The 144,179-nt window shown below is 43.0% G+C and overlaps 2 protein-coding genes across 2 annotated transcripts in view; both read right to left on the bottom strand.

The window, feature by feature from the left end:
- Positions 1-53,433: 53,433 nt before the first annotated feature.
- Positions 53,434-112,069, bottom strand: LOC143924388 (growth/differentiation factor 8-like). Its single transcript, XM_077448680.1, has 3 exons — positions 111,650-112,069; positions 101,034-101,398; positions 53,434-55,221 (listed from the first exon to the last, which is right to left on the bottom strand). The coding sequence occupies exons 1-3, from the start codon at positions 112,008-112,010 to the stop codon at positions 54,841-54,843; spliced, it is 1,107 nt and encodes a 368-aa protein (XP_077304806.1). The 5' UTR covers positions 112,011-112,069; the 3' UTR covers positions 53,434-54,840.
- A 14,015-nt stretch (positions 112,070-126,084) lies between these two features.
- The window catches only part of MSTN (myostatin), a 22,002-nt gene continuing 3,907 nt past the window's right edge, over positions 126,085-144,179 (bottom strand). The window contains exons 2-3 of the mRNA XM_077448679.1: positions 139,174-139,541; positions 126,085-126,957 (exon numbers count right to left, since the gene is read on the bottom strand). Coding sequence (XP_077304805.1) covers positions 126,577-126,957; positions 139,174-139,541 — 749 coding nt within the window. The 3' untranslated portion in view covers positions 126,085-126,576. The remainder of the gene's footprint in view (positions 126,958-139,173; positions 139,542-144,179) is intronic.

The following is a 144,179-nucleotide window of genomic DNA, read 5'->3' as shown; positions in this document are numbered from 1 at the left end:
CCATTATCTAGGCATTTTGTAGAAAAAAAGAACACTATATCCCAATTAAGATAGATGGAGTATCTGTAAATAGACAAGGGGGGAACAGGGAATTGGCTTTAAAGAAACTAGAAGTTTATTGGATTAACCGTTTGGACACACTTCAGTCTAAAGGGTTAAATACTGATTTTGACCTGCATTTGTTTCTTTAGAAATTATAAGTATTAACAAATAATATATGTCATGTCATTTGATATAATATATGAGGAATGTTTCATTTAGTAGGGATGAGCCTCCATTATAGTGATGAACAATGTAACATGAATTATATGATGGATTATTGTTATCATCTTTTGCAGTAGATGTATTGATGGGACTTTTCTATTTAATTCTCGTTTTTGTCTAGCGAGGACTCAAGCGCACCCATGTTCGATAAAATCGCTCCAACCACTTTAAATAATTGATTGAATGACTAAATAATATAGTGTTAGATGTGGATTAATTGATTCCAGCTTAATTCAATGTTGTAATTAATGAGGTTTTCTCTTTTATACATACATTATATATATATATATATATATATATATATACGATGTGATGAGTGTTACCAGTTGCAGATATGTGATTGTGAGAAAGTGCGTTATCTGTTGAAGCCCAAAACATTGCCACCAGTTGCATCTGGTACTTTATTGATATTTTTGTATCCTATGTAATTTATTCTTTGGAAATACATTTTTTTTGTGCAGGAATCCTTATTGTACATTCAGCGTAGCCTATATATACAGTGCATTTGGCGGTGTATAGTTTCTAATACAGTGCAGACGGTGTACACAGTATATAATACAGTATGTACAGTTTCAAATACACTTCAGGCAGTGTACACAGTATATAACACAGTGTAGTGCGGTGTTAAAAAAAAAAATACCCATCATGTCCAGAAGGCCTCCAAGGAGAGGCAGACGCTCACAGGCCACTAAAAGAGGGCACGCAGCCTCTGAAATAATATTTAACAGCAGTGACCATTCCTGCACCCAGCAAGAGTAACTGTGAGGGTTATTAGAGAACTGGAGTTAGGGACTTTAAATGAAGGTATGGCCTGGTAAGGTCAATTCTTCCATCCCTTGGGACTTTAATTGGAATTGTGGCCTGGTAAGGTCACATATTTCCATCCCTATACATATCAAGAGAGGAGAGCGAACAGAGGGGTGGGACTTTAAATGAAGCACATGGTTACAATAGAATAGTTTGGTGATCATGATAGGGATTTATTGATTGCCAAAATCAAGCTCTGATAGCTAACCCCTAATATCCCATATAAGGATCCAAGAGGCCCGAGGCTTTGCAGGCATTACCTTGTATTATGGTTTTACCCTAAATACGGTTTTGGTGTAATTTGGATTATGATTGCCTTGCCATTAAGCGTGTACTCAAGTTATAATTATTATGTATTGTTCTACCCATGCACTATTGTAACGTATCTGCATGTCTTATACCTTGTTTGTATATTTTGGCAATCAATAAATCCCTATCATGATCACCAAACTATTCTATTGTAACCATGTGCTTCATTTAAAGTCCCACCCCTCTGTTCGCTCTCCTCTCTTGAGTAACTGTGAGGGGTTACCGTGTTCTGCCACCACCAACACCTAAAGTCCAATTTTTCAGCAGAGTATATAGTGCACTCAGTGTAGTATATATAATACAGTGCAGGGTATATAGTGCAGTGGACAATATATAATATAGTGTATTGAAGCTGTTAAGGGGAGCCCTATGGCAGAATTAAGAAAGAAAACGGGAGTACACCTTAATATCCATACCAGATCCAAAGGGCCTGATATGGACTGGGAAACGGGGGGGGGGGGGGACCCATGCTGTTTTTTTTTTATTATTTTGTGTGTATATTGCTGGGATCTGGCAATACATTATAGCCGTGAGCAATTTTAAATTAAATTTTTTCAATTTTCCAGTCATTTTGCTGCAGTACTTTTCTAAACATGGGAAAATGCGCTACTTTACAGGCAGACTAAGGGGACCATCCAGGCACGATATTTAAAGGAATATTTCATTTTTATTGTTTCACTCTTGATTTTTCACATTCATGTCCCATAAACGTTACCAGTGTTGGCATGTTCGCACAAATTTTTTGTCTGTTCGCAAGTTCTTGTGCAAACCGAACCGGGGGGTGTTTCGGCTCATCCCTACTTACAGTATATACATAAGCACATATACATATACTGTATGTGTTCAAATTTGCACACAATTTATTGTTATAGTGTTAACTTTCTGACTATGATGAAATAAATGGTTTACCCTGAAGGGGTGAGAAGTGTGTCCATTGATTTTTAAGAAACATATCCTTGCAACATTTAGGACTTTGAAAGTTTGCTTTCATTGGAAGTGTGACTGAGGCTTAAAGCTATTTAAAGTATTGGACCCCTATAGTCAAGGTTACCTAAGGATAAGTAGGAACACAGAATTACGGTTTGAAGATTTACTGTTTGATTATGTGAACTGATCCTTAATCTGGAGTTCTTCCTTAAATTAATCTGGGTCTTTTCTTTATATTATTGCTTTTTAGACCCAGATTCAGCATTGGTTGCTATGACTGAGAATGTGTGTTTAATTAGAACATTGTTTCTTCTGGGAATTTAAAGCTGTTTCCATAGCATTTCTAAAACATGTCCTGTATTTTGACAAATGTTTTGGCCACTTCTTTGGTAGGAAACAGAAGTTGCATTTGGAGCCAACTGGAATACATCATCCCGAGTGCTTAGTTTTGTAATTGCAGTATATATGACATTTACTATAAGTTAACATGATTATTAAGTTGTTTATTTTAATATAAGAGAATACTTAACCTTGAAATAGTTTAATTTACTACCAGGTTTCTTTATATATTATAAGGCACATTATATGATATAAGGCAGAAAAAACAGTGGTTACAATACACTTAGTGATAAAATAAGAGCAGTCTGAAAAGTTAATTAGGGAATTCCAAGATAACTTAGATAGCACAATATTATTATCCTTTTTTTTATAAAGCACTATTGTATTAATCAGCATAGTACGTTAAATAATAAAGGGGAAACTCATACACTTTAAGACAAACAGGAAGAGAGGGGACCTTGATCAAACATGCGTACATTCTGAAAGAAGGGGGGACACTAAATATAACAATAGGTAGGAGATGAGACAAAGCATTGAGGTGGTAGAAGGTGGTCACTTGGTAATGAATGGCTAAGAAATGGAGGGTCAAATCTAGCAGAATAAGTAAGACCATTTAAGAGGATGAGGGCTGCTCTAGGGAAATCTTTGGGCTGTGCACAAGATGAGGCTATAGGTGAAGGAATCATAAGTGGGCCAGTTGAAAAGCAAAGAGGGTGGTTTAGAGAATATTTGTCAGAAATATATATGGTTATAAATTGTGTAGTATTTTAAAGGCAAAGCATACTAACCTTATAATCAGGTCAACAGTCAACAATAACAAGCAGTGATTTGTAGAGTTTTTTTTAGAGGTGAGAATTTCTTGAGTTAGGAATATTTTCAAGAATGATTTGTGCAAGAAAAATTGTCCTGGCTTAAAGATGTTGTGGGAGATAAAGAAGCTAAGTCAAGGCTGTTGACATATGGGTAGAGTAATGACTTTACCATTTTTGCTTAGCAGTATATTAGGAAATAGTTTTAAAAGGAAAAATGGGTAGGTTGCTCATTTGATCTAAGTTGAGTTTTAGGTAGCTTTCCATCAACAGGGGAAATTAGATAGCTTCCACACATTCATATCTTCTCAAGTTTCTCTGCCTATTTAGACTATCTTCTCAACTTAACCACCATACCTTTAAAGTAAAAAAGTAATACAATCCTACAAGAGATTTCAAAGGACCAAAATTATCATCATCACACTCAACTTAGTCCCTTTAGGCCTAGTATGCACTAGGCTTAACATCGGCCGGTTCAATAGAAACTGGCTGAAATTCGGTCCATGTGTATGGCAGCTGGTCCGACAGAAGCTGGTCATTCTGCAAGCTTCTGTCAGACAAGTATGCTGGAAAACCAGCAGCTGACCACCTCCTGATCAGCATTCTCAGCCAATAGCTGAGAGCAACGACCGGAGAGTTCTGGAGGGCACATCTTAAAAAATACAGGTGAATCTCAAAAAATTTGAATATCATCAAAAAGTTAATTTATTTCAGTAATTCAATTTAAAAAGCATTTCTTTTTTTTAATTTTGATGATTATGGCCGCGTACACACGGGCGGACTGTTCGCCCAACTTAGTCCGCTGAACAGTGTTTCAGCGGACAGTCCGCTCGTGTGTGGGCTTCAGCGGACTGTTTCAGCGGACAGTCTGACGAACAAAGTCTTACGGAATTTCCGTAAGACAGTCCGTTCAAACTTGGTTTTGTCCGTCCAAACTTGGTTTCAGCGGACAGTCCGCTCGTGTGTAGGCAAGTTGGACGGACTAAGTATCGCGCATGCTCAGAAAGGGTTTACACGGCCGAAGGTTGCATTGCAGTGTATAGGACGTCGTTTTTCTAGTCCCGTCGTACGTGCTGTACACGTCATCACGCACGTTTTCAGCGGACTGTTCGTTCATCGTGTGTGGTCAAGTCCGTTCATGCTAATTTTGAACGGACTGTTTGTCGGATTGTTTGACGAACTTAGTTGGGCGAACAGTCCGCCCGTGTGTACGCGGCCTTAGACTTACAGCTATTGGAAACCCCAAATTTTGCATCTCAGAAAATGTGAATATTACATATGTAGCAAGGTCCCAGGGTCCCAGAGACCTAATGGTGACTTCAAGGTCTAGGGATCCTTCCTTGTAGAGTGGGTTACCAGGCATGGTGGGTGTGATGCAAGAAGAACGATGGGCGCCAGTCACTTTTAGAATGCAAACAAGAGATTTATTGTTTCTTAACAGAACTGGGGGAAAGCGGATTTGGACCAGGACACCCTTGAGTAGATGCAATGGTAATTGGCAGACTCCAAGACTTCTATAGGTAGGCAGCTATACAGTGGAAGGCCTCCAGCCGGGTTAACTCTTCTGTATAGGTAGGGCCGATGTCTCCTATGGCAACTAATCTTGCAATAGTCACAAACAGTAGTTGCACATAACTCTTGGTAACACAGGACAGTCCTTTACTTATCTCACAGCATGCCAGCATAGATCTTCACTCACTGAGCTCCCAGTCTCTAACTAGACTTCCAGATCCCAGTCGTCACTTGATCCCCTGAGCGCCTCCACAGCTATCCCGCTGTATACTCCTCAAGCGTCACCCCTGCTATCCTGCTGTGTGCCTGGCTTGGCACTTGCTGATGCTTTCCCACTTCTTCACCGTCCCTGACTGGTGAGAAGACTACTCAGGTACTTGCTTCAGCTTACTCACAGTAGTCTCCGGTAACAAGATGAATGGTCCCTTAGTGGCGTCAGCTTCCCCTCTACCTCCGACCACAACTGGTTCCCCATCCAGCTAAACCTTCACAACTCGGTTGGACTGCAATCCTGCAGTCCCAACCATACACTGCTTCTCCTGCTCCTGGATAGGCCTCAGGCAGCCTAGCAGCCAGGTGTCCCAGGATAGGCGTCAGGCTTCCAGCCCAGCAGCCCGGGGCTACATAACTTTCAGAAACCATGAACCAGACCGAGACAGAAGTACAGTAAAATTACACTTGTTTATTAATAAAAATAAAAAGGTAAATAGAGTAAGCGTAGTCAAAGCATAGCCAGAGTCCAGTAACCGGATCGGGTAGTCAGCCAAGCCATAGTTCAGTAGCCAGATTGGTTAATCAGCCAAGCCAGAGTTCAGTAACCGGATTGGGTAATCAGCCAGGCCAGAAGTCAGGGATCCAAGTAGAGGAACAGTAAGCAGGATAAGGAGCCAGAAGGGATGTCAGCAAAGCAAGACTTTAAACAGGAACACAGGAGAAGGTTTCTTGTGATGTGACCAAGGCAAAGGCAGGAAATGAAGATAGCTGGAGATCTTTAAGTAGGCGGGACTGACGAGCAGATCCACAACAGCTGGTTAACTGTGGAGAGGGATGAGAGCTGACAGCTGAGCGGCCAGCTCAGAGAAGGAAGGGCTGAGCCAGCCCTGACAATAACTCAGTCCACCGTCAGGGGGGGCACAGAACCCCAATCACCTGACTCCTCCCAAATAAATAGGCTTTCCCAGCAGGCCAATGGGCCAAAAGAAACCCTTGCTCATTGACTGAGACAACCTATCCATTCATAATCTGTCCTTGCTATGCCCTTGTCTAGCATAGGACCCACTGGAAATGGGGTACTTTGACAAAATGGTGGGCATAAGCATGGTATGGCCATATGATGTGACAAAATCCCCATATTTGTATTTTTTGTATGTATGCGCTATTCTCAGTGGTTCTGTGAGTTTTGTGTACTCAAAAAAGTGAGTACACCCCTCACATTTTTGTAAGTATTTTATTCTATCTTTTTATGTGACAACACTGAAGAAATTACACTTTGCTACAATGTCCCATAGGATGCTGGGACTGTGACATCATAATGAGCGGGGATATCACCCGGCGATGTCCCTATATAAGTTGCCACATACCGCGTCCCAGCCATTGCGACCAGAGACAGCGACAAGTCAACACCTCAAGGAAGAAGAAGAGAAGAACAGAAGGAGGTGGCGGCAGCAGTGATAGAAGACTAGGCCACCGCTTGTAAAAGAGCTGGAAGAAGGCGCGGAGGCCTGGCAAGAAGAACCGAAGAGGGGGACAAGACCCCCGAAGAGGGGGACAAGACCCCCGAAGTCGGAAAAAGAGGGCGGCAACACAGAAGAAAGCTGGGCTCCTTTGCTAGAAAAAGAGCTATCAGAAGATAGCGGAGGAGTCCAGCGAGAAGACCCCCCAAGACGGAAGAAGACCTGTGCAATAAATTATTTTTAATCCTTGTGTGTTGTGTTTCATTTCAATTTTTTTCACAGGTGAATGAGTAGGGGTACATTGTACCCCATACTCATTCACATAGGGTGGGGGGGGGCCGGTATCCGGGGGCCCCTTATTAAAGGGGGCTCCCGGATTCCAATACGATCGGGGGGTGCTCGCTCGTCCCCACCCCCTTTCCTGACTGGCTGGGTAGCGTGCTCGGATTAGGGTCTGAATTGGACCTGGGGGGGACCCCCACGCCGTTTTTTTGGCGTAGAGCTTCCCCTTTAACTCCATACCAGGTGACGGGGCCAGCGACGTGTGAATCTCACCGCTGAAGGCGGCGACATTGACTTCCTTCACTAGTCCCGGCTACCTGGAGTCGCGTTCAAAATGAACGAACTTTCCTCCGTGTGTGGGCAAGTCCGTTAATTTCAAAAGTACGGCGGATAGTCCGGCAGATCTAGTCCGCTGTAAAAGTCCCGTGTGTGGGCAGGTCTGCTCGTTCGGACAGTCCGGCGGACAGTCCGGCTGTTTGTCCACCAGACTAAGTCCGCCGGACAGTCTGATACGTGTGTACGCGGCATAAGTGAAAATTTTCCCTCCCCGGTGTCATGTGACTCCATAGTGTTACAAGGTATCAGGTGTGAATGGGGAGCAGGTGTGTTAAATTTGGTATTATCGGTCTCACTCTCTCATACTGGTTACAGGAAGTTCAACATGGCACCCGCATGTTAAAGAACTCTCTGAGGATCTGAAAAAAAGAATTGTTGCTTTACATAAAGATGGCTTAGGCTATAAGAAGATTGCCAAGACCCTAAAACTGAGCTACAGCACGTTGGCCAAGACCATACAGTGGTTTAACAGGACAGGTTCTACTCAGAAAAGGCCTTGCCATGGTCGACCAAAAAAGTTGAGTGCACATGCTTAGTGCTCATCGTCATATCCAGAGGTTGTCTTTGGGAAATAGACATATGAGTGCTGCCAGCATTGCTGCAGTGGTTGAAAGGGTGGGGGGTCAACCTTTCAGTCCTCAGACTATACGCCACATCAAATTGATCTGCATGGCTGTCGTCCCAGAAGGAAGCCTCTTCTAAAGATGATGCACAAGAAAGCCTGCAAACACTTTGCTGAATAACCATGTCTTGTGGTCTGATGGGACCAAGATAAACTTTTTGGGTTCAGATGGCGTCAATCGTGTGTGGTGGCAACCAGGTGAGGAGTACAAAGACAAGTGTGTCTTGCCTACAGACAAGCATGTTAAAGGGAGTGTCATGGTCTGGGGTTGCATGAGTGCTGCTGACTCTGGGGAACTACAGTTCATTGAGGGAACCATGAATGCCAACATGTACTGTGACATACTGAAGCAGAGCATGATCCCCTCCCTTCAGATGACTGGGCCGCAGGGTAGTATTGCAAGATGGCAACGACCCCAAACACACCTCCAAGATGACCACTGCCTTGCTAAAGAAGCTGAGGGTAAAGGTGATGGACTGGCCAAGCATGTCTGCATGCCTAAACCCTATTGAGCATCCTCAAATGGAAGGTGGAAGAGCGCAAGGTTTCTAACATCTACCAGCTCCGTGATGTTCTCATGGTTTAGTGAAACAGGACTCCAGTGACAACCTGTGAAGCTCTAGGGAACTCCATGCCCAAGAGGGTTAAGGCAGTGTTGGAAATTAATGGTGGCCACACAAAATATTGACACTTTAGGCCCAATTTAGACATTTTCACTTAAGGGTATAATCACTTTTGTTGCCATCGGTTTAGACATTAATGGCTGTGTTGAGTTATTATGAGGGAACAGCAATTTTACACTGTTAAACAAGCTGTACACATACTAATTTACATTGTAGCAAAGTGTAATTTCTTCAGTGTTGTCACATGAAAAGATATAATAAAATATTTACAAAAGTGTGAGGGGTGTACTCACTTGTGAGATACTGTATACTGAAATAGCTGTTCAACCACTTCCTCTCTACAGGTGTTTTTTTAATCAGTCTTAAAGTCTTTGTTAATCCATATATGTAAAGCACTGCCAGCCCCTCTTTTATAGGCAGGCATAGTGTACTGTACCTGTCTTATATATATATATATATATATGTAAGAAGGCCAGTATGGTGGCCTGAATTTATGGGAGGAGCCCGGGGGGTATTTAACCAGCCCGTTCGCCTGTGGTAGTTGTCGGTTTCCGGTGCGCAATACCACGTCACTAGGCCGACAGCTCGTGTTGATCACCATTGATTACCATTCGGACAAACGTCTCCCTTCTAGGAAGTCTCGTAGTTCTCGTGTTCCGTCCGGTTTTGTACAATCTCGCTGGCTCGACTGCCGCAGGTAGGGGTCTCGATTGACCTTCATTTCTATTTTGTTTGAGTGTCGTAAAACCCTGAAAAATGTCATATCGTTCGTGATGATACCGGGTTGTTATCACTCAAAACGCACATGTCCGCATACGCCCTTCATTTCACGGGCGTCGTTCGGTAGATATTGCTTGTAATACTATGTTAGTAGCTGGTTGTATAATCTCGTTTGTCGTGTTCCGCAGTCATATCGTTGCCAGTCGTATCTTATGGCACAACGACTCGTGCCTCTGCCACAAGCTGGCTCACGTAGGCCATTTCTTCATTTCACCTGTCACTTACTACGCTCCGATTCGAATCCAGTTGCATCAGCTAATGCGCCGATTCGTCCCGGTGTGCCCCTAGGTACTCGGCCTCATTTCGGTACATGCTCCAGAGCCCGCTCGTTCTAACCGTCCGGGTCTCTGTCATGGGGGATCATTTCACGTCACCTACTACGTTCGAATCGATACCAGTCGATTTTTCGAAAAAAAAAAAAAACGCACAGGTTCGATCGACGTATCCCAAGTAGCTTGGCCTCATTTCAGTACATGCTCCAGAGCCCGTTCGTTACCATTTCAACCCGGGCCCTGTCATGGGAGTCATTTCACGTCACCTATTACGTTCGAATCGATACCAGTCGCTTTATCAAAAACGCACAGGTTTGATCGACGTGTCCCAGTTTGCGTTGGCCTCATTTCAGTACATGCGCTAGAGCCCGTTCGTTGACGGTCGCGAGTCGCGTCCTCTCCGAGTCGTAGCTCTACCATGGGAAACATTTCATCCTCATCTAGTACGCCCGGGTCGAATTCGATCGCATTCGTTTGCATCGACTCGTCCGGACAGTCCCAGGTTTTGTAGCTTTTCGGCCTCATTTCAGTGCATGCTCCAGAAATCTGGGTCGGTTCCAGCCTCAGTCTGTGGCCGGCCGTCCCAGGCCTCTGTCATGACAGTAGTCCTTCAGTTCATTTCACTGTCACATTCCGCGCTCCGGTTCGAATCCAGTCGCACGATCGCATGCACCGATTCGTTCCGGTTCGCCCCAGGTTATTTCCCACATTTCAGTACGTGCTCCAGAGTCCGTTCTGTTGTCAGTCGCACTAGCGACACGACCAGTGGTGCCTCTGTCACGGCAACCATACTTCATCTCACGGTCACTTATAGCGCTCCGACCCGAATCCAGTAGCATCTATGATGCATCGATACGGTTCGGCATGCCCCAGAGGGAACAGCCACATTTCATTCGTTTTTTCCACAGGTTGCCTGGCGTTCGGCCAAAAAAAATAAAAATAAAAGAAAAACGGAAACCCCAAAAGGAAAACAGAAAGAATGAGGGAAATAGCGGCGTGATGATTTAGAAATTGTGGCGAAGAAATATCTACTCACCGGTGCACTTCAGTTGTGTTAGCCAGCCGCTTACATCGCTTGTCAGTTTCCTTGTTAGGCTCCTTCAACAATTGTCATCTGTTGTTTCTCTCTCTAGGTCAGTCAAAGTTTAGTAGGTCCACCCTGCACCAGCTTGGACGTCGTCTCCCAGGTAAAAAAAAAAAAAAAAAAAAAAAAAAAAACAAGAGGGCTAGGAGTGGAAAAGGCGACAGCGAGACGGACTGGTACACATATGTATGTACGCTAAGACACGTCAGTATATATGTGTATACGCATTCGCTTCCGCCTTAGTACCCAGCAACAGGTGGGTTCACTTGGAAAATAGAGAAACAGTCTTGACTTTGTCATCCTCTATAGGTTCCGGTCGTCCATCTATCTTCCCCAAAGAGATAGGACATCACTCCTAGGGCACGATCCATCGGGAGCCATGTCCCAGCTCGGCAGCGAAGACCTTACTGCCCCCCTGTCACCTCGCCCGCCTTCAGTGAGCGACAGCATACAGTCTTTCAGGGGCTGGACTATCCCTAGGCTGACAGCGGAGCTCAGACGCAGGGGCATCCCCTTCCCAGCCACAGCTAGGAAGGCAGAGCTGTTTAGGCTCCTCTCTACCCCCCCAGCTACCGCCGGGCCTAGTACCCCGCCTCAGGCTACTCTGCAGTCCATCTCAACGGCTATAGGCCAACTGCATGCCATGGTCTCGTCTCTATCCAGCTCGGTCACGGATGTTCAAACCAGAGTGACCCTCTTAGAAACACTCCCAGCTACAGCCACCCCTGTTCCGGACTCAGTCCCGTCTCTACTACCAACAGGTACCGAAGGCACATGTCCTGTGGTCTGTCCAGCACATCTGGTGCCGGCCAGCATTAGGAAGGACATCTTGGACGGCAAGGATGTTAACCTTGCCTCCTTGCTCATTTCAGTACATGACCTGGCAGAGAACAAGGCTTACACCTGGGGGGATGTATCCGTAGTCCTCAAAGCTAAGGACCCCAGGCTAAACCGTAAACTATCCATCCCCGAGTTTACCCTAGCCTTTGGAATGCTGAGAGATGTCGTTTGCTCAGCCTCTCCTGCCAGGAGGGTAGAACTAGATTTGTATCTCCACACGGTGGTGGACCTGGGGTACAAATATGGTGGCTTTGCTTTCTACGATTACCATCGTTCCTTCTCAGCGAAAGCAGCCGCCAAACTGGCACAGTTCCAGTCACCCACAGACTGGAGCCTTATGGATACGGAACTATTCTGCCGGCATTTTGCCGGCCTTCGTTCACCCCTGTGTGCCATCTGCCAATCCTCCACCCATACCGCTCCCTGGTGCGCCAACATACCGGCTAGTCGCCCGGTAGAGTTCCCCTCCACCTCTGCCGCAGCCCTAGGCCCATCAGGCTCAGCACCTAAGAACCAGGTGGACAAGTTTGGACGCACGGTCCGAACCGTTGGGGGTGCGGCCATCTGCAATAACTTTAACTATGGTTCTTGCAATTACAGCCAATGCCGTCTACTGCATATCTGCGTTATATGCCACAGGGCGCACCCCAGAAATTTGTGCGAGGTCAAAGCGCACAAAGGCTCATGACTAAGCCGTATAAATGTACTTTGCCTGGGCTTCTATCTCAATACGCACCCCACTCCTTCACTAGTCACCTTCCTCATCGGTGGCTTCACCTCAGGTTTCCACACCGGCCTCATCTCCCTACCCCACCAAACCCACGAGTGCAGAAACCTCCGCTCAGCAGCCTCTGACGAACAGGCCATCGACCTGCTGCTGCAGAACGAGGTGGATCGAGGCTTCGTCATAGGCCCCTTCACTCAGCCCCCCTTCAATATGTGGAGAGTTAGCCCTATTGGGCTTGTCAAGGGCAAGTTTTCCAGTAAAAGTCGTTTAGTGTATGATCTGTCTGCGCCTCGTTCTTCTCACATTCCCAGCTTAAACTCCTTGATCCCTTCTGAAGAGTTCTCCTTAAAATACTCCTCCGTGGACATGGCAATTCAGGCCATCCTTAAAGTAGGCACAGGCGCGTGGCTGGCCAAAGCGGACATATCCGACGCCTTTAAACTGTTGCCTATCCACCCGTCCCTCTGGTGCTGGCACGGGATTAAGTGGAAGGATCAATATTACTTTGCTACGAAGTTGACGTTCGGCTCCAAAAGCAGCCCGTGGCTGTTCGACATATTCGCTCAGTCTCTCGAGTGGATTCTCTTACACAAGGTCGGCTGTCAGCAAATTATCCACTACCTAGATGACTTCTTGTTGATAGAACGGCCAGGCACACCTCCTAGAGATCTCGACAAATTAAGGACCGTCTTTGGGAACCTCAATGTTCCCATCGCTGAACATAAGGTGGACGGACCCGCACATTCAATCACCTTCCTTGGAGTCAATTTAGACACCAGCTCCATGAAAGCCAGCCTGCCCCTTGACAAACTAACCCGCATCAGGGCGGCACTCCACAAATTCACTCGGACCAGGGGATGTACAAGGAGACAGCTGCAGTCGCTGTTGGGCATGCTCAACTATGCCATGCGCATTATTCCACAAGGCCGTTCCTTTGTCTCACGTCTGTTGGTCTACCTGTCTCAGGCTCAAGACCCGGATCATATCCTCTGCCTAGATACCGCAGCTTTAGCAGACCTGGCAATGTGGGACGAGTTCCTGTCCAACTGGAATGGCATCTCTCTCTTCATCCCGTGCATCTCACCTCTCTCACCACAGGTAGTCACAGATGCCGCGGCCTCTACAGGGTTTGCAGCAATTTTTGGCCACCATTGGTTCACCGGACCCTGGCCTTCTCAAATACTTAGGATCCCGGGGTTTAGTCAATCCTCATCACTCTTCGAGCTCTACCCCATGGTTGCAGCCGCCCAGCTCTGGGGCCCTACCTGGTCCGGACAAACCGTAGGCTTCACCACCGACAATCAGGCCACAGCCGAAATTGTCAATGAAGGCAGGTCTAAATCTCCCTCCGTGATGTCCTTCCTACGCAGGCTGGTGCAGCTGTCTCTACAGCACCAATTTAACGTTGTCTGCATGTTTATCCCAGGGAAATATAACCTTGCAGCTGACGCCCTGTCCCGCTTTAATTTCTGGTCCTTCTTTCTACAGGTTCCCAGTGCAGATGCCGCATCAGCTCCTATCCTGCATTGGTCGCAGTTGACCCTGGACTAGAGCTGCATCTACTAGGAGCCACGCAGCTCATCAACCGTTCTTTATCGGACAATACTCTGAAAGCCTACCAGGTAGCCTGGAAGGCCTTCAACACATTTCTGGTTGCCTCCACAGTAGGCTCCCCCACAGATGCTAGACACATACTAGCCTTCATCTCGTACTGCCACAACCAACTGGCCTTGTCTTTTAACACCATCCGCTTATACTTAGCTGGCGTTCAGCACTTCCTCTCAATGCAGGATCCTACCAAACCCTCTGTTTTTTCATCCCACGCTGTCCGAGCCATACTACGCGGCATCCAAAAGCAACAGCCGCCAGTGAAAGTCAAACGGCTCCCCATCACCAGTTCCATCTTCAGGGACATGTCCACCATACTCACCAGCTACCCCTTTGGTGCTCTCCCCAGTCTGGTCATACAGGCAGCCATTTACCTAGCCTTCTATGGCTTCCTTCGGCCCGGTGAGTTCACTCATAACAGCCCACACAGCCCAGTCCTCCGCAGACGTCATCTGCTCCGTCACCAGGACCATTTCATCCTCCACCTCCCGGTAACCAAGACCCAGCAGACAGGCACCGGCGTAGATATCCACCTCTACAAAACCAACAATGCCTGGTGCCCGGTCGCGGTGCTTACACAGTTTCTCTCTCGGCTACCCGAGCTCCCGGACTCTAGCCCTCTTTTGCCCTTCCCGGTCAAACCACTAACTAACCACCAATTCATTAAGCATGTCAGGATTCTCCTCCGCAACTTGCTCCTCAATCCCAGTGAGTATTCCGGCCACTCCTTCCGCATCGGAGCAGCTTCATCCGCATCCCGGCATGGGGTCCCGGACCACGTCATCAAAAGGTTGGGCAGGTGGAAGTCGGCCTGCTTCACTCGGTACATCCCTAACCCACAGGTAGAGATGTCTCGAGCATTCACTCAACTGGCTCAATAAAGATTAACCAGGAAACAATAAAACTCTCTTATCCCTACCTGACTGTTTTGCCCCCTTATTTTGGTATACCGTCCATTAGACCAGGGCACACTTTCAGGTCCATTTCATATAAAGTGTCTCATGATAAGCTTGTTTTGTTCAGATACATATCGGCCATAGGGCTCCAGCCATAAGTAAGAAGGCCAGTATGGTGGCCTGAATTTATGGGAGGAGCCCGGGGGGTATTTAACCAGCCCGTTCGCCTGTGGTAGTTGTCGGTTTCCGGTGCGCAATACCCTCCCTCCCATCCCCTTTTTTAGGGCATTTATCAAAAACATTTCTCTTCAATCATATTCATTCTAATTACTGGGTATGCCCCCTTATTTTGGTATACCGTCCATTAGACCAGGGCACACTTTCAGGTCCATTTCATATAAAGTGTCTCATGATAAGCTTGTTTTGTTCAGATACATATCGGCCATAGGGCTCCAGCCATAAATATATATATATATATATATATATATATATATATATATATATATATAAACAGTGTGCTATGCCTGCCAATAATACAGGCAGTGACCATTTATAATTTTTTATTTATACTAATAGCGGTGCGGGAGGTGGAGACAGAGACACATGGAGAAGAAATACCACAGAGGAAAACCACTTTAACTACAAAGGTCTCACAGAGAATTATCGGAAAGCAATCTTCAAAGCCAAAAAGGACCACTTCTCATATACAATCTCAACGGCCGCAAACCAACTACGGGAACTGTTTAAACTGGTTAATCAATCAATGAACCCGGTGTGTCTAGAACCCCCAGAAAGTGAATCCCAGGATTACTGTGACAAACTGTCGGCTTTTTTCATCGATAAAGTCAAAACCATCAGGGAAACAATTTGTCAGAAGAAAACATCCAACCTTAGCCAGCAAATACATAAAGAGGATGTCTGCACCAACATACCGCAACCGTCAAAATTTTCACTATCCCCAATTACCGTAGACACGCAAAAAACATCATTAATAAACTGCGTGACAGTACCTCACCTATTGACATCATCCCCACAAAACTACTGAAAGAATGCTCCGACATCGTGACTCCAACCATAACCCCCCTCATAAACAGATCATTCCACGAAGGGATTGTTCCCAGCATCCTCAAACAAGGCATCGTCAAACCTCTACTCAAGAAACCAAACCTGGACCCTCAGGATCCAAACAACCGTAGGCCAATTACAAGCCTCAACACCATTTCTAAGATCATGGAGAAAGCTGTAGTACATCAGCTACAACTTCACCTGGATACTCACAAACTCCTGGACCCGCTTCAATCAGGCTTCCGCCCAGGTCATGGAACAGAAACAGCTCTCCTCAAGATTTGGGATGACGCCCTCGAAGCAGCAGATGACGGAGAGCCGTGTCTCCTCGTACTGCTAGACCTAAGTGCAGCGTTTGATACAGTAGATCACAATACTCTACTCGTCCGCCTCACAGAAGTAGCCGGAGTCCAAGACATAGATCTCTAATGGTTCGCGTCCTTCCTAGGAAATCGGTCACAGACAGTGAAACTAGGAAAATTCCTCTCCGAAACTAAGGCAGTCACCTGCGGAGTGCCTCAAGGCTCTCCTTTGTCATGCGTTCTCTTCAACATTTACATTCGCCCACTCCTTCAAATCATCAGATGCTCAGATCTCTGCTTCCACTCTTACGCTGACGACACGCAACTTTATTTCCGGATCAATGGAAAAAAAGATCACCAACAACAACTTGAAAACTGCCTCAAATCAATAGAGGACTGGATGACCACTAACTCCCTCCAGCTGAACGAATCAAAGATAGAGCTTCTTATCTTACAGAAAAAATATATATAGAGCCGCGCTAAGTGCACTCTAACAGATTAAAGTGACGGTATGAAAACAATATAAAGACAGTGTTATTCTACCCCCAGCCAATGGGGAAATAAGCAATATTGATGTTCTTCCTAGCCACACCCTTAAGTGGGCAGGTCACAATTTAGTGTGCAAAAATTATATAAATCATATATCAGGTGATCACATCTAAAAACACCCGTGAACTAAAAATTCTCAAAATAAACAGAAAATATTGAACAAATGAAAAAAAGAGTCCAGTCCTTAAAGGATTAGATACAAGCAGAGTCCTCTATGCACAAAAAGTGTTCAATCCACCACCATGTATCTGAAGTCACTTCTTACCGGAACTTCATGATCCCCCACTACAGAGGATCACAGTGAGCATGTAAATATAAGGTTGTCCCCCACTCCAAAGGAATCCTTTCTGTTCACCTTTACATCACCCTCTCCATATACGAATGGCTGGATGCGTTTTTCATAGGATACTTCTCACAAATTTGGAAGGCTCAAAAGCGTACACCATGGAAAAAAAAAAAAGGGCTCCAATAGTGTAAAAACCCTTTATTAAAAAACTTTAAGAATATAAAATAACACTTACAATATCATTGAAGTTTCAAAGTCTTAAATCCGTCGCGCCGGCCGGAAGCACACGGACAAACCCGTCCTGCCTGGACACTGAACACGAGGTGATGTTTAGCGTGACGCTCAGCCCTACGCGTTTCGCAACAAAATTGCATCATCCATGTAAAGGTGAACAGTAAGGATTCCTTTGGAGTGGGGGACAACCTTATATTTACATGCTCACTGTGATCCTCTGTAGTGGGGGATCATGAAGTTCCGGTAAGAAGTGACTTCAGATACATGGTGGTGGATTGAACACTTTTTGTGCATAGAGGACTCTGCTTGTATCTAATCCTTTAAGGACTGGACTCATTTTTTCATTTGTTCAATATTTTGTGTTTATTTTGAGAATTTTTAGTTCACGGGTGTTTTTAGATGTGATCACCTGATATATGATTTATATAATTTTTGCACACTAAATTGTGACCTGCCCACTTAAGGGTGTGGCTGGGAAGAACATCTATATTGCTTATTTCCCCATTGGCTGGGGGTAGAATAACACTGTCTTTATATTGTTTTCATACCGTCACTTTAATCTGTTAGAGTGCACTTAGCGCGGCTCTATATATATATTTTCTCTAATTGTTTTTCTGTAATATGTGATACAGCTGAGCCGCAGCTGATTTCAGTCATTTGAAAGTTATTTGGTATATATTGTTCACTTACCTTAGCGCAGTTTTCACCTTATTCCTTCTTATCTTACACCCAAATCATAAGCCCGCAACCAAAACCTCCTGGTCTCCACCAACCGTCTTTGGGCAGACTATCTCCCCAAAGACCAAAGCGAAGAGTCTCGGGGTTATTTTAGACGCACAAATGTCAATGGATGCGCAAATAGGAGCAGTAGTCAGTGGATCTCACCACCTGCTGCGCATGCTTCGCAGACTCATCCCTTTTATCCCAAAGAATGACAAAGCAGTGGTAGTTGGAACAATCATTAATTCACGACTGGACTACGTAAACTCGCTTTACATAGGATTACCACAATATCAACTTGCGCGATTACAACTGATCCAAAACACGGCGGCAAGGCTGATAACAGGAAAAAAAACCCTGGGAATCCGTCTCTCCTTCGCTGAGGAGCTTACATTGGTTAACCGTAGAAAATCGGATCACGTTCAAGACCCTTTGCCTCACCCACAAATGCGTGCATAGAGAAGCTCCGCAATACCTAATGGAGAAAATAAACCATTACACACCAAACCGCAGTCTTCGATCAGCCAACAAAAACCTCCTCCTCGTGCCCAAAGCCCGGTATAAATCCAAGAGGGATCGGAGATTCGCTGTCCAAGGGCCTCAGCTATGGAATGCTCTACCAATCAACATCTGCCTGGAAGAAAATCACCTGGCTTTTAGGAAAAAACTCAAGACCTTCCTCTTTTAGCAGATGATCAAAGCTCGCCACAGCGCCTAGAGGCGATTCAGTTCACATTGTGCGCTATACAAGTATTTCATTCATTCATTCATTCACACAGACATGGAGCTGACAGGCAAGTAGGAGGGGGTGAGAGAGGAGAGCTGTGAGCAGGGCTGCGGATGACGAAGGGACATACTCTGACCATGGTGGTCAGGGCATTTTTGTGGTCAGCGCAGAGAGGGGATACAGGAAGCGGCAGGTTTAGGGAGGTTTTTTACAGTTTAGAGAAGTACAGATTACATAGCACAAGTACTGTGCTGTGTAATCTGCTTCAATGGACCAGGCTCTTTTTTTTTCTTTTTTTGGGTTAACAAACACTTTAAATATGTGAATCTTCTTCCTATCTTGAATAAAGCTCTTCATGACCACTTTGTGCTCTTCAACTATCCACCATTTCTCCCTTATATTTGGAAGTTACTGAACGTGTACATAATATGCTAATGCCCTTTTCGATCTTCTTCAGTCTGGTTTTCACCCTGCACACTCAGCTAAAATTGCACTCAAAAAGTTGCCAGTTACCTGTTCATGGCCAAACAAATATTTCCCTGCTTTTTCTCTTTTATCTTACCATTTCATTTGACATCACTGACCACCCTGTGGAACTTTCAACCCTGTGTATTGTGAGTACCTGTGTGTTGTCTGAGTATTGTTTGTGGATTGTTAGTACTTGTGTATTGTGTGTGTGTGTGTGCACGTGGGTCTGTGAGTGCACGTTGGTCAGCGAGGGCACAATGGTCTGTGTGTGCACGTTGGTCTGCGAGTGCACGACGGTCAGCGAGTGCACGTTTGGTCAGTGAGTGCACGTTGGTCTTCGAGTGCACGTTGGTCTTCGAGTGCACGTTGGTCTTCGAGTGCACGTTGGTCTTCGAGTGCACATTGGTCTGTGAGTGTGCGTTGGTCAGAGAGTGTACGTTGGTCAGCGAGTGCACGTTGGTCAGCGAGTGCACTTTGGTCAGTGAGTACCTGTGTATTGTCTTGTTGAGTACCTGTGCATTGTCTTGTTGAGTATTAGTATAAGGAAGTTAGTTTTTAGGTAATTTGGACAGGGTATAATCCCCAATCCTCATTAAATTAGTTGATGATGCCCTGTGGGTGTGGACATAGGACTCGGTGTACATCTTGCGTCATGTATGGGTTCCTTGATCATCCTATCAGGGGTGAATACTGATGTGCAAAATGTAAGCACATTGTTTCCCTGGAAGCCCAGGTTCTGAATCTGGGGAAGCAACTGTCAGCACTGAGAAGTCCCTCCATACAAAAGGAGAGCCAGGCAGGGCCAGCAGGGGCCAGCACAGAGGCGGGTGGAGACAAAGGTGCAGGCATTAGGAAAGAGTAGATGGGTGACAGTCAGGAAGGTGGGGGGGGAAGGGCCAGGGAGGCCAATCCAGGGCTGGAGCCTCCCAATAACTACGCTTCATTGAGTGACATTGGTGAAACAAGTCAGGGACCAGCACTGTTGGAGCTGAGGGACTCTCCTAGCTTATGGGTGAAGAACTCCTAAAGTGAGAGGAGATGGAGTGTCATAAAGAAAGATTTTTAGGGACTTGGGAGCTAAATTAAGGAAAAGGACCTACAAGATAGTATTCCCCCGGAATACTATCAGTACATTGAGCCACACCAGAAAAGCAAAGGGAGATTAGGGAAGTAAACAAGTGGCTGAAGAGCTGGTATAGTAAGGAGGGCTTTGGGTTCCTGGAGGACTGGGCCGACTTCTCAGTCGATCACCAGTGCTATAGAAGGGACGGGCTGCACCTAAATGAGGAGGGTGCAGATTTGCTGGGAATAAAGATGGCCAAAAAGTTAGAGGGGTTTTTATACTAGGTGACGGGGGGAGGGAGCAGAGGTAGATATAGTCAGTGCAGAACATATTCCAGAGGGTAGTATATGGAGGAATTAGTGGTAGGTTGACTAAAGCACATAAACCCAAGCTAAGTAGAGTAACAAGTCCTAGTTGCAATCTCGGAACACCCAATAAGAGGTTAGTATGAGACCGGTCTAAACTATGTGGCATGTTCACCAATGCCAGGAGCCTGGCTGACAAGATGGGTGAACTAGAGATACTGTTGTACAAGGAGGATTTGGATTTTCAGAGACCTGGTTTAACAGCTCTCATGATTGGCTGGCAACCATTCAAGGGTATACCCATTATCGCAGTGATAGAGGTGGTAAAAAGGGGGGAGGGGTAAGCCTATATATCAAGAATAATGTACAAGTAAATGTGAGAGGTTACATAACTAAGGGAGCTAGGGAGGAGGAATCCTTATGGGTAGAGCTCCAAAGGGATGAAACTAAGGGGAAAATATTACTGGGAGTATGCTATACGCCCCCTAACCTGAGGGAGGAGGAGAAGGATCTCCTATCACAAGTTGGATTAGCAGCAAGGATGTGAAGTGTTATCATAATGGGGGATTTTAATCATCCAGACATAGACTGGGTGGAGGGAACCACGCATTCGTCCAAGGCTCACCAGTTCCTAAATAAATGTCTTGCAGGACAATTTCATGGTTCAGATGGTAGACGCACCAACTAGAAATAAAGCGTTACTGGGTCTACTGATTACCAACAATACAGATCTGATCACGGATGTGGAAATACGGGGCAATTTAGGAAACAGCGATCACAGGTCAATTGGCTTCAGTATAAATCACACAAATAGGAAACATAAGGGAAATACAAAGACTGAATTTCAAAAGAGCCAACTTCCCTAAACTACGAACCTTGTTAGAAGGCATGAATTGGGATAAAATCCTAGGAACAACGAACACGGAGGAGAGCTGGGTTTGCTTTAAGAGCATATTAAATAAGGGCATTAGCCAATGCATCCCATTGGGTAATAAATTTAAAGAGCGAACAAAAGTCCTGGATGGCTTAACTCCGATGTAAAAATGCATATAAAAGCAAAGGAGAAGGCCTTCAAAAAATACAAGGTTGAGGGATCAGCAACAGCATTCAGACTTTATTAAGAATGCAATAAGAAATGTAAGGGTGCAATTAGGGCTGCTAAGATAGAACACAAACGACACATAACGCATGCAGTGGCTTCACTAGGGAATGCTTTTGGGGCTATGGCCCAGAATCTGGGGCCCATACCCCAGAGTCTCTGCAGGGGGCCTAAGGGGAGGGGAGGCTCTCTGGGGACCCTGATATAAGGGGGGATCTATGGGGACCATGATGCAGGGGGAGCCTCTCTGGGGACCCTGATTTTAAGGGAGAGATTCTCTGGGGACCCTGATGTAAGGGGGGCTCTCTGGAAACCCTGATGTAAGTGGGGGGCTCTCTGGGGATTCTGATGTAAGGAGGAGGCTCTCTGGGGACCCTGATGTAAGGGGGAGCTCTCTGGGGACTCTGATGTAAGGAGCAGACTCTCTGGGGACCCTAATGTAGGGGGGGCTCTCTGGGGACTCTGATGTAAGGAGGGCTCTCTGGGGATCCTGATGTAAGTGGGGGGCTCTCTGGGGATATATACACACACACACGTATATTACTGTATATACATGTGTATGCCCGCCCAAGTATGACTTTCTTTATTACGCTGCTATGGGCTCTAGCCCCAGATCTTTTGTAGACCTAGCAACACCCCAGTAGACCTAGCAACACCCCTGAGTGGAGGAGAGCAAAAAAAATCCCAAGAAATTTTTTAACTATGTAAACAGTAAAAAAGGGAGCACAGACCATATTGGTTCCATAAAGAATGAGGAAGGACATAGGGTTACAAAGAATGGGGAGAAGGTAAAGGTATTCAAATTATTCTTCTCCTCAGTATTCACAAGGGAATCGGGGGGCTTCAGTAACCAAAACTGCAGTGTTTATCCTTATGACACTTCACAGGAAGCACCTCCATGGTTAACAGAGGACAGAATTAAAATTAGACTTGGGAAACTTTAATAAACCATTGGGACCAGATGGCTTGCATCCGAGGGTACTTAGGTAACTTAGTCAAGTAATTATCAGACCGTTGTTCCTAATTTTTACTGACAGACTACTGACTGGAATGGTACCTGGTGATTGGAGAAAAGCCAATGTAGCACTGATATTTAAAAAAGGGCCCAAACTGCATCCCTGGAAATTACAGACCCGTTAGCCTAACATCAATAGTATGCAAGCTCTTGGAGAGGATGATAAGGGAATATATACAAGATTTTAGTAACGAAAACTGTATCATTAGCAGTAATCAGCATGGATTCATGAAGAATCGTTCTTGCCAAACCAATCTATTAACCTTCTATGAGGAGGTGAGTGGCCATCTAGATAAAGGAAGGCCCATAGATGTGGTGTATCTGTATTTTGCAAAAGCATTTTTACACAGTTCCCCATAAATGTTTACTGTACAAAATAAGGTCTGTTGGCATGGACACTAGGGTGAGTACATGAATTGAAAACAGGCTACAAGAGCAAGTTCAGAGGGTGTTGATAAATGGGGAGTACTTGGAACAGTTCAATCTCTGTATTTGCGGACGATACTAAGCTAAGGAGGGCAATAACTTCTCCGCAGGATCTGAAAACCTTGCAAAAAGATCTGAACAAATTAATGGGGTGGGCAACTACATGGCAAATGGGATTTCATGTAAAAAAATGTAAAATACACTTAGGTTAGCAGAGGTGATCCCCTCCCTAATCAATCCTGACCAATTTGGTTTTATCAGGGGGAAACAGTTTTCTGATGTCACAAGGAGGTTGATAGATGTCATCCACATGACGGAACAATCTCGAACAATTCTCTGCTTCTCGCTTTGGATGCGGAGAAAGCATTTGACCGGATTCATTGGGGCTACCTTGGTAAAACTCTTATGAAATTATTTTTTTCCAGACATATCCTGTATGCAATATTGGCTTTATATTTATCACCTTCTGCCAAAGTGTACACCTCAGGTACCCTATCACAACTCTTTCACGTTACAAACAGTACCAGGCAGGGATGCCCTCTGTCCCCCTTAATATTTAACTTGCTTATGGAGCCCTTGGCTTCCCACATTAGACAAAACCCTCAAATACACGGCATACCCATAGGACACCACAAACATGTTTATTTGCAGATGATATCATTCTCATGATAACTAGACCCAAAGACTCATCAGCAGCTATACATCAGTCACTCCAACTCTTCAATAAAATTTCCTACTACAAGGTAAATGAATCAAAATCCTACATCCTAGATCTACAGATTGGTACAATGATGAGAAAGGACTTACAAGGAAAATACCCATTCTCCTGGAAAGACAATGGCATTCCTTACCTAGGCATAATACTAACAAAAAAAATCTTCATCCCTATACTCAGCGAACTACTTACCTTGGATAGGAAAGATTAAGGAACAACTTGTAAAACTAGCTCATTATGAACTTTCCTGGTCGGGCCATCTGGTGGCATTTAAAATGCAGATTCTAGCCCAAATTCTCTATACCTTCAGAACAGTACCCATCCCAGTCCCAAAATCATATTTTAAAATGCTGAAATCTATGGTTAACTCCTTTCTTTGGCAAGGCAAGAGGGCCCGATGCGCCTTCAGTGAACTAACCAAAAGCAGAGCAGCGGGGGGGGGGGGGGGGGGGGGGGTTAGGCCATACAGATATATATGATTACTATTTAGCTGCCATTTTAGCTCAAAGCCAGCACTGGTTTACATTCCCACATAATACACTATGGTGTGAAATGGAAAGGGAGTGGATACCCCATGGAAACTTTGCAACCTTTCTACAGGTGCACTAGCACCTGTGAAAACTCCCCAAGTCTCTCCCCCTCACGGTTCGGGCTACTTTAAATGCATGGAAAGCATTTACTACACAACTTGATGACAGAGAGTCTTTGACTGAGCTCCCCATTCCTTTGACAGCACTGACTATCCTGATTCCTGACCTACTACTATCCCGTTGGCTACAAAATGCCATTACCAATCTTTCGGACCTGTTCTGCAATGGAACCTTCCCTGCGCTGTGCACAGAATTTTGTCTTTTTAGTCTTCCAAATACAATTCTCCTTGTATAGCATCCTTACTATGCAAAACCCCCGAAATTTGTTTACCCTCAAAGATAGCTAGATTTCTAAAGTCAAACACCAATGCAAAAGGAGGCATCTCGTTGTTCCACTATCAACAACTATCAACAACAAATCAACTTTTCTTAAATCCTCAGCTATACAAGCCCGGGAAAAGGAACTTGAGTTATCCTTCCCAGCAGATCAATGGCAGAAAGCCCTAGCTACGAATTATGCGGCAAACAAATGCATTGGCCTATGGGAACTATCAGCCAAACTTATGCTATGCTGGTACCTAACAACGGTCCGTATTTCCAAATTCCACCCCAGCATCTCTCCACAATGCTGGAGACAATGTGGTCAAATTGGCACCTTATACCATATCTTCTGGTCCTGCATTAAGATCTCAGGACTCTGGCCAAGGGTATTTGACTCCAAAGTCACAGGCATCAACACATCTCTCTCACCAAGCCTGGCAATCCTGAATATCAGTATAGCAGATATCCCCAAAAATCTTAGAACAGTAGTAACACATATACTGCTGTCCGCCAGACATTCCGTTGCCAAACTATGGAAATCACAATCTGTCCCATCCATTACTGACATAATATAACTCACCCAAACACATTCCAGATTCCAGGATGATTTGAGACCGCCAACAAATTATGGTCCCCATGGTCTGCCTGGCATGCCCATAACAACATAATCCTGTAGAGATGTTCTTATATTTCGAGCACTCCCATGAATAATACAGTCTAATGCCGCGTACACACGATCGGTATTCCGGCCAGAAAAAGACAGATGAGAGCTTTTCATCTGAAAATGCGACCATGTGTATGCTCCATTGGAATTTAGCTGTCCGAATTTCCGGCAGCCAAAAATTGATAGCATGTTCTCAATTTTCCCGACGGAAAAACTTTCTATCGGAAATTCCAATCGTGTGCATGCAATTCCAACATGCCAAAAATCACGCATGCTCAGATTCAACTACGAGACAGAAGCTATTCGCTACTGGCTATTGAACTTCCTCTTTCTGGGGAGGGAGAAGGCGGAGCCTAGCCGAGAGGTAATGCTGGCTTAGAGCTCCATTCTCAGCAGGACAACAGAGCCATATAACGGCGGAGGTAACTTGACCCTCCGCACATATATCATACCAAACGGTAGATAAATATCCCTACCTTACATTGGTGACATTCGGGGGGGTCAGAGGAGACTCATGAGGCAGAAAATTAACAAGAAAGCATCGCCTCACACACACAGCAGTATGGCACTGAAACCCTCCCCCTCTGAGGGGAGACACGGTGAGGAGAACAAACAGACAGCCCCTTCTGCTGCTTTACATAAAGATGTTCTCTCATTAAAAGCACATAGTCTCTCTAACCAAATACCTGAGAAAAAATATGTCAGTTCTGGAGAATTTAGAACTTTCCACACAAAAAGACTTATCCCCTCCTGTAACGCTGAAACAAATAGAAAATCTGCTTTAAAAATCACTAAAACCACTGCAGATATCATCACCACAAACCTTACCAAAGAAATTAGAATACTTGGTCAGCGTACATCAGCACTGGAAATTAGAGCAGACGATCTGGAAAATTACACATCTACATTGCCTCAGAAATTGATTTTCTTAAAGAGGAAAATGACATATTACAATCCAAATTGGAGGATTTCGAAAATCGTGCAAGACGCTCCAATATACGTATTAGAGGAATACCCGAATCTGTGACTGATTTAAACGGTGCTATTACTGCACTTTTAGAATTACAACCAGCTATCCCACTAGAGCGTCTTGAAATGGACCGAGTTCATAGAGCCCTAGCACCAAAGAAAATAGATGGTCCTCCCCGTGACATTATCGCAAAATTGCATTTCTACCGCACTAAGGAACTACTGCTAAATACAGCTAGAAATAAAGATTCCCTAATTTTCCAGGGTCATAAATATCAATTATTCACAGACCTCTCACAGATTACAGTCAACAAAAGAAGAACCCTGAAACCACTACTGCAAATATTACAGCGAAATGACATAATCTACCAATGGGGCTATCCTTTCTCAGTTTTACTTTCCAAAGTCGCAAATATATGTGCCGAACAGCTAAGGACCTGAAAACTACTTTACAGAAACTAGGGATGATAAACACATCAAGAGATGCTGCGGACACTCGCCAAAAATCATCCTCATATGCTGATACTCCCTCCTCTGCTTCCAGAAGAGAAGAAGACTACAATCCACAGAAAAGAAGTCGCATACAATGTCCACCTCCAGATCTGGCTGACACTATGGACTGATAAACACCTGTACTGAGGCTACTATCTTGCCTTTTCAACAGAATGGCTACTGCTGAGTTTTTTCTCTGACTTCCAATCAATATTTTTATCATAATCTTATTTAAGAAATGTTCCTAATAATTTAGGCACCTTATTAGAACTTTTTTTTCTCTCTCTTCTCTTCTTTGTCTCTGAGGTTGCCTTAATCTTACATTTTTATTTTTTGCTTGAAAAATGAAATTATATGATTGGCTCTTGGTGTCCTGCAGGGAAGTTCCTTGCACCCTCTCTTGCTACCCTCAGCAGCTCGGTGTACACCGGGCAGTTGACAGTGGCTCATGTACCCTTGGAGGGAGAGATTTTCTCCTCCAAACGGACACATTAAGAACATAGATATGTTAAGATATATTTCAATATTGTATATTAATTGTATTTTCTTTTTCAGTCATTATCTCCTTTCCCTCCACCCCTATACTCTGGAGACAAATAATTTCTTATATGACACACGTTCTAACATAAACACCAACACATATTTACTTTTCCCAACTCCATGGCCCCATTAAACATCATATCATTAAATACTCATACTAAACGTTCCACACAAACGCACTAAAGCCTTCCGCACATTTTCATCCAAGAAAGCACATATAGTTTGCCTCCAAGAGACTCATTTTGCATCACAATCCACTCCCAAATTTTTCAGTAAAGACTACCCCCAAGTATACACAGCTTCGGCCTCCTCTAAAAAACGAAGCGTGCTTATAGCTTTCCATGGCAATACACCATTTTCACTAATGAAGGAAATCAAGGATCCAGAAGGTCGTTACTTGATTCTTAAAGGACACCTACTTGATACCGCTATCACCATTACATCATACTACGCTCCTAACAAAAATCCTATTTCTTTTCTTTCTCATTTATTTCAAACCATAGAACACCACAAAATAGGTACTACAATTCTATTTGGAGATTCTAATCAGACCATATTCCCATTTTTGGATAAATCACCAATCCCACAGTCACATACAGCAGACAAACAACTCTTATCAAAACTAATTACAAAACATAACCTAGTAGATACTTGTAGAGAATTGAATCCAACCAAAAGACAATACACACATTACTCGTTCCCTCTTCGCTCATTCTCTAGGATAGACCATATATTTATGTCCATAGGGCTAATTCCAGAAATAATATCTACAAAAATTATTCCCATCCCATGGTCCGATCATAGTGCAGGCTACATTACTGTTGCCTCTATAATTCCAAAAAAAAAAGTTCCAACATGGATATTAAGAGATTTCCTACTCAAAAATCCAGCTCATAAAAATAATATTGAAATTGCGCTCAAAGATTATATAAAATATAACTCCACATCTGACGTCTCTCCGACTACATTATGGGAAGCACACAAACCTGTTCTCCGTGGCATTTGTCTACAGCAAGCAAACATATTCAACAGAGAGCGGAAAATCCTTTGTCAGACTTTAGAAACAAATTTCAATAAATGTCACACAGCATTCCAAAATAACCCTTCTTCTTTATCTAAAATAAATCTTGACAAAGCTAAATTGGAATTTGATCTATTCCTTACTGAAGCAGCGGATAAAACCATCAAGCGATCACAACACAATTTCTATATCAATGCGAATAAACCTCACACACTATTAGCCAGGGCATTAAAATCCTGCCAGAACCCAACGAAACCGATACGTCTGAAAATCTCTAGGGGGGTATACACAAATAATCCTTTAAAAATATTACAAAAATTCAAAACACAATTAAAAAATGTATACTCTTCTAATAATGAGTTGGACCCTTCTAGAGCAAATGATTTTTTCTCTCATATATCTCTACCGACACTATCTAAAACACAAATGGAAATGATGGAGGAACCAGTGTCAATTATAGAGGTATCTGAAGTTATCAAAAATCTGAAACTAAATAAAAGGCCAGGTCCTGATGGTTTTTCTGCGCTGTATTACAAAACGTTTGTAGACACCCTATCTCCAGACTTGACAAACACTTTTAATTCCCTTTTGGAAGGTCATTCTTTTAGAAGAGAAACCCTAACTGCAATTATCTGTATGCTCCCTAAACCTCACACAGACGATTCAATATGGTCTAATTATCGCCCTATTTCGTTATTAAATTTGGACATAAAAATTTTAGCCAAAATTCTAGCTAACAGATTAAATACTATTATAGGCAATCTAATACATCGTGATCAAGTGGGCTTCATTCCATTACGTCAAGCAGGAGATAATATTAGACGTGCAACACTCCTGTCACATGCCGCTAAAAAAAGACGTATTCCAACTTGTTTTCTTTCTTTAGATATTATGAAAGCTTTTGACACAGTATCTTGGTCATATATGAACTATACCCTTTCCAAATGGGGATTCGGCCCTCATTTTTTACGATGGATCTCTAATTTGTATCAAGATCCCAAAGCTTATATCAGATATGCAGGGTACAAATCGGACGAGTTTAATATACTGAGGGGGACTCGTCAAGGATGTCCACTTTCGCCATTATTATTTGCTTTACTCATTGAACCTTTAGCACAAAGAATTAGGATGGAGCCCACTATAACAGGTATTGAAATGGGGGGCTTTCATCATAAGCTCTGTTTATTCGCAGACGATATTCTCCTTTTTCTATCTTCTCCACATGTTTCGGCCCCAAATCTTATGGTTGTACTACAAGAATTCTCGTTTATTTCGGGCCTTAAGGTCAATATTCAAAAATCTTCAGCATTAAACATTTCACTTGTCGAAAAAGATAAACAATCTTTACAAAATTCACTACCCTTTAAGTGGGTAGATCATAGCCTCCCATATCTGGGTGTGCAGTTTACTCCTAACCCCTCTGATTTATTTGCAGCTAATTACCCAGCTCTATTAAAAAATATTACAAGGTCGTTATCTAATTGGTCATCAATGCCGATATCATGGTTTGGGAAAATCAATATCATAAAAATGTCTGTTCTTCCGAAATTTTTATATTTATTCAGAACTCTCCCGATTCATATTCCTGCATATTTTCTTAGGCTGATTCAACAAAAAGTAACGAAATTTACTTAGGGGAAAATAAAACCCAGACTTCACAAAAAAACACTTGTTCTCCCCAAAGCTTTGGGTGGTTTGGGATTCCCAGACTTTAACATATATTATAAGGCAGCTCAATTATCTCAATTAACAAAATATCACTCTTCTACAGAGATTCCTTTATGGGTGCTCATTGAAGCTGTAGACTGTGATCCTCTTCCTATAAACAATATATTATGGTTACAACCTGCGGATCGTAAGTCTATAAATAACCCAATTTCTAAGCACTCTCTATCTATATGGGATAGGTATAGAAATTCACATGGTCTGCAATCTCCACAAAAACCGCTATTATCTTTCCACAAGAATCCGACTTTTTACCCAGCCTGGAAATATCCCAAAACCTTTAAAGCTTGGTTTAAGGCTGGTATCACTTGTCTATATAATTTAACTTCAACTACATCAATAAAATCTTTTACAGATCTATGTGAATTATATAAGCTTTCACAATCAGAAATATTCAGATATCTCCAAATCAAAGATTTTTATACTCCTCTTCTCAATTTAAATGTAAACTTACATAATATTTCTCAATTTGAAAGATTTTGTCTCAAGGAACCACATGCTAAAGGACGTATTACATCATTGTATACACAATTGATATCTAATTCTAATACTGTTATACCTAAATATGTGGCCAAGTGGGAAAAAGATTTGGATTGTACGATCGATTCTAGGTCTTGGTCCAACATATGGTCTTTCACAAAATCTTCCTCTATAAATATATTGGCGTCTGAATCATCATATAAAGTTCTCACACGCTGGTATTTGGTTCCTGCGAGAATTGCCAAATTCTCAACAGACAACACTGGCCTCTGCTTTCGTGGCTGTCCAGAAAAAGGTACCTATATACATACCTGGTGGCATTGCTCAATTGTACAATCATTTTGGAAAAAGATCTTTCTGATAATTACAAAATTTTTTGATCGTCCAATTTTTCCAGACCCAATTATAGCTCTCCTTAATTTAAAACCAGCCTTTCTGAATCAGAAACAATTCAAATTAGTTCTTACACTCCTGATAGCCGCAAAGCAGACTATAGCCAATGCGTGGAAAACAGATGTGGTGAATATTGCAGAAACCAAACGTAGAATGAATCAATCTTTCATCCATGCTAAAATGGACGCTATAGATAAAAACCAGATGACAAAGTTTGATATCATATGGAAACCCTGGATTAAATATTATACGTCAGATAATATTGACAACCGAGTTTTATTGTTATGGTGATTAAGATTTTTTATAGAATTACAACATTAGATGATATATAAAACCTCCTCCGGAGAATTATTCCCTCCCCTTCCCCTCCTATATACCTTTTATGTTCTTCCCTTACTATATAATACTTACTATAAACATACTTTAGAAGTTATGGTCAAAACTTTAAAATCATATATTTTATTTTAGACATATTTATATTTTCTTGGGATTAAAATGTTTAAAACTCAGCTATAAGAATGTTTTCAAATTCTAAAATATATAAGGCCATTTATTGTCATTCCCACGAGAATATCTTGAAATTCTTCTTTGCTTTGTATCATCCGTACTTCAATATGTCTACTTTTTATTTCTGGTATCACATAATTTGTCTTATATTCTGTACATGTTATTTTAACATAAAATACATTTTTGAATGAGGAACTTCCTCTTTCTAGTCCCGTCGTACGTGTTGTACGTCACCGCGTTATAAACAATCGGAATTTGGTGTGACTGTGTGTAGGCAAGACAGGTTGAGCCGAATTCCATCGGAATTCTGTCAGGAAAACCATCAGAGCTTTTTACGACGAGAATTCCGATCGTGCGTACGCGGCATTAGAGTTTGATACTCCCTTATTGAGCTTAATAGCTACCATTGCTGATTTTTATAATTTTTTTAAGTTTAATTCATCAACAAGCAGAGATATTTCTCAGCGTGGTTATGCCTGCCCTTGCCCCCGGAACACAGTTAGTTCCCATTGGGGTGTATGGGGGAGAGGGTTGCATTACCCCACGCCTGAGAAGATTAGCAGATGAGACATATAATTGGGTGTTCCCCACAAGCTATACATAATTATTACTACCAGATGATAATGTTGTGATAATGGATCCAACCACTCTTAAAGCTGCACTCTATAATTCATATTTCTTCCTACGCTGGATTGGTTGTCTAAAGAGCACAGTATATATGTTTAACTGTACACCTATGTTCCTATTATTTCTTTAATAGGAAACAGACCTTGCCTTATTTAAATGTTTGTGTTTCTTTAATGTTATGTAATGAAAACATTTTATAAAAATTATTGAAATAAAAAATGGAAAATAATGCATTTGGGTGGCAAAAAATATGAATGCAATCTATACACGGAGGGGAGAACCTCTGGGGGAATCTAGGGTGGAAAAGGACCTGGGGGTCCTAGTAAATGATAGGCTCAGCAATGGCATGCAATGCCAAACTCCTGCTAACAAAGCAAACAGAATATAAGCATGCAATAAAAAGGGGAACAACTCCAGAGATAAAATGATAATTCTCACGCTCTACAAGACTCTGGTCCGGCCGCACCTAGAGTATGCTCCAGTCCTGAATACCAGTCCTCAGGAAGTACAAAGAAGGTAAGGTAATAGGCTAAGCTAATAAAGGGTCTGGAGGACATTAGTTATGAGGAAAGGTTGCAAGCACTGAGCTCATTGTTTCCGGAGAAGAGGCGCTTGAGAGGGATCATGATTTAAATGTATAAATACCGTACTGGTGACCCCACAATAGGGATAAAACTTTTTCACGGAAGACACATGGCCGCTCATTAAAATTAAAATTAAAAGAAAACTGGTTTAACCTTAAACTACGTAGAGGATTCTTTACTGTAAGAGCGGCAAGGATGTGGAATTCCCTTCCACAGGCGGTGGTCTCAGCGGGGAGCAGCAATAGTTTCAAAAAAACTATTAGATAAGCACCTGAATGACCACAACATACAGGGATATACAATGTAATACTGACATATAATCACACACATAGGTTGCACTTTATGGACTTGTGTCTTTTTTCAACCTCGCCTACTATATATGTAACTATATATGTAACCCTGCATTTTTATTTAGGACAGTCAACCTACAATGGATTCATATTTATCACACTGTTCCTCCAAGACTTTTTTCAGTGGTGCTTTTTCCTCTTCCACCTCACTCTGTATTGGAGTCCTCACATTTTTTTCTATTTATACCACGACCCTTGACAAATGTACATTTTTCATTTCTTCTTTCGTGGTTTTCTTCCACTCTGTCTTAACTAATCCTCAGAAGGCATATTGCAGATAACCCAGTAACTAGCTTTTATATAATGTATGTAGACAAAATGTATCAAGGTATACAAATTGCTCTTTTACTGTCTGTCAGGGCTGGGCCCAGCCCTTCCTTCTCTGAGCTGGCTGCTCAGCTGTCGGCTAATTGCCAGCTCCCATCTCTCCACAGTGACTCACCTGTTGGTGATAGCCTCCTCGTCGGTCCTGCTTACTTAAGCCGTCCAGTCAAGATGATCTCTGCCTTTGCCTTGGTCACATCTCTAGAGACGCTCTCCTGTGTTCCTGTTAAAGAATTGCTTGGCTGATATTGCTTCTGGCTCCCTGACATTTTTGCTTGTCTTACTATCTGTTCCTGTTCCTGAACTCTGGCTATGTTTTGACTACGTTTACTCTGTTTACCTTTTTTTTTATTATTATTAAACAAGTGTGATTTAAGTGTACTTCTGTCTCAGTCTGATTCATGGTTTCTAACACCGTCATTCCTAACCTTTGCATTTATATGCCAGTATAATATGCAGTATTCTGAAAAAAATTACTGTGTACTTTTGCTGATAAACTCCATTTCCTTTGAAAAGTTGTTACCTCTATGTGATGTGGCTACATTTTGTTGTTTTTCTTCTTCTTTTTTCTATACAAAATTGTACTTTCCAGAGGGTTTCAATAAAACTTGAAATGTGAAAAAAAAGTTATAACATAAAATATATATGTAGGAGAAAAAGCTTGTTGCCTCCTAATATTGTTAAAGCGGAGTTCCACCCATTTAAAAGTTAGCAGCTACAAAAAGTGTAGCTGCTGACTTTTAATAATCAGACACTCACCTGTCCCACATCCAGTGATGCGGGTGAAAGAAGCCTCCCTCCTCTCCCTCACCTCTCCCCCACCTCTCCGCAGCACCGGCATTCTAACTGTGGGCACACGGCTGTGGCCAGGCGCACACTGCGCACAGGCGAGCCACGCTGCATCTCGTGAATGGCCAGGCAATCTTCTGGGACCTGTGATGTGTCCCAGAAGATTGCAGGGAAGGAGGGGGAGAGGTTATCTTCCTAAAGTCTAAGTTCTATTTTTGGAACTTTAAGAAAAGAGTTGTATTTTCCTATTATGTTTCTGAATTATATTTTTGCAAAGTGCTTACATAAACCCCATGAACTTTCGTTTTTATTGTGTAAGGTTTTTAATTTTGCATGTTTATCCAGTTTGATCAACACTATCTAACCACATCTTCAATACTGTGTCAGGCAGCAAAACAAAATTGGTGCATACCTAATGCCAGCTGCAACTAAAAACTGTAATTTCATATACTCGTATACATACGATTTTGATAAGAATCTCATCATTATTGTTCTTTTATTCATCTGTTTCCCTGTGTAAAGCCTTTGATTTTAGAGTTCTCATAAAACTATGATTTTAACATATTCTAGATACTAGGTAGTGTTGTTAAACTCAGAGCCAGAATCCAAATAAGAAACTAATCATTTAGATGTACAACATAGGTGGAAATAGACTGCCATTGCTTAAACAAAAATCAGTGTATGAAATCTCCCAAAAATCCACTATGAACAAAGTTGTAGCACAGAGCAGGTTGTCTTTTTATCTGTAGAAAAGTAAATTGAAAACAATTCTTCATCTTAGTTGAACAAGATGACTCCTGGCAGGCTGGTCTAGAAAATCATTTATCTCTGCTATGGACAACAGTAAACCATTTATAATCAAATAAATGGGTGAACTGTATAAAAAATGTAGAAGCACTTAGATACATTTAAGGAATCTACATTTTCTGTGTAAAGAAGCTCAACATCCCCTTGAACAATGGTAAAATCCTGGACTTTATGTAATAAATTTACCTACAGACACCACTATGTCAGCATATAGGTGTGCTCACCTTATGCATACCATTGGTTTCTCTGGGATCAGGAGCTGCAAAGTTTGACTACCATGCGTAATTAATATTAGGCATGCCCTGGCAATTTAAATATAGTAGTGTTTTACCACTGCCGCTATATGTTTACCAAAAGAATGGCTTCTATATGTATTCATTGCAGACTTGGGCCACAACAGTTGACAACAAACAGTGTTAAGTGCATCAGGATGTATGTAGATGGGTTCTAGTGAGCTGAGTAATTTACTGGGCTCTTATACTTCTTGCCAATCCATGATGTAACATTTTTCATAATATAAAATATGTTAAAAATGTGGCATGGAGAGCTAGATCACCCAGTTAGTGCTATGGTAGGTTTGCAGGTTAGGAGCTGAAGGTATTGCTGCTAAATGTCTTAACTATCCAGTATCTAGGAATTAAATGTAATTTATTTTTCGTAAATCATGGTACACATAGCAGGCTATAAATCATGACTACCTGGGGTATATACCTATACCTATAGGTGAATGGACACTGGCAGATAGTGATGGACAAACTTCCGATGTGACGTTTCGCAAACGCGGACCGCGAACACGGTCGATAGTTCGCGAACCGTAACGTTCGCGGCGGGCACCATTGACTTCAATGGGAGGCGAACTTTGCAAACCTACAGGTCAAATTTGCAGCCACAAAATAATTACTAGCTGTGCAAACATAGTCCCACCACATGGCCAATGACATAACACATGTATGAGGTGAATCTGGGATCGACAACTACAAGCATTCTTTTTTTATATGTGAAATTGTTGTGACAATTCAGAGCTGTGGAGCGCATGAAGGCAATGGAGGAGAGGGAAGGTCAGGGTAGGCAAAGAAGAGGGTGCAGGAGATGATCACCAGCAGCGTGACATACAGCAATGACACCTGCACCGTGATAGAGCCATCTGACACCAGCACCATGATAGAGAGCACTGACATCAGCAGCGTGACATAAAGCACTAACACCAGCACCGTGATATACAGCACTGACAGCAGCACCGTGATAGAGAGCACTGACATCAGCAGCGTGAGATAAAGCACTGACACCAGCACCGTGATATACAGCACTGACACCAGCTGTCACGTACCTGGTGATGGAGCCTGATATGCAGAGGACGGCCTCTCTTGCAACTCTGACTTGGAGCCCCTGATAGAGCTGACAGGAAGCACCGAAATGCAGAGTCGCACGAGTGCCTGGTGGGATCGCTGAACCTGGAGCTGGATCGGAGCACTCGGCCGGCTGTAGAGGTGTCTGTAGAACTCCCAGAGCAGTGATAGGCAGGTAGCTGGAACAAGTAGACAACTGATCCCCACAGGCAGGAGTGCAGATGCAGCAGAAGGGATGGTGGCACCCTCAAGGCTGAAGAGAAGGAAAGTACAGGCAGGCCGGTTCATACACAACGGGCACGTCAGGAACAGGGGGTGAAGCAGAAGTTGAATCAGATTACAGGCCGGGTCGTCAACAGGCTGGCAGCGGAGTAGCAGAAGGAGCAGGCAGGTGTGGAGTGGGGGACAAGCCAGGGTCGGATGCAGGCAGGAAACAGGAACGTCAGGAAGCAAGCCGGGTCACAACAGGAACAGAAGTCAGTTAGCTAATTGCAGGTTGCACAGGGAACTCTGTAGAGCAGACAGCACTGAGCCTGGAAACTGGCTGAGTTTAAATAGCCTGTTTGGGCGGACAAAGCTGTCACATGGTGCGTGCACACCAATGGCATCCTGACAGGGGCAGAGGTAATAGGTTATCTTCTTCTGCAGCCATCTTGGGTGCTGGCATGCCCTTCCTGACAGGAAGAGGTAACAGGTCGTCTTCTTTGGCAGCCATCTTGGGTGCTGGCATGCCCTTCCTGACACTGCCCCTCCCCAAAGGGCAGCCACCGGATGCTCAACTTGGCCCACTTGTCAGGATGGGAGTTCTTGAAAGCCTGAACCAAATCTTGGGCATGGATATTACCTTCGGGTTCCCAGGAGTTGTCCTCTGGCCCATACCCTTTCCATTTTATCTGGAACTGGATCTGATTTCTTCTCTTCCTGCAGTCTAAGATGGTTTCTACCTCAAACTCTTCCTCCCCATCAATAATTACAGGTTCAGGCAGACCGGAACTTCATCCTGGAAAGGCGTCAGGAATGACAGGTTTCAACAAAGTTATGTGGAACACAGGGTGGATTCTAAATGACTCAGGTAACTCTAATTCATACGCAACCTCATTGATCCGTCTCTTCACCGGAAAGGGTCCTATAAATTTAGGGCCCAGTTTCTTCGAGGGACAGGCCAGTTTCAAATTAGTAGTTGCTAGCCACACTTGGTTACCAGGGTTCAAGATCAATTCTCCTCTTCTTTTCCTGTCAAAAACTTCCTTATTGTATGCCTGTGTCTTGGCCATTGTTTCCTGTAGCAGTTTGTTATTGGCGTTGAAGAAATTTATAGTTTCGGAAACAGCTGGTACAGGGGAATCTGGAATTGTATTAGACAAAAAAGAAGGGTGGAAACCGTAGTTTGCAAAAAATGGAAATTGCTTTGTAGCAGAGTGTACTGAATTGTTATAAGAAAACTCGGCCAGGGGAAACAGAGAAGCCCAATCGTCTTGAGAAAATGAGGAGAAACATCGCAGGTACTGTTCGAGGGTCTGATTAGTCCTCTCTGTTTGCCCATTCGTTTGTGGGTGATATGCAGAAGAAAATGAAAGTTCAATCCCGAGCGAATCACATAAGGCTCTCCAGAATCTGGATGTAAACTGCACCCCACGGTCGGACACAATATTGGCCGGAATCCCGTGAAGCCTTACGATCTCCTTGACAAAGGTTTGAGTTGTTTCTCGAGCAGATGGTGTGCCCTTCATGGGCAGGAAGTGTGCCATCTTAGACAGCCTATCGACAACTACAAAAATGGTGTTGTGGCCATCAGATGGGGGGAGTTCTACAATAAAATCTATTGAGATCATCTTCCAAGGTCTACTGGGAACTGGTAAGGGTTTTAGAAGACCCCAGGCTCTGGATCTGCTGGTTTTATTGCGGATGCAAGTGGTACAAGATTCTACATATTTCCTACAATCTTTCTCCACCCCCGGCCACTAAAATGTCCGTACTAATTCAGTTGTCTTGCCAATGCCAAAGTGACCTGCCAGCACATGATCATGGCATCGCCCCAGAATGGGAGGTCTTCCGGCACAAAGACCTTGTCTTCGTGCCAAAGTAGCCCATTCTTTGCCAGTAGAGAGACCCCAGCTGGTGAAGGGTTCCTTACTAGAGTTTGTTTAATTTGTTTTATTAACTCTCCTTGAAGCAACATGAAGTTCCCAGGGGATAGAATGGTATCGGGAGATGAGATTTCTATAGGTTTGCTGAACATGCGTGATAGCGCATCGGGTTTTGTATTCTTCGATCCGGGTCTGAATGTTAAGTGGAAATGAAATCTAGAAAAGAATAGTGCCCACCTGGCTTGTCGGGGTTTCAATCTTTTTGCTGTTCTTAAATACTCGAGGTTCTTATGATCTATATAGATCAAGATTGGATGTGCAGTCCCTTCTAGCAGGTACCTCCATTCCTCCAGAGCGGCTTTGATGGCCAAAAGTTCACAGTCCCCGACGTCGTAGTTCCTTTCAGCATTTGACAGCTTGCGGGAAAAAAAAGCAACTGGATGCAGTAGAGCCTTAGCTCCCTGCCTCTGAGATAATATTGCTCCGACCGCTGTTTCTGAGGCATCTACTTCCAAGACATAGAGCAGGGCTGGATCAGGGTGTTTCAGGACAGCTGCAGATGTGAAAAGTCTTTTTAGGGTGTCAAAAGCTTTCTGAGCTTCTGGAGACCAAGAGAATCTTGTACCTTGCTTGGTTAAACTTGTAATGGGGGATATGATTGCAGAAAAATTTCTGATGAATTTTCGATAAAAATTTGCAAACCCCATGAAACGTTGGACACCCTTCCTATCAATGGGGGCAGGCCAATCCAGGATGGCTGTAACCTTCTGGGGATCCATCTGGATGCCTTCAGTGGAAATGATTAAACCCAGGAATTGGATGCTTTGGCGTTCAAATACGCATTTCTCTGGTTTTGCATACAGTCCGTGTTGTCGAAGGCGACTCAATACATTTTTGACGTGACTACGGTGGTGATCTAGAGAGGGAGAGAAGATTAGTATATCATCAAGATAAACGGCAACAAAAAGATCCAGGAAATCTCGGAAGACATCATTGATGAACTGCTGAAAAGTAGCGGGAGCATTGCAAAGTCCAAAGGGCATTACGAGGTATTCGAAATGCCCAAACCGTGTGCGGAACGCCGTCTTCCATTCATCCCCCTCTCGTATGCGAACCAGGTTATAAGCACCCCGAAGATCCAATTTTGCGAAAATAGTGACCGTACCGAGTCGCTGGAATAGTTCAGGCACAAGTGGAAGAGGGTAACTGTCACGATCACTCGGACGTTTCGGCCATACACAGGAGACTTACCCGTAGAAACCTGTCGTGGAGAGCCCGTCGTTTCCCTTTGACGCGCGCTAAAGCTAACGAACGCACTCGCGTCAACACGAACGAGCGCGCACACGCTCGTGGGTCACGAACGGGAGCACGTCTACTCGCGGGGGCGCGCTGACCCGTCGTACGTCCGCTTGGCGCCCTAAGGTCTTCTTAAGTCACTGGCTCCCTTCCATCCGTGCTGTCCAGTCTACAGCGTGTCCGTGACCTTGCTTTCTGTACCAGTACCTGTTACCTTGATCCTTGGCACCCGGCTTGTTCTTTGACCCTGATCCGTTGCTGCCTGCCTACGACCTCTGCTTGTCCGACCACGTCTCTGCCTCATCCTCTTGTACCTTGCTGATCGATTCCTGCTGACCCGGCCTGTACCCGACTCCGCTGTTCCTGTTTACCTGTTGGGGTTCCAGTATTTCCTGACGCCCACCTACCAGCCAGTCTCCGCACTTGTGCCTGCCTGCTACAGTCAAGTACCATCAGCCCTACCAACTTGCTGTCGGTGCCCAGCTGCTTATCCGGACCAGTTCTACCTGCCAGGCACTTGTGCCCCCTGAACTTTTGAATACCTGTCTCCATCTCCAGGGGTTCATTAGCCAGGGGATACGAGGGGCCGCTCCCTGCATTCCAGGCTCAACTATTAGGTACGTGACAGTAACATTTTTTTACAGTGATCTTGTTAAGTTCACGGTAGTCCACACAGGGGCGTAATGAGTGGTCCTTTTTTTCTACAAAGAAGATCTCCGCTCCAGCAGGAGATGTGGAAGGGCGAATGAACCCCTTTTTAAGGTTCTCATCAATGTAGTCTTTCAAAGCAACAAGTTCAGATTCAGATAGAGGAAAAATCCTGCCAAAAGGAACTTCAACCCCAGGGAGGAGCTCAATTGGACAGTCATAGGCCCTGTGGGGAGGAAGGGTTTCTGCCCCCTTTTTGCTGAAAACGTCCAAAAAGTCGTGGTATGCCACTGGAACAACTTGGCGAGCTTCGGACTCCACATCAATGCACAGCAGGTTCTGATGATTCTCTTGCCAGCAATGCTGACGGCAATAGGGGGAAAGAAACTTGATTTCTTCCGTAACCCAGTTAATGTGAGGGTTATGAGCTTTTAACCAAGGCATACCCAGAATGATTGGGAACAGAGGGGAGGCAATGGCATCTAGGCGTAGAAGCTCTTGATGGTTCTTGGCAATGGTGGTGGATAACGGGATGGTTTCATGAGTAACCAATCCAGATTTAATGGTGGATCCGTCTGCCAGATGTACAGAAAGTCTCTGAGCCTTGGGTAGTAGAGGAATGTGATGTTTGGCAGCAAAAGCTAAATCTATGAAACAGCTGCAAGCTCCAGAGTCAATTATAGCGGGAGTCTGGATAACTCCTCCTGGGAGCTGCAACAAAATGGAAAGAGCAAGATGAGCAGAGTTATTGGGTAGAGATGGAGGAGAAGCGGATGTAACTGAGAGGCACTTACGGATTTTGACTGGGCAAGACCTCACATAATGTCCTGATCCTCCACAGTACAGGCAAAGATTTAGCTGGCGTCTGCGCTGGCATTCTTCCGTAGTCAAATGGCATCCTGACAGGGGCAGAGGTAATAGGTTATCTTCTTCTGCAGCCATCTTGGGTGCTGGCATGCCCTTCCTGACAGGAAGAGGTAACAGGTCGTCTTCTTTGGCAGCCATCTTGGGTGCTGGCATGCCCTTCCTGACACCAGCACCGTGATAGAGAGCACTGACATCAGCAGCGTGACTTAAAGCACTGACACCAGCACCGTGATATACAGCACTGACACCTGCACCGTAAGCAGCCCCAGGAGGAAGTCAGCATAGCACAGGGATGGTGGGAGCCCCTCATAATGAGCATAGCACAGGGATGGTGGGAGCCCCTCATAATATGCACAGCAGAAGTACAGCCCCAGGAGGAAGTCAGCACAGCACAGGGATGGTGAGAGCCCCTCATAATAAGCAGCCCCAGGAGGATGTCAGCATAGCACAGGGATGGTGGGAGCCCCTCATAATAAGCAGCCCCAGGAGGATGTCAGCATAGCACAGGGATGGTGGGAGCCCCTCATAATAAGCAGCCCAAGGAGGATGTCAGCATAGCACAGGGATGGTGGGAGCCCCTCATAATAAGCAGCCCCAGGAGGAAGTCAGCACAGCACAGGGATGGTGGGAGCCCCTCATAATGAGCATAGCACAGGGATGGTGGGAGCCCCTTATAATATGCACAGCAGAGGTAAAGCCCCAGGAGGAAGTCAGCACAGCACAGGGATGGTGGGAGCCCCTCATAATAAGCAGCCCCAGGAGGAAGTCAGCACAGCACAGGGATGGTGGGAGCCCCTCATAATAAGCAGCCCCAGTAGAAATATGACACCGCTCAACCTCTTCAAACAGGAGGGTACGGGCATATAGTACGGTGTGCTTTTTTTGGACAAGGAAGTGAGCCAAATGAAGAAAGAAGGTCTGTGTGCTCGATTAAAAAAATCGTTAATAGACATATACATGGTCTACTGGTCACATGTGTTGAATTCCTCCCAGATCCATGCCTCGTTCATTTTTAGAAATGTGAGGTAGTTAACACTATCTGAGCTAGGCGAGTACGCTTATCGGTCACGATCCCCCCTGCTGCGCTGAATGTCCTTTCGGACAGGACTCTGGACGAGGGGCAAGCCAACAGTTCGATTGCAAATTGGGCAAGCTCTGGCCAGAGGTCAAGCCTGCCCACCCAGTAGTCCAGGGGTTCATCACTCCTCAGAGCGTCCACATCGGCCGTTAACCCGATGTGGTCGGACACCTGACGGTCTAGGCGTTCCCTGATGCTGGATCCGGATGACACCTGTCGATGGGTCGGCTGAAAGAATGACCTCATATCCGAAGTCACCAACACATCTTCAAACCGGCCTCTTCTTGCAGGCGCTGTTGGATTGGTACCCGCAACTCCTTCTCTGGGAGTGGGAATTGCTCCTCTGCCAGCGCACGCAAAATCAGAATGCAGCATTTCTCGAAGCAAGGCCTGGAAGTGCTCTGTGACGGCGGTAACATTTCTGCCATTTTGTGTTTGTACCGGGGGTCTAAGTACGTTGCCACCCAGTACTGGTCCTTTACCCTTATGCTTTTTATACGGGGGTCCCTATTAAAACACTGGAGCATGAAGGCCCCCATTTGCACTAAACTGGAAGCGGTGGCCTGGCTCCTGCTCATCATCCAGGATAATGTCGTCTTCTTCATTCTCCTCTCCCCATCCACGCACAACAACAGGGATCCCAGAAAGGTTTAAAGCATGCTCTTCTTGCTCCTCCCCATCTGCCCCGGCACCATCCTCCTCTGACTCCTCTTCAGACTCCTGTTGTTCACTTGTCTCAGATAGAGTAGCCCCCCCTGGGAATTCATCCAGCATTGCGACTTCCTCATCTTCCCGCTCCTGCTCCTCCACAGCATGATCAATGACACGACGCAATGCACGCTCCATAAAGAAGGCATAAGGTACCATGTCACTGATGGCGCCATGGCTGCGACTGACCAGTTTGGTGATCTGCTCAAATGGCCGCAGAAGTCTGCATGCGTCGCACATGAGCAACCACTGGCGCGGTGAAAAAAAAAACAGCTCCCCAGAACCTGTTCTGCCGCAGAGTTCATACAGGTAGACGTTAACTGCACGTTTCTGCTGGAGCAGCCTTTCAAGCATATAGAAGGTTGAGTTCCATCGCATCGGGCAATCGCAAATAAGACGTCTGACCGGCAGATTGTGTCGCCGCTGAATGTCAGCAAGGCGAGCCATGGACGTGTAAGATCTTCTGAAATGGGCCGAGATTTTCCTTGCCTGCCGCAAGATGTCCTGGACCCCAGGGTATTTGACAACGAATCCCTGCACGACCAAGTATAAGCGGTGTGCCATGCATGGCACGTGCGTGATTTTGCCCTGTTTCAATGGGCTAAGCCAGGCATGTCCAAAGTCCGGCCCGCGGGCCAGTTACGGCCCGCCTGCTCTTTCTCAATTTATTGTGCCATGGGAGCAGGGCTGTCAGATCAGCCGATCCCGGCACTGTGAGAAGCTCCGTGAGCTTCAAAAGTGAAAGTAAAGTGCAGAGGATTGTGCTGTGCTCTCTGCTTCCCCCTACAGTGCAGTACCCGGCTGAATGAGGAAGCTGCAAAGGTACTGTACTATAAGCTAGATTCGTGTTAAAAAGGCCTTTATTCATGTGTGTGTATGTATGTATGTGTATGCATGTGTCTGTATTTGTGTGCATGTATGTCTGTATGTGTGTCTGTATGTGCACATGTGTCTGTATGTGTGTGTGTGCACATGTGTCTGTGTGAGTGAACATGTGTCTGTGTGAGTGCACATGTGTCTGTGTGAGTGCACATGTGTCTGTATGTGTGTGTGCACATGTGTCTGTATGTGTGTGTGCACATGTGTCTGTATGTGTGTGTGTGCACATGTGTCTGTATGTGTGTGTGTGCACATGTGTCTGTGTGTGTGTGCGCACATGTGTCTGTATGTGTGTGTGCGCACATGTATCTGTATGTGTGTGTGTGTGCACATGTGTCTGTGTGTGTGCACATGTGTCTGTCTGTGTGTGTGCACATGTGTCTGTATGTGTGTGTGTGCACATGTGTCTGTATGTGTGTGTGTGCACATGTGTCTGTATGTGTGTGTGCACATGTGTCTGTATGTGTGTGTGTGCGCACATGTGTCTGTATGTGTGTGCGCACATGTGTCTGTATGTGTGTGCGCACATGTCTGTATGTGTGTGCGCACATGTCTGTATGTGTGTGCGCACATGTGTCTGTATGTGTGTGTGTGCACATGTGTCTGTGTGTGTGCACATGTGTCTGTGTGTGTGCACATGTGTCTGTGTGTGTGTGTATGCACATGTGTCTTTGTGTGTGTGTGTGTGTGCACATGTGCCTGTGTGTGTGTGTGCACATGTGTCTGTGTGTGTGTGCGCACATGTGTCTGTATGTGTGTGTGTGCACATGTGTCTGTGTGTGCGCACATGTGTCTGTATGTGTGTGTGCACATGTGTCTGTATGTGTGTGTGTGCACATGTGTCTGTATGTGTGTGTGTGCACATGTGTCTGTATGTGTGTGCGCACATGTGTCTGTATGTGTGTGTGTGCACATGTGTCTGTATGTGTGTGTGTGCACATGTGTCTGTGTGTGTGCACATGTGTCTGTATGTGTGTGTGTGCACATGTGTCTGTGTGTGTGCACATGTGTCTGTATGTGTGTGTGTGCACATGTGTCTGTATGTGTGTGTGTGTGCACATGTGTCTGTATGTGTGTGTGTGTGCACATGTGTGTGTGTGCGTGCACATGTGTGTGTGTGTGCATGTGTGTGTGTGTGTGTGTGTGTGCACATGTGTCTGTATGTGTTTTTTTTTTTATTGCACTGCACCAAAAGCACCCTACATTTTCCAATGTGTGAGTACCATTAAGAATTAACGGTGCCCCCTAAAGTGCAGAGCATTCGCCTGTGTGTTGGGAAAGAGTGCAACAAAGGCAAGAGAATTCTTGTTGGGCTGTGTATTAGTGCTCGGATGGACACACTTAGACCGAATTTTCAATGGTTCAAAGAATGTCAGGCAAAATGGTCGGCCCTCAGGCATGTTCACTTCATCAAATCCGGCCCACTTTGAAAAAAGTTTGGACACCCCTGGGCAAAGCAGATTGGCACCGTTGTCACACACCACTTTACCAACTGTCAAATTGAGCGGTGTTAGCCACTGATCTGCCTGTGAACGCAAAGCTGAAAGGAGTGCTGGGCCAGTGTGGCTCTTGGCTTCCAGGCACAACAGACGCAGCACAGCATGGCAACGTCTCACCTGGCATGTTGAATAGGTTCTGGGGAGCTTGGGCGGAGCAGCGGAAGAGACGCTAGCAGCGGAAAAGGAGGAGTCAGCCGAGGAGGAGAGGGAGGAGGATGGAGTAGGAGGAGGAGGAGAAGAAGAGCCAGGCCTGCATGCAATCCGTGGCGGTAAAACCAAATCTACACGGGTGCCACGGGTTACATGCTTGACGGCTGTCAGAAGGTTCACCCAGTGGGCAGTAAAAGTGATATACCTTCCCTGCCCGTGTTTGCTAGACCACGTGTCTGTGGTCAGATGTATCTTGGCACCGACACTGTGTGCCAGAGATACATTCACTTGCCGCTGAACATGGCCATATAGCTCTGGGATGCCCTTCTCTGAGAAATACTTCCTTCCTGGGACCTTCCATTGTGGTGTTCCAATGGCCACAAATTTTCGAAAGGCCTCCGAGTCCACCAGTTTATATGGCAGTAGTTGGTGGGCTATCAGTTCTGACAAGCCAGCCATCAACCGTTGGGCAAGAGGGTTATCTGGCGTCATCATTTTTTTACGCTCGAACATTAGGCCCACGGAAGCCTGCCTTTTTGCAGAAAAACGTGAGCTTGGCGTGATGGAAGGTGGAGTGGAGGACAATTGTGAGGAGAGAGGAGAAGGAGAAGTAGAAGACGAGGCTGGACGGTGAGAGCCTGGAGTGTGGCTTTGTGTGTTCCGTTGCTCCCACTGGGCTCGGTGATGGCTGCTCATGTGCCTCCTTAAGGCGGTCTTCCCTAGGTGCGTGTTGGGCTTACCGCGACTAATGCGTTGACTGCAAAGATTGCAGATGGCAACGCTATTGTCAGCAGCAGACACGTTAAAAAAAGCCCACACTGCGGAGCCTTTTTCCCGGTGTCCTGGGAGCGCCAGATTTGACCGTACATGGTCGATGACTCGCTCCTGATACATTTGCAGTCTGCTTTGTCCCTCCTGTGCAATGTAAGTTATTCCTGCTTCTCCTCCCTATCTGCTGGTCCATATCTCCCTCTGAACTCCCCTCCTCTTCCTCTCTTGTGGGCACCCACGTGACATCACTAGACATGTCATCATCAACGTCACCTTCCCCACTGCTATAAGTAGAGATCTCGGAGTAGGCAGCAACACCGGGGACCAACCTCCTCCTTGGGCTAATCTGGGTACTGTCGTCAGACTGCTGAGTAGTGGTTGTTGCTACCTCCTCTTCCTGATCCAATAACAAGAGTGGCTGCGCATCAGAAATGTCTTGATATGGATCGGAAAATAATTCCTGTGACTCAAGCGGAAGGTATGTGGTGGTGGTGGTGTTGTTGGTGGTAGTGTCTTTGGGGGTGCACATAGCAGAGAGTGAAGAAGAGGGTGCAGATCGAGAGGATGAGGAGGGTGCAGAAGAGTAAGGCTGAGTGAGACACTCAACCAAGTCTGGTGCGTCCTTTAAAGTAATTGAACGCACCTTCTGCAACTTCCCACTTTGGCTCAAGCCTGTTGCTCCTGCCCTACCCCTACCACCCCTGCGGAAGGGCCTGCCTCTTCCTCTGCATGTCATTTTTTAAATGACCTTGTGACAAAACTCTCAGTCCCTATACTGATAAAGGACTGCTGCAGTATAGGGCAGCAGTCAGACTCAGCGCTAGTGCACCTCAACCCTATGTATTGTGGACCTATACCAGTCCTTAAGGAATAGCAGACTGTACCTCACTCAACCCTATGTACTGTAGCACCCTAGACCTTACTAGTCCTTATAAGGACCTTTGTGGAACAAGTAGGTTGTGAATGATTAGCAGACTGTACCTCAGTCCCTATACTGATAAAGGACTGCTGCAGTATAGGGCAGCAGTCAGACTCAGCAGTAGTACACCTCAACCCTATGTATTGTGGACCTATACCAGTCCTTAAGGAATAGCAGACTGTACCTCACTCAACCATATGTACTGTAGCACCCTAGACCTTACCAGTCCTTATAAGGACCTTTGTGGAACAAGTAGGTTGTGAATGATTAGCAGACTCTACCTCAGTCCCTATACTGATAAAGGACTGCTGCAGTATAGGGCAGCAGTCAGACTCAGCAGTAGTGCACCTCAACCCTAAGTATTGTGGACCTATACCAATCCTTAAGGAATAGCAGACTGTACCTCACTCAACCCTATGTACTGTAGAACCCTAGACCTTACCAGTCCTTATAAGGACCTTTGTGGAACAAGTAGGTTGTGAATGATTAGCAGACTCTACCTCAGTCCCTACACTGATAAAGGACTGCTGAAGTATAGGGCAGCAGTCAGCAGTAGTGTACCTCAACCCTATGTATTGTGGACCTATACCAGTCCTTAAGGAATAGCAGACTGTACCTCACTCAACCCTATGTACTGTAGCACCCTAGACCTTACCAGTCCTTATAAGGACCTTTGTGGAACAAGTAGGTTGTGAATGATTAGCAGACTCTACCTCAGTCCCTATACTGATAAAGGACTGCTGCAGTATAGGGCAGCAGTCAGACTCAGCAGTAGTGCACCTCAACCCTATGTATTGTGGACCTATACCAGTCCTTAAGGAATAGCAGACTGTACCTCACTCAACCCTATGTACTGTAGCACCCTAGACCTTACCAGTCCTTATAAGGACCTTTGTGGAACAAGTAGGTTGTGAATGATTAGCAGACTCTACCTCAGTCCCTATACTCATAAAGGACTACTGCAGCAGAAGGGCAGCAGTCAAGTATAATATTCTTTCTATATTTGGAAGAAAGAATATTATACGTGTACAAGCCTATTACCATACCAGTCCTGAAAAGAACCTTTGTGGACCTAATAGTAACAACTACTGATTAAACTGACTGTCCCTCACTGCCTCACACACAGCTTCCTGCCTGTCCCTATTTAAACTGACAAAACAGAGGCTGCTGGAACAATAACTTGAATAGCACTTTTGTGGACCTAATAGTAACAGCTAATGATTAAACTGACTGTCCCTGCAGCACACAGCGTCCTGTCCCTTTCTCTACACTGACAAAAGACACTCAGGCTGCTGCAGCAATGACTTGAATAGCAGTGCCTCAAACCTATATCCTGAACTACACCTAACACCTATACCATGATACCAGTCCTGAAAAGAACTTTTGTGGACCTAATAGATAGCGATTTGGGTCACTGAAGTCTTTCCCTGCTCCACACAGCAACCTCTCCCTATAGTGACAGAAGAAAGAATGTAAAATGGCCGCCAGATCGGGTCTATTTATAAGTTAGGGGGAATGTCCAAGTGTCCATGTGCTGTAATGTCTCAATTGGCTGTCCTGTACCCCATGATGGATGTGTCATCATAGGTCAAATTTCTTTTACACAGTAAACACGGAAGTCCGCCGGGCGAACGGCGGCAATAGTCCGCCGATCGGGCGGACGGCGAACAGCCGAAATTCGCCGCGAAACGACCGCCGGGTGAACCGTTCGGCCATCCCTACTGGCAGACCAAACAGGCAGGAAGTCCTCCCCAATATAACCCCTCCCATGAAGGACGTACATCAGTTTTCTTCACCTGTCTAAAGGATGATGGTCACTGTATAGCTCTCTGCACAAAACGTAAAGTTTCAGATTCTCAAATGGTTCCAGCAGGGATCCGAAGATTGGTATTATCTGGATCTATTCCTACAGCTATGATACTAAGCTGTATGGTACCCGGCCCCACTATGATGGAAATCGATGAATGTGGGGATCTCCTGCAATGCGACCTTTGGGCACTGGACCCTACGTGCATGGACATCTAAGCAGTATGACAGACCAAGGCGTTTTCTGGCAGGGTGCTGTACAGGTCAAGGTTGGTGGACCCCAGGAAAAGGGGGATCATGTCCCTCAGGGTCTGGCCATACATTGCCCATCTTGATGGGTGAAGATTAGATCTTTATCTTGTACAGACAGATCTTGTGGGGAGATTGGTGAGGGACCAGGTAGCATGCTGGTACCTGTTGTGCATTCTTGTTTAGCTGCCTGTGTTTTGCTTTTATACTTTTAGGGGGCAGTGGTGTATGTGTATTAAGATAAAAAGCCTTCTGTGTGCAACAGCCCCCCTTAGCCCCCCTAATACTTACTCAAGCCCATCTCTATCTAGCAATGTTGTAGGAGTGTCTCAGCTGCCCAAGATTCCCCCCCTCATTGGCTATGACAGCAGTGCGGCGCCATTGGCTCCCACTACTGTCAAAGTCAGTCAGCCAATGAGGAGAGAAAGGGGTCAGGGCGGGCCACGGGTCCGTGTCTGATTGGACATAGGGAACTGTGGCTCAGGTGCCCCCATAGCAAGCTGCTTGCTGTGGGGGCACTTAACAGGAGGGGTGGGCCAGGAGCACCAAAGAGGGACCGGAGAAGAGGAGGATCAGGACTGCTCTGTGCAAAACCTCAGGCTCCTGTTTTCTTGGCTGGGGATGCCTTAAAGCAGTGGTCATCAACCCTGTCCTCAGGGCCCACTAACAGGCCAGGCTTGCAAGATAACTGAAATACATCACAGGTGATATCATTTGCTGCTCAATGATTGCAGTATTCTAGTCTGCTTCTCCCCAAGGTAACACATAAAACCTGGCCTGTTAGTGGGCCCTGAGGATAGGGTTGATCACCACTGCCTTAAAGCATTTAATCTAGAACATTTTATACTTAGCACATATTTTTGTAAACATTTTTGGCTAAGGGTTCTACCCTGCAAGTATCTACTAGCAGATTTTTTTTTTGTTTATGACAAACATCTACTAAGCTCAGTTCAATAAGTGTATCTAGAGAATTCTAGGGGAGTTTCTTTTCTGCCACTGGGTAGGAAGTAATCACAAATCATGTAGGGTTCCTGTTTCTTCTACTCTGCTCACAGGATTTAGCCTCTAGAGCAGAGGTCTCAAACTGGTGGCCCTCCAGCTGTTGAAAAACTACAAGTCCCATGAGGCATTGCAAGGCTGACAGTTAAGAGCAAGACTCCCAAAAGCAATGGCATGATGGGACTTGTAGTTTCGCAACATCTGGAGGGCCACCAGTTTGAGACCCCTGGTCTAGAGCAAGGCCACAGGGCCAGTTTCTGTGTTAGGTCCTGGTCTCCTAAGTCAGAACATGGGTCCCTTAGAGTACTTGTCAATGAAGAGGTACTGTCATTTCAGAGAGATTGAGGATGTTGCAGGGTCTTGAGTTCCTTCTGTCGCAAGGAGTGATGTGCTGTTCCAATAGAAGAAAAGTTTGCAGTTTCCAACCTTCCAAGTTACAGGGTGATGTTATAGGGTTAGGTTTTTTTCTAAGATGGTTACACCTGGAAACCCAACCCTGTAGTGTCAGTTGCATCTGTTCAGTGCATGTGAATCTCCCCTGAGTATTAGACAAGGGAGAGGGAATAATGGCATATGTTGCAGACTTTATTTTAGCCAAAGGGCCCTGGATGTCTCTTACATGTCCCAATTTTTCCTTTCTTCATTGAAGGTTCTTACATTTTCAGTGGACCAATTATTTCCTGTGCTAGGCCCAGGGATTGGGTTTGTCCACAGCCTAAATATTCTCAAGGTTGCTATCTATTAATACACTGGAATGAAAGTAGTTCATCTGGTTCTCATGCGTTTCCTCTGTTTTGGGGGTTCATTGCTTGCTACAAAACTGAGGTACATCCTGTATGGGAGGGTTTATATAGAACTTCCTGTCTGTTTGGTCTGCCAGTGTCCATTCACCTATAGGTGGTGCATAACCCAGATAGTCATGATTTATAACCCACTCTGTGTCCCGTGATGTACTCCAGGAAATGTGTTTTATAGGTAACTACAAAAATCATTTTTTTTCTTTGATTGCCCCTTTGCGTGACAGTATGTTTAAATTTAGTTCCTGAATCCTGATAGACATCAACATTGGAATGCACCAACGACGGTTATAGTGCTCTACTTTGAAAAGATGCACTTGATCATTGTCTCGGATTAGGTTAATTGGATAGTTCTACAAAGGAAAGGAAAATAAAACACTCCTGATGGTTTGTGTGCATTAACATGCCTTGCATTAGGGTGATCCATTCAAATAAATAAAGCACCAACTGTCCAAAATAAAAAAAATTGACAATACAGTACACCACAATGTACAGTAGTGTATTACTGTGTCTTGCGGTTTATTGCAATGTATGTGCGTTGGAGCTATGTTTACATAGTGAGCTTAAAATGAATGTCACTGCAAATTTTTAATGCATTAATTTACACATTACCACAACACAGCACAGCATAAAAATGTGTTTTAGCCCTAAACATTGCAAAGTGTATGAATGGAAGGAACAGCAAAATATATACACATTTTAGGCAAATATTTAAAGGTTAAAATGTCAGATTTCTTCATTGTTCCAAAGCCATACAAAGACCCATTACTGTGTGCTAATTATTGGCCCATCTCCTTATTCCATACAGACCTTAATATCTTCTACTTGCCTCATGCCATGGATATCCTGAATCATGCGCCTTGATCAAGTTGAATTTATGCCTAGTAGAGAGGCTGGGGAGACAACACCTTTAGGACTCTTAACCTAATTCATAACTGTGAATTTTTGACAGGGTTAATTGGGGGTTCTTGAAACATACTGTATATTGTATGCTGTCCCATACTGGGGTTGGTAGTAATATGTAAGTGGATTATCATAACGCTCTCCCCACATTTTGCTCTAGTTAACATATCATGGTGGCCCCTATTGCTCCTTTTTTTCTTTTTTTTTTGACTCTTGAACCCCTTCTTATTAGACATATCCATTTGAACTTAGATAAAATGGGAGTGGAAATAAACATTATGTGTGTAAGGGATCTTCCTCACACTGTCTTTTTTGCACAGGGTTTCAAAGAAAAATATCTCCTCTTTCTTTGAGTCATTCATAAAGATTTAAAGAACTGGTGACTACATAGATGAAGGAATCATTGGATTTGATACGAATAGTATCCGAAAAATTAATGTGTTGCCCCGTCTCCTCCGAACTTGTTTAGTTGCAATTCCACCAACTTTTTTACATATGGTCAAGAGGAAGTTCACCCTGTATCTGTGGGCAAATTGCTCCCCTAGAATAAAAATCGACATATAAAAAAGTGGGCAGAATTGCAATTGGACAGGTTTGGAGGAGACCGGGCAACACGTTATTCCTCTCAAACAAAATCATTCCCCCATCCATGTAGTCACCAGTTCTTTAAATCAACACTCTTAGTTTCTCGGAGCGCATTGGTGGTATAGGGTACCTGATCCAATATTATACCCTCAGGCAGTTCATTTATCCAGGTTACTGGATTGGGTTTCATTCAATATTTCAATCTATGTTCTTCTTACCTCTTCAAGCACTCCTTTAGCTGCCGAGTCTAACCCACTTATCTGTTAGGGACCATTCGCTTATATTTACTGCTCTTAAGACCATCTATAAAACTTACAACCTTATCATAAATCCCTCATGGTTTCATTGATGGACCACATGGTGTTTGCCCCCAGAACTTACAAGTCTCTTCCTTTACTGATGACTCTGGCATGCTTACTAAATCTCAGTACTCTCTCAAGGCCAAAAATATCCACCTTCTTTAGTCATCTTCTTAATGCAGCCGGTATTTGCATACCTGCTAATTAGAACTCTCCCCTGGCTCCTACTAATAGTCAGTGGATAAGAAAGATAGATAATATCATAGATATAGAAGAACCTACCATGGCCCTCAGAAGGCAAGAGGATTGCTTCTGCAAAACATGGTTTTACTGGATCCAATTAAAATTTTCTGCCAAATATAAAAAAAAGTTTGAAGTCTGCTCCCACTAGGCAGATATAATAAAAACTGCCCTTTTCCCCTCACAATACTTCCTCAACTATTCCCCCCCGCCCCCATGTTCTCTCTTCTTTCTTTCCAACGAGCCCGGATTGTGCACAGGACCTACTCCCGGGCGATAAATGATGTAACCTTTCCTTAGAAATACTGGTTTGGTTGAGAGGTATATATCTACAGGGGACTCTGCTCTGTTGCGCCTGCCTATTTACCAACTATCCTTGTATTGTTGCTTTCAATGAACAATAAAAAAAAAAAGAGAGATTTCACAAGAATGCATTTTTTTAAAATAAATGAAGCTTTTTTAATGTAAATATTTTTTACAAGTGCAGGATTTGTTTGTTCATACTGATCTGGACATGGTAAGTTTGAATAATGAATTACACAGTTGCATAGCAAATAACGACTTTCTATTATTAAGATTTTGTTTTCACCCATAAATACAGTTTAATTATGATTTCTTTGTTATTAACATTACTTAATTGTGAATAGGAAGGATGTATATACAACCCTGCTTTGAATTACAGATAAACACAACATATAAATCAGAAAATATTATAATACAGAACACATACGTACAATGAGAGTACAATGGGAGTAAAAAAGCAGAGCATTTTTAACAGTACGACTTTCACATACTTGGATGAGGAATTAGAAAATAGAAGTGCAAATTGATGAAGGGATTAGAAATGAGCATTATGTATCCAAGACTGTATCTAAATGCAATATTAAAGCATAATACACCCCATACTTTGTACACAAATGCCTGGAGTCAGTTCATAATCATTTCAAAATATATACGAATTAATGTCCCACAATCATAAAACATACCAAAAAAGGAAATAAAACTGAAAAAAACAGAATTGAGAATTATACATGGAATTTGTATGCTGTTTTATCCTGTTCAAGTTTTGTTAAGATATTTAATATATGCCATATTCTGAAGACAATGACAATACACATATAGAACAATATTTTATTTGTGAACTAAAAAACAGATATTAAAGTGTATATAACCCCTAACAATTAATTTTTCTTATTTGCTACCTTTTGGTCTGTTAAATATTGGATTGAAAATGCTTTGTTATATCTGTGCCATAGGTGCAAAAAAAAAAAAAAACCTTTCACAAATCCAGTGGACATCTAACTTCCTATAGTTAGTTGATATCTCAGACATTATTATCAGCTCCACTTGAGCTCTCTCTATGGACTGCAGAACATTACCTGTGTTATGGAGAAGAGTTGAGTATGATGAATTCTGTAATCCAATCACACCTCCTGTCCTAGGATGACAATGCTTTCTATCCATAGATACAATATAAAACATTGTCTCTGTAGGACAGAAAGTATTTTACTGCCAGGATCACTAGTTAAAGAAAGAGGGAAAAAGAGCCATAGGAAAGAAATGAATGCAGCAACAACATCTAATGGTTAATAAATCGCAATAAATACATTTCTTGTCCTTGGGTTTAGATACGCTTTAATTGAAAATGTGTAATGTTTCTAAAAGGAATCATGTGTTTAACTTACAGTTTATGATTTCCTATTTGTATTTAGTGAGACTTAGAATTGGCTCACAAAGGCTCAGACATAAATTTGGAAGCTATAGAAATAATCTACGCATATTATTACTGTCTCCGATAGTAGCTTTCCATGAAAATCCATACATTAGAGGATGCCATAAAGGAATGGTCACATGCACCCACAACGATCTACTACCATAGCTGGAATTTTTCCTTGAATTACTTCTGCATCATCATTAAAATAAAGCATATTAATAGAAGACATTTTAGCTGGGGAACAGCATGGCCCAGTGGGCCCTTTAGGGTTTGCCTGGTTAACAACATGACTATGGGGATACTTTTGCAGATATTCAATACCACATTCTCCAGAACAATAGTTTGCTTTATATCTTTTTGGTGCAATCACCCAATCCCAGCCAATAGCCTCAAACTCTACTGTTAATGGATATCGACAGCACATTGTTTCAGGTGAATGCTCATTACAGTCATTTCCAACGTTTCTTCTCAATCTTTTCGGAATATCTATGACCTTGACCTCCAAAAATGGATCCTGATGGAAAAAGAGGGCCATATTAATCAAATGCTGTAACCCATGATTGCTACAGATATACTAAGATATAGGCACACATACAGTATATGCACACTTTACACAGAAAGAATAAATACTTGTTCAATATTTAATCAAACATGAACTATTTATGTTGCTCTTCTTAAAGACCAACTCCAAGCAATAGGCACAGCTGGTCAGGAAACACTGCACATGCTTTAAGACTCATTTGAAGTCACATAAATACATATGCAGTCAGATACTAACAACCTCCATTTTCCGAATACTCTCTGAACTTTACAACAGTTGTGTAGGGAGTCTAAATTTGATTGTGCAGGTCAATAGGCACCAGAATTAACCTTCCCTTAGCTCCATTGATCCACACAAGCAGAATGAGGGAAATCAACTGATTCCCCCATCCACTCTAAAGAGCATGGGTGGAGAAATCTCCCCTGCTGGCTATTGTTTTTCAACAGCTTTCATCACCCATGGCTTAATACCCAAACAGTGAATGCATCTGATAGAAAGTAGTTTACCACTGAACTCAGTCAATTTTCAAATCTGCTTTTGTTGAACTGGGTGGTGCCAAAATTCCATCTGTGTATGATTAGCTTAAAGAGGAAGTAAACCCTGATGAGTTTACTTCCTCTTTCATTCCCTGCAAAGGCAAAGCATAATGGACTACTATGCATCGCATAGTAGCCCATTATGTGTCACTTACCTGGCACAGGAGCCAGCGAAGTCGCCGCTGTCCCCTGTAGTCCGCCGCATCCATCTTGTTGGTGGGGTCTCGCAGCTCCGCCGCTGTCATTCGGCGAAGCCGCGATAACGTCACTCCCGCGCATGCGCACGGGAGTCGACACACGCGGCAGCTCCATTCTTGGAAATGCCGCGCTCAGTGCACCTGCGCGCCGCTGTCTACGGCGCATGCGCCGTAGACAGCGGTGCCCGTTTTCGGGCAAATATCTCCTAAACCATATAGGTTTAGGAGATATTGCTTGGACCTACAGGTAAGCCTTAATCTAGGCTTACCTGTAGGTCAAAGTGGTTTGTAAGGGTTTACAACCACTTTAAGACCTAGAGGAATCATATTTTAAAAGACCTGGTTAGGCACAGCTCCTCCATTTTTCTGTAATTCATATATACAGTATATTTACAAGCAAAATTGGACTTTCAATGTACATAAAACATAAAAAATAATAAATTATTATTTGACTTTATTCAAAGTTTTACCTCATTAAACATATAGAAATGCAATATAAGTCTGGTAATATTTGTTACTTAACCACTTGAACACCAAGCTTTTTTTGGCACTTTTTTGTTTACATGTAACAATCAGTATTTTTTGCTAGAAAATTTCTTAGATTTTCCGAACAATACATATTTTCTTTAAGCAGAGATCCTAGAGAATAAATTGGTGTTTTTTTCAACTTTTTATGTCATGCAGTATTTGCGCAACAGTTTTTCAAACACATTTTTTTTGGAAAAAATACACTTTTTAACCTTCCTGGCGGTATGATTATTTCTGATTTTAGGTGCTGAAAGCGGTGCAATAATTTTGCATGGAAATTTGCCGTTTTATATTGTAGGTCTTCAATTCTTAGGAATAACTCTCTTAAATCTGTTCAAACCAGTCTAGTAGACATCCCGGGTATGATAAAGTTTATAATATAATAAATAACTATAAATAATGATAACAAATAATAATAAAAATTATTCAATAATGTAATCAAATCCAAAAACACTGAAATTTGATCATTTGCAGAATTGTCGCTGTCATTAGATTTAGTGTTTGATGAAGGATCTCCCCACAAATCGCTATCGCTCAATTCTGCAAGTGATTCTAATTTATTATTGCTGTTTTCTAGCTGGTCTATAACCACTTTTGACATAAAGGGACACTTTTTGGTTGCTATGGACAATCTCCAAATTCCAGGCAGAAAAAAAACAGTATTTATAATATAAAAGTGCATGCAGGGCACTGGACAGACCACTAGGGACAAAGGGGGTGTGTATTTTTTTTTATACAGTACTGTAATCTGTAAGATTACAGTACTGTATGTGTATTGTGTGTTTTTACTTTTTTGAATTTGGCGCCAATCTCCGCTCCCGTGCGTCATAATGCCGCAGGGAACTGAGTTCGGCGGCACTCGGGCACTGTGTGAATCGAGCGGAGGAGCTCGCACACACAGCGGGGAGGACATCGCAGGATCCAGGGGACAACGTAAGTAAGTCTCCCTGTATCCTGCAATGCGATCCCAAGTCTGGCTCGGGGTTACCGCTCGTGGTACTGAAATTCCACCCCAAGCCAGACTCAGGAATACCGCCAGGCAGGTTAAAATTGTAATGCAAAAAAACACAATACATAACCCAAATTGGTAAACTATAAAAGATGATGTTACATTGAGTAAAATAAATATCAAATATGTCACTCTTTAAAATTACGCACATGACTGTGACAAACAACGTTAATTTTACTATCCACCCTTTTAAAGCCTTTACAGATTACCACTTTAGATAGGAGGTTTGGTGCTAGAATTACTGATGTTTGTGGTGATACCTCCCATGTGGGATGATCGCTGTTTACAAGCGCAACACACACATGCCTTTTTTTTGTGCAAGCATGAGGGAACAGAAGCACTTAAAAAAAAGTTTTAATTATTTATTTTGTTATTTTTACACTGTCCCTTTATTTATTTTTTATTACTCTTATTGCTGACAGGAAATGTAAGTATCCCTTGTGACAACAATAGGCATGTGACAGGCACTTGTTATGAAGAAATCTTGGGTCTGCCCTTAAAAGCATTTGATTACACCAAGATCGGTGTTATCAAATACATTCGGTTAACCCATGTCATCACTTCTGGGCTACTATTATACAGAGTCCAACAAAGCCGATCTGGTCTTTGCTTGGCTCTATGATCAGCTGACAGAAGTGCACGGCTAGTCGATCAGGACTCCTTGTGAGACGGTCCCCTTGATTATTGCTAGCATCTATAACAGCCATGTGCAGTAATCGCATGTAAAATCTGGCAGGCTGGTTGTACCCAAGTTGATTGATCAACTTGGGTACATTCAGCCTGCACATACATGGTTCGAATCTTGACCAGTTCCTGCACCAGTTCCTGCACCAACCTAGATTCAAACCGACTATGGTTGGCTTTAGTCGAGAGGGAATCCACATCCAAAATATGAGAAACCCATGAGGATGAGGTAGCATACTTAGGCTAAGGTAGGCAAATGGAGCTTCAACTGTTTGTTATATCTTTGTTTTTCTCTCCTCCCCCTCACCTGGTTCCATGACCATTTTAATAATATATCAGATCTTTCACGTTATTAAGAAAGGGCAGTGGGTAATATCCCTTGTGGCCTCTTGTTGGCTGTCTGGGTCAATATCTGCAGATCAAGTTACATGCAATTTTTTTAACATTAAGGCTGGTTTGCCTACTAAGTAGTAAAGTGTAGAGCGTGTACAGAGACAGCGTGGACCATTTATGTTCACTTTATTGGGGACTATGTGCCATGGCCTCATAGCTAAAGGTTTGTTGGGCAAGGTATTTATTTTTGCTGATGGCACAAAGGTGTGCAATAGGGTTGACATCCCTGGAAGTGTCTGTAACATGGAACATGATTTGGCATTGTTGTAAGATTGGTCAAAGCACTGGAAACTGTAGTTCAATGTTTATAAATGTAAAATAATGCACCTAGGGAAAAGTAACCTAACATTGGGGGTACAGTGTTTGCCAGCATTACAGAGGAAAAAGATTTAGAGGTACTTATTATTAGCAGGTTATTTAATCATGTGCTTGGAAGCTTGTTGTATGCAGAGAATACTTTGCTTTCATGGAGAAATATCAAAATATCATGGAACAGGAAAAGAACACAAACCAGTGCATACTTAGGTACAGAGAGTACGTCCCAGCACCACCTGCTGGCATAGATTAGATAGATATAATGCATATATATATATATATATATATATATGCTATTCTGTGGGCTTTTATTTCCTTCCCTTCCATATCACTTCCTGGCCCGCCTCCTAGTTTGCTTGCCTATATAAAACACGCTCAGTGTAACCCACATTGCCTGAGCAACTTCACAGTTCTCTGAGCTCCCATTTTCTTGTCACTTGTTTATACTGTGTCTGACTACTCGTGTACCGACCGGCTTTGTTTACAGGCTGTGCTTGTTGACTACCCGCCCTGACCTCGGCTTGTCTCCTGGTTTTCCTTTTGTCTGCTGCTTGTACTTTGCACATGTGAGTGGTCTCCGCATCCTCAGCTGGGCATACCTGGGGCCCACAACCTGGTTCCAGCTTTCTGCAAGTCCATCCCCACCATCAGGGGCTCTGGTGAAGAAGCAGGCTAGGGCTTAGATTCCACACCCTGGGGTACCCTGAGTTAGAGATCTACGAGGGCTCGTTACCAAAGATGCCTGACATCGTGATTTACCTTTAGTGAGAGCTCATTTAGAATACTGTGTTCAGTTCTGGAGACCTCAGTTACAAAAAAGATATTGATAAGTGAGAACGAGTCAAGAGATGGGTAACAAAAATGGTGTAAGGTCTGGGGTATAAAACATATCATTCAAGAGAGACTTCAGGAACTTAATAAGTACAGTCTGGAGGAAAGAAGGGAAAAGGGAGACTTTTTAAAGGGGAGATGTTTTAAACCTTTAAATGCATCAAGGGGGTGAATAAGGTTCAGGATGAATATGCAACAATGAAACCAAAATCAAGAAACTAGGGACATGACCTCAAACTAACTGAAAGAAAGTTCAAGACTAATTCTAGAAATTATTATTTTACTGAAAGGGTAGTTGATGCTTGGAATAAACTTCCAGTAGTGGTAGTGAGACAGTCAACAGTAAATGGCTTCAAACATGCTTCGGACAAACATAGATCGCTACTCAAATATAAAAGTTAACAAAAAAGAAAAACAAAAAAAATGGGCAGACTCGAAGGATTACTCCAGAAGCCTCCAAACTTTCTAAAAAAAAGGGCCAGTTTACTGTCCTTCAGACTTTAAGGGGACTGGACCGTGGCCAGTGGGAGTAGAAAAGGTCCCATCATCAATGGGAATAAACAATGTCCCATCAGGACTTGTGCCCCAATATTGGTGTGCTTGGGAGGAATTGTACTTTATCGTTGGTGACATTGAGAGCAATATTGCCCCATCATTGGTGCAGCCAAATAGAGGCAAGCAAAGGGCCACATCCAGCCCCCAGGCCACAGTTAAGAGACCACTGGACTACTCAATCATTTTTCTGCCATCACTTTTCAATGAATTCCTAAAGGAACCACGTCCCTAAACCTCTGGAGGCATTGATCTAAGAGAGACCCCGGTGGATGGAGGTGGAAGTGATTCTGGTTCTATAAACTGGGAGGATGGAGAGTTTTGATTGATACATGCTTCATTCTGTCATAGTGAATGTAAGTGTTCTTGGAGCCTGGAGGGAGCATGTGGTGGCCTACACAGGACTATTATTATTTAGTTCACAATGGAGTAGGTCACAATAATCATATAAGCATTACAACATGGAAATTAATAATTTTAGAAGGACTGTGAATTGTGTGATGGACTTGATTGATTAAAATGTATTGCATAACATAGTCACAATTTATATACATTAAGTATTTGTATATCAGCAGCGATACACTTAGTTATTCATATTTTTTCTTTCATACATTTGTAAATAGGCGTTATAGATGTACTGTATAAGGGTAGATTACTGGGCAGATTCATTGAGCAATAAGGTGTGAAACAAAAAGATGCAATAAAAATATGTCGACAGTAACCTTGTTTATTTGTTCTAGTTACCTACCATGTACTTACACTCTCCTGTGTCACTGAATTCAGGAGTGGAATGTGTACAGAGTTGCTATATCTTTGATAAAGAATTATGCAATATATAGAGTTGGAATATTATTATTATTATAATACACGATTTATTTAGTGTCAACCGTTTACGCAGATGTTATGTCGGTGTGGCATAGGCTTCCCTGAATAAGTGAGTTTTCAGGGATCTCCTAAGGGTGGACAGGTTAGGGGCTGATCAGATATGATAGACTGAAGGGAGGATAGCCTGCGTAAGGGTAGGCCATTAAGAAGAGAGTTGCAGTAGTCAAGGCAGGAAATAATCAAGGAGTGAATTCGTTTCTTTGTGGTGTCATTAGTCAGGAAGGGTCGAATTCTGGAGATGTTGCAGAGGTTAAGGCGGCAGGATTTAGCCAGTGATTGGATGTGGAGGCTGAAGGAGAGGTCAGAGTCAAGGAATATACATTTGTTATGTAAAACATCAAATATGTTGTAAATTGTATATATCACATACTCTATGAGGTCAGAACTTTGTGAGGTCAGAACTTTAGCTCATTCATGTCTTTATGGACCTTGCTTTGTGCACTAATCTGAATCATTTGGTGGAGGGGGAATTATGGTGTGGGGTTGTTTTTCAGGGGTTGAGCTTGGCCCCTTAGTTCCAGTGAAGGAGACTCTGAAGGCATCAGCATACCAAGGCATGTTGGACAACTTAATTGTCCCAACTTTGTGGGAACAGTTTGGGATGGCCCCTTCCTGTTCCAACATGATTGTGCACCAGTGCACAAAGAAAGGTCCATAAAGACATGGATAAGCGAGTTTGGGGTGGAGGAATTTGACTGGCCTGCACAAGTTCTGACCTTAACACAATAGAACACCTTTGGGATGAATTAGCATAGACACACCCCTAAACCTTGTGGACAGCCTTCCCAGAAGAGTTGAAGCAGTTATAGCTGCAAAGGGTGGGCCAACTCAATATTGAACCCTATGGACTAAGACTGGGATGCCATTAAAGTACATGTGCGTGTAAAGGCAGGCATCTCAATACTTTTTACAATATAGTGTATCTTTTTGTGGCAAATATTACCAGCCTTATAATGCATTTCTATTTTTTATAGGGTTTATTTTTTGCTAAAGACAAATAATAAATTATTGATTTTATAAGATACCTTTAAAGTCCCATTTTGTTTACAAATTTGTTGAAAGTAGCAGAGATAATGGTACAATGATGCCCATGTAAGGGACTTCAGCATGGACACCATTTCTTAAGTGTTAGGCAACTGTGAAAAGATTTTTCTACAACAGAAGTCTGTGTGAGAACACTTGTGTTAAGTTCTGTGGTCATTATACAGCTATGCCAGCTATGCCAGCTATGCCAGCACACAACTGGAGTTTAAGCGCAGACACAAACCACAAGTGGTTGTACAGATGTGAAACTTTACCTGGGCTGTAAGAATGCTTCACAGCATGTCAAAAGACACTTGTCATATTAATCTGTACCATTTGTTTGCCCTACACAGTGCCTCTGTGGGGCAGCCATCTTGGCAGGGGCAGGGCTTTGCGTCCATATGTCAGAGCCTACAGCAAGGAGAACAGTGAGCAGCACAGTATTGATATTACAAAATCTCACTCCAAATCTCCTGGCACTAGCACTCTGAGACAGTAGTACTTTAAATTTTACAAAGCGAATATACAGCTATTAGGACATAGGCACAGGTGCCCCTAGATGCAGTCACGTATCAAGAAGTGTAATGCTATTTTAAAGGAGGAATTTAGGAGAATTTTTTTTTTTAGAATAATGCTTAAGCACAGTTTTATTTTATTTTTTTTAGGATTTTTATTTTATTTTCAATTGGTGATCACTCCCTGTATTAAGGTGTCTCCTCTCTTTAATGAGGGGTAATGGAGGCACCTTTGGCAAGCTGCATTGGCAATTTGGGTAGAGGGTTGTGTCATGCTGCGTACACACGATCGGACTATCCGGCGGACAAACCGCCGGACTTTGCAGCGGAGGTCCGCCGGACTTTGCAGCGGAGGTCCGTCGGACTTTCCGAACGAGCGGGCAAGAAGACCCCCAAGATGGAAGACCACCAGAGCTGTGCAATAAATTATTTTAAAACCTTGTGTTGTGTTTTATTTACACTTTTTTCACCAGGTGAATGGGTAGGGGTACATTGTACCCCATACTCATTCACATAGGGTGGGGGGCCGGTATCTGTGGGCCCCTTTATTAAAGGGGGCTCCCGGATTCAGATAAGCCCCCCCGCAGACCCCGACAACCAACGGGCAGGGTTGTTGGGAAGAGGCCCTTGTCCTCATCAAAGCACCCCCCCATGTTCAGGGCTCGCTCATCCCCACCCCCTTTCCTGATCGGCCGGGCTGCATGCTCAGATAAGGGTCTGATATGGACCTTGGGGGGGACCCCCACGCTGTTTTTTCGGCGTAGGGCTTCCCCTTTAAGGCCATACCAGGTGACGGGGCCAACGATGTGTCAATTTTGCCAATGGAGGCGGCGACATTGACATCCTTCGCTAGTCCTGGCTACCTGGAGCCATGTTCAAAATGAACAGACTTTTCTCCATGTGTGGGCAAGTCCGTTCATTTAAAAGTCCAGCAGACTAGCACACAGACGCCTGGATTGTCTGCTGGACTGCCGAGTCCAGCGAACAATTTTGAGTCAAAACTTATTTCTAAGTCCGCCGGACTTTTGAGAAAGAAAAGTCAGCCGGAGCCCACACACGGCTGGATTGACCAAGTCCGCCGAATAGTCTGATCGTGTGTATCAGATCCACTATCCATCAGGTACACTAGCAGATAACAAATTAAAGCCAAACTACTGCTAACACTTTCTAGGTAATTAGAGCAACAGTTTCTTTCCAACTGGGGTAAAGGTTTTACATACTTATTTATCGGCTTATAACACGCACAGTCATATAACATGCACCTTCACTTTAAGAGGGAAGTTTCAAGAAAAAACGTACATTTTGAATAAAAAAACTTTGAAGCAAAATAAGGATCAGTGTCCATCTGCAGCCTCACCATTGCCCATCTGCAGCCTGATCAATGTCCATATGCAGCCTTACAAGTGCCATCAATGCAGCATCATCATTGCCATCAATGCAGCCTCACCATTGCCATCAATGCAGTTTCACGACAGATTACTACTGCCTTGGATGGGACAGGGAGAGGGGCGGGACAAGTGCAGACAGATTACATCCAGTGAGAATCTCCTGTTTACCCAGCAGCCTCTTTAATACAAAGCCTCACCTTTTATGATAGACAGAACAGTGGTCCAATGCCGGCCCAGGAGACTTCCTATTACAGAGTAAACAGGAGATTCTCACTGTATGTAATCTGATGGTGCTCATCCCCCCCCCTCCGAGGCAGCCAAAATTATAGTATCGGCATATAACACGCATATGCTATTTGCACCCGATTTTCAGGGTGAAAAAGTGAGTGTTATACGCCAATAAATACAGTAATTAGTTAAATCTGACCATTGTAGGCACCTCTGACAGTGTTAAATGGTCTGTCTGAACCTTCTAACTGCCACTTTTGCTAGACAAGTTGGTCTGATAAAGAAGGTTGAAAAATAACAATATTACTTGCTGGATCAAAAGGGGAAAATAAAGGCAAAATGCCTAAAAGGAGAAAGCTAGTGCAATTACCACATCTAATGCCCTGTACACACGGTCGAACATTCCGACCACAAAATCCGTTGCATTCTGGTGTTGCATACACACGGTCGTTCGGAACGTGGTGACGTTCGTTGCGTACGACGGGACTACGTAGAGGCTAGTAGCCAATAGCTTTGGTCTCGTAATTTGATCTGAGCATTTTGTCCGTCCGACCGTGTGTACAGGGCATTAGAATTGGTAAGCTGCAATATAATGCATATTTGTTTTTGACTTTAATACTACTTCAAGATAAATATAGCCTTTCGGTGGGACTAGAGAAGCTATAATTAAAGGGAATGTTCTTTTCTCTCTTTTTTTGCTTCTTTTTAGTCAGGTAAAGATAGAAATATATCAAAAAAAAAAAAAAAGATTCATATTTACCATTGCAATCAGATGGAAATGAACACAAACCTAGTACATCTGGGTTTCATAAGGCTGACTTACAACCTTGTTGCAAATAGCCTTGAATAGCCTTTGTTTTGAATACACCTTAATAGCACGATATCAGACTACATACACTGAGCTGAATTGTTCATATGATGGATATACCTCGATCCAGGTGGACCTATTGGTAAAAGTATCATCTGCTGCTCCAAATCTTGTTACTATGTGATACACAAGCACCATGAGGTAATGAAAAGTCCACCACTGAGTAGAGGGTCACTGGTTGACACAGGGTGTTGCTGGGGTCCCTGGAGATACAGAAATCAATGAAGCCAAAGTTGCACACAGGGGTCACGGGGTTCGCTGAAAACACAGACATAATTGGAAACACAGGAGTCAAAGGGATCATGGGAGTCACAGGAGACACAGAAGTCACAAGGGTCACTAGTGTCACTGGAGGCACAGGGATGCAGGTTTCACTGAAGAAACAGGAGTGCAGGGGTGGCTTAGTGCACAGGGATACACGAGTGAGAATTGCACAAGGGTTACAGTCACAGGAAGCATGAGGAACACCAGAGGGAGATACAGGAGATCCTCTTGGCTTAGGCATAGCAACATGTTGCTTTAACCCCAGACTGCATGTCACTTCACTATTTGAAGGCTGCACCATTTAGAAGAGATATCAGAAGTGCCAAAGATCACATGTCAGGTAAGAGACCTTCACTGGAAAGGCTGGTTTTAAAGAAAATCAGATTTATTTTTATTTTTTACCAGGAACATAACAGATGCAGAAAGGATCCTTCTTCAGGGCCAAAGCCCTTCCAGGTATTTAGGTCTGTGAGAAACATTGGAGTTTATTATTTGGTGAGCCTCATTACCTTGAAATGGATGTACTACCTGAAAACCTACCTCCAGATCCTGCAGACCCAAGGGATCAAATATAGATGGGGGTTCCTCTTTAAGCTATCATTTTTTCATCTGGGTCGCCAGTTCCACACATCCTCTCCCTCTGACTTGAAATGCCATTTCCAGGAATTGCAGCTGGAGCTACCATCTTCCCAAGGAGAAGCTTCTTATTTTTCTTCCTGACTCAGATCCTCCCACCCCCTTCGCCAGGCCTCCCAGCCCGCCCAAAGGTCTCAACCTGGTTCGCAGGCTTTGCGTGACTTGCAGGCCCAAAGATTTAAAGTGGGCCCTAAGGACTGATGACATGTACCTCTCATGCTGACGGTTTCACAAACAAAAGTAACAGATGATGCCAAGGAACCCTAAGCCTGCCGTCTACTGCTCTCGGTTCTATGCTATGTGTAGCATTCACTGAGGCCCAGCATGCTGTTACTGAGTCTACTATAGACAGAACTGTTCCCACTGATGCTTGTTTTTTCATTTGCTTGAACTTGAACTTACACTCAACTCGTTGAAAGAAGTTCACAGAATAGGGCCCCCCCGAGGCACCCCAATTGCGAGATGGTATCTCCGGGTCACGTGGGCCTGAATGCTGCTAGATGTTCAGTCTTTAATCTGGCATGACACTTTGGTCCCTTTTGTAGAGGTCCTACGTGGTGGCCCCAGGGTTTTCATCTGGCCGCCTGCTGCCACCACTGCAAAAGGGTGCTGCCACACCTTGCCAGCCAGCGGAATGACAGGACTCTACGACAGGTTCTATTTGTTCTATTTTGCTCTATTTTTTGTATTACCTGATACAAGCTTGCTCATTCTCTCAGGTCTCTGGTAGCTCTTTATGTGATGTTAGTGCTGTGATTTACATTTTTTATAGAAACTGCTTGTCTCTCCCTTTTTATAAGTTTGGTAGTTGTAGGACTACCTCAATATTGTTTTGGTCGCTCGCCCACCTTGGGCCCCCTCGAAAGTAGGATAAAATGCAATCATATGTTTTAGGATGTTTGTGTTAATCTTTAGTGCCTTAGACGGTGCACCAATTTTTGTGCTTATAGATCTACAGTTGATTTCACTAAATAACAATGCCGAGTGGTTCCGCGGACCACTGCTCCCCCCATATGTTGGCCCTTGGTTAGTTCTGGCTATTATATGTACTACAGTATGCCCTTCTACCTTGTTTTCTTTGTTTCATTTCCCTCTCATTTCCTCCCTTTTTCTTTTTCTAAGGTCCTCGCGGTGGGTAAGCTTAGTTGTTTTATGGTTAACTTCCCATGTACCATGACAGTTAATTGGTTGTCCCTGAATGTGCAGGGAATTAACTCCCCCAAAAAAGGGTTAAAGTTTTTAAATATCTTAAACAACAAAAAGTGGACATAGCATGCCTAGAGGAGCCCAATTTCTCATCCTCTTCATCCTAAGTAATTTAATGCCCTGTATCCTCAAGTCTTCCTGGCTAATGGGCTGACTAAACAGAGGGGTGTTTTTAATAGCCATACACAAGTCGGTCCCCTTCAGTTGCAGTAGGGAGTTTGCAGACCCACATGGTAGGTACCTTTTGCTACAAGGTTCTATTCAGGACATGGAGGTCACCATCCTAACTTATTATGCTCCAAATAATAACCTTTCCTCTCCCATATCTGCTCTTTGTTGAAGTCCCACCAAAGAAGCACTCTCGTCCTAGCGGGAGACTCTAATGTTATGCTGAACCCTGCTTTGTATAAGTACTCCTCAGAACACAAAGCTCCATCACCTGATACTAAAAAGTTTATGCCTTCTCTACAAAGTCATGACCTGGTAGATATCTGGAGGCAGCTTCACCCCATTGGTAGGGACTATACCCATTACTCCCATTCCCATCATTCCCATTGCAGAATTGACCATATGTTTGTTTTGTGAAAACATCTCCCTCTGGTAGTGTCTGCTTCTATTCTGGCAGCACCCTGGACAGACCATGTCCCTGTTTTGGTTGTATGCCACTCACTACTCAGCAAACCGCAATATTCCCCTACTATGAATGACTCACTCTTATCTTTTAAGGAAGTCCTCATTGAAATTACTCAAGCCTCAGTGGATTATTTCAGTCTTAGCACTGGGTCTGTCTCCTCCCCAGTGATTCTCTGGGAAACATACAAAGTGGTCCTTAGGGGGCAGGTAATCCAACTGGCAGCAAAACGCAAGCGAGAACGAATATCACTGCGGCGCTCCTTAGAAGCACGCCTAGACTCCCTATCCACAACTTTTAAATAATTCCCTACTCCGGCTAACTGTAAACTATTAGATGGGGCGTGTACAGAACCAGGACCAAGATATACAGCTACGGAACTACTGCAGGGCATAAAACTGAAAGTAGACAAACGGCCAGGCCTGGATGGTTTCACGGCTCTTTATTATAAGAAATTAGCAGTCGTTTTAGCCCCCCACCTAACGATTATGTTCAACACAGTAAAAGATGGCCATGCACTCACTCCTAATCTCTTAACTGCCAATATTTTTATGATTCCAAAACCTGACCGTGACCACTCGTCTTGGGCCAACTTTAGGCCCATCTCGCTTATTAATGTGGACATTAAAATATTTGACCAAGATCCTGGCCAATCGTTTAAACTCCTTCTTACCACACCTGACTAAAAAGGACCAGGTGGGATTCATCCCGGGGCAACAGGCAGAAGACGCTATTAGACGAATAATACAACTTCAGCCCATAGCCCACTTACACTCTGACCCCCTTTGAGAGCTTCTGTAGAGCCAGACCCTAAACTCAGATTTAATATCACTGATTTACTCCTCTATTATTACCTCTAAGAAATCACCGACATGGCCCTATAACCTCCAATGGGAAAGGGATCTAGGAAAACAGCTAGATCCGGAGGACTGGCAGGCCATGACTTTAACGATATCCAAATGCTCAAAGAATGTTCTCTTTTTAGAAAATGCCTACAAGGTGCTTTGCAAGTGGTACTACACACCGGCTAGACTGGCCCGTTTCATTCCAGCCTACCCTCCCTTATGTTTCTGAGGGTGCTCCCAGGAGGACACTATGACGCACATCTGGTGGACTTGTCCAAGGGTACGCAGGTTATGGATCAAAGTTTACACCCTCCTCCGAAACATACTCCATGCTGACCTCAAAAAAGACCCATACAAAGCTCTTCTCTGCAACCCCATTGCAGAATTGCTTCGCCCGGAGCGCAACCTGGCTCTGCACCTCTTTACTGCAACCAAACTGACGAATGCAAGGGAATGGAAGACACCAGTACCAGTACTAAGTTTGAGGCGGTTAAAAAAACGCATGGATGACATAATGATTAACAAAAATCTGCCTGCTGTCCTTTCGGACACCCATGATAAGTTTGTACGGGTATGCCGGCCTTGGGTTGAGTATAAAAAAAAACACTAATTTGACACCACCCTTCTTCAGATCTAATGTGCTTTTGCTGCCCATCGCGAGGACCCACCCCCCACTTCTCCCCCTCCTCTTGACCCTTTCATTCCTGGCTAATCTCAGACCCTGCTTCTTCTTTAACCCCCCTTTCAGTACTCTTACTTCTCAGTCTTACCTAAGAATCCATCAGGCCACCAGGCATAGTCATGGATGAGTTAGTTACATGGATAGAGACCCAGGACTATTCACAGTTAGGCCCCCATTAAGATAGACTCTTTAAATATTGTTAAATATCGGACACTTATGGGACCTTAGTGTCTCTAACTGTCTTCATGTTTCCAACTTACAATTGTTTTCAACCTCTGTTTAATTTTTATTGTTTTGTTTTTCTCTGATTTACTAGCATTCTTACTTTATTCATAATATCCTAAACCAGGGGTCTTCAAACTATGGCCCTCCAGTTGTTCAGGAACTACAATTACCATCATGCCTAGTCGTGTCTGTGAATGTTAGAGTTTTACAATGCTTCATGGGATGTGTAGTTCCGCAACAGCTGGATGGACGTAGTTTGAGGATCCCTGTCCTAAACCTTCTGTTATGTTCAACCATGTATTCACTATACTGTCAAGCTGTGAAATTACTATGGTTATTAATAAAATTCTTTGTATGTAAAAGAAATGGATTTACTAAAGGAGTGGTTCTAGATGAAGGGTGAAAGAATTTATTCAGGACCAGAATTTTGAGTAGTGCAACATGAAGGGATTCAGTAACCTGAGATGTGGAGGCAAATTAAGTTTGCAATAGACTAGATTGATCTTGCAGTGAATACATAAGGCCCAATATCAGATAGGGGAAGCTTTTTGAAGGAGATCTTAAAGTGAAGTTCCACACATTTTTTCGTTTATTAAAAGTCTGCAGCTACAAAAAGTGTAGCTGCTGACTTTTAATGAACAGACACTCACCTGTCCTACAGTCCAGCGATGCGGCCGCCCGGAGCCTTGCTCCTCTCCCCCTCCACTCGGCCGGCTCTGCCATAGCCACTGTGGGCACCCGGCCGTGACAGCTTTTGGCTTCACGGCCAGGCATGCACTGTGCATGTGTGAGTCATGCTGGGCTCTGCTAGTGGCCAGGCAATCTTCTGGGACCTGTCACGTGTCCCAGAAGATTGCTGGCAGGGAGGGGCCGTCTATGGGGAGAGGAGGAGTTGCCTAGGCGGCCAAGAGCAGGAAGAAGAAAGTGGGACAGGAAGTCCCACGTTAAACTAAGTACCCACTCCTCACCCCCTGACATGCCACATTTGGCATGTCATTTTTTTTGAGGGGAGGAGTGCTTAAAGGAGAAGTTCCACATTTATTCTAGGAGACCAAAAGTGGGGAGGGGGAGAGAAGAACAACAACCATAGTGTAGCATGTAAAGTGTAATTTTAATTGAAAATATAAAAAAGCACTCACAAAGATAAAATAGAGCTCAGCATGACAGTCAGATAGTCTCTGGGACGAAGATCAGACACGCAACCAGAATGTCTTGCCTTGGCACCCGGCAAGGGAGTGGAGATGGAAAGGAAGCAGGGAATAGCTGTCACTAGAGAGCCAAAGCCATGTATGGAACACAAGACCCAGAATATGAAACCACCTTATGTAGTAGGAAAATGCTGGATCTGGAACAGGAATGAGTTTCTGTCAGAAACCATGAATCCGACTGAGACAGAAGTACAGTTAAATCACACTTGTTTAATAATAATAAAAAAAAGGTAAAAATGTAAACATATTCAAAAAATAGCCAGAGTTCAGGAACTGGAACAGATAGTCAGGCAAGCCAAAACGTCAGGGAGCCAGAGACGAGCGTAGTAGAACAGCAAGCAGGATCTGGAGCCAGAAGGAATGGCAGCCAAGCAAGTCTTTAACAGGAACACAGGAGAGCGTCTCTAGAAATGTGACCATGGCAAAGGCAGAGATCATCTGTACTGGACTGCTTAAGTAGGTAGGACTGACGAGCAGGATATCATCAACAGGTGAGTCACTGTGGAGAGATAGGAGCTGGCAATTAGCCGACAGCTAAGCGGCCAGCTTTGAGAACAAAGGGCTGAGCCCAGCCCTGACAGTACCCCCTCCTCAATGCCCCCTCTCCCTCGGAGGACCACCAGGCTTGAGGGGAAATGTCTATGGAAATCATGAAGGAGGACCAGGGCATGTATGTCCAAGGATGAGACCCAAGAGCATTCCTTGGGACCGTACCCTTTCCAATGCACCAGGTACTGTATGCACCCATGGAACCTACAGGAGTTAAGAATGGACTGTACTTCATACTCCTTATGGTATGTAATTGAAACTAGACAAGAAAATGGCCCATCGTGCCCTTCTGGGAGAGAGGCGTTTAGCCTCAGACAAGAATGTGAGATTCTCATAGTCAGTAAGAATGAGTGGTACCTTCAAGGAGATGTCTCCATTCTTTCAGGGCTAAAATGATCGCTCTCTGTCACCAATCTCGTAATTGCACTCCGCAGGTGACAATTTCTTGGAAAAGTAGCCAGAAGGATGCATAACGCTTTCAGAGGTAGGAAGTTGAGACAGAAGGGCACCAACACCAGTCTCAGAAGCATCAACCTCAAGGATAAAAGGTAACATAGGATCAGGATGTGCCAACACAGGAACAGAAACAAAGGCAGCCTTGAGACTCCCAAAGGCCTTAATGGACTCCGGAGAACAACACTGTGGGTTACCGTCCTTTCTGGTCATATCAGTCAGGGGCTTGACCAGAGACGAGAAGGTGTGAATAAACTTCTGATAATAGTTGGCAAAGCCAAAAAAACGCTGTAGAGGATGTAAATCCACGGGTTGGGGTCACTGTAGGACTGCTGAAAGTTGCTCTGGGTCCATCGAAAAACCAGCAGTGGAAATTACATAACCCAGGAATTTAACATGTTCACGATAGAATTCGCACTCCTCCAATTTACAATAGTGATTGTTCTCTCTTAGTTTCTGGAGCACACGACAGACATCTGTGTGGTGGCTCTCCAGGGACTTGGAAAATATGAGTATATCGTCGAGATAAACCAACACACATAACTGCAACAAATCTAACAATTAACATTGTTAATAAATTCCTGAAAAACTGCCAGGGCATTACAAAGGCCAAACTACATCACGAGGTACTCATAATGGCCTTTTCTGGTATTAAACGCAGTTTTCCACTTGTCGCCCTTCTTAATCCTCACAAGATTGTATGCCCCTCTCAAAATCAAGCTTCATGAAAACCGTTGCTCCCTTGAGGCAGTCAAATAACTCCGTAATCAATGGAATTGGATAGGCATTCTTAATTGTGAAACGACTGAGGCCGGCAGCATCAATGAACAGACCTGCAGCCCCAGAGTCGATTAGAGCCTTTATCTCGAAGGACAACTCAGCCCAAGAAAGGGTAACTGAAACCAGGGGCTTATCCTTCTGGATAACTGGGGGCGAAACAATGCCACCTAAGGTCTGTCTGTAACAAGACCTCAAGGTTCGGGCGTTCCCCGGACGGGTAGGACAAGACTTCAAAAAGTGATCTGCCTGGCCAGAATAAAGGGACAATCTCTCCCTCCTCCTAGGGGTTCTCTCATCCGAAGAGAGACGCTTGAAAGCCAAAGTGCATGGGTTCATCTTCACAAAGCGACTCGGTACCAGGAGGCATGGCAGGTGAGGGAGGCAAGGGTGGGACTGCAAAGTGCAGAGACAAATGTAAAGGGGGCTTCCGCAAGTGCTCCTTAAAAGGGAGCCTTTCTCTGAGTCTGGAGTCAATGAGGATGGCAAATGTGATCAACCTCTCCAGCTCAGTGGGTATATCTCGGGCTGCTATTTCATCCTTTATGGTATCCGAGAGACCATGAGAAAAAGCAGCCACAAGGGCCTCATTGTTCCAAGCAACCTCTGCTGCTAGAGTACAAAATTCATTGAGGTAATCTGCAACAGTTCTCTTATTCTGTTTGATGGACATGAGGCACTTGGCAGCAGAAGCGGAGCGTGCAGGAATTTCAAATATACCCTTTTAAAAGAAGTCACAAACTCAGAGTAACTCAAGACAACAGGTTTTTGCATCTCCCATAGAGGGTTTGCCCAGGCCAAGGCTCTCTCAGAAAGCAAAGATATGACATAACCTACTTTGCTTCTGCCTGTTGGAAATGCCTGGGGTAGCATCTCAAAGTATATCTCAACCTGGTGGAGAAACCCTCTGCATTGGACTTGATTGCCCCCAAATCCCTGGGGAAGCGGAGAGGAACCAGACATACCTCCTATAGAGGTAATACTCAAGGCGGTTGCTTCCAGGTGAGCCCTGCAACTCAGGAGTGTTTGTAATGCCATGGCAAACTGATCCATGCAATGATCCTGCTCATCCAATCCGCAAAATATATTATTAATATATTATTATTATAAATATATTAAGTGCATCTTCTGAATTCATGGCCTTCGCCTACTGTCAGAAACCATGAATCAGAAGTACACTTAAATCACACTTATTTAACAACAATAAAAAAAGGTAAACAGAGTAAACTTAGTCAAAACATAGCCAGAGTTCAGTAACTGGAACAGATAGTTAGACAAGAGAAAACATCAGGGAGCCAGAGATGAGAGTAGTAGAGCAGCATGCAGGATCTGGAGCAAGAAGAAATGTCAGCCAAGCAAGTCTTTAACAGGAACAAAGGAGAGCATCTCTAGAGATGTGACCAAGGCGAAGGCAGAGATCACCCGCACTGGACAGCTTAAGTAGTTAGGACTGATGAGCAGGATGTCATCAACAGGTGAGTCACTGTGGAAAGACAGGAACTGGCCAGCTTTGAGAAGGAAGGGCTAAGCCCAGCCCTGACAGTTTCAAAACAACCTTGCTTCTTCTTCAGCCTCAGCCCTATATTATGTTCTTATACCTTTCATTCAACCAGATGTGTCAGAGGGGCAGAACAGAGAACCCAAATTAACAAGCAGTTGCTGCAGGGGTAGCACTAAACATGAGGGCTTATGCCAGATATCTCTGTTCTCCTAGCAAGTTACCAAGACAATGAGCCAGAAACAGTCAATATGAAACTGTTTCTGCGATCCATTGGTGTGAGGTACAAATTGGCTGGTCAAAATCCCCAGAAATACCTGATTATAACAGCAAGTCTGCCAAGCAGTGATGGCTTTAGTCCCTGATCAGAGAGTGTTCATACAGTACTAGATCTGAGAACTAATCAAGCCACCTTTCACACCCTTGTGCTGTTAGAGTTCTGTTCTAAGCGGCTAGTCTGTAACTTACTAACAACGTTGATTCCCGTCTCATTTAGCTAAGACATCAACCCAGAAAGTTCAAGCCAGGCAACTCTGACAAAAGGAGCTGCCCTACCAGAGCCTGTAGCCATGGTAGGGTCTGAATTCATTGCTGCATTGGGATACTTTGTGGCTAAGTGCCAAAAGAATAACCTAACTTATACTAGGTCTGAGTACTGAAAACTGAGACCCTTTTCAGGGAAACAGCCAGTACCTTCCAGTGAGGAAAGTTTTGAGGAATTGCTGGAGCAAGCCATGCAAGCCTTGGATAAATCAGACATTCCTAAGGCCGAGAAAAAACTGGGGATCACTGAGAGTTGAAGAGGTCCTGCTGTTGAAGCTATCCACAACCTGAAACTTAGCAAACAGGACTGTACTGCCTATGACTACTTAAGCACCTGCAAAATGTGTTCAGGAGAACAGAAAAGGCCTTCAGACCTCATGTATCAGTTCGAACATACCTACCAGAATGACTGTGAAATGTTATCCAATTACATGAGGCATTTTGACAAGATAATGCATCAGGTGCTGCTAAAGAAAGGTATAGACCCTAGCACTGTAGACAAGGTTTGGGCACAACAGATCTTAAGGGGAGCTCAGTCCTTGAATGCCATCATGATTCAGCTGAAAACTTGAGGAGATGGTGGAATCCTGAAGTACCCTGAATTAATCAGGACAGTAGAGCAGAGGAAACCATACTGGAAAGGAAGAAGAAGAGCCAAGAACCAAATCTACTGCTGAGATCAGAGCAGCTACTGCAGCTGGTGGCAACCCAGGAATAAAGCTCTTGAAACCCTAGATGGACCAGCTAATGGAAATGGAGACACCTGGTGCCTGGTGACAGTGTGACAAGGCCCAACAAATTTTCACACTATAAGGCTGGTCAGGTCAGGAAACCAGCAAATCAAGGGGTTTTCTTTAACTGTGAGGAGTGGAACACAACTGATGTGACTGTCTAAGCCCACCAAAGTTTCATAACAGTGCAAGAAATCAGCAGGAAACTTTAGAGGACCTGGTGAAGGAACCAACTGGGTGCTCATCTACAACAGCTAGCTTGAAAATTAAAATATGCTAGTGTAGCACCCTCTACTTTAGGTAGGTGCTAGTAGTAGGTTTTTTATCAGTGCTGGTAATTTTTGATCTGTGTGGGCTGGGAGTAGCTCAGAGTAGACTTGCTTCTGAAGGATTTTAGAAGAGAGGCAGGGAAGAGAGGTGGAGCTGCCTGGGGTGTTTTAGGGAGCCCTGACCAATCCCCAACTTGAATTGGCAGGGGGCAGCCCTCCTTAACCACTAGCTGACCACCAGCCATTGTTATACATTGGCTGTTGGCTAGCTAGCTGCCATAATCGGTCTTCTTCAGCGTGCGGTCAGCTTTCAAATAAAAGTGGTCTCAGTGGCGGATTTGCCGTAAGATCCCTTTTATCGGTGGTGGGAGACGATCGGATCCTTCTCGGTCTGTGGTATGGAGCTGACTGAGAGGAAGATGGCCCCCGCTTGGCTCCATACAATTGCAAGGAGGAAGCAATGTCAAAATGTCACTTCCACCCATAGCTCTTTTTTAAACATTTTTTAAACATTGCCTATGGAGATTTTGAAGGTTAAAAGTTTGTCGCCATTCCACGAGCAGGCTCAATTTTGAAGCATTACATGTTCGGTATCAATTTACTCGGCATAACATTATCCTCCACAATATAAAAAAAATTGGGCTAACTTTACTGTTGTTTTATTTTTTATTTAAAAAAAGTGTATTTTTTCCAAAAAAAAGTGCACTTGTAAGAAGACCACTGTGCAAATACGGTGTGACGGGAAGTATTGCAACGACCGCCATTTTATTCTCTAGGGTGTTAGAAAAAATATATATAATGTTTGGGGGTTCTAAGTAATTTTCTAGCAAAAAAACCTGATTTTAACTTGTAAACACCAAATCTCAAAACGAGGCTCTGTCCTTAAGTGGTTAAATACATAGAGTCAGCCCAGCTGGGGAGGAGTTGTTGGGAAGAAGAACTGGGAGATGGAGTTTCAGCTACTGTATTGTGGCCTTTGAGGAAGCTCCCCAGTCTGGGAGGGTTACCTTGAGCCCAGAGCTCAGGAGTGGAAGGGAAGCGAATGCTGGGCTGGGCAGGGTGACAGATGGACCACAACTTTCAGCAGTCCCTACAGGGCTTGTCTGGGATGTCTGTTCACATAGAACCTGCCAGCCGTTGCCCCTAGCAGGCGAGGTTGAATGAGCCGGGGAACTGCACTTTGTTCCATCAATTGAGCGTCAGGGCTAGCTTAGCCCTTCCTTCTCTGGGCTGGCTGCTCAGCTGTCAACTAATTGCCAGCTCTCATCTCTCTCCACAGTTACCAGCTGTTCCTGATCTTGCTCATCTGATCTGCCTACTTAAAGCTGTCCAGCTCACTTCACCTCTGCCTTCGCCCTGGTCACATCCCAAGAAACCATCCCCTGCGGTTCTGTTTAAAGACTGGCTTGCTGACATCCCTTCTGGCTTCTTATCCTGCTTGCTGTTGCTCTACTTGGATCCCTGACTTCTGGCCTGGCTGATTACCTGATCTGGTTATTGAACTTTGGACTGGCTGACTTCTCTATCCGGTTACTGGACTCTGGCTATGCTTTGACTACACTTTTTCTATTTACCTTTTTATTTATTTATATTTAATAAACAAGTGTGATTTAATTGTACTTCTGTCTCAGTCTGATTAATGGTTTCTGACATTGAGGAATTGAACTCTGGGGAAGGACTTGTATGCTCTGCCTGCTATTCAGTGCTACAGTAATAAGTTGCCCATAGCAACCAGCGAGAGCCATTGCCAATTGCTGCTGCCTTCTTATCCAGTTGCCCCAACTGGTACATCAGCATGCCAGGGGAGGGGACTACCTATCAGTTTCACAGACGCCAGCCTGTCTGGAAGCGAGGGGGCAGTGCCACACTCTAGAGGAGACCCAGTGTTTCCTGCTTGCAAACAACACAGAGCAGAGGAGCAAGATGGCGGAGGGTGGTCGTCTATATCCAGCGCTGACCTGGTTGCCTGATCTGCAGGAGTGGACACTGGTGGACACCAGCGTTCGGTTGGAGCATCACAGGAATTTGCCCTCAAAATGATTGACGGGATGAAGTGTCTGTGCCTGCTATGTCCAGAATGCCGGATAACAACTGCGGTGGTCAGTGCCTGGATCCAGTGTGGTCATTGTGGTGAATCACTCACCCGGCTTGCATCCAGCCAGCAGGAGCCACACTACGACAATGTGGGCCTGCACTCAGGACTGTGTCTTGTGCAGCCACAGACATCCTGGAAGAATGGAGTGGTCCTCGAGTCATCACCAAAAGGTGGGATAGAGTCTGAGCCTGGTGACTCCCCTGTGAAAACAAGTGACACAGGAGAAGAGGAGTCTGTCGTAGCCTGCGGATGTCCCTGAAATTCCGGCTGCTTCTATGTCCCTGGCTATACCTATCTAGAAGGAGCCAGTGTTGGAGGAGTGTGTACCCTAAGCCGAGCCAATGTGGGGACGGCGCCATAGATTGGAGATCCTCCAGACTGTTAGTGAAATTCAGGTTCCTGGCAGAGATAGCAGATTGATCGTTCCACAGCAGCTCGGAGGAGGAATGGGAGATAGGAGGCTCCCAGGTCCAGGAAATCCAGTCCGGGGTGGTAGATGTCCATGGTTATGGGAGCTGAAGAAGCTGCAGGAACCCCCATCAGTTGCAGACAACTTTTCTTGAACAGACCCTCCACCACCCAGAACAGGGCAGCTGAATACAGGCAGTGGGTCAATAGGTCCCTGGATGCTTGTGTCCTCCCTGGAAAAGGAAAGCCCAAAGAACTGTCCAGGTTTTCCCAGTTCCAAAGGGAGGTTCAGCGCAGAGTTGCTCTGGAGTGGGGTCTGGACCATCCCTATGTCCCTCCCGAGATCATGGACATCATCGAGAGCTCTCGTAGAGAGTGGGAGGATGACTTGGTCTTTGCAAACCCCCAAACTCTTCCAGGTGCCAGAGAGCAAAACCTGGGCATGTTTTGAGGACATTCGTGTGAATGGTGGCTGGAGAGAGCAATTCACAAAGACTGGGTGCTTATCATGAAGGCAGGACAGCCTGCAAAGAGCCACTCAGTCTCCATCAGGGAGGAGGGGGGAGGTAGGAAGAGACTGCCTGACCCACATTTTTATGCTTGAGATGAACTGTTGGAGAGTAGAGCCTGTGGTTAAAATGTGTCACATGGACTGTTGAAGGGTAGAAGGATGTTCTTCCTCTCCCTGACTTTACAGGAACAGACTGGCCTGTCACTCTGGGTGCCCAATGGATGAGACATATCCCATTGTAAGGACGCTTGGGTGAGGTCTATTCCAATCTAACTCTTTTCTAGGAGCCTGTTTGTCCAGGAGGGGCCCCTCCCATCAGGAACTCCAAAAGAGAACTATTCCCTTTGATGCTATTGTTTTTTTTTTCCTGGTTGTTTCTGTCAGCAGGCCATAACCCCCTCCCGACAGAAACTGTGTATAGTGTGTAGATATGTTTAAGTGTAGGATGTTTTCTGTTTTTGTCTGCTCTTAGAATCTTCTGGGATGGGATGGTTGTCCAATCCCTCCAGCTGAAGTCAAGATTCCATCCATTTCTTTTGTGCAGGCAGAATATCTCTCTCAAAGGAGAGATTCTGTGGCTCAAAATTGTATATTGTGTGATGTTACTGTCAGCTGTAGCGACCTGTAGTTAGCAATGTTTAATATTGTACAGCTGTAAATACAACTAAATATTTCCTATATATTTTTGTAAATATTTATTTGAGCCATAGCCCTGTCCAGGTTATTTCCCTTTCCCCTTGCAATTTATCTTATGGGATGCCCTTGCTCCTGAGTGTAACACTTTAGGTAGTTACTAGTAGTAGGATTTTTGTCAGTGCAGGTACATTTAAGCAGGCCTAGCTGGAAGCTAGGCCTTTTTGTTTTGATCTGTGGGGGCTGGGAGTGGCTCAGAGTAGGCTGGTGATACACAGACAGCATCACTTTCTAGGGAGCCCTGGCCAATCCCCAAGGCAGGGGGCAGGCCTCCTTAAATACCTAAAGTCAGCCCAGCTGGATCTGGGGAGGAGTTGTCAGGTGGAAGAACTGGGAGATGGAGTTCTAGTTGTTGTGGCCTTTGAGCATGCTCCCCAGTTGGGGGGGGGGGGGGTGACCTTGGGCCTGGAGTTTGGAAGTGGAAGGGACCCTCGTACAAACCACAGGGGTGTTCTGACCAGGAGCAGGAGAGGACAGTGGAAGGTACTGCCAGGCAAAGTCTCCAGGGGGGATTCACCAGGTGTCGGTGAGTGGCAGGCATGGTCAGAAGAGCTGGGGGCTGGGAGTGTGCAGTCTGAGATAAATGTAGAGCCTTTCAACAACCTCTACAGGGGTACCACTACACAAGGAAACAACAGCAGAGGTCCAAAGTATAGCAGAGGGCTCCCCTGCTGCTTCTGAGCAACCATTAAACTCGCTTTCCTTGACCACAGGCATACACCCTCTAAAAGCCAATGCACAGCAGTCTCCTGGAACTTAACCAAGATACCAACAGAAACTACAGCAAACCAAGAAGAGGACACAAATACAGACAGCAGGAAATTCTGCCTCAGCTGCTTCAAGCAAAATCCCTGACAAGTTAGTAGGACCTTCTCCTATTGTGCCAGTCTAAGTAAAAGGCATCTATACAAAGGCTCTTCTGGAGCAAAGTTGATGGTGCTATACAGGGACTTTTAGGACAAACGCCTCAAACACCTACCCCTAAAGAAGTTGAAAGAGCTAGAAATATGGAATCTTGGTTCTCAGAATTCCCATATGATGGATATCTGCCAATCAAGTTGACTTTTGACTCTTCCATGACTGGGACATTCGATACATTAGATTTTGTGTGCCCTCACGTGCCTAGAGCCAACAAGAGTTTCTTAATAATAGGAATCAATACTGCCCTTGTCAGGAGACTATTCAATCCCCTTCAAATTAGAAAAATAATAAAAAATATTTCATGTCCCGACGGACGGGTTGTTTGGTATGTTTTATTAATGAAAGCGAGAATTTTCATATAAATAAACCAAAGGATTTTACACTATTTGGAGCCTCTGGTTTCTTTCCGGTGTCCTTTTCCTACTGAATCCCTTGAGTACCGTTGGAAAAAGTAGAGTGACCTCCTGATATGGAGAGAGGCCCCGGCTGGGTATTAAGCCATAGGCGTTCATGACCCCCTATAATAAGGGGTCAAGGGGCTGGTAAGCAGTTTCTACAGCTGGTGGTGGATTCACTGTGACACTATTGGTGATGGATGGACACTACCATGGAATTATTCACTTTATCACATTAAATTTGGACTCTTTGTACATTTGAATTATTAATTTGGTCACATATATGACCTTCTATAATATTAGCTCAATTTATTTCTTATTTGATTGTGATTGTGTTGCACAAAATTGCTGCTTAATTTTTTTTTAGGGATAGATGTTATTTAGCACAGTTTTTTCACTTATTTTTTTTTTAACATGAGTTATTTCTATTGAAAGAATTATTACACATACAAAAATAAAGGGTATTAAATCTGTAACATATGTATGCTATATATTGTCTCTTATACAAAATTATAAAGTGACAAAAGTATGTACCTAAGTGCAAAGTATCCTAGTTGGTACCAGACGTACACAAACAATCCCACGGGGCCACCCGCCTCGTCATGCAGAGTCTCGATACATCTCTACAGGCCTACCCAGGGTACATTTCAATGCCCATCAAGAATCAGTTCAACTATATACATGTTGCAGAATTCTTGAGCCATCTGTCCCAGACTTTTTCATATTTGGAGGGGCAACCTCTATGGGTGTATATAAGTTTCTTGTATGGCAGAACGGTATTAACCTACGTAATCCATTGTGAGATGGTTGGGGGGGTCAGGTCTCATCCCCACTCTGGCAATGACTTTCCGTGCAGAGAATATCATTTCATGTAAGAATATTTTAGTAAATTTATTAGAATCAGGGTCTGAAAAGATTCCCAGAAGACACACTTTTGGCTGAAGTGTTATAGGTGAGCACATAGTGTCGTGTAGGAATCCCACCACTTGTGACCAGAACGTTTGAATTTTGGGGCATTTCCACAGGAGATGAAAAAAGGTACCAGCTTCTTGGGTACACATAGGGCAAGTACTAGAGTAAGCGTTTTTATATTTTGAAATTTTAAGTGCTGTGAGGTATGCTCTATGCGTTATGAAGACTTGGGTCACTCGGTCAGAAAGTTTGGGTGATACTAGTTTACATGTGTCTAGGGCATCACCCCATTCATAATCTGCTATAGGTCCTATCTCCCCCACACATCTATTCTTTAGTGCATAGGCCGCCATGGTCATTGGAGGGAGTGACAGCATGACATAAAATTGTGAGATGAGTTTTTTTGGGATCTGGGTTTTTAATGGCTTCCATCAGTGGATTATTAGCTAGGGAAAGGTCATCTAGGGGCAAATTGTGCACAGTACGCATGGCGAAGCTGTAAGTATCTATAATAATAGCTATTGGGGAGCTCATATTCAGATTGCAAGTCGTGAAAAGATTTTAATTTACCACGAGAGGTTATGTGGGATAAATAGAAGATACCCATTTTACTCCATATCCCACTGTACGAGATCTGTTGAAACTCGGGGAGGGCCCTATTGTGCCACAGGGGGGTGTATTCGTGCAGGAGCGGTAGGCGTAGTTTCGCAGAAGTTATGTTCCATACCCTCCTATACTGGTAGACAAGTGATTTGTTGTTCATTGTCCTGCCCTCATTCTCTGTACCCCCAGTAATCGCCACCATGGAGTCAAGAGTTAGTCTGGTCCATTTTGGATATAGGAAGCTCAAGAACCTTCTTTATCCGTTTTGTCTATATGAAAAATTTGCGATAATTGGGCTGCAAGGTAGTACACGTTGAAGTCAGGCAGGGCCAGTCCTGCGAGGTCAGTGGGTTGTTTGGGTTTGTGCCAGGGAAGTTTGTGCCTGTTGTTGCCCCATACAAATGGTTTTAAGAGGGCTTCCATCATCTTAAAGTGTTTGAGCACCAAGTATACAGGGGAGTGTCAAATCGTGTATAGAATTTTCAGGAGCAAGACCATCATAATAAGGTTTGTGCGACCCATTACCCCTAGTGGAAGACGTGTCCATATCTGTGTCTTCTGCTTGATCATATCTATTAAAGGGGTAATGTTAAGTAGGACATAGTCTGACGGGGTTCTGGTAATCCAGATTCTGAGATATTTAATAATGTCTACCCTCTGCAAAGGGAGCAGGGCTCTGTCTCTGGAAGGTGGAAAGCTGACCAAGGGGAGAATTTGGGACTTGTCCCAGTTGATTTTTAGGCCGCAAATTTTTCTATCAGGGCTAGGGCTGTTGGTAGTAAGTTGTCTGAGTCATCTAAATATAGTAGGGTATCGCCTACATATGTGCTGATTTTCTCTGTGATCCCGTCCCTGCACAAACCCACTATTCCCGCATGCGCACAAATCGCTATGGCCATCGCCAGTACTCTAGCCACTGGATTCTGATAGAGTAACTGGATCCATTTAATAAATCTTGGCCCTAGTCTGAACTTGGTCAGGCAGGTCCATAAGTATTGCCACTCAACAGAATCAAACGCCTTGGCGGTGTCCAAGGCGACTATTATCCTAGAACCAGTGCTGTCATAAGGGGCCTGGAGGTTAATAAATAGTCTCCGAAGATTAAATGACGTATTTCTGCCTGGCATAAATCCTGCTTGATCACTCTGTTAAGGCAGATGGCAAGGACCTCTGCTAGTATCTTCACATCCACCTGCAACAGAGAAATGGGACGGTAAGATTCCAGAAGGTGCGGATCCTTCCCAGGTTTGAAGATAAGCACTATAGTTGCTTCCCTCATGGACGCCGGGAGTTCGGAATTTTCAAAAATAGAATTATATAATATTAACTGTCTGGGGACCAGTAGATCTAGATACGTGGAGTAGAATTCCACAGGTAGGCCATCTGAGCCTGGGGCTTTAGATGACGGGAATTCAGCTATAGCTGAAGAGATTTCTTCTTTTGTTAGGGGCTCCTCTAGTGCCTTTATCAGTGTAGTGACTGAGGGACAGTCTGCAAATCACAAGCTACTAGGTCCACAAAGGTCCTTGTAAGGACTGGTATAGGTATAAAATATATAGTGTGCTGGTGCAGGGCTGTGCTGCAGATTACTGCCCTATTCTGCAGCAGTCCTTTATCAGTGTAGTGACTGAGGGGACAGTCTGCAAATCACTAGCTAATAGGTCCACAAAGGTCCTTGTAAGGACTGGTATATGTGTACAATATATAGGGTTGTGGTGCACTGCTGCTGACTGCTGTCCTATTCTGCAGCAGTCTTTTATCAGAGTAGGGACTGAGGGACAGTCTGCAAATCACTAGCTACTAGGTCCACAAAGGTCCTTGTAAGGACTGGTATAGGTGTACAATATATAGGGTTGTGGTGCACTGCTGCTGACTGCTGCCTTATTCTGCAGCAGTCTTTTATCAGTGTAGGGACTGAGGGACAGTCTGCAAATCACTAGCTACTGGGTCCACAAAGCTCCTTGTAAGGACTGGTATAGGTGTACAATATATAGGGTGCAGGGCTGTACTGCAGATTACTGCCCTATTCTGCAGCAGTCCTTTATTAGTGTAGGGACAGTCTGCAAATAACTAGCTACTAGGTCCACAAAGGTCCTTGGTAAGGACTGGTATAGGTGTACAATATATAGGGTTGTGGTGCACTGCTGCTGACTGTTGCCCTATTCTGCAGCAGTCCTTTATCAGTGTAGGGACTGAGGGACAGTCTGCAAATCCCTAGCTACTAGGTCCACAAAGGTCCTTGTAAGGACTGGTATAGGTGTACAATATATAGGGTTGTGGTGCACTGCCGCTGACTGCTGCCTTATTCTGCAGCAGTCTTTTATCAGTGTAGGGACTGAGGCACAGTCTGCAAATCACTAGCTACTAGGTCCACAAAGGTCCTTTTAAGGACTGGTATAGGTGTACTATTTGGTGTGCAGTATATAGGTGTGTAATACACGTATAAAATACTTGCACATATAGAAAGCGTAGTATCGTGCATTTCTACTGTGCAGCATTGTGACTGCTGAGCGGTTCTGCAGCGATACTACAAAGAGTGACAAACGCAATGAAAAAAAATATTATAACTGGTGTGATAGACCAGTGGCCCCAAAAAACAACAAATTGAAGCGGGGTGTTATGTACCTTCTTCCACATACATACTGCACTTTTCTATAGACTTTTGTCACAGGGTCATTTAAAAATGACAGGCAGAGGAAGAGGCAGGCCCTTCTGCAGGGGTGGTAGGGGTAGGGCAGGAGCAACAGGCTTGAGCCAAAATGGCAATTTGCAGAAGGTGCATGCGATTACATCAAAGAACACACCAGACTTGGATGAGTGGCTCACTCAGCCTTACTCTTCTGCACCCTCCTCATCCTCTCGATTTGCACCCTCTTCTTCACTCTCTGCTATGTGCACCCCCAAAGACACTACCACCACCACCATATACCTTCCGCTTGAGTCACAGGAATTATTTTCCGATCCATATCAAGACATTTCCGATGCACAGCCACTCCTAGCATTGGATCAGGAAGAGGAGGTAGCAACAACCGCCACTCAGTAATCTGACAACAGTACCCAGATCAGCCCAAGGAGGAGGTTGGTCCCTGCTGTTGCTGCCTACTCCGAGATCTCTAATTATAGCGGTGGGGAAGGTGACGTCGATGATGACATGTCTAGTGATGTCATGTGGGTGCCCACAAGAGAGGAAGAGGAGGGGAGTTCAGAGGGAGATATGGACCAGCAGATAGGGAGGAGAAGCAGGAAGAACTTAGATTGCACAGGAGGGATAAAGCAGACTGCGAATGTATCTGGAGCAAGGCATCAACCATGTGCGGTCACATCTGGCACTCCCAGGACGCCAGCACATGGCTCCGCAGTGTGGGATTTTTTTTAAAGCCGCCACTGACAATAGTGTTGCCATCTGCAATCTTTGCAGTCAACGCATAAGTCGCGGTAAGCCCAACACTCACCTAGGGACAACCGCCTTAAGAAGGCACATGAGCTGCCATCACCTAGACCGGTGGGACCAACGGAACACACAAAGCCACACTCCAGGCTCTCACCATCCAGCCTCGTCTTCTACTGCTCCTTCTCCTCTCTCCTCCGTGGGCCAAATGTTCGAGTGTAAAAAAAGGATGACGCCGGATAACCCTCTTGCCCAACAGTTGACGGCTGGCTTGTCAGAACTGATAGCCCGCCAACTACTGCCATATAAACTGGTGGACTCGGAGGCCTTTCGAAAATTTGTGGCCATTGGAACACCATAATGGAAGGTCCCAGGAAGGAAGTATTTGTCACAGAAGGGCATCCCAGAGCTATATGGCCATCTCCTCCTTTTCCGCTGCTAGCGTCTCTTCCTCTGTGCCGCCCAAGCTCCCCAGAACCTATTCGACGTGCCAGGTGAGACGTTGCCATGCTGTGCTGCATCTGTTGTGCCTGGAAGCTAAGAGTCACACTGGCCCTGCACTCCTTTCAGCTTTGCTTTCACAGGCAGATCATCATCGTAAAGTGGTGTGTGACAACAGTGCCAATCTGCTTAGCGCATTAAACAGGGAAAAATTACGCACGTGCCATGCATGGCACACATCTTAAACTTGGTCCTGCAGCGATTCATTGTCAAATACCCTGGGGTCCAGGACATCTTGCGGCAGGCAAGGAAAATCTCGTCCCATTTCAGAAGATCTTACACGGCCATGGCTCGCCTTGCTGACATTCAACGGCGACACAATCTGCCGGTCAGATGTCTTATTTGCGATTGCCCGACGTGATGGAACTCAACCTTCTATATGCTTGATAGGCTGCTCCAGCAGAAACATGCAGTTAATGTTTACCTGTACGAACTCTGCGGCAGGACAGGTTCTGGGGGCTGGGTTTTTTTTCACCGCGCCAGTGGCTGCTCATGCGCGATGCATGCAGACTTCTGCGGCCATTTGATGAGATCACCAAACAGGTCAGTTGCAGCCATGGCGCCATCAGTGACATGGTACCTTATGCCTTCTTTAAGGAGCGTGCATTGCGTCGTGTCATTGATCAAGCCCTGGAGGAGCGGGAAGATGAGAAAGTCGCAATGCTGGATGAATTTCCAGGGGGGCTACTCTATCTGAGACAAGTCAACAACAGGAGTCTGAAGAGGAGTCAGAGGAGGATGGTGCCGGGCTGGGCTGGATGAGGAGGAGCAAGAAGAGCTTGCTTTAAACCTTTCAGGGATCCCTGTTGTTGTGCGTGGATGGGGAGAGGAGAACGAGGAGGACGACATTATCCTGGATAATGAGCAGGAGCCAGGCCACCACACCCCTTCCAGTTTAGTGCAAATGGGGGCCTTCATGCTCCAGTGTATTAACAGGGACCCCTGTATAAAAAGCATAAGGGTCAAGGACCAGTACTGGGTGGCAATGTACTTAGACCCCCGGTACAAACACAAAATGGCGGAACTGTTACCACCGTCACAGAGGGCTGTCAGAATGGAGCACTTCCAGACCTTGCTTCGAGAAATGCTGAATTCTGCTTTTGCGTGCGCTGGCAGAGGAGCGATTCCCACTCCCAGAGAAAGAGTTGCGGGTACCAATCCAACAGCGCCTGCAAGAAGAGGGCGGTTTGAAGATGTGTTGGTGACTTCTGATATGAGGTCATTCTTTCAGCCGACCCATCGACAGGTCTCATCTGGATCCAGCATCAGGGAACGCCTAGACCGACAGGTGTCCGACTACATCGGGTTAATGGCCGATGTGGACGCTCTGAGGAGTGATGAACCCCTGGACTACTGGGTGGGCAGGCTTGACCTCTGGCCAGAGCTTGCCCAATTTGCAATGGAACTGTTGGCTTGCCCCTCATCCAGTGTCCTGTCCAAAAGGACGTTCAGTGCAGCAGGGGGGATCGTGACCGATAAGCGCACTCGCCTAGCTCACGACAGTGTTGATTAACTCACATTTATAAAAATGAATGAGGCATGGATCTCGGAGGAATTCAACACATGTGACAGGTAGACCATGTATATCTCTATAAACGATTTATTTAATCGAACATACAGACCTTTTTTCTACATTTGTCTCACTTCCTTGTACAAAAAAAGCACACCGTACTATATGCCCGTACCCTCCTGTTTGAAGAGGTTGAGCGGTGTCATATTTTTTGGGGCCCAGCAGCGAGTTGCTGGTATCAGTGCTGCTGTCAGTGCTCTCCATCTCGGTGCTGATGTCAGTGCACTCTATCATGGTGCTGGTGTCAGTGCTCTATATCACGGTGCTGGTGTCAGTGCACTCTATCACGGTGCTGGTGTCAGTGCATTCTATCACGGTGCTGGTGGCAGTGCTCTATATCACGGTGCTGGTGTCAGTGCACTCTATCACGGTGCTGGTGTCAGTGCACTCTATCACGGTGCTGGTGTCAGTGCTCTATATCACGGTGCTGGTGTCAATGCACTCTATCACGGTGCTGGTGTCAGTGCACTCTATCACGGTGCTGGTGTCAGTGCTCTATATCCCGGTGCTGGTGGTAGTGCACTCTATCACAGTGCTGGTGTCAGTGCTCTATATCACGGTGCTGGTGATCATCTCCTGCACCCTCTTCATAGCCTACCCTGACCTTTCCTCTCCTCCATTGCCTTCATGAGCTCCTGAGTCCTTAATTGTCAAAATTTCACAGATAAAAAAAGAATGCTTGTAGTTGTCGATCCCAGATTCACTTCATACATGTTTTATGTCAGTGGCCATGTGGTGGGACTATGTGTGCACAGCTAGTAAGTATTTTGTGGCTGGAAATATGACCTGTAGGTTTTTAAATTTTGCCTGCCATTGAAGTCAATGGGGCCCGCAGCAAACTTTACGGTTCGCGAACTTTTGGCCGTGTTCGCGGTTCACGTTCGCCAAACGTCCCTATCGGAAGTTCGTCCATCTCTAGTGAGCAAGCCTTCCATCACCTGAAGAGGATCCAGTCAAGATGGGCTAGGTGAGGTGTTGTACCAGGAGAACAATAGACACTTGTGTGTGTGAGCAGTAGGTATGGGCTGAACACCCCCCCCCCCCCCCCCGGTTCGCACCAGAACATGCAAACAGGCAAAAAGTTCTAGCGAACATGCAAACCCTATTAAAGTCTATGGGGCACGAACAAGAAAAATATGCAAGTAATTGCAATAAAAAGTGTATGGGCCCCCCCCCCATCCAAACCAGGCCCTTTGGGTATAGTATGTATTTTAAGGGGAACTCCATGTCAAAAAATGTTTTAAAAATTGTGTGGGGTCCCCCCCAAAATCCATACCAGACCCTTATCCAGTAATGCAGCCTGGAGGTCAGGATAGGGGGGTCGAACGAGCACCCCCCTTCCTGAATCATACCAGGCCACATGCCCTCAAGATGGGGAGGGTGCTTTGAGGAGCCCCCCAAAGCACCTTGTACCATTTTGATGGGGATAAGAGCCTCTTCCCATCTACCCTGGCCATTGGTTGTCAGGGTCTGCAGGCGGGGGGCTTATCGGGAATCTGGAAGCCCCGATTAACAAGGGAACCTCCAAAACCTGCTCTCCCCTTTTGTGAATGCGTATCTGGTACATTGTACCCCTACCCATTCACCAAAAAAAGTGTTGCCTTCACTTTCTTCCCAAGAACCACAACAGGAAATTAGGCAAATTCATGCCTCAGACATTTGTCCCTGCAATAGATGTACCCATTGCAAGATTTTCCCTTCTGGGGACAATTCTAAAGTTTTGGATATCCCTTTACTTTCATTCTCGGAGACAATGATTACCATTACAAATAGAAGGGTTAATGGCCCCTTCTGACATTTAACCACCTGGCGCCCACACTATAGCCGAAAGATGGCTACAGCGCGGTACTCAATTGCCGGGAGGGCGTCCCTGGAAGTCCTCCTGTTTACACCCCCCTACACCCCCCTGCACGCCACAGGGGGAATCTGTGTTTGCCGTGTCCCTTGGACATGGCAAATCACAGATCATGCCAAATGGCCAATCACAGCGGCCATTTAGCACTCGATCGGAGTGTCCAATGAGAGATGATCTCATATGAGATCATCTCTCTTTGCCAGCTTTCCCTCCTCACACAGAGACCGTGTGTGAGGAGGGAGAGTGACCTGCAGCTGCAGCGTGAGCCGTGAGTGTGTGAACACAAACACACACATGCCCACAGTGCCATCTGTCCCCAGTGCCACCTCTCCCCAGTTCTACCAATCAGTGCCATCTGTTCCCAGTGCCACCTGTCAGCGTCATCTGTCCCCAGTGCCACCTGTCAGCGCCATCTGTCCCCAGTGACACTTATCAGTGCCATATGCCCCAGTGCCAGCTGTCCGCAGTGCCACCTGTCAGTGCCATGTGTTATCAATATCACATGTCATCAGTGCCACGTATCAGTGCCACCTGTCAGTGTCATGTGCCATCTGTTATCAGTATCACGTGTCCTCAGTGCCACATATTAGTGCCATCTGTCATCAGTGCCACATCAGTGTCACATGTCATCGGTGCCACGTATTAGTGGCATCTGTCATCAGTGCCACGTATTAGTGCAATCTGTCATCACTGCTACATATTAGTTCCATCTGTCATCAGTGCCACATCAGTGTCATGTGTCATCAGTGCCACATATTGGTGCCATCCGTCATCAGTGTCACGTGTCATCAGTGCCACGTATTAGTGGCATCTGTCAGCAGTGCCACATAAGTGTCACGTGTCATTGTCCTGGTGCTCCAGGGCCTTCAAAAGTGTAATAGGTAGTCAACAAGTTAGATGTGTAATTTATGCTCCTAGAACACCTGAAGGTACTCCCTGGCCTCTCTATGTGGCTAGACTGGGAAAAAGTCCCACACATGTGGTATCGTAATGCTCAGGAGGAGTAGCAGAATGTATTTTGGGGCATCATTTGTGGTATACACATGCCATGTGAGAGAAATAACCTATTACAATGACAATTTTGTGGGAAAAAAATCTTAATTTTGCAAAGAATTGTGGGAAAAAAATACAACATCAAAAACCTCACCATGCATCTTGCTAAATACCTTGGAATGTCTACTTTCAAAAAAGGGGTCATTGGGGGTTATTTGTACTTTCCTGGCTTGTTCAGGTTGCAAGAAATGAGAGGCCGTCAGTACATCAGGTGTAATCAATTTTTATGATTTGCACCACAGCTTGTAGACTCTCTAACTTTCAGAAAGACCAAATAATATTCACTAATTTGGGTTATTTTTACCAAAGATATGTAGCAATATAAATTGTGGCCAAAATGTATGAAGAAAAATTCATAATTTGCTAAATTTTATCACAGAAACAAAGAAAAATTGTTTTTTATTCAAAATTTTTGGTATTTTTTCATTTATAGCGCAAAAAAAACCCCCAGAGGTGATCAAATACCATCAAAAGAAAGCACTATTTGTGTGAAAAAAAGGACAAAAAATAATTTGGGTACAGTATTACATGATTGAGTAATTGTCATTCAAAGTGTAAGCCCTTGTACACACGGTCGGAGATTCCGACGAAATGTGACCTATCGACCGTTTTGTCGGATATTCCGACTGTATGTGGTCAGCATCGGACTGTTTCCGTCCGAATATCCGAGTTGCCGGTAAAATTTTCCGACAAAATGCTCCTATCGGACATACTCCGATCATGTGTAGCCTACTCCGACGGACAAAGTGCCACGCATGCTCAGATCAAATTCCTAGACCAAAGCTATTGGCTACTAGCCTGAACGTAGTCCCGTCATAACGAAATAACGTCATCACGTTATGTACAATCGGATTTTCCGACAACTTAGTCCGACAGTGTGTATGCAACATCACTTCCAGACCTCTTCCGGAATTAATCTGTCAGAATTACTCCGACGGATTTGGTTGTCGGAATCTCCGACCGTGTGTACAAGGGCTAAGAGCACTGAAAGCTGAAAATTGGTCTGGTCACGAGGGGGTTTTAAGTGCCCAGTTGTCAAGTGGTTAAACTTGGCAGAGTTTCCCAAATTTATCAGAAAAAAAAAATGTTTTGCCTAGAAATGTACTTAAAGTGTTGCAGCATCCATTTTATGGACGTCCATACAGTAATTGTTCTTTATTGTGGGACTTATTGTAGTATATTTACATGGTAGTATCTTCATAACCTGTAAAATAAGTAATTTATTATGATACAAACCGCTTTGTGTTTCTATGTGAGATGTGGAGTAACATAAATTGGATTTAACTAGATGGATGGCTTGGATTAGATTGGATAAAACTACATTGGATGTGGAAAAAATTTAGACTCTTTCAAAAACTTGTTATATTTGGGTGACTTTTGCCAAAATCAAGGAAGGCCAGTCATCTTTTTCTTTGGTAACTGAAACCCTGAACACAAAACACATCAACATTTATATTGTGATTTGCATATCTAAGTTATTACTTAGGAGCGACTGAGTGTGGAGAATATAATAGAAAAAAAGATATACGGTAAGAACAATTTTAAAGGGAATTAAAGAGGAACTAAAAGCAAAATAAAAATGACATATACTGTATGATGTAGTCTGTTGGTCATGCCAGTGGTATTAACCCCAAAAGCAGTTTACAAATTCTTAGCTGTAATAGCTGCACTAAGTTACTTTTAAAGCTGTTTTTCCTTTAATTTCACCTGTCGACCAATACATTATATATATTTTTTTTTTAGCAGAACAAGCTGTCCTGCAGATATATCCGTTACAGTGATGAGAGAAACCATTTACCACGTACAGGGTTTCTTACAATGATCAGCTTTTATTTGTGTAAAACTTTTATCCTAAAAGGGGAAAACTGTTTGCTGTAACTGCTTAAAAGTGTTAGCTAGAGTTCAGCTTCCATTTGTTATTGTATCTAAATCTGCTAGTACATCTGACATTCCCCACCCCCAGACTGACAATGCTGCTGTTCAAAGATGCCCCCTGTGCTCCTTCATCCAGAGTGGGGGCATTCTAATACAGGTTTGTTACTGGCCGGATCACTAGGTAGAAAAATAGAGAGAAAAAAGCCTAACTTAAAAAAATAGAGAGAAAAAAGCCTAAGCCAAAAAAAGAAAACGAATGCAGCCACCAGAATTAACAATTTCTAAGCTGCAGTATATTACAATTTTGGTTCTGGGTTTAATACTGCTTAAGTAATAGCAACGGTTTATTTTGCTGATGGAAAAAAGGTAGCTAGTTGTTCTTTTTTTTTTTTTTCTGAAAACACTGATAGTTGTAAGCACCACCAACAGTGCTATATGGTTTGTTCCAACCCTATTTACTAGGCAGCTTGGTCTGCATATACATGAGATGCTTTTAGATGTATGTAGAAAAGGCTATTAGGTTGAAATTTATACTGGAAAGGAAAGCTAATTTTACTTCACGTGTCCTTTGTAATGTAATGTGTCCTAAGTAAAACATTTTAAGAGTCCTTAATTTTGTAAAAGATCCATTGCTAGGCTAGTGCAATGTCAAACACTGAGGTTGATTTAGAAAGGGCAAATGTTTACTTAGCCAGGGAAATTGTACTTTGTAAAAGAATTTGCCCCAGAGCTTAGTGAATGTATTAAGGTAAAAAAAACCCTAAGGCTATACAATCACTTTAAAGGGGCTGTAAAGGTTTGTGTTTTTTCACCTTAATGCATCCTATACATTAAGTTGAAAAAATACCTGTCAGTGACCGGCCCCAGACCCCCCCCCTCCCCTCCCGTTTTACTTACTTGAACCCTTGAACTTGTCCCACGGGGACGCACCATCTCTCGGCTAGGGGGTTGTCGGCTGCCGATTGGATAGTTTGATAGCAGCGCAGCCATTGGCTCCCGCTGCTGTCAATCAAATCCAATGACACGGCCGCTGGGGCGGGGCTGAGTCCTGCATTCGCGTATATGGACGCTGGATGCTGGACTCGGGAGCATGCCTGCAAGATAACCCCCCAGGAGAGCGCTTCTCCCAGGAGGTTATCTAATGCGGGGTGGAGCCGAGAGAGCCGTTGAGGGACCCCAGAAGGTTCTGGGGCCCTCTGTGCAAAATGTTTGTTATATTATTGTTGTATGATATGTTTGTTATTAAAAGAAAAAAAAAGGAACCTTTAGTATCACTTTAACCACTACAGCCCCGGACCAATAAACACCTTAAGGACCAGAGGTCTTTTTCCAATTTCGCACTGCGCTGCTTTAACTGGTAATTGCGCGGACATGCAATATTGCACCCAAACGAAATTTGCGTCCTTTTCTTCCCACAAATAGAGCTTTTTTTATGGTATTTGATTGCCTCTGCGATTTTTATTTTTTGAGATATAAATGGAAAAAGAGCGAAAATTTTGAAAAAATTATATATTTTCTTCTTTTTGTTATAAGAAAAATCAAATAAACTAAATTTTAGTCATACATTGAGGGCAAAATTTATTCAGCCACATGTCTTTAGTAAAAAAAATGTCAATAAGCGTATATTTTTTGGTTTGCGCAAAAGTTATAGCATCTACAAACTAGAGTACATTTTCTGGAATTTACACAGCTTTTAATTTATGACTGCCTATCTCATTTCTTGAGGTGCTAAAATGGCAGGGCAGTACAAACTTCCCCCAAATTACCCCATTTTGGAAAGTAGACACCCCAAGGAAATTGCTGATGGGTATGTTGAGCCCATTGAATATTTATTTTTTTTGTCCTAAGGGATTGAATAATGACAAAAAATTTTTTTACAAAAAGTTGTCACTAAATGATATATTGCTCACACATGCCATGGTTATATGTGGAATTGCACCCCAAAATATATTCCGCTACTTCTCCCGAGTATGGGGATACCACATGTGTGGGACTTTTTGGGAGTCTAGTCGCGCACGGCACTCCGAAAACCAATCACCACCTTCAGGATTTCTAAGGGTGCAAATTTTTGATTTGACTCCTCACTACCTATCACAGTTTCGAAGGCCATAAAATGCCAAAATAGCACAAAACCCCCCAAAATGACCTAATTTTGGAAAGTAGACACCCCAAGCTATTTACTGAGAGGCATGTTGAGTCCATGGAATATTTTATATTTTGCCACAAGTTGCGGGAATATTACAAACTTTTTTTTTTTTGCACAAAGTTGTCACTAAATGATATATTGCTCACACATGCTATGGGCATATGTGAAATGACACCCCAAAATACATTCTGCTGCTTCTCCTGAGTACAGGGATACCACATGTGTGGGACTTTTTGGGAGCCTAGCCGCGTACGGGACCCAGAAATCCAAGCACCGCCTTCAGGATTTCTAAGGGCATAAATTTTTTATTTTACTCCTCACTACCTATCACTACCTATCACAGTTTTGAAGGCCATAAAATGCCAAGATGGCACAAAACCCCCCCAAATGACCCCATTTTGGAAAGTAGACACCCCAAGCTATTTGCTGAGGGCCATGTTGAGACCATTGAATTTTTTTTTTTTATCCCAAGGGATTGAATAATGACAAAAAATAAAAAAAATGTTTTTTTTACAAAAAGTTGTCACTAAATGATATATTGCTCACACATGCCATGGTTATATGTGGAATTGCACCCCAAAATATATTCCGCTACTTCTCCCGAGTATGGGGATACCACATTTGTGGGACTTTTTGGGAGTCTAGTCGCGCACGGCACCCCGAAAACCAATCACCACATTCAGGATTTTTAAGGGTGCAAATTTTTGATTTGACTCCTCACTACCCATCACAGTTTCGAAGGCCATAAAATGCCAAAATAGCACAAAACCCCCCAAAATGACCCCATTTTGGAAAGTAGACACCCCAAGCTATTTACTGAGAGGCATGTTGAGTCCATGGAATATTTTATATTTTGCCACAAGTTGCGGGAATATTACAAACTTTTTTTTTTTTTTGCACAAAGTTGTCACTAAATGATATATTGCTCACACATGCTATGGGCATAAGTCAAATTACACCCCAAAATAAATTCTGCTGCTTCTCCCGAGTACGGGGATACCACATGTGGGGGACTTTTTGGGAGCCTAGCCACGTACGGGACCCCAAAAGCCAAGCACTGCCTTCCGGATTTAAATATAAAATGCTACCAAAAAAACTGTTAGCGATCGCAGGGATCAGGCCTGACTCTGCAATCGCTGCAGTTATGTGTTTAGTGTTTTGTAAGTGACAGTGATCGATCGACACTGCACTTGGGTGGGCTGGGCAGAGGGGCAAAACGCAGGTGCTAGCAGGTATCTGGGCTGATCCCGCTAACAATGCGTTTTTTGGAACCCTGAACTGCTGGGGATGCTAGTATAGATCTGATCAGATCAGATATTGATCTGTTCAGATTCTATACCACTACAGGAGGTTTATGCTTTGCGTGTGGGTGTTAGCGGTACTGGCACTAACCTAGCGCTGCCTGGGGCGACGCAGACCCTGACCCTAAAACCTAATTGATATCACCCGCCGGGTGATCAGGGGGTTAAACCTTTATTGGGTAATAAATGGTGGGTGCCCCGATGCTATAAAAAGCAAACTAACCAGAGTCACCCGTAACACTTATACAGTGATCAGTGGTGAAAGGGTTAACTAGGGGCAATCAGGGGGTTCAAATTTTTATTAGGTAGTATATGGGGGTCCCTGGCACTATATAAAAACCTGACGGGGAACCTAAATAACTAACTGGCTAACCAGCGTCACCAGTGACACTTATACTGTGATCGCTGGTGAAAGGGTTAACTAGGGGCAATCAGGGGGTTAAAACCATTATTGGGTAGTATATGGGGGTACCTAACACTATAAAAACCTGGCGGTGAACCTAAAAAAATAACTAGCTACCTAACGACACTAGTGACACTAATGCAGCGATCAGAAAAATGATCGCTTAGTGACACTGGCAAAAGGGGGTGAAAGGGTTAACTAGGGGCAATCAGGGGGTTAAAACCATTATTGGGTAGTATATCGGGGTACCTAGCGCTATAAAAACCTGGCGGTGAACCTAAAAAAAAACTAGCTACCTAGCGACACTAGTGATACTAATGCAGCGATCAGAAAAATGATCGCTTAGTGACACTGGCAAAAGGGGGGGAAAGGGTTAACTAGGGGCAATCAGGGGGTTAAAACCATTATTGGGTAGTATATCGGGGTACCTAGCGCTATAAAAACCTGGCGGTGAACCTAAAAAAATAACTAGCTACCTAGCGACAGTAGCGACACTGATGCAGCGATCAGAAAAATGATCGCTTTGTGACACTGGCAAAAGGGGGTGAAAGGGTTAACTAGGGGCAATCAGGGGGTTAAAATCATTATTGGGTAGTATATCGGGGTACCTAGCGATATAAAAACCTGGCGGTGAACCTAAAAAAATAACTAGCTACCTAGCGACAGTAGCGACACTAATGCAGCGATCAGAAAAATGATTGCTTAGTGACACTGGCAAAAGGGGGTAAAAGGGTTAACTAGGAGCAATCAGGGGGTTAAAACCATTATTGGGTAGTATATCGGGGTACCTAGCGATATAAAAACCTGGCGGTGAACCTAAAAAAATAACTAGCTACCTAGCGACAGTAGCGACACTGATGCAGCGATCAGAAAAATGATCGCTTAGTGACACTGGCAAAAGGGGGTGAAAGGGTTAACTAGGGGCAATCAGGGGGTTAAAATCATTATTGGGTAGTATATCGGGGTACCTAGCGATATAAAAACCTGGCGGTGAACCTAAAAAAATAACTAGCTACCTAGCGACAGTAGCGACACTAATGCAGCGATCAGAAAAATGATCGCTTAGTGACACTAGCAAAAGGGGGTCAAAGGGTTAACTAGGAGCAATCAGGGGGTTAAAACCATTATTGGGTAGTATATCGGGGTACCTAGCGATATAAAAACCTGGCGGTGAACCTAAAAAAAATAACTAGCTACCTAGCGACAGTAGCGACACTGATGCAGCGATCAGAAAAATGATCGCTTAGTGACACTGGCAAAAGGGGGTGAAAGGGTTAACTCTAGGGGCAATCAGGGGGTTAAATCTTTATTGGGGGGTAATAGGGGGCTACCCTGGACCTAACACTAACTGCCCTGACAGTTTTAACTGTTACAACTGACACTGAATGCATTGATCAGTAAAGAAATGATCAATGCAATCAGTGACACTGTGACTGGGGGGGGTCGGGGGGGGGTTTGTGTACCTATGTGTACCTATGTGTCAGTGTAGTGTTTTGGTGCACTTACTTTTAGTCTTCTCCTCATAGTCCGGTCAAAAAGACTGCCCCGAGGAGAATGTCATCACTTCCTCCTTCCTGTGTAAACAATACACAGTGGGAGGAAGTTCGTCATTGGTCAGGAGCGATCCAGAGGGGGTGGCCAGAAACCAACGGCCATCCCCTCATCACGGATCACTCCTGGAGGGAAACGGACCGCCGTATCCAGCGGGAGGGGGTCCGATCGGACCCCCCACCCGCTGGAAGGCAGGCACGTACATCTACGTGTTTGTGCCTGCCTGTGCCATTGCGATGACGTACAATGGCAATACGGCGGTCCTTAAGTGGTTAAGTTTCATTTTGCAAAAATTTCGTTACCTGATTTGTGATATTTAAGGAACACTAATTGAGACATATAAATAAGGCTTGGGCATTCCCAACTCTGTGCAATGTAGGCTTCTTGTGACACATACAGTATAATGTGTCAACCCAATGAACATTCAATAGCACATGTCACAGAATTACATTAAAGGAAGGTAGGAGCAGATTACTGTAAATTATGTGAATTTGCTGACTATAGCATGCCTGCATGTTTTGCATGAATAGCATAATAGAAAATATACTGCATGTCTTCTGAGAAATGCCTTATCCATGTGCACCTTACTTTTAAAGTTATTTATGAATTGATTGGAGTGGCTGCTATTTTTTCTTAGCATAAGCAGTTCACTGACTGATTTTTTGAGTTGCCTGGAATTACTCTTTTATATTTTTGTTGAATCAGAAACTGCTATTCAGATTTTATGCAGAATATAAGACTGGCAATATACAGTATTTCAGGTTGGACTATATAAGTGGACAGCATAAAAGGGTTGACATTGACAACCTTTGTTGTATTATCTTATGACGTACAATATATATCTTTCAATGCACATTTATAAGTATACTACCGTATATACTCGAGTATAGGTCGATCCGAATATAAGCCGAGGCCCCTAATTTACCACAAAAAAAATGGGAAAACTTATTGACTCGTGTATAAGCCGAGGGTGAGACATGCCTGTCCATCCCTGTGTGTCCGTCCATCCCTGTGTGTCCGCCCATCCCTGTGTGTCCGTCCATCCCTGTGTGTCCAGCCCTGTGTGTCCGTCCATCCCTGTGTGTCCGTCCATCCCTGTGTGTCCAGCCCTGTGTGTGCAGCCTTGTGTGTCCAGCCTACCTGTGTCCCGAGCCTGTGTCCCGAGCCTGCGTCCCGAGCCTGTGTCCCGAGCCTGTGTGCTTCTGCACATACGGCGGCCATGCCAGGATCGCCGCACCTCTTCTCGTCTGACAGACGGCGGCCATTCCACTGTTCAAAAGCCGCGCCTCCGTCTGTGATAGGCGGAACACTCAATTTCCCAGCAGTCTGTGTTCCGCCTATCACGGACATCCTCTCATCCTCGTCCGTAGTATGAGGATGAGCGGATGTCCGTGATAGGCGGACCACTGACTGCTGGGAAATTGAGTGTTCCGCCTATCACAGACAGGGAGGCGCGGCTTTTGAATAGTTGAATGGCCGCCGTCTGTCTGCTCGACACGCTGATCGGGTAGACAGACGGCGGTGACTCGAGTATAAGCCGAGGGGGGCACTTTCAGCCTCAAAAAAGAGGCTGAAAATCTCGGCTTATACTCGAGTATATGCGGTAATTACAGTTTTTAAACATATTAAATATATTATAATAGTGTATAATAAGAAAATATAAATATTGTAAGCAAACGCCTGGTGAACTGCTGGCAGAAATAATTTGAATGCTAAATGTTTTACATTTTCTAAATGTCTTTATATAGTCATTTATTCACGTACTGAAGCACAACATAGTCATTTAAAATAGAAAGAAAAGGCAGCTCAATTGTCAAATCAATGAGGTAAGATTCTTCTTCGCCTTTTTTAAGACATAAGATGCATGAATTCCATTTGTGATCATGGTGACATTGATGCAATTGTTTTGCAGCATTCACTCTTTATGATCACAAGCAAATTGGCAAAGGGGGTTATTTACTAAAGGAAAATCCACTTTGGGCTGAAAGTGCACTTGGAAGGGCAGTCGCTGTAGATCTGAGGGGGACATGCAAGGAAAAAAAATAAAAAACAGTATTTTAGCTTGCACATGATTGGATGATAAAATTAGCAGAGCTTCCACTCATTTCAGGTCTACCCCTTAGGCCGCGTACACACGCGGGGACTGTTCGCTGAAACTGTCCGCTGAAACCAAGTTTCAGCGGACAGTCCGCTCGTGTGTGGGCTTTCAGCGGACAGTTTCAGCGAACAGTCCGCTGAACAAGGTTTTTCGGAAATTCCGAAAAACTGTCCGCCTGTTCGTCAAACAAAGTTACGCGCATGCTCAGAAAGGATTTTCACGCCGAAAGTTATAATGCAGTGTATAGGACGTCGTATTTTTCGTCCCGTCGTACGTGCCGTTCACGTCATCGCGCACGGTTTCAGCAAACTGTTCGTCCGTCGTGTGTGGCCATGTCCGTCCATGCTAATTTTGAGCGGACTGTTTGCCGAAACTGTTTGACGGACAAAGTTGGGCGAACAGTCCCCGCGTGTGTACGCGGCCTTAGATTTAGAGCGACTGCACTTCCAAGTGCACTTTCAGTGCAAAGTGAATTTGCCTTTCATAAATAACCCCCAAAGTGTTGTTCTACCTTGTGCAAAAAGACTATTGTTTGGTCAGTAAGACATGATGACATTTTCATACTGGCTGAGATGCATTTATACACATTTAAAACAGAAATTGCTTAGCTTTTTCTAATATTGTGACATTATAGGCTAAATCTATACAAAAGTACAACTTCACTTTTGAGGAGGCACCCGTGGGCTGTAGAATTCTCTGATACTCATTACTTTCATAATATGTACCTTTGCTGCCCCTATCCACCACAAGTCCAAACCAGAGATATCACTATCTTTCAGCTGGAATCCCAGTTATATTCTGCGTTATGAAGAATCCATTGGGGAGGTGTGATCATACTATTACAATATTTAATGGCTGCGGCAGAAATGGGATTCTGATGGAGATATCTCTCCAATGAAATCTTCATGAGATAAGAAACCATTATTTCATTCATCAGACAAACATGTAAAACTGCAACATTATCTTATGAGTTGGACTTAAATAGCAATCACTGTGAATTCATTTTAAAAGAGTGTTAAGTGCAGTATGAAACCTACCAAGCCATTTTCATTGTTGGTAATGACAAGGTCTTCTCCATTTCCAACCAACGCTTTAATTTCAATGCCTAAGTTGGTTTCAGGTTGCTTCAGCCAGTTTTGCAGAACAGTTTTCACATCGAACCTTTGCCAAGTTCCAGGTCCTGGATTCATGTCAAGTTTTAATGTTCGGATTCCAATGTGTCTTGTACCATCTTTCAAGGGTTTAATGAGTCTCAGGATTTGCACCACAACTGTTGCAGGCATTTGGACAGGCTTTAGATGTATCCATAACTGTGCCTTGGATATTTTAGTTGACTGAATTTCAGAGTTCAGTTTGAAATAACAGCATTTTTTTGTTTTGGATGTTTCATAGTCCAAATCATCTAATAAATAAAAGGGGGAAAAATGAGTGTTCAGGATTTTCTGGGATGCTAAACTAACACAAGATATTTGAAGACAGGAAACTTACAGACTATTTCTTGACTTTGTATAGTCATATGTCATAATCAATTTGCTCTTGCAATATAAGGTACATAAGATAGAAAAAAAACTATCCTGAATTATAACATTTATCTGTATGTTGTTAAACAGTTTTTACCCAAGCTTTACCAAAAAAATGCACATTTGATACCTTATGTACGTGACTCCAGCATGCAAAACAGCAACCTGCTTTGATAGTGAGAGTTTAATTATGCTTTACTTGTGCTAGTAAACAAAAGAGAATGTATTGTTTGCCTTTTTATGGGCAAATCATTCTACATTTTTCCAAGCTTTAAATTCGATTAGATTTAGATTTAATGTTATTGTAGACAAATATAGTAAATAATATTGCAACATTTCTGAGACATTCAATCACATGACTGTGATGCAACAGTGCAATTGAGGATTTTGTTGCTGATTGTATATTTTATTATACCTTTTCATGTGACAACACTGAAGAAATTACACTTTGCTACAATGTAAAGTAGTAAGTGTACAGCTTGTATAACAGTGTAAATTTGCTTCCCCCTCAAAATAACTCAACAGACAGCAATAATGTCTAAACCGCTGGCAACAAAAGTGAGTAACACCCCTAAGAGAAAATGTGCAAATTGGGCCCAGTTAGCCATTTTCCCTCCCCGGTGTCATGTTAGTGTTACAACGTCTCAGGTGTGAATGGGGGGCAAGTGTGTTAAATTGGGTGTTATTACTCTCACTGTTCTATACTGATCACTGAAAGTTCAACATGGCACCTCATGGCAAAGAACTCTCTGAGGTTCTGAAAAAAAATAATTGTTGCTCTACATAAAGATGGCCTAGGCTATAAGAAGATTGCCAAGACCCTAAAACTGAGCTGCAGCATCGGGCCAAGACCATACAGCGGTTAAATAGGACAGATGATGCACAAGAAAGCCTGCAAGAAGACACGCAGACTAAGTACATTGATTACTGGAACCATATCCTGTAGTCTTTGAAAGAAAAAAACTGAGGTTATAAGGTCATCATAAAGGCCGTTACTGCAACTGCAGCTAGTATGGCCAACCCTACACAGTTAATGGAATGTCTATGGACTATCTCGGTACTTATTGAGAGGTAAATCAACAAGTGAATTAAAAGATAATTTATAATAATACTCAAAAGAAGAATCATACATAAAATATACAGAAACAATTACAATCAAACAAAACATTATAAAAACATCCACCACAACTAAACAATAACTGTCGGGTTTCCCCGTGAAGTTTATGCTGAAGGGTGGTGTGGCAATATTCCTCTTTCGCGGTCAAGAACCGCTTTTTCAGGAGGAAACTCTATGGAATAGGCAAATAAAGAAAGGGTAGAGTGGAAAACAACAATATATATAACAGAATAACGGCATAATTAGACATACAGTGCCTTGCGAAAGTATTCGGCCCCCTTGAACTTTTCAACCTTTTGCCACATTTCAGGCTTCAAACATAAAGCTATAAAATTTTAATTTTTTGTGAAGAATCACCAACAAGTGGGACACAATTGTGAAGTGGAACGAAATCTATTGGATATTTTAAACTTTTTTAGCAAATAAAAAACTGAAAAGTGGTGCGTGCAAAATTATTCGGCCCCTTTACTTTCAGTGTAGCAAACTCACTCCAGAAGTTCAAGGAGGATCTCTGAATGATCCAATGTTGTCCTAAATGACTGATGGTGATAAATAGAATCCACCTGTGTGTAATCAAGTCTCTGTATGAATGCACCTGCTCTGTGATAGTCTCAGGGTTCTGTTGAAAGCGCAGAGAACATCATGAAGACCAAGGAACACACCAGGCAGGTCCGTTGTTGTGGAGAAGTTTAAAGCCGGATTTAGATACAAAAAGATTTCCCAAGCTTTAAACATCCCAAGGAGCACTGTGCAAGCGATCATTTTGAAATGAAAGGAGTATCAGACCACTGCAAATCTACCAAGACCTGGCCGTCCCTCTAAACTTTCAGCTCAGACAAGGAGAAGACTGATCAGAGATGCAGCCAAGAGGCCCATGATCACTCTGGATGAACTGCAGAGAACTACAGCTGAGGTGGGAGAGTCTGTCCATAGGACAACAATCAGTCGTACACTACACAAATCTGGCCTTTATGGAAGAGTGGCAAGAAGAAAGCCATTTCTAAAAAGATATCCATAAAAAGTCTTGTCTAAAGTTTGCCACAAGCCACCTGGGAGACACACCAAACATGTGGAAGAAGGTGCTCTGGTCAGATGAAACCAAAATCAAACTTTTTGCCCACAATGCAAAACGATATGTTTGGCGTAAAAAGCAACAAAGCTCATCACCCTCAACACACCATCCCCACTGTCAAACATGGTGGTGGCAGCATCATGGTTTGGGCCTGCTTTTCTTCAGCAGGGACAGGGAAGATGGTTAAAATTGAGGGGAAGATGGATGCAGCCAAATACAGGACCATTCTGGATGAAAACCTGTTGGAGTCTGCAAAAGACCTGAAACTGGGATGGAGATTTATCTTCCAACAAGACAATGATCCCAAACATACAGCAAAATCTACAAAGGAATGGTTCACAAATAAACGTATCCAGGTGTTAGAATGGCCAAGTCAAAGTCCAAACCTGAATCCAATCGAGAATCTGTGGAAAGAGCTGAAAACTGCTGTTCACAGACGCTCTCCATCCAACCTCACTGAGCTTGAGCTGTTTTGCAAGGAAGAATGGGCAAGAATTTCAGTCTCTCGATGTGCAAAACTGATAGAGACATACCCCAAGCGACTTGCAGCTGTAATCGCAGCAAAAGGTGGCTCTACAAAGTATTAACGCAAGGGGGCCAAATAATTTTGCACGCCCCACTTTTCATTTTTTTATTAGTTAAAAAAGTTTCAAAAATCCAATAGATTTCGTTCCACTTCACAATTGTGTCCCACTTGTTGGTGATTCTTCACAAAAAATAAAAATTTTATATCTTTATGTTTGAAGCCTGAAATGTGGCAAAAGGTTGAAAAGTTCAAGGGGGCTGAATACTTTCGCAAGGCACTGTAGATCAAACTTAGGAGATCGGCTCACCAATACAACCAGTAGCGACAGGTTAACAGGGCCCGCCAATTCCCCCAGCGGCAAATGCGGGGGAGTATATAGGACCGGTTCTGGTATCAAGAGAGTGGAAGATTAGAAGAGGAAGAAAAAAAAAACAACAAAAGATGAAAGATACACAGAATACTTGACGGAGATTCTCCTATGGTATCGCTATATAGATGACCTGTTCCTGGTTTGGACAGGGACCCAGGAGAGGTTGTTGGAATTCGTCCATAAATTGGATGAAAATGAAGTCAACCTAAGCTTTAATTTTAAGTTTGACAATGACCAGATCCAGTTTTTGGATCTGTCCATTGCCAAGCAACCAGATGGTACTCTTGGTACGGACCTTTACCGTAAACCAACTGCCAGTAATACCTTGCTATACGCTACCAGTGCGCATCCCCAGCCACTGATGCGGCTGCGCAGGAACTGCAGACGTGATAGTGTCCATAGACATTCCATTAACTGTGTAGGGTTGGTCATACTAGCTGCAGTTGCAGTAACGGCCTTTATGATGACCTTATAAGCTCTGTTTTTTTCTTTCAAAAATTACTGATTAGGATGAAGGTACTAGTATATACGTTTTTTCTGAATTTTTATTGGGGCTCATAGCTCATCTTATTGCCATGTCCTGTAGTCTGATGAGACCAAGATAATCTTATTTGGTGCAGATGGTGTCAAGGGTGTGTGGAGACAACCAGGTGAGGAGTAAAAAAAAGACAAGTGTGTCTTGCCTACAGTTAAGCATGGTGGTGGGAGTGTCATGGTCTGGGGCTGTATAAGTGCTGCCGGCACTGGGAAGCTACAGTTCATTGACAGAATTATGAATGTCAACATGTACTGTGACATACTGAAACAGAGCATGATCTCCTCCCTTCGGAGACTGGGCCACAGGGCAGTTTTCCAACATGATAACGACCTCAAACATGCCTCCAAGACGACCGCTGCCTTGCTAAAAGAAGCTGAAGGTAAAGGTGATGGTATTGCCAAGCATTTTGGGGCATCCTCAAACAGAAGGTGGAGGAGCGCAAGGTCAACATCCACCAGCTCTGTGATGTCATCATGGAGGAGTGGAAGAGAACTCCAGTGGCAAGCTCTGGTGAACTCCATGCCCAAGAGGGTTAAGGCAGTGCTCGCCCAATTTGGACATTTTCACTTAGGGGTGTACTCACTTTTGTTGCCAGCGGTTTAGACATTAATGGCTGTGTGTTGAATTGTTTTGAGGGGACATGGAATGAACACTGTTATACAAGCTTTACACTCACTACTTTACATTGTAGCAAAGTGTAATTTCTTCAGTGTTGTCACATGAAAAGATCTAATAAAATATTTACAAAAATGTGAGGGGTGTACTGTATCTATCTCTCTTATGATTTATTAATCCATTCATGATAAAAAATATTTGTCTATTACAACTTCCAATGAAATAGTTTTGTCCTAACTAAAGTTGGTAGCAAAAGTGAGAGGAGATAGGAAACTGGATCATTTCCAGTGCTGGCTTGTACATCAAGTTACCTGTTTCTAAGAACTACAAGCAGTTCTGTACATAAGGACACCGTCTTTGAGCACACAACTTTCTACTGCAGCTGCTGCTGCCTATCTTGGCTATAAAATCATAAAGAGTTATTGCCATAAAGTTATGTAAGTGCAAAATTTGCTTCGGCATATTTTGGTACATGATCAGTATGTTTTAAATGCTTTGAATAGAGAAGCATTATCACTTACATTTGTATAATATATAAGCAGCTGCCCTTCTTGCCAACATTTCAGCTAAATGCCATTTCCTGGCAGAATGTTACTCAACAAGATATGATTTAAAGCTACTTCCCTTTTTACTGTTCCTAGATCAGTACTGAGATCACTGCTGTGTATGAAAAATTATTTATTTATTCCCAGTTCTTTTTTTTATAGCTGAATAGGTAAATAGGTGGATAGATAGGCCAGGCCAACAGTGATTTTTCTAGGTATTGTTAACAGAGGGTTCAAACATGTAATGAAAAAAGAGGCACATTCACATTTTATGAAAGAATACACATCAAGCTCTTTTAGGCTGGATTCACACCTATGCATTTTTAGTGCTTTTTGCATTTTGCAGATTTGCACTACAGATTGTGTTCCATAGGAAACCATGTTAAATGGGCGGTAGTGAAAATCTGCAAAATGCAAAAAGCACAAAAAATGCATAGGTGTGAATTAAGCCTTATATTGAGGATTGCATTTATATACAGTACCTTTGTAAAATGTGCAATTGTAATTTTTTATGTTTGTTCTATATGAGCACAAATATTGTTTTAGAAACATTTTGACTTTGCGCATATTTCAGGTACTGCACTAAACAAACTCATTGTTAAAGCAGTAATATACCCAAAACAAAAATTGTAATACATTGCATCTTGCCATCTCTTAGATGTAGTGGCTGCATTAGTTTTCTTTTTTTACTTTTACCCCCTCTGTTTTCACCCTGTGGTCTGGCCAGTATCACACCTCCTGTATTAGAGATCCCCCACTCTGGATGAAGGAGCATAGGGGCACCCTTGGACACCAGCATTGTTAGTCTGGGGGGAGGGGAGTGTTAGTTGTATTATTAGATTTTGATACACTAACTAATTGGAGCCAAACTCCAGCTTATGCTGCAGCAACAGTTTTTGTTTTTGGAATAATGTTTTTTACATGAATAAATAAAAGCTGATCATTGTCAGCATCCCTGTCAAATGTAAACAGTCGGTCTCAACACTCTAACTGATACCTTTGCAGGAGAGCTTGTTCTGCTAAAAAAAAAACAGTCTTACTGGCTGGACCACCTTATGAAAATATAGGAAAGAAAGCCTAAAAAAAAAAAAAACTAGTGCAGCCAGCACATCTAAGAACTAGCAAGCTGCAGTATAATAAATGTTTGCTTTTGGGTCTAATATGCTATAATATCGCTTCAATGACTGCTTTGGAGATAGGACCCCATCACACCAAATGCTTCTGTTAGTGAATAATTAAAACAGAATTATTAAAAAAAATTAACTCTTGTATACAGCATTGGATTTACCATTAAGCACAGTATGCCAGTATCAGTAGAGGGCAGAGGCAAAAAGAGGTAGAGGCAGAGGCAAAACAGGGGCTTCCACTGTATAGTTTTCAGCCAAATATTTATATGCTTAGTTGATAAAAATGCTTTGCTTTCCATATAAGATTATTGTCACAATATTGTAATCAGGGATGAGTTTATATCTACTGGTTTCCCTAGGCCAACTGTCATAAACCTGTGCGGCCAGAAATGTGTGGACTGCAATAGGGAAGGATAAGTCATAAACAATAAAGCAAATCAGCTAATAACCATGGTGGCACACAAAAAGAATTCTCTAAACCAAATGTGAATACAGGATAGAGATATAATCATAAACGTAATCAAGCCACGGTCCGCAAGACAGGGGTCTAGGGACGGATGCAGGGTTCAGGAACACAGGACAAAAGGAACAGGATTACAGGTCACAAGGTACAGATTCAGGAATACAGGTCAGGGCTCAAGGAAAATACCAAGGAAAATGTGTGATTATCTCCCGGGTATAAATACACACCTCCTGCAATCAGTCTCAGGTGATGCCTGATTGCAGGAGATGATGTCAGCTCAAGATTGCCAGGAGACACCCGCTGGGGGACAGCAGTACTGCAGCCCAAAGATCTGACAGTGCCACCAGCAAGTGAAAACTTTCCTGACACCAACTATTCCATATTGCTTCCCTTCCTATTACAGTGGACTAGCTAGACCACCAACAATATCACACATCATAGCCACACAAGACACATTAAGGCTGAGAGCCGCTAGGCTAACTTAATTTAAGTCCACAGTACCACTGGCAGTCCTGCTGTCTTAGACCACAGTTGTGGTTGGCTATGAAAAACAAAAAAATGCTCTGTATCTAAGAAATGATCCTACCAAAGAGGTGTTGTGATATGTGCATACAGCCTCCAGTGATTAAAGTCCGACTCCGCTTTCATTTGTTAATTATTTATAGATGGTTAGTAATGAATGTCACGAATTACCATTGGCATCTAAACTTCTAAATTGACAATATTTCAACCCCAGCATAACTACACAAAAATAACTATTTATTTGAAAGAACTCTTATGGTGTCTCTATGGCTCTTTAACAAAAACCAAACAATTAAAAAACTAGAAGCTCCTTAATCAGCATGTCATAGCTGTCAATTTTGGTGGCAGGCACAGATATAGCATGCCTTCCACTTAGTCCCAGTGGGTTTGAAGCAGTCTGAACAGTGGCGGCCCGTGCATTAAGGGCGCACGGGCGCTGCCCCCTCTCTCCTGCCACCCCCTCTATCACCAATAGATAGATTTATGCATTGCATGAATCTATCTATGGCCGCTGCTGCCACCCCCTAGTCAAGCGCCCAGCCACCTGAATTACAGTGGCGGGGGGTGTTTTTGAAGCACCTGATTAGAGCCATAGGCTTTAAAAAAAAAGTGACCTGCAAGCACTCAGCATGGTGCTCGCAGGTCACTCAGCTGTTGACTATTCGCATTCCTAACACTAAACCGCCTCTCCGCCAATCAGGTGCTCGGGTCTCTTACCTGTCACCTGATTGGTTGAAACAACCGTCACCCGTTGACCCACCAAGACAGGGTAAGTACCGAGCAGACGGCGAGTGAGCGGGGGTCACACTGAGGGCATTCAAGGGCATACTGGCAGCATTTAATGGGCACACTGGCAGCATTTGATGGGCACACTGGCAGCTTATGATGGGTAAACTGGCTACATTTGATGGGCACATTGGCAGCGTTTGATTGCACAGTGGCAGCGTTTAATTGGCACAGTGGCAGCGTTTGGCAGAGTGGCTGCAATTGATCACACAGTGGCAGCGTTAGATGGCATAGTGGCAGCGTTTGATAGGCACCGTGGTAGAATTTGATGGCACAGTGGCTGCAATTAATGGCACAGTGGCAGCATTTGAGGGCACAGTGGCAGCATTTGATAGCACAGTGGCAGCGTTTGATGATTTATTTATTTTTTTAAATTTGCGCTGAGTTTGAACAACATAACAACATATTTCTGCGGTTATCTATTTTTGAGGATTGGCTAGTTAGCAGCCCTCCTAGCTTCTGAAAATGAGACACAACTTTTAATAGATTATGTATAGAGATCAAAACACATCTGACATTATAAGTTATAAAATGTGTTTTGTTCTGCTGATGGCCAATATATGTAATGCTGCACCCTGTTAAAATGTGCACAAGACTTGCATTTTGATATTATGAAGGGGAGCACTTACACTTTTGGCATTTAGGCATAGACCTTGAATACTAAACATAAAATCTTATATATTACAGTGACATTAGTTTTCACTTTGCAGACTAAGAACATTTTTCCTTATTGTATTTGTATTGATCCAGCAATGCACCAACACCTTTGCAGCCATTGTGCTACATGCTGGGTGTTTTATTGTGCTGCATGTACCTTTAAGAAGGGGTGGGCTCCCCTTCAGTCCACCTGCCCTCATCTATCCATTAGAATGCATGTGCCTCGACTGTGGGGACACTAATATTTTAGTGTTAGGACCACAGATACCAGGGTGCCTTGACGAGGCTCTGTGGCTTACGCATGCATTTGCAAATGCATGCGGACTAAACCCCTGTTTTTAACGTACTGTTAGACAGGTTAATTTGGATGTCTGCGAGCTGGTGGTAAGTAGCCTTGGGTTTTTCCTGGTTTTGTTGTTATAAGAACATTTTTTAGCAAGTATCGAAAATTCCTGCTGATCTGAACCGGTAGCACCAACATCCTTATTTTGTATTGTATACTACTAATCTACCCATCCTGCATGTAATGGATTTGAGCAAAGGCAGCCATGTTTGAAGTTCTGCTTAGTGGGCATATCCACCTAGGGATAGGAAGTACGTTATTTCCAGGACTACCCAGTAGGAAAAAAAGCTAAAAAAAGCAGCAATATATTACAATTTTGGGGGGGTTTAACACAAGTGATTTACTTTATATAACAAATGCACATTTAAGTGTGCCAACAAACCCCCAAAATAGGAAAATATTCATTTTATATGAACAATTCCAATACCTGGAAAAAGTGAGATTTGCATCGAATTATGTCTTATGAATACATAGATAATACATCCCTCTGGATGTGTTTGGGTTTATCTTAGTATTGGAACACATGGAACCCAAAAATGTAGAAGTTTCAGGAGTGCTGGATATTATTATTTTTTAAATGAATGTTTACATCTATACAGCCTTACATTACATCCATACAGCCTTACAAATTTTATTAGACATTATTACTCACACTTTATTAGAATATATAGTATAGAATATCAAATATCCATGAGCTGTTACCATGGTACATTCTGATTTTACACATACTAACCTACAAATCTTATGGAGCAATTAACATGCATTCTTGCATTGTAATAACAAGAAAAGTTAGTTATCACATAGTTTCTATGTTTAGGTCAGAAAAATATTGAAAAATTCCATGATTCTTTAGGCTTTTTCCATAATTGTAAAGATTTTATAGCTCCTTAGTTTAATGGCATAATTAATAATGTACCTTGGGTGATGTAACAATTGTACTATGTGGGGTGCTGTCAGTAAAGCAATCTGTTAATGTAACTTTTTCAAGTTATTATTGAGCTCTTGACTTAATTTTCTCCACTGTGGAATTAAATGGTAGTTGTAAGAATTTTGTTCTAATTTGAATGTTATATGCAAACCTTTACACTTTCAAGAAACTATTAGATAAGCACCTGAATGACCGCAACATACAGGGATATAAAATGTAATACTGACATATAATCACACAAACATGGGTTGGGCTTGATGGACTTGTTTCTTTTTTCAACCTCACCTACTATGCAACTAGCAAGCATTTTTTCAGTTAATATATAATCTCTGACTTCGAAATGCCAATACAGTGGCTAGGTCAGTAATATCAGATATGCAGTAGTTTGGGCTTCCATAAGTACTTGAATTCTCATGCAATTTGAACTAACCCTTGAGGACTGACATTTTAAATACAAAGTGATAACATGCAAGCAATTACCAAAAATCTTCATAGCTAATCCAGTCCAAACATGACATACTTACTTTGTGTTGGCATTATAATGAATGTTTCAGGAGTGGCATGATAATCATCGTCTTCTAAGGACCCTTCAATACTTGCATCGCTTTGAACATCATACTGGTCAATTATGTCTTGCAGAGGTGGAGCTTTTGGCAACATTTGTTTAACTTCCTTGGTGATGTTAGGTGCCTGTTCCAAGCGAAGCTTGCTAAGTATCTGGAATTTTATAGCTTCTAGTCTTGTAGACTTGCTGTTCTGCCTCAAGGAGCAGGAAGTGCACAGAGTGTCTTTATTAGCTGCTTGATCGTTGTCATTCAGTTCCACTGATGGAAGAACTACTAAAATGCACAGGTAAATATAGCAACAAGCACGTACCTTTATCATGTTCTCATTTAGTCAACTGTAATGTTTACCCTTACTTTGTGGTCTATGTTATAGGATATTGAAACGTCAAAGGACTCCTTCTTACTGTTACTAGAGAGGAACCTGTCACACTAATAAATCATCTGCAGCTCATCTGTACTTTTATACTGTAACTTAAGTTACGCTTGCATCATCAGAACCAATGATTGGCTGCCTCATTAACAATGAATTCAGCTGGCAGAGTCTATGGAGCTGTGTTACTGTGGTGGCAGTTTGTTGGATGCCAAAAAAACTAGTTTATCTTTTCAATGGCACTAATTAAATGTATTTTCCTAATGTTACCATAAGAAATACCTAAATGTGTACATTAGGCATTACGCTGGGTTCTATTAATCTTAAAATTTTATTTTAATTTAAATTAAAAAAGTACTAGTATGATACCAGAAATTATTTTGGGGCACAATAATATTTTTCACCTTCAGACTGGCACTGTGTGATCAGAACAGATAGTTAGCAATGCTTACATGTAGGTAGTAAGTGCTGCTGTTTTAAAACTTTGTCCTTTTTTAATAAAGAGTGGCAAAGCAACAGCAAGTATTAGCACCCATGTGGACATGTCATTATATGTTGGAAAGCATCCCTTAGCCTTAAAATAGATTTAATAGGTTGTGTTTCTTTACTGACATGTATAACTAATATAGCCAGTTTCACTGTTGGGGCTTTTGCAGTTCAAGCTTCTGCCCTTGGTGTAGGCTGTCACTGAACTTTACATACTTTATTGACATTAGCTTTCTTTTTTATTATTATCTTTTTTTTTTCTCAAATTTTATAGATTAGGTGCTGAAATGTAAGTTTCATATCCTGTACCAGAATATAGGAAGTCAAATAATTTATGATATTTTCACTGATTACTGTATAATAAGTTCCTTATTATATATTATGTATGTATTTTAATATAAACAGCACATTTAGTATTTTCTAATGGAATGCATATCAACTGGCTTGAAAAGAAACTAATGCATAATGAAATACATTGGCTACCACTGATGATCTCATCATTAGAATTTAAAAGGTTTCAATCCTCTGTGCTAATTTGGACTTTGGTACTTTCTAAATCACTGACAAAAAGTAATATGCAAATCAGGAGGTGTGGCTTCACTCTAATTTCACTTGCTGCATATTTGTCATGGGTCAGTGATCCAAAAACTGGAAGCAGAGACAGCCATGTAATTAGCATTTTCAAATGGGGTCAACAACAACAGCCTTTATATTCCTTTCAGTACAAGTGCCTTAGAATTTGGCATTGAATTGTTGCCTGCACCTCTGGCATGCTGAGCATGGCAATGTGAATTTTTCAATGATTCGTGTAAATAGTTACAGTGCCTTGAAAAAGTATTCATACCCCTTGAAATGTTCCACATTTTGTCACGTTACAACCAAAAACATAAATGTATTTTATTGGGATTTTATGTGATAGACCAACACAAAGTGGTACATAATTGTTATGGGGAAGGAAAATGATAAATGGTTTTCAAATAAATATCTGAAAAGTGCAGCTTGCATTTGTATTCAGCCCCCTTTACGATGATACCCATGACTAAAATCTAGTGGAATCAATTGCCTCCAGATGTCACCTAATTAGTACATAGCGTCTACCTGTGTGTAATTTAGTCTTAGTATAAATACAGTTGTTCTGTGAAGCCCTAAGAGGTTTGTTAGAGAACCTTAGTAAAAAAAACAGCATAATTTAAAGCACTGTATTATATCTAGTAATATACGACCTATGAATAGTAGCAGTTGAATTTGTAGATGGATTGTATAAGTGTGAATATTATTATTGCTGGTGATTTGTTTGCCCTAAAAATTCCTCCAGAAATAAATTATGTTGACACTATTGCCCTTATTTACTTATTTATTAAAATTGTACTTATTCTAGTGTATAATTTGAAACAAAGTGAAAATGTATTTTACAAAAAATGTGTAAAAAAACAAGACTTGTACTCACATATGGTTGGAACATTGAAGCAAGCACTACTTGACCTGATTTACTAAGCTAAGTGAAACTCCATTTGCAAGGAAAAAAAATCTAATACTATTGAAAATTCACTTTGTAAAGTGAATATGCTCCACTCCTTTGGTAAATTCCATTATAATATCTATTATGATTTTTTCTCAATGGTTTGTTAATAGTTATGGATGTCTCTCTTTGCAATCCTTTGTTTTACAGTTTTCCTAAGGCCATGGCTTTTGGTATTACTAAACTTTCAATTTAAAGGTAGCCTGTTAAATCAAATATATGGCAATGGCCATTGTTGACTCGTTTTTAAATTTGTATGTTGAAGAGCTGTCATTTGTATTCTTACTTGACTGTTTAGTGAGTCACTGACCCCGAACAACATGTGAATATCAGTTATCCCAACACCTGATATGAGCTTATTACAGATCACTGACTCAACAAGTAGTGAAGGAAGGAAGGGGATGACACCTTCTGATTATGAACCTTGAGAAACATGTCATAAGTAGTAGTTCTCACATTTCTCTCCAGGGTAAACAGAAAATCTGTTAGTACTGAGACTCGCAACTGGATGGAGATCTTTGCTTGAGAATCTGATCAGCAGAAATAGAACATCCAAACAATAGACATGAGGTATGATGAGCAAGGCTCCCAAAGGGGGAGGCTATGACAGAGGAACATTCATATGTGACTACAAATTGGTGAAATAAATCCCAGATGAACATATCTTCAAAAAGAAAAGTAATTAGAAGGTGTTTATCCAAGATATTGCAAGATTTAAACTGACTTCTCTTCAGATTGCTTCACAAAATTACTGTCCTGACAATTTACTTAAAAAAACGGTAGCTTTTTGAAACGTTTGAATGCTAATGTAGGCACAGGCACATGCTGGTATTGTGCTTCTCCCAAAAGACTTATTGATGATGAAGGTACTCTCAGCCTTACATTGCCTAGATATTTTCCAACTTGTGGGGCCACAAGTGGCTGCAGACTTTGAGTTATCGTCACTGGGGGGCAGTTCATTTCACAGCTAACCCTTTAAACACACTAGCCTCAACCTTGGGTTTTAACAGAAAAATACTTAATCCAAGGTATTTTTCTTTCAAGAGAAAAGAATGCTTTGTTAATTTTAGATTAAGCTTAACAAATGTAACATTTTATTTAATGAAAAGACAAAAACAAATTGTGTTTGAAAAATAATTACAGAAAGATATATAAAAAATTACAACCAATAGTATTAGTAAAATAGGAATAAAAATGAAACGTACTTAACAAATTTTGGCATGGTCTGTGGTTCTGATAAAATACAATGTAGCATACAGTAAGTTTGGTTCTGACACTGGCTTTTGGATTGACTTTTAGCATGGGTACATTGTTTTGGTGGAAAATTGAAAGCTGTCATCAGTTGCCGAGCTGTTTCAGATGCATCTACACTTTCTGGTTCCTGAGGAGGAAAGAGCAACACAGTCAATCAAAGGATCTAAAGAGAGGGAAGAAGGAGTGCTAAAACGTTTATAACATTTTTAACAGATCCTCCCTCTCGATTAGATTTCTAAATACAGTCATATTTTCATAGGGCCAAATGTTAAAGTCTGATAAACCATATATTATTGCAATTACGGTATGACAGAGACTAATCATGATGTATCTCTTATTTATGGCTATTGGTGTTGGTGTAGGCTGCCAATCTTTGGTGTCTGTAGATGTAAAATAGAATACTTTTTCAGCCACAGGCATACACCTCTCAAGGATGGGCACTGAAGCCTATGTAGAAGTAAATTAGTTCAAATGCAGTATATCTCTGTGTCCATGTCAAAAGCTTTGACTTCTGTTCAAGTCGACACTAAGCCTCACCCCCTTTAATATATATATATATATATATATATATATATATATATATATATATATATATATATATATATATATTAAAACTGTTTGTTTTGATTCAATCTGGGCTGTTAGACAGCATCACTGAGACCTCCCTCTTCTTTCTAGAGTGTTCTGAAAAGTTCTGGAAAGTCCAGGAGGAGAAGAATGGTGGAGCGGTCTGGGGTGTTTTAGGGAGCCTTGACCAATCTCCAACCTCCTTAAATACCCAGGGTCAGTCCAGCTGAGGAGCAGATGTCGGATGGAAGATCTGGAGGGAGAGTGTGTGGAGGGAACTCCCCAGTCTGAGGAGGTGACCTTGGGCCTGGGCTCAGGTTCAGTCGGGACTGCCTCCAAGAAACATGGAGGGTCCTGGCACAAGAGAAAGCAAGAAGAGGACAGTGGGAGAGAGACTTTAGGGAGGGAAACTGGTTGCAGCCAGGGGGTCTGGTGAGTAAGGCACAGTTGGGAGGACTGGGGAGGCATGCCTGAGAGGACTGGGAGCTTGCAGTCTGAGAAGGGTGCAGAACCAGAAGACTGGACTGTGGTAAAAGGGGTAGTGGAAAGAGGCAGCTGCAGCCAGATGGGCTGGCAGGGCCTGAGGATGGCTTACTGGGCCCAGTAGCCACGTGTAAGACAGCTAGCACCAGAGACTTTCTATTTTGCTACACTATAGGGGCCCGCATTCCCTGCCTGCAAAGGGCAATTGCTAAAGGCCTGGCTGAGCCAGTGTCAGGCCCAATCACTTTGTGCTAGCTGTGCCTGAAGATTAGAGAGGAAGCGATGTGCTGGAAGAGAAGCCCGAAGATTAGAGAGGATACGATGTGCTGGAGGAGAAAGACCTGAAGATTAGAGAAGAAGTGATGTGCAGGAGGAGGAAATGGAGTGTATATACTGGACTGTATACAGTTGTCCCAAGCAAGTGCTACCAATTCTACCGGGCACCCCATATTTCCCTTACCCCATCCAAGTTCAATACCCTCAATAAAACAAAAAAACTAAGTTTTCTGACTCTCCTATGTTCTGAGTGTCTGAGAAGTGAATGCCGGGCCGAGCAAGGTGACAGGTGAACCACAATATCCAGCATGCTCCTACAGGGGTACGATATATATATATATATATATATATATATATATATATATATATATATATATATATATATATATATATATATACATCTCTGTAGAGGTAATGCGGATGATAAACCCATCCACTCCTATATATCCCCCATATCTGCCTTGGGGGAACGCTGGCAGTGTCTTGGCTCTAGCCCCGTGTGTTGGTCTATGGGTAAGTGGCAGTATAACAGCTCTATCCCTTTCCCCACTTATTAATTGTTTTTATCATTGAAGTGTTTTTTTTTTTTACCCTTGACTATTATGTACTGTACAGTATACTCTGTTATTCCATTCTAGATATGATCCTCCTGATGAAGTGGCAGAACCCTGCAAAACATGTAGAGGAGCACATGTCCCGTGAGGATCTACTATACCTCTTGTCTTCATTTTTGGAGTACATTAATTATTAGTAACACACATGTACAGACACCTTTGTATTTTAGGTACTGTTGTGGTATGAACATTGGAAATTATGTTTCCATTATATTTGAATATCCTGTTTTTATCTTTTTGTACAAATAAAATATTTTCATTTTACTTAACCACTCGCCGACTGGGCCACAGCCAAAAAATGGCTACAGTGTGGTCGGATAACTCTGGGAGGGCGTACTATAACATCCTCCCAGAATCGTGTTACCGCACACCCCCTGGGGCGCGCATCTTGCAATGTCTGTGCCCATCAGGTCTCCCAGACCCGGCATGTCACGGATCAAGGTAAAGGGCGGAACGTCTGCGCCCATTGGGTCTCCCAGACCCCGCGTGTCACGGATCGGGGTAAAGGGTCAATGACAGAGGCATTTTACCACGTGATCACTCCATTCAAAGATGGAGTGATCACTTGTCCACAAACCCAAGCATGTCCAGTTCGGCTTCTCTCCTCTCTTCAAACTGATCGGTACAGAGTGTGAGGAGAGGAAGGAGTCGTGCAGCAGCGCTGTGGGATAGATGTTAAGTGCCCACAGTGCTAATCTGTGCCCATCCCTGGCTCATCCATCCATCCCTGGTTCATCCATTCACATTCATGCTTAGCCATCCTCTATCCCTGGCTCATCCATCCTCATTCATGCTCAGCCATGCTCCATCCCTGGCTCATCCATCTTCGTTCATGCTCCATCCCTGACTAATCCATCCATCCCTGGCTCATCCATCCTCATTCATGCTCCATCCTTGACTCATCCATCCATCCCTGGCTCCTCCATCCACATTCATGCTCATTCATACTCCATCCCTGGATCATCCATCCTCATTCATGCTCCATCCCTGGCTCATACATCCACATTCATGCTCATTCATCCCCCTCCATGCTCCATCCCTGGTTCATCCATGCTCCACCCCTGGCTCATACATGCTCATCCATCCCCATCCATGGCTCATTCATCCCCATCCATAGCTCATCCATGCCACATCAGTGATCAGCCATGCCATATCAGTGATCATCCATCTCACATCAGTGCTCATCTGTGCGACATCAGTGATCATCCAAGCCACATCAGTGATCATCCATGCCACATCAGTGATCATCCGTGCCACATCGATGCCACATCAGTGATCATCCATGCCACATCAGTGCGCATCCATGCCACATCCATGCCACATCAGTGATCATCAGTGCCACATTGATGCCACATCAGTAGTCATCCTTGCCACATTCATGCCACCAAAAGTGCTCATCCATGACACATCAGTGATCATCTGTGCCACATCAATGCCACATCAGTGCTCATCTGTGCCACATCAGTGATCATCCATGCCACATCCATGCCACATCAGTACTCATGCATACCACATCCATGCCACATCAGTTCTCATCCGTGCCACATCAGTGCTCATCTGTGCCACATCAGTGCTCATCCATGCCACATCAGTTCTCATCCATGCCACATCAGTGCCACATCAGTGCTCATCAATGCCACATCAGTTCCCATCAGTACCACATCAATGCCACATCAGTGCTCATCCATACCACATCAGTACTCCTCCATGCCACATCCATGCCACTACAGTGCCCATCCGTGCCTCACAAAAGTGTAATAGGTAGTCAAATTACATTTGGAATGTATGTCCCTAGAACACTTTATGGTGCTTCCTGCCCCTGTATGTGGCCAGGCTGTGTAAAAGTCTCACACATGTGGTATCCCCATACTCATGAGGAGTAACAGAATATATTTTGGGTCGGGTGTGATCAATTATCAATGATTGGCATAACCTTGTAGACTCCATAACTTTCACAAAGACCAAATAATATACACTATTTTTACCAATGATATGTAGCAGTATAAATTTTGCCAAAATGTGTGAAGAAAAATTACTAATTTGCTAATATTTATAACAGATATGAAGAAATGCATTTTTTCACAAAATGTTTGGTCCCTTTTCATTTATAGCACAAAAAAATAAAATAACCCAGTGGTGATCAAATAGCAGCAAAACAAAGATCTATTTGTGTGTAAAAAGGCCAAAAATATCATATGGGTACAGTGTTGCATGACTAATTGCATGAGTAATTGTCATTCAAAATGTGAGAGCACTAAAAGCTGAAAATTGGCCTAGTTAGGAAGGGGGTTTAAGTGGCCAGTGAGCAAGTGGTTAATGTGTATCTTGTCCAATTGGTACAGAGATAGTCCATCCGCTTGCATTTTGGAAACTAGTTTGGGCAACTATCTCCATCCCCAATTTCTTACAGATTTTCTGTAAAGGTGAACTTACCCTTTAACCCCCCTAGCGGTCCCAAGTCTGGCTCGGGTTGGGATTTCACTAACAGGAGCGGTAACCCCGAGCCAGACTCGGAATCGCTTCGCTGGATGCAGGGGAGGACACAGGGAGAGTTACTTACCTTGTCCCCTGGATCCAGCGATGTCCTCCGCGCTGTGTGATCGAGTTGTCCTCCGCTCGATTCACAGTGCCGAATGCCGCCGAACTCCGTTCCCTGCGACGTTACGGCGCACGGGAGCAGAGAACGGTGGCAAATTCAAAAAAGTAAAAAGATACAAAACATACACAGCACTGTAATCTTACAGATTACAGTGCTGTATTAAAAATTACACACCCCCCTTTGTCCCTAGTGGTCTGTGCAATGCTCTGCATGCACTTTTATATTATAAATACAGTTTTTTCTGCCTGGAATTTGGAGATTGTCCATAGCAACCAAAACGTGTCCCTTTTTCAGTGTTTTAGGATTTGATTACATTATTGAATATTTTTTATTATTCTTTATTATATTATAAACTTTATCATACCCGGGATGTCTGCTAGACTCTGGTTTGAACAGATTTAAGAGAGTTATTCCTAAGAATTACAGGACTACAAAATAAAACGCCAAATTTCCATGCAAAATAATTGTACCGCTTTCAGCACCTAAAACCAGACTGAATCATACCGCCAGGGAGGTTAAAGAAGAATTTCAGCCCTATCATAAAAATTACATCAAAGACATCTTAGGCCGGGTTCACACTAGTGCGACAAATGATCCGACATTGGGAGCTCATGTCGCATGACGTGTGAAAATTAATGTTTGCCTATGGGAGCTGTCTTAACTGGTCTGACACAAGTTGGTCCGACTTTGAAAATGCTCCCTGTACTACTTTGGTCTGACTTTGATCCTACTTCAGCCCATTGACTATCATTGAAGTAGGATGAAAGTCAGATCCTGGTCCTAATCATCTGATTTTGGCATCTGACATTGTGTTATTTCCTGCCCCTTGCTGTAGCCCCTCCCATTGTGTGTTAGTTTTGATTGGTCAAAGGACAAGTTGTACTATCTGAAAAGTCGGATCAAAGTAGTATCCTGTTTATATAAGTCGGATGGATGTAGGACCAATGTAGTACCAATGTAGGACTGATGTCGCAGAGCAAAGTAGGATGAAAGTCATACTACTGTCGTGTAGTATAGTGTGAACCCGGCCTTAGAAATGTTTACATCAATCAGGAAACAGCCATATGTAAACAGATACTTATAGATAATTGCAGGCTTTTTAATCTTTGCAGACTGTTTTTTTCTTTTTCTCCCCATTCTTCTAACAGTGGTCATGTTTACTAAGGGCAGATTAATTAATCTTAACCACTTGATAACTGGGCGCTTAAACCCCCTTCATGACCAGACCAGTTTTCAGCTTTCAGTGCTCTCACAATTTGAATGACAATTACTCAGTCATGTAGTACTGTACCCAAATAAATGTTTTGTTCTTTTTTAAATACAAATAGAGCTTTCTTTTGGTGGTATTTGATCACTTCTGGGTTTTTTTTTTTTTTTGCGCTATAAATGAAAAAGGACAGAAAATTTTGAAAAAAATTAATTTTTCTTAGTTTCTGTGATAACATTTTGCAAATTATTATTTTTTATTAATACATTTTGGCCACAATTTATACTGATACATATATTTGGTATAAAAATAACCCACGTTAGTGGATATTATTTGGTCTTTGTGAAAGTTAGAGAGTCTACAAGCTATGGTGCAAATCATAAAAATTGATCACATCTGATGTACTAGTGGTCTCATTTCTTGCGACCCGAACAAGCCAGGACAGTACAAATACCCCCCAAATTACCCCTTTTTTTGAAAGGTATTTAGTAAGATGCATGGTGAGGTTTTTGGTGTTGTCATTTTTTCCCACAATTCTTTGCAAAATTAAGATTTTATTTATTTATTCCACAAAATTGTCATTGTAATAGGTTATTTCTCCCACATGGCATGTGTATACCACAAATGATGCCCCAAAATATATTCTGCTACTCCTCCTGAGTATTACGATACCACATGCGTGGGACTTTTTCACAGTCGAGCCACATAGAGAGGCCCAACATACAGGGAGCACAATCAGGTGTTCTAGGAGCAAAAATTACACATCTAACTTGTTGACTACCTATTACACTTTTGAAGGCCCTTGAGCACCAGGACAATGACACGTGACACTGATGTGGTACTGATGACAGATGGCACTGATACTTGGCACTGATGGCGCGTGACACTGATGTGGCACTGATGACACGTGACACTGATGACAGATGCCACTAATGTGGGGAACTGATGACAGATGGCACTAATATGTAACACTGATGACAGATGGCACTAATACGTGACACTGATGACACATGACACTGATGACAGATGGCACTGATACGTGGCACTGATGACACGTGACACTGATAACAGATGGCATGTGACACTAACAGGTGGCACTGATGACACTGATACATGGCACTGATGACATGTGACACTGATGACAGATGGCACTAATATGCGGCACTGATGACACATGGCACTAATATGTGGCACTGATGACATGTGATACTAATACATGGCACTGATGACAGATGGCACTAATACGTGGCACTGATTACAGATGGCATTAATACGTGGCACTGATGACACATGACACGGATGACAGATGGCACGGACAGGTGGCACTGGGGACAGATGGCAAGGACAGGTGGCACTGGGAACAGGTGGCACTGGGGACAGATGGCACTGGGGACAGATGGCACTGGGGAAGGATGGCACTGGGGACAGGTGACACTGGGGACAGAAGGCACTGGGGACACAAGGCACTGGGGACAGATGGCACTGACAGATGGCACGGTGGGCACTTTATTTTCGCTTCTTTTTTTCTAACACTCATGCTGCAGCCGTTCCCTCTCCCACCTCTCATGCGGTCTTTGTGTGAGGAGGGAGAGCCGGCAATGAGAGATGATCTCATATGTTTACATATGAGATCATCTCTCATTGGACACTCAGATCGAGTGCTAAATGGCTGCTGTGATTGGCCATTTAGCACAATCTGTGATCGGCTGTGTCCAAGGGACATGGCCAACACAGAATTTCCCCAATGCATGCCCGTCTTTTGGCTATAGCGCGGATGCCTAGTGGTTAAATAGGCTAAAAGACCACGCTAATGTGTCAACACATAAATCAAAAAAGCAGCAGCTTGAAGTGAGATACACAACAAATAGATAAAAAATAAAGGAAGCTGTGCTAAAAATACTTCCAATTATTGCAAAGGGAACCTTGATTGAATATCATCACAATATGTATCCATGTTTGAAGTGGTAAGATAAATCCTTTTCCCAATTGTACCACTGTGATTCAGATAAAAAAAAACCTTAAGAAAAACTTGCGTACCAGATAGCAAGCAAAATAGGCATATGGCTATAGCTCAGCCACGGCATTTGCTTGCACGGATGATCTTAGGAACAAATATCACAAGCTAGATGGCTGTATTATCTTTCACACACTGGCACCGCCGCATAGTTTGTAAGCATCTCTTTCAGCAAAAGACCCAAAAAGAAAGACTGCCCATAGTGTAATATTGCCTAGCTTTTTAATAATATGAAAAGTAATGCACTTACATTTAGTTGGTTTTAAAATCACATATAAAACACGTATGAACAAGTGTACGTGTTGTTGTCACCACGCTGTCGTACTAGGAGGACAGGCATTTCTTGCGGGCCGGCCTGCTCTGTTTTATATGTGATTTTATAACCAACTAAATGTAGTGCATTACTTTTTAAAGGCCCACACAGGTGAGCTGTGGGAAGTGGGCCGGGAGATAACAGCTCCACAATCTGATGGAATAGGGTGGCTGGTCTCTACTCTTCCATGATGGCTGATCTGAAGGACATCCTGCCTCATTGGGGTTGTTTCTCCCTCTCACTTTCCTCCTCATGATCATCATCCCCTCCATCCTCATAATTACTGGAGCCAATTTGGCAATAGGCTGCGGCTGGGGGAACATGACTGCCAATTTGTTGTTTATCAGTGTTCTTCCCTCTCTGTAGGCTCATTTTACTCCCTTCCTCTACCTCAGAACCAACATCAGAATCAAGTAATGTCTGTGCATCCTCAAGAACCAAGTGGCTGACGTTATGTTAAAATAATTCAGCTGACTCCTCCATGCATTATGCTGGGGCTATGGCAGGAGTAGATGTGGACAAAGAGGCAGAATAATCCACTCTGGCAGCTGCAGTGTACTGTGCACTAGTGTCAACTTGGGTCATAGAGGATGAGTCGGGTGAGGATGATTTAGTAAGTTAGTCCACCACCCCCTCTGCATGCTGTGGCTGGATAGCACCGGCAACATCACTAATCAGAGACAAATGTGCCCTGCCTGAGGACGAAATACGTCCACCTTTGCCTGTGGACACAGACGTTGCTGGCCCCCTCATAGTGGCATGGGAATGTCTGCTTCTCCTTGTTGGCCTCCCAGACATGATGGGGAGCTTATTATCCACATTTATTAGAAACTGGGAAATGTGTGATTGGATGCACTTGAATAAAAAGTGGTGTTTGGTGCACTTTAAATTAAGGACTGCCACAGACAGAAATGTAAAAATAATTTTAAAAAAGGGGGCACACCAGTGTTCGCAGTCAGAAAAACTGTGGCTGACTATTTAAAAAAGGGGGCAGGCGGAGGACAAAAAAAAGACAAATACAAATAAATGGAGTGATTAACATTACTATGGGATGTGTATAAATTATTTGTGCCAATTGTTAAACTGATGATTGACCAGTGTTGCCACATGATAATGGTACAACATATAGTGACTTGCAAAAGTATTCACCCCCCTTGGCTTTATACCTATTTTGTTACATTACCGCCTTTAATTCAATGTTTTTTTAATCAGAATTATATGTGATGGATCAAAACACAATAGTCGAAGTTGGTGAAGTAAAATTAGAAAAATATATACATAAAACAATTTTTCAGAAATAAAAAACTCATAATTGACATGTGCATATGTATTCACCCCCTTTGTTATGAAGCCCATAAAAAGCTCTGGTGCAACCAATTACCTTCAGAAGTCACATAATTAGTGAAATGATGTCCACCTGTGTGCAATCTAAGTGTCACATGATCTGTCATTACATATACACACCTTTTTGAAAGGCCCCAGAGGCTGCAACACCTAAGCAAGAGGCACCACTAACCACACACTGAAGACCAAGGAACTCTCCAAACAAGTAAGGGACAATGCTGTTGAGAAGTACAAGTCAGGGTTAGGTTATAAAAGAAAATATCCAAATCTTTGATGATCCCTAGGAGCACCGTCAAAACTATCATAACCAAATGGAAAGAACATGGCACAACAGCAAACCTGCCAAGTGACGGCCGCACACCAAAACTCACGGATAGGGCAAGGAGGGCATTAATCAGAGAGGCAGCACAGAGATCTAAGGTAACTCTGGAGGAGCAGCAGAGTTCCACAGCAGAGACTGGAGTATCTGTACATAAGACGACAATAAGCCGTATGCTCCATAGAGTTGGGCTTTATGGCAGAGTGGCCAGAAGAAAGCCATTACTTTCAGCAAAAACACAAAATGGCACATTTTGAGTTTGCGAAAAGGCATGTGGGAGACTCCCAAAATGTATGGAGGAAGGTGCTCTGGTCTGATGAGACTAAAAGTGAACTTTTTGGCCATGAAAGAAAACGCTATGTCTGGCGCAAACCCAACACATCACATCACCCAAAGAACACCATGAAACATAGTGGTGGCAGTGGCAGCATCATACTGTGGGGATGTTTTTTAGCAGTCGGGACTGGAAAACTGATCAGAGTTGAGGGAAAGATGGATGGTGCTAAATACAGGGATATTCCTGAGCAAAACCTGTACCACTATGTGTGTTATTTGAGGCTAGGATGGTTAGGAATGAGCAAAAATCCCAGTAGTAAGATGTGGCAAGCTCAAAGAAACTTATTCAAAGCAACTTGGAGCTGTGATAGGTGTGAAAAGGTGGCTCTACAAAGTATTGACATTAGGAGGGTGAATAGTTATGCACATTGAATTTTTCTGTTATTTTGTCCTATTTGTTGTTTGCTTCCCAATAAAAAAAAAAAAATCTTCAGTTGTGGGCATATTCTGTAAATTAAATGATGCAAATCCTCAAACAATCCATGTTAATTCCAGGTTGTGAGGCAACAAAACTGTCAAGAGAGGTGAATACTTTTGCAAGGCACTGTATCCCATTCTGTTCAGTACAATAGTATAGCTGTAAATAATTTTTTTCACAATACAATAAATATCCCTAAGTGTACCTCCATTTTGTCTGTATGCTATGAAGACAGTGACCATCAAAATATTCATCATGCAGTCTTACTCATTCATATTTTTTTTCTTTATTATTATTACAAAATTAACCAAACAAAAAAATACGTTTTGCAGTCGAGACTAGTAACACTGTGCTTTTAAAAAGTTGTGTTTAAAATCAAAATCATTGTTTACGGTCTGGTTATAATGAACTAGTTTAATAACCTTTGGATGTTTAAGGTTTATGTTGAAAAAACAGTACATTTACATGGTCCCAAAGTTTCCTTTCTGCATTTTCATGCAAGGTATTTGTGTGTAATGGTTGGTAAGAAGAAATGAATACAGCAAGCTTATATGTCTTCTCAGCTTAATGAAAAGGCGATGACAGTCTCTCTCATTACAAAGGGAGAATGAAATTGCTCTGACTTTCTTGATATTAGCAAAGCAACATATTCCAGAGCACCATAGTGATCTTCTACCATTGCTGGAAGTTTTCCATTAATGGTTTGTTCATTTTCATTGAAATCCTATATGTTGATTGGGGACATTGGAGACATTCAACTGCATATTCATGAACACCCACAGCGATCTACTACCATTGCTGGGATTTTTCCATAAATGATTTCTTCATTTTCATTGAAATATAACATATTGATTGGAGACATTTTAGTTGGGGTGCAACAAGGGCCTGCAGAACCTCTGGGGTTTGCTTGCTGAACAAGATGTGTATGGGGGTATTTCTGCAAGAATACAATTCCACATTCACCAGAGCAGTAGTTAGCTTTGTATCTTTTTGGTGCAATAATCCAGTCCCAACCAAAAGCTTCAAAATCAACTGTAAGTGGATAACGACAGCACCGAGATTCTGTTGAACGTTCATCACAATCTAGGCCAAAATCTCTACGGGATCTTTTTGGAGTATCCATCACTTTAACCTCTATGAAGGGATTCTGATGGTAGAAAGAAACAAAAAAAAAATCTGATGTATAAATTTCTACATATTAATGCAAATAAACACATATAATTTATGAGTAATTTAATAATTAACACCTGCATCAATACCACTGTTAAATTCCCTTTATCAATGATAAATGAATATACTTAAAATGATTTTCTTTCTAACCCTCTACATACTCTTCTGGTGACTTACAATAAAAGGCAACTTGTTGTTGCAGCTATTCTAACAGGGTACACACAAAACATTTTGCCAAATTGGTAGGTTGGGGTGCAAAGTTAAAATGTATTTTTCTTTTTCCAAAAGAAAAAAAAATAATATTCAGTACATCTCTGTAATATATGTACAGTACATCTTCCCATGTTTTCTCTATTTAAAATGCTACAATACAGAAAATTACCTGTTCATTCAATTAGTTGATGACTGGTTATTGTGGTTTGAGGTGCAATCAGAGTGATGTAACCCATGGCTTAGCATCAAACTAACAAAAGTATACAGTGGAACCCAGTAGTGTATTTAGGTTTTGTGCTGCCCTAGGCCTGACTAAACTCGTGCACTCCCTAATTTAAATATGACTCACCCCTTCCTGTCAAGGTCAAGCCCCTTGCTGTTTAAGACCTGCCCTGAAATTTTTGAGTGGGGACACTAGTTCTGAGGGCCTGGGGGTGGGCAATGGATTCCCTTAATTTGCATTGATTTCCTCTCACTTCCTGTTTGGCTATGGGGCAGGAACTGAAGACAAATCTCTGCAATGGGACAGGGATGGTAAAAAAAATAAACTGACAGGGGGGAAACGTTTTGCTTATAGTTCTACTTTAACCACTTTCAGACCGGACCATTTTGCTGGTAAATGACCAGAGGTCTTTTTACACTTTGGCACTGCGCTGCTTTAACTGGTAATTGCGCGGTCATGCAATGTTGTACCCAAACAAAATTTGCGTCCTTTTCTTCCCACAAATAGAGCTTTCTTTTGATGGTATTTGATTGCCTCTGCGATTTTTATTTTTTGCGATATAAACGTAAAAAGACCGCAAATTTTGAAAAAAAATGATATTTTCTACTTTTTGTTATTAGAAAAATCCAATAAACTCAATTTTAGTCATACATTTAGGCCAAAATGTATTCAGCCACATGTCTTTGGTAAAAAAAAAGTCAATAATTGTATATTTATTGGTTTGCGCAAAAGTTGTCACATCTACAAACTAAGGTACGTTTTCTGGAATTTACGCAGCTTTTAGTTTACGACTGCCTATCTCATTTCTTGAGGTGCTAAAATGGCAGGGCAGTACAAAACCCCCCCAAATGACCCCATTTTGGAAAGTAGACCCCCTAAGGAAATTGATAAGAGGCATGTTGAGCCCATTGAATATTTTATTTTTTTGCCTCAAGCGATTGAATAATGACAAAAAAAAAATTTTTTTTTTTTTTTTACACAAAGTTGTCACTAAATGATATATTGCTCACACATGCTATGGGCGTATGTGAAATGACACCCCAAAATAAATTCTGCTGCTTCTCCTGAGTACGGGGATACCACATATGTGGGACTTTTTGGGAGCCTAGCCGCGTACGGGGCCCCGAAAACCAAGCACCGCCTTCAGGCTTTCTAAGGGCGTAAATTTTTGAGTTCACTTCTCACTACCTATTACAGTTTTGAAGGCCATAAAATGCCAAGATGGCACAAAACCCCCACAAATGACCCCATTTTAGAAAGTAGACACCCCAAGCTATTTGCTGAGAGGCATGTTGAGTTCATGGAATATTTTATATTTTGCCACAAGTTGCGGGAAAATTACAAACTTTTTTTTTTTTTTTTTTTTTTCACAAAGTTGTCACTAAATGATATATTGCTCACACATGCCATGGGCATATGTGAAATGACACCCCAAAATAAATTCTGCTGCTTCTCCTGAGTACGGGGATACCACATATGTGGGACTTTTTGGGAGCCTAGCCGCGTACGGGGCCCCGAAAACCAAGCACCGCCTTCAGGCTTTCTAAGGGCGTAAATATTTGACTTCACTCCTCACTACCTATTACAGTTTTGAAGGCCATAAAATGCCAAGATGGCACAAAACCCCCACAAATGACCCCATTTTAGAAAGTAGACACCCCAAGCTATTTGCTGAGAGGCATGTTGAGTCCATGGAATATTTTATATTTTGCCACAAGTTGCGGGAAAATTACAAACTTTTTTTTTTTTTTTTTTTTTTTCACAAAGTTGTCACTAAATGATATATTGCTCACGCATGCCATGGGCATATGTGAAATGACACCCCAAAATAAATTCTGCTGCTTCTCCTGAGTACGGGGATACCACATATGTGGGACTTTTTGGGAGCCTAGCCGCGTACGGGGCCCCGAAAACCAAGCACCGCCTTCAGGCTTTCTAAGGGCGTTACAGTTTTGAAGGCCATAAAATGCCAAGATGGCACAAACCCCCCCCAAATGACCCCATTTTGGAAAGTAGACACCCCTAAATTTAGGGGTACACTAGTGAGACTAGGTAATAAATGGCGGGTGCCCTGAAACTATAAAAAAATAACTAACCAACCAGCGTCACCTGTAACAGTTATATGGTGATCACTGGTGAAAGGGTTAACTAGGGGGCAATCAGGGGGCTTTATGCGGTAGTATATGGGGGTCCCTGGCGCTATAAAAAGCTGCGGCGAACCTAAATACCTACTTGCCTAACTAGCGTCACCTGTGACACTAATACAGCGATCAGAAAAACGATCGCTTATTAGGCTGGGTTCACACTGGAGCGATGCGGGAACGCCACGAATGCGCGGCGGGTTCCCGCATCGCATGCCTCCCGGCGGCAGTTCACACTGCCCTATGCGAACTGCTGGGAGTGTCAGTGAAATGTTACTGACACCCCCAGATCAGTTCGCATATCGCAGTGCGATCTGCAAACTCGGATCGCATGGTGTGAACACCCATGTGATCCGATTCTGCTGCGGGCCAAAAAAAGGGTCCCGTGCGAATTTGCGGCGGGTGCGGCGGGTGTGGCGGGTGCGGCGAATGGCTGAACTCGAATCGCACAGAGATCGGATGTGATTTGCACTGCAGTGCGAATCACATCCGTTCTCAAACCGCTGCAATCTGAACCCAGCCTTAGTGACACTGGCGACGGGGGGTGATCACGGGGTTAAACCTTTATTGGGGGGGTTAGGGGGGTACCTTAGAACTAAAGGGGGCTAACCCTAACTGCCCTAACAGTTATTAGTCACAAATGACACCCGCCGGGTGATCAGGGGGTTAAACCTTTATTAGGTAATAAATGGCGGGTGCCCTGAAACTATAAAAAAATAACTAACCAACCAGCGTCACCTGTAACAGTTATATGGTGATCACTGGTGAAAGGGTTAACTAGGGGGCAATCAGGGGGCTTTATGCGGTAGTATATGGGGGTCCCTGGCGCTATAAAAAGCTGCGGCGAACCTAAATACCTACCTGCCTAACTAGCGTCACCTGGGACACTAATACGGCGATCAGAAAAATGATCGCTTATTAGGCTGGGTTCACACTGGAGCGATGCGGAAACGCCGCGAATCCGCGGCGGGTTCCCGCATCGCATGCCTCCCGGCGGCAGTTCACACTGCCCTATGCGAACTGCTGGGAGTGTCAGTGAAATGTTACTGACACCCCCAGATCAGTTCGCATATCGCAGTGCGATCTGCAAACTCGGATCGCATGGTGTGAACACCCATGCGATCCGATTCTGCTGCGGGCCAAAAAAAGGGTCCCGTGCGAATTTGCGGCGGGTGCGGCGGGTGTGGCGGGTGCGGCGGGTGCGGCGAATGGCTGAACTCGAATCGCACAGAGATCGGATGTGATTTGCACTGCAGTGCGGTGCGAATCACATTCGTTCTCATAAACCGCTGCAATGTGAACCCAGCCTTAGTGACACTGGCGACGGGGGGTGATCACGGGGTTAAACCTTTATTGGGGGGGTTAGGGGGGTACATTAGAACTAAAGGGGGCTAACTCTAACTGCCCTAACAGTTATTACAGTCACAAATGACACCAATGCAAAAAAAAAAAAAAAAAAAAAAAAAATGACATTGGTGTCACTGTGACTGGGGGGCAGGGGTAATTGGGGGGGTGATCGGGGGGTAAAGGGGGGGTGTGAGTGTGCCTGGCATGTTCTACTGTGTGTGGGATGTGTTGGTGCAACTCACTGATCCGCTCTCCTCCGTGTCGGAACGAAAAATACCGACACGGAGGAGAGAATACATCACTTCCTCTCCTGTGTTTACATTACAGGAGAGGAAGTGATGTCACCGGGGATTTCTATTCGTCGGGAGCGATCGCGAGGGGGTGGCCATGAATGAATGGCCGTCCCCTCGTCCGGGATCGCTCCCGAACGAAAACCGACCGCCGCAGGCACCGGGCGGGGGCCCGATCGGGCCCCCGACCCGCGGGAGGCAAATCACGTACATGTACGTGCTTATGCCTGCCCGTGCCATTCTGCCGACGTACATCGGCGTTAGGCGGTCGGCAAGTGGTTAAGCACACATTTCTGATAATTTTATGGAGAGGATTAAGAAGATATAACCATGCCAATGGTGCAGCAGAAAACATATAGCACAGTGAGGAAGGTTTGTGGTACAGGATGATAGGACAGTCAAAATTAGAAGTTGTAGAATACAGATCCCCCATAAGACTGGTGTTACACTAATGCCGCGTACACACGACCAGACTTTTTCGATGGACTTGGTCTGGCGGACTGGAATCCGTCAAACAATTTGATGGTGTGTGGGCTCTAGCGGACTTTTTCTTCCCAAAAGTCCAGCGAACCTAGAAATAAAACTTGCCTCAAATCTTTCCGACTGACTCGAGTCCGGTCGAAAAATCTGGTCATCTGTGTGCTAGTCCGAAGGACTAAAACCAACGCTAGGGCAGCTATTGGCTACTGGCTATGAACTTCCTTATTCTACCTCATCACATTCAAATCCATCTGACTTTTGGAGTGATCGTGTGTGGCCAAGTCCGTTCGTTTTTTTAAAGTCTGGCGGACCACAGCTGCCAAGTCCATTGAAAAGTCCGGTCGTGTGTACGTGGCATTACAGTGCAAGCCGGCGGGGACTCTTTCCGTGCTGCCCCACTGCAAAGTGCTGCCCTAGGCCTGGGCCTCGTCAGCCTAGGCCAGGATACAGCGTTGGTGGAACCTCAGATTCTGAGTAACACGGTTTCTGAGCGTTTCGCAATATGAGCTATTTTTTTTTTAAATCCTGACTCGTGTTGTCTTGCAAGACAAGCTTGATTCAAGCCTCTGGGGTGTGCAGTACCGCATTTGGCCAGAGGTGTGGAGGTGCCGGTGATGCTCGGAGACCACTCGTTCCACAGCCACTGCTTGACTTTGCAGGAATGAGACATTCGGAAATACTTGAAGACCACTTGGAGACACCTGCAAAGACAAGCAGTGGCTGTGGAACTGATTATCATTATTCCTATTATTTCCTATGGGGAAACTTGTTTTGATATACGAGTGCTTTCGATTACAAGCATTCTTCTGGAACTAATTATGCTCGTAATCCAAGGTATAACTGTAGTTGCTAATATTGCTTACATGGGCCAATTACATCAACTAGACCTATTTGCAGTGATCATCAATTGTTTTATTGATCAACTGCAGATAGTTCTTAAAGAAGATTCAGTAGGGTGTAGCTTTGCATAGAAACCAATCAGCTTCAATTTTTTTTTTTGTCAAAGCTTAACTGTGAGCTGAAGATAGAAACTGATTGCCTACCAATGCACAGCTGCACCAGATTTTGCATCCCCTAGTTTTAGCAAATCAACTCAGTATGTCACCCTCTTATTCCAGTACACTAAGATAAAATTAAGGCTGCTTACTTGTGAGAAGGGAAAATGTATTTCCTTGCCGCCCAATCTCAGCAACTTGATGACTGGGGGCACATAGGTAATAGTGATCCCATAGCTTGTCTAATCACTATTTCTGACCCTGCTTTACCTGCAATCTCCAATCTTAGAGATGGATTTGCCTGCTCTCTCAGCCTCCTCCCTCCCCCTATGGTCCTTCTGAGAAGAGTCTGGGGTGCCTTAAAAACCTCCCTGAAACTGACTGGCTTTTTCTGATTTACCACTTTGGGTCATAACCCATTATACCCTGAGCTGGCTAAACAAGAGGGCTTCCATTAATGGAGGCATAGGGAATTATTTTATATAGGTCAGGCATTCTCTGGCATATAATCTTATGATCAGAAACGGTCAGAATTTTTGCTATCTCACAAGCAATTTTACCAATACCTGCAGCTCTGGAATGTGATCCAAGCCAACACCGCATTAGAGTACTCCATCAGTCAGACACACCACTAATTACTGACGTGGTCTCTGCAGCAGAGAAGAGTTATCCCGACAGTTAAACAATGGATAGAATATAGAAATTTGAAAGGTATATTTGGGATTTTTAAGGTTCACAATTATAACAAATCATTCATAAAAAAGTAGAAATTTACTAGAACAATGTTAAAAACAGACATTCAAAAGGATAAGTATTGATATTAAAGTACTAATGCAGGTGCAGACTGATTTCATCTCTTTCCCCAACTCATGAATATTTTCAAATTTGTAAATTTTTGTTATATGCTTTTGATGTTTTGTGACTGTTCATTGTTCTATTTTTCTAAAACAAAATATTTGTATTCTTAGTGCTTACTGTGCCTAATATCCATAAATTCTGAAGGAGCCAATTTCCAAGGCGAAACATGTAGAGATGAAATCAGTCTGCACCTGTATTAGTATGGTGATATCAATACTTACCCTTTTGAATGTCTGCTTTTAACATTGTTCTAATAAATTTCAGCTTTTTTATACATGATTTTGTTATAATTGTGCACGCTAAAAATTCCAAATATACCTTTAAAATTTCTATTTATCTATTAAGGGATGTAGTGCAGCATTTATATTAGTTGATAAGCAAAATACTTCTTCTCCAATGGATAGACTATGTTAATTCCTTATTATTGAGAGAGCAATTTGCCTACCACCAATGTAATGGATAGGCTGCTGCAGATGTAATCATTGTTGATGAAACCTCATGGAAACTGTTTTGTTACCTGCTGTTTTGTTATTTTATGTCTTGTATTCTGTGCAATGGATGTCTGTCAATCTTACCCTGTAGTTCAGAGTTATGCCGCGTACACAATGAGCGGAATGTCCGACAGAAAAAGTCAGATGGGAGCTTTACATCGTATATTCTGATCGTGTGTATGGCCCATCAGACTTTTTACATTGAAAATTTTGATGGACCTAGAAATGGAACATGTTCGAAATATTTCCAACGGAACCAATTCCTATCGGGAAAACCGCTTGTCTGTATGCTGTTCCGACGGGCAAAAAACTACACATGCTCTGAAGCAAGTACGAGATGGAACCCATTGGCTACTGCCTATTGAACTTCCTTTTTCTAGTCCCGTCGTATGTGTTGTACGTCACCACGTGTTTGACGGTCGGACTTTGGTGTGATCATGTGTACGCAAGACAGTTTCAGTGGTATTCCATCGGAATCCCGTTGGAAAAACCTTCAGCGTTTATTCCAACGGGAAAACCGGTCATGTGTACAGGGCATAAGAGCTGTTGCAACAGGCTCAAAAGTTACTGACATGTTGGTTATGATCCTTTTTGTTTCTATTTATGCATGAATGTAACTCCTGTATACTCTGCAATATATGATATTTCTCTTTTCTTGCCCGGACCTTCAATATCAATAAAAGAGTTTGGATTTAAAAAAAAAACTTCTAAACCCTTCACCCTTTGTTAGGATAGACCGTATTCAAGTCTAGTTTACATCTGATAATGAGATCTCCCAGCACAGTACAGACAAGGTTAGATATGGTAAAAGAGAACCCCAACTCAAAAAAAGAGAACTACATAGTATTGTTTAGGCTAGAGTTATCAGAAAAGAGCATCTACAATGGCAATCACCATTTTTAAATGTTTTTTTAAAGTGGAACTAAATTCGCTCAATCAACATTGATTATTTTTTAATCTTTATGCTGCTATCATTAGTAAATAGATAGGAAGGTATATTAGATTTAATTGTTTTTTTTTTTTTTTTACATTTTATCATTTACTTCCTGATTTATGGCCCAGGCCAAAATGATGTAATACATCCCAGAAGTCTTCATGGGCATTTTTTTGGAGGAGGAATAGAATGGCTCTCTCAGCAAAGCACACCCTTAATGCTACATGAGGTCAATGCTACATGAATGCTACATGAATCACCTGCCCCCGCTCAAGACGGCCACTGCTAGAAATGCTAGGGGTGGGGGGGGGGGGGGGTTCAAAGCAAATTTCTCAACAAAAGAAACAATGGAGACATGGATGGATACGTGAGCTTGCTTTGGATATTGAAAATGAATAGTGTTTTCAGTTTGTGGTGCTTAGATACAGTTTATTTCCACTTTAAGTTATGCTCTATGTGGATGAGAAGATGCAACAAATATAAAAAAGAGATTATCCCAAAATACATGAAATACGGATTCAGAACCCAAAAGTTCACAAGTTAGCAGTATCTGCAAGGTTTGTAAGCTGTTGAAGTGGACTTCTTAATTGAACTTTGTGTTCTTTAATACAATCCCAATTCCAAAAATGTTAGGATGCTGTGTAAAATCTACATATAAAAACAGAATGTAATGATTTGAAAATCTCATAAACTCATATTTTACTCACAATAGAAAATAGAAAACATATCAACTGAGAAAATGTACTATGTAATAAAAAAAAGGGTCATTTTGAAATTGGTGGCAGCAACATGTCTCAAAAAAGTTAGGACAGGGCCGAGAGTAGCATCCTCACTTCTTTTAATAACACTTCGTATAACTCTGGAAACTGAGGAGATCAGTTGCTGGAGTTTTCGGAGAGGAATGTTGTCCTGTTCTTGCCTCTTACCTAATTGCTCAACAGTCCTGCATTCCTTGCATTCTTTTGTTTCAAGATGCACCAGATATTTTCAGTTGGTGAAAGGTCTGGACTGCGGGCAGACGAGTAAGCACTCAGGCCCTTCTATTATGAAGCTATGCTGTTGTCATAGATGCAGTACAGGCATACCCCACTTTTAAGTACACAATGGGGTTTATTTACTAAAGCTGGAAAGTTCAAAATCAGCCTCCCTTCTGCATAGAAACCAATGAACTTCCAGGTTTTATTACCAAAGCTTAATTGAACAAGCTGGGGTTAGAAGCTCATTGGTTTCTATGCAGAAGGGAGCCTGATTTTGCACTTTCCAGCTTTAGTAAATAAACCCCATTTTGTACTTAAAAGTGGGGTATGCCTGTATGTGGTTTAGCATTGTCCTGCTGAAATATGCAAGACCTACCTTGAAAACGATGTCATCTGGTTGGGAGCATATGCTGGTCTAAAAACCGGGATATATCTTTCAGCATGGTGCCTTTCCAGATGTGCAAGCTGCCCATTTTATATGCACTAATGGACCCCCATGCTATCAGAGAGGCAGGCTTGTGAACTGAATGCTGATAACAAGCCACAAGGTCCCTCTCCTATTCAGTCTGGAGGACGCATCGCCCATGGTTACCAAAATGAAGGACAATTTTTGATTCATCAGACCACAGAACAGTTTTCCACTTTGCAACAGATCATTTTAAATGAGCTTTGGCCCACAGAAGTTGGCAGTGTTTCTGGATCATGTTCAGATATGGCTTCTTCTTTGCACGATAGAGGTTTAACTTACATTTTTGGATGGCACTGTGAACTGTTGTCACAATCTGGGATTTTTGGAAGTATTCTTGAACCCATGCAGTGATGTCTCTCACAGACTCATTCCTGTTTTTAATACAGTGCCATCTGAGGACGCAAAGATTATGGGCATCCAATATTACATCTCAGCCTTGTTCCTTGCGCACATATATTTCTCCAGATTCTGAGAATCTTTTGATGATATTATGCACCGTAGATGATGATATATTTAAAGTCTTTGTAAGTTTATGTTGAGAAACATTATTCTAAAATTGCTCAACAATTTTTAGATGCTGATTTTCACAGTTTGGTGAACTTCTGCCTGTATTTACTTCTGAGATACTGTGACTTTTATACCCAGTCATATTACTGACCTGTTGCCAATAAACCTAATTAGTTGCAAAATATTCCTCCAGCTCTTCCTTGTTAGCACCATTTTGTTGCCCTGTCCCAATTTTTTGGGGAAGTGTTGCTATAAATTTCAAAATTACTTTTTTTTTTTTTGAATGGTGATTTTTCTCAGTTTAAACATGATTCGTTGTGTTATGACATTTCCAAATCATTGCATTATTTTTTATGTAGATTCTCCACAGCATCCCAGCTTTTTTGGAGTTATGGAGTATATACAGTAGATGGACTTTTTGTTCATTTAACATAATTTTGTAGGTTGGTGGGTGTGGGTGCCAGAATCAGGATGGCATATTCAATTTGCAACAAAGTTAGGTATAGAATGAATAGACTAAATAGATCCACACAGAAGGCTATAACCAGAATTAAAAACAAAATACATAAGTAAGGAACAAGGATCAAATATACTGTGCAAAATCTGGATACAAGGAACAGGAAAGGGAAGCAAAATCAGAAATGAATATGCAGAATCAACACTTGAAGTTTATAACTTGAGCAACAGACACTATACATATGTAAGGTATAAACATCCTATATAGATGAATAATCTGTGAGTAGGCCAAGCAAAGACAGGCAGAGTACAGTGTGAAGGTTGCAACCAGTGCAAGAAACAGCATACCAGGTTAAGGTACCCAAGTGCAGATAGACAGCTATGGTACATAGGTTCAAATAGGCCTGGATACACTGTGCATAAAAAAGAAATAGGAAGAAAAAAAAGAAATGAGATCTGAAGGGTTTTCATAATGAGATCTGAAGGGTATACCATCGCTGAATGCAGGGAGGGTTTACTTACCTTCTCCCCTGGATCCAGCGATGTCCCCTCGCTGTACGAGAGAGCCGCGCTCTGCTTGATTCATCACAGAGCCGATCTCCGTTCCCTGCAAGCGTTGTGACGCACGGGGACGGAGAACGGCGCCAAATGCAAAAAGTGAAACACACACTATACATACAGTATAATGTAATCTTACAGATTACATTGCTGTATGTAATAATTTCACATCCCCTTTGTCTCTAGTGTTCTACCCAGTGTCCTGCATGAAGTTTTATAATATAAAAACTATTGTTTATGCCTGGAAACTGGAGATTGTCCATAGCAACCGAAACTGTCCCTTTACATCAAAAATGGTTTTAGACCAGCTAGAAAACAGCGATAATAAATTAGAATCACTCACAGAATTGAGGGATAGCGATTTGTGGGGAGATCCGTCATCAAATACTGAAAAGTAATGACAGTGACAATTCTGCAACTGAGCAAATTTCAGTGTTTTTGATTTGATTACATTGTTGAATAATTTTTATTCTTGTTATATTATTATTTGGTATAATTATTTATAGTTATTTATTATATTATAATTTATGATTTCATTTTTCAAACTTTATCATACCCAGGATGTCTGCTAGACTCTTGTTTGGACAGATTTAAGTGAGTTATTCCTAAGAATTACAGGACTACAATATTAAACACCAAATTTTCATGCAAAATAATTGTACCACTTTCAGCACCTACAATCTGAAATAATCATACCGCTAGGGAGGTTAATGCATTCTATGCATCAAGATAAAAAAAAAACTTCTGTGTGTAGCAGCACCCCCAGCACCCCCTAATTACTAACCTGAGCCCCTTCTCTCTGCAGCGATGTCCACGAGTGTCTTAGCTGTCCCAGACACTCCTCCTGATTGACAGAGCAGCAGCGTCATTGGCTCCCATGGCTGTCAATCAAAATCAGTCAGCCAATCAGGGGAGAGAGGGGATAGCACTGGGTCGGGGCTCCGTGTCTGAATGGATAAACAGAGCTCTCACTCAGCTCGAGTACCCCCTGTAGCAAGCTACTGGCTGAGGGGGCACTCGCCAGAGGAAGGGGCCAGGAGAGCAGAAAAGGGACCTGAGAAGAGGAGGATTGGGGCTGCTTTGTGCAAAACCAACTGCACAGAGGAAGTAAGTATAACATGTATGTTATTTTAAAAGAATAAAAAGGAGCATTTACAATCACTTTAAATCTGTAAATAGAAGAGATTTTAATCACCCTTTTAGCTAAGCTCTATTCACTTTTTTACTCAGCAATTTTATATATAGATGACCTACCAGCCCGTCTTCATTTGAACCACGATGGCCTAATGGGATGTCTCTACCCATTTCATCAGAAGCTTTTATTTCTATACCAATACTGGATTCAGGTTGTTTAAGCCAGTTTTGCAGTGCAGCTTTCACATCAAGGCTTTTCCAGACACCAGGTCCCGGGGTCATCTCAAGCTTTAGCGGTCGGATTCCAGTAGATCTTGTACCATCATTTGATGATCTGGGAAGTCTGAATGTCTGCACAAAAACTGTGGTATGTCTTTGGACTGGCTTCAAATAAATCCAAAGCTGAGCTTTTGCTATTTTATTGTACTGCATTATAGAGCTGAATTTGAAGTAACAACATTTTGTTTTCTCTGTAGTTGAAAAATCATCTGTAAAAAACAAAAACAGTAAAATATATTTACTGAGTCACATTGCACAAAATATTTAAAGTTTTAGTCATTTGCAAATTTAGTTAGAGGTGAGGAGTTTGAGAGTGGTTAGCATGCAGTAGTAGGGTTGTATAGGAGATCTTTTACTTTATGTAAACCCTAACTGAATGATATTTAGTTTGTGCCATAAACAAACTACTAATAAAATGACTTTTTTCATCCTTTGTTGCATCTCAGTACTGCTGATCTCCTGTAGCCTCTTTGTAGCTATGATCTTTTTTCATGTATGCACACGAGCAGTTTCACATAGAGATGAGCTCAAGCATGTTTGGACACAAGTCTGGACCTGCCTGAGGTTCCCTGCCAGGAAGCTAACAGCCAATCATAGGTGGCAAAGGCATTCAGCTACCCTGCAGCCTCACGTCTACAAGGGTGCAGGACAAGAAATGTCTCTGCCACCTATGATTGGCTGTCGGTTTTGACAGCTTCCCAGTGGGATAGCTCGGGCGGGTTTGGACTTGTGCACAATGTGTGTTGTGTATGGCCACTTGTATCTCTATAATTAGAGTAATTGAGCACATTTGGGAGATAAGAATTAAGTGCCGTCATCCTATAACAGGAAGTTCCTGAACAAGGACCTTCATGGCAGGAATAAATATATTATTTTATGAAAAAGCGCCAGATTTACAAACTTTGAAAATCACTTTTGAAACAACATGCATGTGGTAGAGCTTGTTAGTGACTGGGTTTCCATCTACTTTTAGTTGTTACTAAAAGATAAGTGCACATGTAGGATGGCTGCACATAAACATACAGGGATCACTTGAGTCCTCTGGAGTTATATGAAACAAATTAGTCAACCTACTGGTGGGATCAAAGCTGAAATACTTGGTTTGGTGGGGTGATATTTCAAATATTTATACATACAGAACCATAGGAACCCTATTGGTTGAAACAAAGCAGACTTTATCGACACAACATGAGTTAGCTGAATATTAAAAAAATAATTATTTTATTTCTGCACCATTTATACTATGCACAATTAAAACAAGTAGCAACTTCCTTTGTACATAGACTTTCCAGAATGGAGTAACTGTGGACATTATACCTGTTTTTGATGTTTTTTACACTCACAGCAATACAGTGCTATATGTATTGTCCAATAATATCTTATGCTAATTCTATATCTCAACTTCTTAGTTAGGTAGCGTTTTGGTATTAATTATTCTATGTACAAAGGGTGTTGCAACTTGTTTTTAATGTGCAAATTTTAAATGTTGGAGAAATAAAATATATATTTTTTAATATTCAGCTGCCTCATGTTCTGACAATAAAGTCTGCCTTATTTCAACCAATAATTTTCCTATGGTTCTGTATGTATAGATAATTGGATATGGCACAGTGAAGGTCCATTCAATTTATATTTTAATTTTTTTTTTTTTTTTTTATAAAAACATTATTATCATCAAATTATGTTTGGTAAAAGACATAATACATGGAATAATCCAGAACTCACATATACTATTTGGCCCCGTTCTTATTCTTTAGGTGTGTTTGTCCCCACAAATGGATAAACATAAAACATCACTTAATGTTTAAAGCAGGGATATGCAATTAGTGGACCTCCAGCTGTTGCAGTCCCATGAGGCATAGCAAGACTCTGACAGCCACAAGCATGACACCCAGAGACAGGGGCATGATGGGACTTGTAGTTTTGCAACAGCTGGAGGTCCGCTAATTGCATATCCCTGGTTTAAAGGTTATGCATAGAATAGAAAAGGTCTTATTTTTATTGCTGTCTGTGTTCTCATCATGGACATTTATGCTCACTTCTTGTTCCAGAGACATTGTAAGACCTAAACTTTACCAAAGTAAGGAAATTGTCACTTGAACAGGTGTCATACAAACAACGTGGTCAGTGACATGTGCCATTTGTAGTCAACTGCAAATCTCCATGAGCTTCAGGGCTCAATATTATCAGTCCAAAGGAACCTGGGAGTATATTACAGGCACTCAAGAGTTATCCCATTTTTTGTCATTGCTGTTCTAAAATTGCTTTGGGCAAAGTTAGCCTCTAATCAGGTACTGAGGTGGGAACTGTTGTCCAACTGGAAGTTTATATTTCCTGTCAGAAAACCTTCTGTTCTGTTAGAAATGGAGACAGGACAACCAGTGAGTGTGACTGTCCCCTTGGAGGACAAAAACTGGAATAAGAACCCTTCTCCACCTAATCCAAAACTAGAAAAAATGGATGGAGGTCTACCTGAAGTTCTATGTACAGCCAAAACAAGTTTTTCAGATCTGGATAGGTTATGGAAGAGTTAAAAACCCATCATTGTGTTTTTTATTGTCTGTGTGCCATTTCCAGTTCTTCATTTCCTGTACCGAAGTCACAACAGGAAGTGAGAGAAAATCTCTACAAAGTGAGGGGAAGTGAAGTTATCTCTTAGACACTCATCACCAGAATAGGAGTTCCCTCCATTAGATGGTTTACTCTCACCTCTTCTGGTGACATTTCTATAAAGTTGGATTCGCTATCATGTTCTGTCTTTGTGACAATAGTCCCCAGGACAAAAAGAGAGGGTGAATCTCTCCAGTAATATATAGACTTCTATACTAACTTGACAGGATTTTTATAAATTCCCTACGTTATTCAAATATTTTGAAACATCGACCCTATTTATTCTTTTCATAGAGGCTATAGTGAAAAATAAATGTCAGACAAAGCTTACTATTTGTACATGACCTTCAAGTAGACATATACTGTAGGCTCAAATGATAGGCTGAATTTTGTACCATTTAAATGAAAGTTTCAGATGCACAACTGGCTATAGAACAAAAGGTATGAGTAATGTCAATAAGTTAAAACATAAGTTAAAGTGAAAGACAGTCACTTTATATTTTCTGGTATAGCAGTAGTAAACCCTGCTTTGTTATTTTTACCTACAGGTAAGCCTATAATAAGACTTACCTGTAGGTAAAATTAATATCCCTGACGCTGACGTTAGCGGAGCATGCGCTCTGAAGGTCCGATATTCTGTGCCAGAGCTTCTTGCCGGAACCGAAGGCTCCCACATGCATGCGTGGGAGTATCATGATCACGACTCAATCTACTCACAGCACCGCTGCCCGCGAACAAGGAAGAAAGGCCAGGGGAACATGTCAGCAGTGTCAGCAGTGACCGGGCTCCACTGGAAGGTAGGTATTTCATAATGTGATGCATACTAGCCCATTATGCCATTGTCTTGCAGGTTTTTATTTTTTATTTTCAGTGGTTTACTATTGCTTTAAGCATGGTTGTATTTACTTACCCAAGTAAAATATAATTACTGCTCTTCTTGTTCAACAATATTAAATTAAAAATACCTGATACATTACCAAAGAACAGCACTAAGTAAGCTCTTACAATTCATTATTAGTGTTACATTCATTATTAATCCTGTTAGATTAAATTTAGTTTACCAAAATTCGATTTATGTGCAATTTCTTATATGTCTTATTTCTATTTGAATTTTTTGCAGCTTTTGTCCATATAAAACAATCCTTTGTATTTCTTCAAAATGGTTTATGAACCTAGATTTTCTTTGTAGTAACATGAAACTTGTTTTGTTTACTGACAAAAAAAAGTCCATTTAATAAACTTTGGTATTGAATGACTACCAGGCCATAAATAGGAATGCATTGAAATGCATTATTCACTAACTGCATTAAAGGGGGTTATTTTTTTTTACATTAGACAGTTTTCCTGTTGATGCTTGGCCAACCCTTTAACTGCAAATACGTTGCCATTGCTACTGATCACATGGTTGTTAGGGCCAGATGTATTTGGATTCCAATGCTTCCTCTAAATTCCTAAGTGATCCTGACAGCATGTGTGGAGCTTATAGTCCCAGAACGATCTCAATAATTATTTCAGGAATCTGGCTCCTATGGGATTGAGCACATGCTTCTTGAAAATACTCATTATTGGCACATGCAGACTTTTTCTAATGTACAGAGTAGTATCTATGAATCAGTGCAGTGTAACTTTAAGTTCTGTTTCTTTTGTTATATGTAAGACACTCTATGGTTTTATCTATTTAGTTATACTTTGCTGGGTTTTACAAGCGGGAGTAGTTGTAAAGCAAATCTGTGACATGACCAAGTTCACTGTGTAGCTGGGTGAATAGTAAAAATGCAGATATTGGTATGAGTTCTAAAATTCCTGCAGCAATTGCAAAGTAATCATCAAAGAAAAAGCACTGGTTTGGGTACCTTGTATTGAGATATTTGACATTTTTGGAAAATGCTGCATTAGGGTTCATACACACAGATATTTGTAAGTGTTTTTATGTGCCTAGTGTAAATTTCCTAGAGCTTTCCCACACCGGAGAGCAGCATGTGCACATACAGCTTGCCATACAAGTGAAAGCCTGTTAAAAGCCATACTCTTTTAAAGTAAGATGTTTCATTGCATCGTTGTTTACCCATACATGCATGTTAGATGTAAATTCCAAGTGAAAAACTTCTGTCTGCGAGAAACAGGTCAGATATGCATGCACAGGTATATGCTGTTGCAAACAAGCATTGGTGTTTACATGAGTACTGCTGTGTGTAGCCATTTACTTGTATGCCAGGCTGTACATGGCACATGCAGCT

This window comes from Lithobates pipiens, unplaced genomic scaffold (assembly GCF_037356315.1).
Source record: "Lithobates pipiens isolate NorthernLeopardFrog02 unplaced genomic scaffold, aLitPip1_a1.2 Scaffold_22, whole genome shotgun sequence".
NCBI lineage: Eukaryota > Metazoa > Chordata > Amphibia > Anura > Ranidae > Lithobates > Lithobates pipiens.
This window is presented reverse-complemented; position numbering and strand designations above follow the sequence as displayed.

Bases quoted from the DNA above. Each gene is read 5' to 3' on its own strand.
- LOC143924388 (XM_077448680.1), bottom strand. From the start codon at position 112,010: ATGATAAAGGTACGTGCTTGTTGCTATATTTACCTGTGCATTTTAGTA. The intron at 101,399-111,649 runs GTAAGTATGTCA...TTTATTTATTAG, and splicing joins CATTATAATGCCAACACAAA to ATGATTTGGACTATGAAACA. The intron at 55,222-101,033 runs GTAGGTTTCATA...TTTTTCCATCAG, and splicing joins CCAACAATGAAAATGGCTTG to GATCCATTTTTGGAGGTCAA.